The sequence below is a fragment of the Chiloscyllium plagiosum genome, chromosome 13 (assembly GCF_004010195.1).
Source record: "Chiloscyllium plagiosum isolate BGI_BamShark_2017 chromosome 13, ASM401019v2, whole genome shotgun sequence".
Lineage (NCBI taxonomy): Eukaryota > Metazoa > Chordata > Chondrichthyes > Orectolobiformes > Hemiscylliidae > Chiloscyllium > Chiloscyllium plagiosum.
The window spans coordinates 5,388,368-5,532,546 of record NC_057722.1 but is presented as its reverse complement, the minus strand read 5'-3'; the positions used below and the strand labels follow the sequence as shown (position 1 = coordinate 5,532,546).

Sequence of the window (144,179 nt, the reverse complement as noted above, 5' to 3'; positions counted from 1 at the left end):
GAGATGCTGGCTGAGGAATAAGCAATGCTCAGCACATCAGGAGAATTCCAGCTTTTTAATAAAAGTGGACAAAGCTGAGAGATTCTTCATATCAGTTTAAATAGGGAGACTAGCTAATTTGGTTTAACATGCCAGCCGACAGTAAGCACCTCCAACAGTACTGCATCCCACTGCATACCCAGGTCCTGTCCTGGCATTTGAACTCCTGCCCTTTATGACTGAGAAGCAAAAATGCAATGATGCCTTCTCCTATTCCACTGCAATCATGCACTCTTCTGATTTTAATCACACCTTCACATTCTCACACACTGGAATCACTCAGCCAATCCAATCTTCCTTTCTACATCACCCACACTGTTCATTTCGATATTCCTATTCAGCTCCTCACATTCACTAATATTCCTCATTTCCAGCACCTGTCCAATTTCTGTTAAATTTATTGTTCTGCATGACAGTTTCTGGCAGAGATTCTAGATATTTAACTAACACAAGCTTGTCAAGAATATTTCACCTACCATCTATTAATTCAGTGCGATTGCCAGTTTGTCCACTCCACTCCATACTTTTATATCAGCTCTCAAGTCCTGATCATTTTTATGCACAGAACAAAACAAATGAGCAGCCCCTTTTAATGAATACACCTCCTTTTCAGTTTGACTTTCAGCCATCTCCATCCATGTGGTAGGCAACAGGGGAAACACCATTCCCCTCTGAGAATGAATTCCAGGCTCCAATCTTTGGAGGACAATGGGATGTTCTGATCATGAGCAGCCAATAAGGTTGTATCTGATGAGACAGGATGTTGAAGAGTTGCCCTCCATTGACTAGGCTTTAATGATTGACATGACCTTCCAACTCCTGTACTCAATACTCTGACCAATAAAAGAAAGCATACCAAAATGCCTTCTTCACTATCCTATCTACCTGCAACTCCACTTTCAAGGAGCTATGAACCTGCACTCCAAGGTCTCTTTGTTCAGCAACACTCCCCAGGACCTTACCATTAAATGTATAAGTCCTGTTAAGATTTGCTTTCCCAAAATGCAGCATTTCGCATTTACCTGAATTAAACTCCATCTGCCACTTCTCAGCCCATTGGCCCATCTGGTCCAGATCCTGTTGTAATCAGAGGTAACCCTCTTCGCTGTCCACTACACCTCCAATTTTGGTGTCATCTGCAAATTTATTAACTGTACCTCTTATGCTCGCATCCAAATCATTTATGTAAATGACAAAACGTAGAGGGCCCAGCACCGATCCTTGTGGCATTCCACTGGTCACAGGCCTCCAGTCTGAAAAGCAACCCTCCACCACCACCCTCCGTCTTCTACCTTTGAGCCAGTTCTGTATCCAAATGGCTAGTACTCCCTGTATTCCATGGGATCTAACCTTGCTAATCAGTCTCCCATGGAGAACCTAATCGAACACCTTACTGAAGTCCATATAGATCACATCTACTGCTCTGCCCTCATCAATCTTCTTTGTTACTTTTTCAAAAAACTCAATCAAGTTTGTGAGACATGATTTCCCACGCACAAAGCCATGTTGACTATCCCGAATCAGTCCTTGCCTTTCCAAATACATGTACATCCTGTCCCTCAGGATTCCCTCCAACAACTTGCCCACCACCGAGGTCAGGCTCACCGGTCTATAGTTCCCTAGTTGTCTTTACCGCCTTTCTTAAACAGTGGCACCATGTTTGCCAACCTCCAGTCTTCTGGAACCTCACCTGTGACTATCGATGATGCAAATATCTCAGCAAGAGGCACAGCAATCACTTCTCTAGCTTCCCACAGAGTTTTCAGGTACACATGATCAGGTCCTGGGGATTTATCCACCTTTAACCGTTTCAAGACATCCAGCACTTCCTCCTCTGTAATCTGGACATTTTGCAAGATGTCACCATCTATTTCCCTACACTCTATATCTTCCATATCCTTTTCCACAGTAAATACTGATGCAAAATATTCATTTAGTATCTTCCCCATTTTCTGTGGCTCCACACAAAGGCTGCCTTGCTGATCTTTGAGAGACCCTATTCTCTCCCTAGTTACCCTTTTGTCCTTAATATAGTGTAAAAACCCTTTGGATTCTCCTTAATTCTATTTGCCAATGCTATCTCATGTCCCCTTTTTGCCCTTCTGATTTCCCTCTAAAGTATACTCCTACTTTCTTTATACTCTTCTAAGGATTCACTCGATCTATTCTGTCTATACCTGACATATGCTTCCTTCTTTTTCTTAACCAAGCCCTCAATTTCTTTAGTCATCCAGCATTCCCTATACCTATCAGCCTTCCCTTTCGCCCTGACAGGAATATACTTTCTCTGGATTCTGGTTATCTCATTTCTGAAGACTTCCCATTTCCCAGCCATCCCTTTACCTGCAAACATCTGCCTCCAATCAGCTTTCGAAAGATTTTGCCTAATATCGTCAAAATTGGCCTTTCTCCAATTTAGAACTTCACCTTTTAGATCTGGTCTATCCTTTTCCATCACTATTTTAAAACAAATAGAATTATGGTCACTGGCCCCAAAGTGCTCCCCACTGACACCTCACTCACCTGCCCTGCCTTATTTCCCAAGAGAAGGTGAAGTTTTGCACCTTCTCTAGTAGATGCATTCACATACAGAATCAGAAAATTGTCTTGTACACACTTAAGAAATTCCTCTCTATCTAAACCTTTAACACTATGGCTGTCCCAGTCGATGTTTGGAAAGTTAAAATCCCCGACCATAACTACCCTATTATTCTTACAGATAGCTGAGATCTCCTTACAAGTTTGTTTCTCAATTTCCCTCTGACTATTGGGGGGTCTATAATAACAATCCCAATAAGATGATCATCCCTTTCTTACTTCTCAGTTCCACCCAAATAACTTCCCTGGATGTATTTCCGGGAAAATATAAGTGAAATTCATATTGATTGCTGCACACGGGGTGATAGTGAAATATCAGCCTTTTAAACACCCTGCTCAAGATCAATGGACAAAGAGTGAAACCAGAACCTGACTCAATGTAGAATTGGATCAGACATGGAGCAAAATGGGATCAGGCATGGAGTTAAACATGATTAGAAACTCACAAACATAAATTCCATACAATTTAACACACAAACGTTTTATTGGGTAATCATAAGTGCTTAATCTATTAAGTTTGAATGTAATATTGAGAGGTTAAGTGTGACCTTTTCAGCAACATCTAGACACTTTGCTGTTATCCAGTGAAAGCACTGCTCGCACTTAAACTCCCTCCTTTCTTATCTCTCTGGCAGCATGTGGTATTCTTCATTGTGCGGCTGATTGACTTGCTGGTCCCAGACATCCCTGAATCTGTGGAAATTAAAGTGAAGAGGGAGCGCTACTTGGCAAAGCAAGCTCTGGCTGAGAACCAGGTAATTGTACAGAGGAATCAGTGCAATATGCAGGAGATGGGTCTGTTGGTTTGATTAGGAATATCATTGACTGCAATGTCACTCTCTGCAAATGAAGGCATGCATAATTCAGTCGTGAAATCTGACAAGAACACCTGATGGCGCCAGAAATGGCGACTTTGTACACTTTTCGTTGTACGCATGTATCTCTGTACTTAAGTGCATCTGACCATGAATCTAATTCTAATTCGTGAAACCATTCTATGTGATTGAGGCAGTAGGGGTAGCTGTTATACCTTGATGGAGAGTCATGATGATAAACTGTTAAAGAGCTGACAGAGGTTTGGGGATCATAAATGGAGTTGGGACAATCGTAGAGACATCAGTCTTACCACAGGGCCAGGTTAAAGGGCAAAAAGGGGGACCGAGAAATGGTAAGGAGTGACTGTGAATCCCTACAGTGTGGAAACAGGCCATTCAGCCCAACAAGTCTACACCAACCCTCCAAAGAGTAACCACCCCGACTCATTCCCCCTACCTTATATTTACCCCTGACTAATGCACCTAACCTACACATCCCTGAATGCTGTGGGCAATTTAGCATGGCCAATTCATCTAATCTGCTCATCTTTGGATTGCAGGAAGAAACCAGAGCACCCAAAGCAAACCCACACAGACACAGGGAGTTTGTGCAAACTCTACACAGACAGTTGCCCAAGCCTGGAATTGAACCCAGGTCCCTGGCGCTGTGAGGTAGCAGTGCTAACCACTGAGTTATCCTGCCACTCTACAGGAGAATGGTGGCATTGTAATAATGTCAGTCAATTAATAATCGTGAGGCACAACTGAGTGTTTGTGGGTCTTGGGTTCAAATAGAATAATAGGTAGAGAAATTTAAATTCAGTTGGTTGTAAACCTAGAATTGGAAGCTAATCCTAGTAATCGTGACTCAGGAAGCAATAACCAGCTGTTGTAATAAACCATGTGGTTCACTGATGTCCTTTAGGGGCTTTCCTACCTGGTCTGACCGATACTTAACTTCAGCCCCAAAACAATGTGGCAGGTTTGTAACTGCCCTCTGAAATTGTCTAGTAAGCCACTCAGTTCAAGAGTAGTTAGGGATAGCCAATAATTACTACCCATTTCCCACAGAAAACACTTTAACAATTTGTTGTAAATAATCTGGGAGTAACTTCAGTGTAATATTTAGTACAGTTTTTAAAAAATAATTTGCATACTTTCCTTTTTTAGTAGTAACTATATCGGAGTTGGGGCTATAGGTCTGTGTGGTGTGTTTGGAAGACACTAAGATGGAGGAATAGAAGTAAGCCATTCAGCCCATTGAATCTGCTCCACCATTCAATGAGATCATGGCTGACTTGATAATTCTCAACTCCACTATTCTGCCTTTCCCCTTGATTCCCTTACTGATTAAATGTTTATCTCAACCTCGAAAATACTCAGCGATCCAATCTTGACACCCCTCTGTAGTAAAGAATTCCATACATTCAGTCCGCTCTGAGAGAACAAAAAGTGTTCCTCACCTCTGTCTTAAGTGGGCGACCCCTTACTCTGAGTCAGGAACTTGGGGGTTAGGAGTGGGAATAGGCAATTCAGCCCTTCATGCCCGCTCCACCATTTAACGTGATCATGGCTGATCTTATCCTGGTCTCAACAGCACGTACCTGCCTACTCCCCCTAGCCCTTTATCCCGCTTTTCATCAGGAGCATAACTATTTCACTTTTCTATTTCAATTTTTCATTTTATACATTAGATGAAGAAACTGAGGGTATTCTGGTTAAGTTTGCAGATGATACAAAGGTAGGTAGAGGGACAGGTAGCATTGAGGAGGTGGGGAGGCTGCAGAAGGCTTTGGACAGGTTAGGAGAGCGGGCAAAGAAGTGGCAGATGGAATACAGCATGGGAAAGTGTGAGGTCATGCACTTTGGTAGGAAGAATAGAGGCATAGACTATTTTCTAAATGGGGATAGAATTCAGAAATCTGAAGTGCAAAGAGAGTTAGGAATTCTAGTCCAGGATTCTCTCAAGATAAGCTTGCAGGTTGAGTCGAAGTTAGGAAGGCGAATGCAACGTTGGCATTTATTTTGAGAGTACTTAAATATAAAAGCTGGGATGTACTTCTGAGGCTCCATAAGACTCTGGTCAGACCACATTTGGAATATTGTTTTGGGCTCCATATCTCAGGAAGGATGTACTGACCCTGGAGTGTGTTCAGAGGAGGTTCATGAAAATAGTCCCAGGAACGAAAAGCTTAATGTATGAGGAATGTTTTAGGACACTGGGTCTACATTCAATGGAGTTTAGAAGGATGAGGGGAGATCTAATTGAAACATACCTAATACTGAATGGCCTGGACAGAGTGGATGTTAGGAAGATGGTTTCCATGTGTAGGAGAGAATAGGACCCAAGGGCACAACCTTAGAGTAAAGGTTGGAATGGAGATAAGGAGAAACTTCTTCAGCCAGAGAGTGGGGAATCTATGGAAATCATTGCCACAGAAGGCTGTGGAGGCCAGGTCATTGAGTATCTTTAAGGCTGAGATAGATAGGTTCTTGATTGTCAAGAGGATCAAGGGTTAGGGGGAGAAAGCAGGAAAATGAGGTTGAGAAGCCTATCAGCCGTGATTCAATGGTGGAGCAAACTTGATGGGCTGAATGGCCTAATTTCTGCTCTTATATCTTATGGTCTTATTTCTTTCTTGAATCTGTTGATTGATTCTGTCTCCACTGCACTCTGGGGCAGTGAGTTCCACAGATTCACGACCCTCTGAGAGAAGTGGTTTCTCCTCATCTTAGCTTTAAACCAACCTCCTGTCACTCTATATCTATGATCTCTTGGTCAAGACTCATTCCCGATGATGAGCTTATGCTTGGAACATCGATTCTCTTGCTCCTTGGATACTACCTGACTGGCTGTGCTTTTCCAGCACCACACTATCAACTCTTCATCAAGACTGTCCCACAAGGAAGAACATCTGCTCAATGTCCACCTTATCAATCCCCTTTAGTATTTTAACCTTTCCTCATCAGAAAATCCTTCCATATCCAGAAGCAGTCTAGTGAATCTTCTCTGAATTACCTCCAACACCAATATATGTTTCCTTTGACAAAGAGACCAAAACTGTTCACAGTATCCCAGCTGTGGTCCGACTGGTGCCTTATATGGTTTTAGTAAGGTCTACCTTTTTTATACACCATTCCCATTGAAATAAAGGCCAACATTCCACTTGACTGCCATATAATCTGTTTAGTTTAGGTGCTAGCTTTTTGGAATTCATGCATAAGGATTCCCAAATCCAGCTCTGCTGCAGCTTTTTGCAGTCTTTCTCCATTTAAATAATATGCACCTCATCTATTCTTCCTGCCAAAACACATAACATCGCATTTTCCACGCCATGTTCCATTGAACTGGTTTTTGCCTTCTTGTTTAAACTGCTTATATTCCTCACTAATTGCCCTCCCAGCCACTCTTGTGTCTTATGCAAACTTGGCTACAGTGCATTTACTTCCTTCATCCAAGTCACTAATGTTTATTGTAAATAATTGTGGCCTCAGCACTAATCCATGTGGCACTCCACTAGTTACTAGTTGCCATCCAGAAAATGCCCCCTTATACCAATATATTAGGTTCAACACCATGGGCTCTTATTAAGTAGCCCAACACATGGTACCTTATCGCATGCCTTCTGGAAATGGCTGTCTTGTGACAATTCCCCCATCAGTGCCCCCACGTTGAATTGGTGATTCAGGTTTCAGCTGGGGTTCTGGGACAAGGGAAAAATGCATTACTTTTGGGACAAGCCACAGAATTTGTCAATGACTTAGCAGTCATATCTCCCATATGTATGTAGCACACAAAGTGCACATGTATACACAAACAATGGCACTGCAGCCATAAACACAAACCCACATAGCACAGACACACACACTCGCGCATACACACAGACACACACAAACACATATACACAGATACATGTACACGGACACAGACACACACACACATGCGTGCACACATGAATGTGCACACAAATGCACACATACAAACACACATACACAAAGACATATACAAAGATACACAGGCAGGCACATGTAGATACTCTCACGCACTCATAAACACAGACATACACACACACGCACACACACACACACACACAGAACACAGACCCACATATACACAGGCACAGAAACACACACACAGACCCTGACACACACACACAGACACACACACATTAATATCTCCGGTATTAATGAAACTTTTCCATGTTGCTTTTCAGGTTTTTCTGGAACAGTCAGAAAGCTCCAATGGATTTGTCAGCCCGAGACTATCAGATACCAGAGCAGCTGTAGACAAGCACGATCTGCCTGCAATCCCAGAAGATGCACCAGTTTAGCCTGGACACCTCACTCACCAGTTGTACTGTAACAATGCGAATCCAATCTGAAACTGATCAGAAAAACCCACTCAGCTCGCTCAAAAAAGACGTAAATGGTTGAAATCCAGGGCAGGGATATTTTAAACCCTGCCCCCAATGCCAATACTGTCACCGGTTTGTGGGAGGGTCTGGAAATGAGCCTCAATATGTCAAAGGGGTCAAGGGTTATGCAGGGTGGGGGTGGATAGGAGAGGGGAGATCTTATCAAGGAGTAGAGTGGACTGATGGACAGAATGGCCTCCCCAGGTCCCATTTCTTATGGAACCTGACACCCCAACCAAATATTCACCTACTCCTGTTTTAAACACTGTGGATTTTTGGTGGGTCTACAATCAGAATGGTTAAGTGAGGCTCTCCATTCCAGATCTTCTGGCAGTGATTTGAGTTGAACACCCTCGTGCACCGTTTCCTGGCATTCCCAGGAAAGGCGGTGACTGAAGTAAACTGGCAGCAGGCCGATCCTGTGGGTCACTGCTTGTTTCTAGCATTGCTTGTGGGTCAAGGGAAGCCAGTACGAACCTTTTTTTTTAATTTCAAAAATATACTTTATTCATAAAATACTTTGACGATCTATACAACTGGACACGCCATACATATGTAAACATTCCATTTCCTTGCATACCGAAACAGAGTAATCATTCCTATTTACAGGTCTGTACGATTACATTTTTAGCTGAGGCGTCAGCAGAGCCGTACAAACATTCAGCTCTGATCCCTCCCTCGCTCCCACCGATTGCTGCTCATTCCGGATTGCCGGGGGCCAATTCTTCCACAGCTCACCTTCTGATCTCCCTGTCTGTCACCTATCAAGGAAAAGAAGGAACGAGAGTAAACTATAGCAGAGGTCCTGTCAGCTTCTATTTTCCCAGTAGTTTCGAGCTTCCCCCACCTACCTCAAACATGCTCCCCCCATTGCCTCCCCGTAAGTATTGACTTGGAAAGTTCATTTGGATAAGACTTATGAGTGGTTAATGGGTATTTGCAGAAATTCTGTTTCCCTAATCCCTCCCTCTCTCGAGGAAGCCAAAGTTCACAGGAGTCCTGTTCCATCCCAGTGGCAGCTCTGCAACGTGTGAGCCTGATCACTGAGTTCTGGCCGGCTATTCAACTACAGGAAGCACAATGTCATCCGTGTCCGTAATTCTCACAACAGTTACACCGTCCCTTGGATGGTGACCAGGAACCTTCAGAGATTGCTCTGTTTCTAGCTTGGCAAAGTGGTAGAGTCTACCAGTTGGCCACGCTGAGATCAGAACGCTGACATTACCTCAGTGAATGTCCATGGAAAATCACTGGACCATTGAGATCGACAGAAAGTGACAATGATGAGCCACAGTAGTCATTTCTCGAGACATGAGTCAAAAAGTGTGGCACTGGCAAAGCACAGCAAGTCAGGCAGCATCTGAGGAGCCAGAGAGTCAGGAATGTGAAAGGCTTATGCCCGAAATATCGACTCTCCTGCTCCTCAGATGCTGCCTGACCTGCTCTGCTTTTGCAGCCCCTGCAGTCCTCACTTTCTCCCATTCTCGAGACATGGCTTACCTTGGAGTACAAGGGTCTGTTTCAAAGTTTATGTCAATGTAGCCACTGAACACCCACACACTCGTGTGAGTAACAAGGTTATCCTGATCACACAGAAAAATCTCCTGGATAATGTGGGGCAAATTCCAATGGGTGCCATGCAGAATGGAGGACGTTAAGGTCATATAGAGAGTGGATGTGCAATCGAATTTCTCAATAAAATGATTAACAAACTACAAAACCATCCGCTCTTCAAAAACCCAGACTCGACCTTTGAAACTGGAATATTTCAAATATCTACCTCCTGAGGAAAATGCTGCACAGTTTGCTAACGCACTGTCTTTTGGCAACTGTAAGTTAATGAGCAAGGTCCTGTATATCCAGTACAGAAAGTTAGAGTTTCACATGTCTCTGTAAACAACACATCTTTGTAATATTTTTTATCACAGCAAATGTGTGGATAGATAGATATTTTCTAATCAACCTGTTCTATGATGTTTTTACACACCACTGGAGCAGATGGGACTTGAATCGGGATCTCCTGGCTCAGAGGTAGGGACGCTACTATTGGGCCTGCGTACTGATGGATTTTGTGTGTATCTAAAGAGGAACACAATGACAGGCTTCCCAAAAAGAAAGGCACCATATCTGCCTAGCACTTTTCACAACCACTGGATGTCTCAGACCTTCAGGGTTCTTTATTGAAGTGCAGTCTTTATCATAAAATCCCTACAGTGCAGAAGCAGGCCATTCAGCCCATCAAGTCCACACCAATCCTCTGAAGAGCATCCCACCCAGACCTCGTCTACAACTCCCCAGCTTATTCCTGTAACTACATGTTTCCCTTGGCCAATCCAACTAAACTACACAACTTTGGACTGTGGAAGGAGACCAGAACACCTGGAGGAAACGCAGACACGGAGTCGTGCAGACTTCATACAGACAGTCACGCGAGAGTGGAATCGAACCCGGTGCTATGAGGCAGCTATGCTAACCACTGAGCTACTGTTCCACTGAGATAAACACCATCATAACGACTCTTGCAACAGTCTGCAAATCTCTGGTCTTAATAACCACCCGACATTTAAGCGAAATTGCCCAATATTAAATACAGAGTCACATGTACCTGGTTGCTGTGCTGAAGCTCTGGATGGGGGATTTGAACCTTCGTCCCAAGGTGACGGTGCTCCCAATATGAGCCACCCCTGATGGAACTTGAATTCACTGGAAGGACCAATGTGAAACTTTTAAAACACTGAGTGATTGCCAGGGTTAGAAGATTTGAGCTATAGGGAGAGGTTGAATTGACTAGGACTATTTTCCCTGAAGCGTCAGAGGCTGAGGGGTGACCTTATAGAGGTTTATAAAATCATGAGGGGCATGGATAGGATAAATAGACAAGGTCTTTTCCCTGGTGTGGGGGAGTCCAGAACTAGAGGGCATAGGTTTAGTGTGAGAGGGGAAAGAAGTGCCAGAGGAAGTGGTGGAGGCTAGTACAATTCCAACATTTAAAAGGCATCTGGATGGGTATATGAATAGGAAGGGTTTGGATATGCACTGGGTGCTGGCAGGTGGGACTAGATTGGGTTGGGATATCTGGTTGGCATTGACGAGTTGGACCCAAGGGTCTGTTTCTGTGCTGTACATCTCTGTGACTCTATGATCATCGCCTCAAGCCAAGGGCTTGGCCCTCACCAACTGAGTTGTTCCGACTCTTGCTCCCATCACACAGACCTGTGCAGAAGTTGATCGACCATCTGGGGAAACTCATATCATTTTCAGAGAAAATCCCTGAAATCATCTCAAAAAGGGGACTGAATAGAATTGACTCCTGAATAGGAAGAAACATGACGCGTTTTGAGGGGAGATTTTGGTTCGAGCAACATAATCGGACCATCTTTGGTGGGCCATCCATAATGGCCACTCATTGACTCAGACACAAGACAGATGTGAACTGGGAAGTAGCTGTTATATTACACATTGGCATATGAACAATTCAATCAGATCGTGCATCTCCACACACAATCACAAGCCAGTTTATTAAATTGTTTGCTGCTGTTTTTGAAATTATGGGTCTAGTGAGATCTGAGCCAGGCTGTCATAACACATCAGGGATATTTCTATCCGATAAGATAAAAACAAGTTGCAAAGAAGAGTCATACCAGACTTGAAATGTTTACCCTGTTTCTCTCCCCACAGATCCTGTCAGACTTTGGAATACAAGTAAATCTTGTTCTCACTCAATACCCACACTGTGTTGGAAAGTAATGCCGGGAACACACCACTGACTAGCCTTTCCTTGAGCTAATTTAGTAGCTTGGGTTTACAACCAACTGATTAAACAGAGAATTTGGGACAGACTTTATTGTGATAATTATGTTTAAACCTGTGAGTATCAATGAATATACAGCCATATCTGCTTGGGGGTGGCACAGTGGCTCTGTGGTTAGCACTGCTGCCTCACAACGCCAGGGACCCGGGTTCGATTCCAGCCTTGGGTGACTGTCTGTGTGATGTTTGCACATTCTCCCTGTGTCTGTGTGGGTTTTCTCCTATAATCCAAAGATGTGCAGGTCAGGTGAATTGGCCATGCTGAATTGCTCATAGTGTTAGGTGCGTTAGTCAGAGGGAAATGGGTCTGGGTGGGTTACTCTTCAGAGGGTCAGTGCTGACTTGTTGGGCCAAATGGCCTGTTTCCACATTGTAAGGAATCTAATATGGGAACAGATTAAAAACAAACACTTGGATAAAGATCTAAATAGCACACACAGTTTGCTCTTCATTGTACAACATGCCGTCGTTAGTCTTTTGTATTGCCTATGTAGGTTTTTGTGCAGGGATCCCCAAAGTGGAGGGAGAGGGTTGGGGGGAGATGTCATGGGATGAAACTTTGGGATTGTGAGCTCAGAGGTAGCAATGTTTTCCATCCAGCCCTTCCTACCTCACTCTCTCGGGTCTTCTGTCCCCATCGCCTGCTGTCGTAGACCCTCCCATCTCACTCTCACAGAGTGAGTCATGACAACAGCCCAGCCTCGAGATGGGGTCACAGTGGTAAAGGTTTGGGAAACATTATTCTGGTGTCTACCATTGCATATCCAAATTCTCACCAAATCAGATGCAACTTAATTTCCAAGATCAGTTTGAGATGATCTGAGCACTACCATCCATTGCTTCTGTCTTGTTGTCTAGTTTCTATCTGGTGAAAGGCATTTAGTCCCATTCACCTGCTCTAGGTGTATTTTATTCAATATAGCACCATCCCCTCAAGTATATAGGAACCATTGTTCACAGCTCAATGTACATTGCTTGGCAGATAACAGGTCATGTTACAACAGTTTTGGCACAAAAGAAAATGATTAAAAAGGCTGAAAGAACATTGATTTATATGCCAAGGGGACCAGAATGGACAGGGATAGACTTTATAGATCCTCAAACCTACTTCACCATCCCAATAAGGTCATGGCTGATCTGTTTGTATTTTGAATCCCACATTTCCAAGCCATAGAGTCATACAGCAACAGAAACAGACCCTTCGGTTCAACCAGTCCATGCCCAACATAATCCCAAACTAAACTAGTCTCATTTGCTTACTTTTGGCCCATATCTCTCCAAACCTTTCCTATTCATCTATTTATCCATATGTCTTTTAAACTTGTGATCGTACCCACATCCACCACTTCCTGAGGATGTTAATTCCACACACTAAACACTCTCTGTGTTAAAAATATTCGGTGATCGCACATGCACCGTTCCCTGAGGCAGAGAGTGCCAAAGTTGCACAAACTCTTGAGAGAAAAAAAATTCTCCTAATCTTTGTCCTTGAACTTTGACCATAGTCACTTAATTCTGGACTGACCTACAGGCGGAAACTTCCTTTTCACATGCAAATTGCTCAGACCATTCTTATTCATTACAATCAAATCATCCCTCACTTTTCTAAACTCCAGTGGAAACAAGCCCAGCCTGACCAAACTTTTCTCATATGACAACCCAGTCATTTCAGGTATCTAATAACCCTCCTTTGAATTACTTTTCAACATACTGACATCCTTCCATACGTAAGGGGACCAAAACCACGCACACTATTCACGGTGTGTGTCTCACCGATGCCCTGTGTAACTGAAACTGAATGTCCTTACTTTTCAATTCAATTCTTCATGTCATAAAGGATAGCATCCCATTAAATCAGCAGGACAGCACCAGAACATCTCTGCACTTCAGGATTCTACACTCCTCCTCTGTTTAAGTAATATCAGCTTTTCCATTCTCCCTGTCATGACTCCCTTGGGTCGTGTACTGGAAATAGAGCCCCTGAAGCCTTCACAAATGTGAAAACTTGATTAAGCCACTGAATTAGCCAATCTACTAAACTCTTGAACTCAGGTTAAAAGAATGTACACACCAGGTTTTTAACTTTAACATAAATTATTTATTGTAATCAAATCATTTTTAACCAATAGCAGGAAAGAACTATGAATTGTCAGCTTATAATTCTATAATTTAAACTGTAACCCATCTTAAGTTCTCACACACATATACAGACACATAGGGAGACAAGACAAGACACACGTATTATGGGTAGTGAAGGGAAAAAATGAAAAGAGCACAATTCTGGCACCAGTCTGGATCACAGACATTGATTCTTGTTTTCTTTTGGCTTTCTCTCAGCTCCTTCTGATTCTTTGCTGATGATGTGAGGCTGTGGATACATTGATTCTCAGTCTTCCATTCACTGAGTGAGGACTTGCCCCTTCAGTATCTCTGAAGATGGGCATTTGCCCCGTTCTTTCTCTCCACAAAGGAGTTTGTAGAGACAGCAGTTTACAAGAAAATGACGAGTGAGAACAGTTACAAAGGAAATGTTCTATAGTTCTCCACAAACAATGGAGAGAGAGAGAGAGAGATTCAAACACTTCCTTTTTGCAAACTAAATATTTCTTTTGATTTGACCAAACAAAAGGTTCTTGAGCCTTGTTCAGGAATCAATCAAAAGCTAGTTACTATGCTGTGTACCCCTGAACACAAACACAACCAGAAAAATCACTCAAAACGCTGATTCTGGGCAACACCATCCTGAATATACACTTAAGGTGCAGATTAGTTAGCATTCTTCCCCACTGCAAGAATAAAAGTCAAATTATAGATACAACTCATAATGAATTCCAGTAACTTGTTTTTAAAACTGCAACAGTGTCTTCTACAGTTTCCTTGGTCTAAACAGTATTTTTTTCCCATCTGGTAGTCCAACTGTGCAAGAAACAAGTGGTCTTCATCAACCTCCATGTTATGTCTGGATGAAAGACTATTTTAAAAATCTGTTTTATAGAAAACAATATGCAAGACTTCCACCCAATCATCCTCATTCATTCCTTATATAAATCTTAGATATTCTTTACCATATTTCTCTAAACCTGTTAACACGGTTGCATCAGTGAACAAACATGCATCGCATGTGTTAAACGTTTCAATGAATGATAGTGGATTATACTCAGTAAAGATTAATGTTACGTTGCAAACCCGGCATAGATTTCGTAACATTAAATAACCAATAATAATCACAAAGTCTCCTTTCTCCTGTATAGCACTTCCTCTGATCTGGGTTAATTTCTTTATTCCTGATTCATCATCTTGCAATGAGAATGCACCTAGACCAAATCACTGGTGTCAGTTGCTATTTTAAAAGGTTTGGTAAATACTGGGCAGGAGAAAGTGAGGGCTGCAGATGCTGGAGTTCAGAGCTGATAATGTGTTGCTGGAAAAGCGCAGCAGGTCAGGCAGCATTCATGGAGCAGGAGAATTGACGTTTCGGGCATGAGCCCTTCTTCAGGAATGAGGAAAGTGTGTCCAGCAGGCTAAGATAAAAGGTAGGGAGGAGGGACTTGGGGGAGGGGCATTGGAAATGTGATAGGTGGAAGGCGGTCAAGGTGAGGGTGATAGGCGTGTTGCCATGGTCTGGTGATGGAGGAGTCCAAGGGCCTGCATGTCCTTGGTGGAGTGGGAGGGGGAGTTAAAGTGTTGGGCTACGGGGTGGTTGGGTTGGTTGGTCTGGGTGTCCCAGAGGTGTTCTCTGAACTGTTCCGCAAGTAGGCGGCCTGTCTCGCCAATATAGAGGAGGCCACATCGGGTGCAGCGGATGCAATAGATGATGTGTGTTGAGGTGCAGGTGAATTTGTGGCGGATATGGAAGTGTCCCTTGGGGCCTTGGAGGGAAGTAAGGGGGGAGGTGTGGGCGCAAGTTTTGCATTTCTTGCGGTTGCAGGGGAAGGTGCCGGGAGTGGAGGTTGGGTTGGTGGGGGGTGTGGACCTGACGAGGGAGTCACGGAGGGAGTGGTCTTTTCGGAACGCTGATAGGGGAGGGGAGGGAAATATATCCCTGGTGGTGGGGTCCGTTGTTCAGGTTATTTATTAAGATTTCCTTCGCTGGAGATCCAAGATGGCGGGAGTCTGAGTGGTCTGCAGTGCTGGGCTCTGTGCCATACCCCTGGGCAAGGTGGACCTTTACCCCCCCCCCCGCCATTATCAATCACCACCAGGAGATAAAAGTATTAATTTAAACTCGCGGACTATTTGGAGCTGCTGAAATCTGGGACAGCTTTAAGGTCAGGATGAAGCTTGGTAAAGGAAAGGGGCCTAAAGTAGCACAGCAGATAGGACACTCCCCTACTGCCTCAGGGGTGCCTGCAGCCAGTACTCAGTGTCCCAGGACTGCCCCTTTGGATCCAGCAGGACAGCAACACTTCCTATATGAGTTTGCCAAACTCGGAGAGTGGATTCAAGCAGCAGCTGAGCCACTACCTGCCATGCTCAAGAGGCGTGTGAGCAGGAAATCCAGCTGCTGGAGCGAAGACTGAAGGCAGTGGAGGAGAGGACTGTGGCATCGGAGGTCTCAGGGGGGAAGGATCCGAACTCTGTCAGACCAGGTTCAGATCCTTCAGGATCAAGTCGGTGACCTAGAAAACAAAAATAAAAAGGAAAGACTTGCGGATCGTGGCAGCGCGGGGAAGGCGAGGACCTCATCGGGTTTCTGCAGGGATGGCACCCGAAATTCCTGGGGTTGGATTAGGAGTCAGGGTCTGGTGAGTGTGGAGAGGGCCCATCGGATCGCAATGCTCAGGTCCAGGCTGGACCCGCGCCCCCGGACAGTTCTGTGCAGCTCCTGCATTGTAGAGGAAAGCAGTGAATAGTGGAAACAGCGAGAAGACTGGGAAGAAATTCACGAGCTTTAATGTATAAAGGCTCAAAGATAATGTTTTTTCAGGACTTTTCAGGAGCCCTGATTAAGAAGAAAAGGACATTTGATGATGTCAAAAAAGAATTAAGGGAGGGACCTGAACATTCAATACTCCTTGAGGTACCCGGCCGTGTTGCGTTTCACTCATGGGGGGACTGGATATAACTTTGACTCCACAGCAAAGGCAAAGGACTTTGTGAAGTCTTTGAAATGAAGGTCCTGGGCCAGGGTGGGAGGGGAGGGGGAATTATTACCGACAATGATTTGGGGGGCACGGTTTATTACCCCCCTTTCTACTTCCCTCTTCCCCTTTCCCCTTTTTTGTGGTTATCGGTTTTATATGTACAGTTTTGTAAAATTGGGATTATTTTATATATCGGTCATTTGGTATTATCTAGGGTTCCTTTTTTTACTGCTGTCCTTTTGATGTTGTATTGGGGGTGGCTATATCTGTGACTAAGATGAGTGGAGGGGGGACGGGTATCCATCGTTAACTCTCAGAACGTAAATAACAGATTCTCCTCATTTGTGAATTGCCTGGGGCGAGGGCACGGCTTTAGCTAGAGGGAGTTAAGATGGTACTAAGGATTTGGGGGGAGTGCCCCCTATGGGCAAGGGGGAAGATCTTGAGCGAATTGGGGGTTATTTGGATGTCTGTTTCAGTTAAATGTAATGATTTTTTTAGTTGTAGTTTTTATAAGAATAGTTCTTAGATCGCATAAAATTAATATTTTTGTAACTCATCGCGCCTCGGATAAGCTCCCCCCTCCTGGGAAACCACGGGCTGCCCTAGATGACCATGGCAAGTGATTTGTTCAGGTGGTGCACCTGGAATATAAAAGGGAGCCATTCTCCCATTAAAAGAAAGAAGGTCTTATGAAGCCTCAGGAAGGAAAGGGTGGACATTGCTGCAGGACACGCATCTAACTGATAAGGAGCATCTGAAACTGCAGCAGGGGGGGTTATGACAGGGTATTTTTCTCACCCTTCTGCTCTAAGAGTAGAGGAGTGGCTGTACTGATAAGAAGGAACCTCCCTTTCCAGGTAATGGAGCAGATTAAGGATGAACATGGACAGTTTATCATTCTTAATGCCCTAATACATGGAGAAGAATACAGTGTTTTGAATGTAGGTTGTTCCTTGGCGCACCCTCTTAAATTTCTAATTGATGCAATGGCTAAATTAATGAATCTTGGGTTCACCATATGATTTATAGGAGGGGATTTTAATTGCCTATTAGATCCCGAGATTGATACGGTGCCAAAAGGCCTGGCAGGTACGCCCGCGCAGTCTAAACAGTTGGTGGACGTGTGCGATGACTTGTAATTAGTGGCTATGTCGAGGTACCTCCACTCTAATGGAAGAGACTTCACGTTCTATTCCATCCCACACAAGTGCCATATGCAAATTGACATGTTTTTTTTATGCCAAATGACAGTTTGGACAGAACATTGGCATGCAAAATTAGGCATATAGCTGTTTCGGATCATGCGCCAGTGTATTTAGATGTTAAAATCAAGGGTAGTGGAATGGATGCACATCACTGGTGCACGGATCCATTTTTGTTAGGGGATAGGGAATTTATTGAATACATTACAAGAGAATTCAGGGCTTTTTGGGATATTAATTCAAGTATAGCTAGTAATCCAGCAATACTTTGGGAGACCACTAAGGCATATTTATGAGGTCTGATCATTTCACATTCGACGACTAGAAGGAGGCAGAGGGAGGAGCAGCAACAGATGCTGGAGACCTGGCTGAAGGTAGCTGAGGAAGTATATTATAATAGGCCGTCATTGGTCAAGCTGCAGCAGGTCACAGCTCTCCGGGCTGCTCTCAACTCAATACACACACAAGTGGCTAAAAAAGAGGTCTCCTTTGCCAAACACAGATCATCTGAATTCAGAGATAAACCTGGTAGATATGTGGCTTATCTGACTAGGAGGAAAAAAACTTCCCAATCTATCACCTCTGTTAGGGAGAAGGCTGTTACGATTACCCGCGAGTTGAAAAAGAACAATGTTAGGTTTAGGGAATACTTTGCAGAGCTATATCGGTCACGGGGGGTGGGGGGCGAACATGGTACAATAGGAATGCAGTCCTTGTTTGGAAATCTTGACCTCCCCAATATAAGCACGGAACAGGCTTCCCTTTTGAATGCGCCTGTAACGGTACAGCAAGTGCAGGGAAACAATAAGGCATCTCCAGGGTGGCAAAGCACCGGGGCCAGATGGATTCCCAACTGACTTCTAGAAGGAATTCATAAACATGTCAGTGGAGCCACTTCTGGGGATGTACAAATACTCTTATACACAGGATTGTCTGTCACCTACTCTTAGGGAAGCTAATATCTCCCTCATTTTAAAGAAAGTAAAGGGCCCTGAAGAATGTACTTCATATGGGCCAATTTCACTGTTGAATGTCAATTTCAAAACTTTATCCAAGATGCTGGCTCTGAGGCTGGAGAAGGTCCTGCCCCATATTATAAAAGAAGACCAGACAGGTTTTGTTAAGGGCCGTAGCTCCTCCAACAATATCAGGAGAGTACTGAACACAGTACAGGTATGCCAGCAAAGATTGATCCCGGGTTTGGTGGTCTCCCTAGATGCAGAAAAGGTGTTTGATTGGATAGAATGGTTATATCTATTTGAGGTTCTAGAGTGCTTTGGTTTGAGGCGGGGGGCCCTTTGCCAGATGGGTAGTGGTATTGTATAATGATCCTAAGGTGGCAGTCATTAAAAAATGGTGCTAAGTCAGATAACTTTAACACTGGGAGAGGTAATGGACAGGGGTGTCCTCTCTCACCATTATTATTTACCTTGGCAATTGAGCTGTTAGCCGAAACTATCAGGGAGGGATCCTGAAATAGTAGCGCCAAGGGTAGGAATGGGGGAGTATAAGATCACCCTATATGCTGACGATGTCCTTTGATTTTTGGCCAATCCGGAGAAGTCTGTCCGTCGACTGATTCAAACAATTAATTCATATGGTGGTTTCCCGGATTACAGGATCAATTTTACAAAATCGGAAGCCATGCCAGTGGGGCGATTAGTGGAGGTGCCTAACCTAAAGGATGGAATGCAATTCCCATTTAGATGGTCGCTAAAAGGTTTCTTGTATTTGGGAATTTTTATTACCCCTTCCTTCCACCAGCTGTATAAAGCTAACTATGTATAACTACTAGAGAGGATAAAACAGGATTTGCAGCGGTGGGAGGGGTTACCATTATCATGGTTGGGCCAAATAGTCCTGATTAAGATGAATGTTCTTCCTCAACTGCTATACCCCATGAGAATGCTCCCGTTGCTGCTACCGCGACAAGTGTTACGGAGGCCAGTGGCTGGCTAGGGGCCTTTATTTGGTGCCACAAGCATCCTCTAATTAAATTCACTAAATTGCAGCTTTCGCAGGCTGAGGGAGGGTTGGATCTTCCGGATTTGAAGAAATACCAAATAAGTGCCCTGTTAGCATATGTTGGTGACGGAGTACGGGGGAATCCGGAGTCGATTTGGCTTGATATTGAAACCTCGCTGTCGAGATATCCTTTAATTAATTTATTATTCACGGACAAGATGAAATCCGTGACCCAGCAGTGTAAGAGTCCAATCATTTTAAATACGGTGAAAGTCAGGAGGATAATGAGGCAAGACGAGGGCAATTGGTCTAAGACTTCGCCATTTACTCCGTTGGTGGGAGCCCAAGGATTTAAATCTGGGACAATGGACTCCGGCTTTAAGACATGGGAGAATAAGGGAATTTTCTGCCTGGGAGACTTACTTGAGGGGAGGTCCTGATGTAATTTAGTCAGTTAAATCAGAAATATGGATTGTCCAGTGGGGATCTTTTCCAGTACTTTCAGATAAGGGATTATATACAGAGGAAGACCACACTCCTGGCTCAGTGTTACAAAGCAGGCATGGAGAAAAGAGTACTCCAGTGTACGGGAGCTCTTTCACTCAGTGCTTTATATCACTTACAGAAAGGTCGTGGCCTGGAGGACAAGGAAGGACTCTATAGGACATGGAATTGAGAGTTAGGAGAGGATATTTCGTCAGAGGTATGGGAAGGCATCTGGGGGAATGTAAGGAAAATCTCAGTATGTAACAGAGCGTAGGCCATGCAATTGAAGATCATACACAGGGCTCATATGGTGCCAGAGAGGAATATCATCAGGGTGTCCCCAATGTAACATTAGTACAGGCACTCTTACACACTGTTACTGGTCCTGTTGTAAGATCCAGAGATACTGGAATGCTATAGTAAGGGATCTAAAGGTTATCCTGGGAATTGAAATTTACGTGGATCTGGTATTTCTTCTTTTGGGGTTGCCAAATTTGCCCTCTCTGGGGGAACACGGGAAGAGATTGTGTAACATTCTTAACCACTGTGCGAGGAAGAACATTCTGGTGAACTGGACGTCAGAAAAACCACCAGGTCTTATGGGGTGGCTGGTGTTGGAACATCTCCCCAAGACCATCTCACAAATATGGTGCACCACAAAACGGAACAGTTTTATAAGACGTGGCAGCCCTTTTCAAATTATATTGACGCTGACTTACCATCAATATTAATCAGGGCAGTGGTATAACCGTGGGAATCAGTACAGGTGCCTATGATCTGACTGAATAGGCAATAGAATAGAATACAGTGTTACAGCCAGAGAAGTTACAGAGAGAAATCAACTTTAGTATTTGAGAGGTTCATTCAAAAATCTAATAACAGTGGGGAAGACGCTGTTCTTGAATCTGTTAGTACGTGTTTTCAAATTTTTATATCTTCTGCCTGACAGAAGAGTATAATTGGGTTGGAAAGGGTCTTTGGTTATATTGGCTGTTTTTGTGATGCAGTGGGAAGTGTAGATGGAGTCAATGGATGGAAGGCTGGTTTGCGTGATGGACTGGGCTGTGTTCATGACTCTCTGTAGTTTCTTACAGTCCTAGGCACAGCAGTTGCCAAACCACACTGTGATGCATCCAGATAGGATTCTTTCTATGGTTCACCTATTAAAATTGATAAGAGTCATTGTGGACATGCTGAATTTCCTCAGCCTTCTAAAGAAGTAGAGGAGTTTTGCTTTTATAACTGTAGCATCAATATGAATGGACCAGGGTTGATTGTTGGTGATTGTTACTCCTAGGAACTTGATGTTCTTGACCATTTCTACCTGATCACCATTAGTACAGATAGTGGTGTTTCCTCCACTCTACTTCCTGAAGTCGATGACCAGCTCCTTTTTATTGCTGATGTAGAGGGAGAGGTTGTTATCTTTACACCATGCCACTAAGCACTCTATCACTTTCCTGTACTCTGTCTCATCAGTGTTTGAGATCCAACCCAGTATGGTGGTGTCATCAGCAAACTTTTAAATGGAGTTAGAGTAACCACACAAATGGGAGCGTATATGGAGTATAGTAAAGGGCTGAGTTTGTAGCCTTGACAAAACATTGACCAAACAAACAACAGTTTGGTAAATCAGCTATGATCTGATTCATAAGTCTTTGGAATGTAAATGGGATACCTTTTAACTCAAATAGCATCACCTGACATTTATACAACTAAAGATCAATTGTTGTTTCTTCAGCACCGAGTTTCCTCCATCTACATCCTTGCTCGACAACATCATACAGGCAGGTGTATTGCTATAGATTTCCTTATACTTGCTCAGTAACCTTACTGGATCTTCCCATTGTCCTTCCTTTAAATATGAGAACACGATGTCTAACTGCCCCACTATTTCTGTATTGGTTTGTCAATTACAGAAGTTCACTTGTGAACTGTTTATCAACAGCTTAGGGCCCTGCTCTAAACCACAAAAAAATTACACATAATTGTGAACACAGCCCAATCTATTATGCAAATCAGCCTTCCATCTATTGACTCCATCAACAACATTGGGAAAGCAGCCAACATAATCATTATCTGCCTCACTCATACTTGTGTCTGTCATCCTCCTCTGCTTTTACCAACTGACACTTTTTCTTTGTCATCTCCTTCTCTGCGATGATATTGCTTCACCATATACACAACATAATCTATTTTTCTTCCTGTGATCAGGAGTATCTATCAGACAGGTCACTTTACTAACCTTGTAGGAACCATTGAATCTCATTTTTTAAAGATTCACCTTTGTCGCCTGTTTGAAAAGTTCTAGTCGTAGCACATTTGCTATTCATTCATCTTTGCCCAAGAAGTTCTTAAATGTTCCTGATTGATATAGAATGTGGGGAAATAGATGGTGACACCTTGAAAAATGTCCATATTACAGAGGAGGAAGTGCTGGATGTCTTGACCTAAACAGGTGTACCCTAGAACTCTGTGAGAAGCTACGGAAGTAATTGTTAGACCTCTTACTGAGATATTTGTATCATTGATAGTCACAGGTGATGTACTGGAAGACTGGAGATTGGATAATGTGGTACCTCTGTTTAAGAAAGGTGGTAAGGACAAGCCAGGGAACTATAGACCAGTGAGCCTGACGTTGGTGGTAGGCAAGTTGTTGGACGGATCCTGAGGGACATGGCTAATTCACCTAACCTGCACATTTTTGGATTGTGGGAGGAGACCGGAGCACCCGGAGGAAACCCACGCAGACATGGGGAGAATGTGCAAACTCCACACAGTCACCCGAGGCTGGAATCGAACCTGGGAACCTGGTGCTGTGAGGCAGCAGCACGGTTAGATCTCATGGAATACAGGGAGAACTAGCCATTTGGATACAGAACTGGCTCAAATGTAGAAGACAGAGCGTGGTAGTGGAGGGTTGCTTTTGCAAATGGAGGCCTGTGACCAGTGGAGTGCCACAAGGATTGGTGCTGGGTTTTCATCATTTATATATATGATTTGTATGTGATCGTAAGACACATAGTTAGTAAGTTTGCAGATGACACCAAAATTGGAGGTGTAGTGGATAATAAAGAAGGTTACCTCAGATAACAACGCGACCTTGATCAGTTGGGCCAATGAGCTGAGAAGTGACAGATGGAGTTTAATTCAGATAAATGCGAGGTGCTGCATTTTGGGAAAGCAAACCTTTGCAGGACTTATACACTTAATGCTAAGGTCCTAGGGAGTGTTGCTGAATGAAGAGACCTTAGAGTACAGGTTCATAGATCCTTGAAAGTGCAGTCACAGGTAGAGAGGATAGTGAGGAAGGCGTGATGGGTACATGAATAGGAAGGGTTTGGAGGGATATGGGCCAGGTGCTGGGTGGTATGACTAGATTGGGTTGGAATATCCGGTCGGCATGGATGAGTTGGGCCAAAGGGTCTGTTTGCATGCTGTATACCTCTATGACTTTATGACTTTACATGCTGCTGTGCGACTCTATTGAAACATGGATATGTAGTCCAACATTGAAGAATTGTCTTTTTTTCTTATGAATTTTTCCTTAATCAATTTTAATTAAACTCTTAACACATAACCATAAACCAATTCAATGGACTAAACCCAATAGATCTATTCGAGAAATCTTTGGTAGCAAATATTAAGAAGTCTACATCATGACCCCTATCCTATGAGTATTTTTGACAATAGGTTTTAAATTGCTGCCAGCCTTTTTCGTGCCTCATCTTTATCTATCACTACACTGTTCCATTGTTAAACACCCACGTTTTCAACTAGGTTATTATCAACATCTTCTAAGTTGGTAAAGACAGAAGCAAAATATTCATTTAATAGCTCTGCCATATCCTCTGCTTCAGAGAGCATCATACCCTGCTTGTTCCTTATGGACTCCATTCTCTTTTTCACTATTAATATATTTGAAGAACATTTTACTGTTTGTTTTAGTGCAGACTGCTAACTTTTCCTCATGCTTCCTCTTAGCCTTCCTTATTTCAGCTCTCTCCTGCTTTAGACTTACTCTTCCTAATTTCCAATGATATGATTATTCTGATATGCATCATATATCTCCTTTTTCTTCTTTATCTTCTCACTAATATCATTAGGCATCCAGGGGGACCCTAGCTTTGGATATCCCTTATTTATTTCTCATGGCTATGAACCTAGTTTCTGGCCTATTCATCTGGCTTTAATTATTCATTTATTATTTATTCATGAGGCATCACTGGGCAAGCCAGCATTTATTGCCCATCCCTAATTGCCCAGAGGGCAGTTGGGAGGCAACCACATTGCTGTTGGTCTGGACTCACACATAGGGCAGACGGGCTAAAGGTGGCAGATTCCTTCCCTAAAGGACATTCGTGAAATTCTCTCATTTGTCATCCACTGTTTAATCCACCAAAATATGTTTCCAATCAACATGCTCCAGTTCAACTTCTAGACCCCTAAAATCTGCCCTTTTCCAGTCCAGGATCTTAATTCTCGACTGATTTTTAAAATCCTTTCCAACTCCATACATTATGTAATGATTGCTATTTCCCAAATGCTCCCCAATTCTGATGTTCTCCACTTGCTCTGTCTCATTCCTTAGGATCAGATCCAATACAGACCCTCCCTAGTAGGGCTGGAAATATACTGTTCCAGAAAGTTCTCCTGCACACATTGCAGGAATTTCTCCCCTTCCATGACTCAAATCTAGTTTTTCGCATCAACCCAAGGGTAATTAAAATCAATAGCTCTCAGAACCCTACTTGTCCTGCAAGATCTCCAAGCTGTCCCTCCATATGCTGTTAGTTCCCACATGACCCACAATCACTAATTGTTCACTCTGCCTGTCTAGATGTTTATCCAATTATTCTGTTATTTCCAAAACCCTTTCACCCAGATGGCAACAGACCATACAAGACTCACGATGGTGGTTGCAAACTAGACCATTTATCCCTCAAACTATTGAGTCAGCTGCTTCTACTACCTTACTAATCTTTCCACTAGCCCCTCTCTCTTTTCCCAGAGTAGCATTAGGCACCATAGTACTGTGGTTATCGCCAGAGTGATCCACCCCTGGCTCAGTCATGTTGCTCATTCCTGTGAGTCAGCTCCAAGTCCTGGGTTTCCTGGATCTGCTGTTTTCTTTTGTTTCGACGAATGGTCACCTACACTCCTGCCATCTCTCCACTTCTCCTTGTCTGCCTATCACCCTCTAGTACAACTGTTCCAAAAATCTCTCTCCTCCTGCATTGTGAGGAGAATTACTGCTCCAAATCAGCCACATGTTGTATAAGAAATGCTATACTGGCAGTTCATGCATGTGACATCCTAGATATCTTGTGGATGCAAAACCTCCCTCAATTTATATGTCCGCTCAGAGCTCCTGCCAGTCTTTGTTGGTCAAGATGATGTACACTTCTGAGGTTCTGCTGTTTCTAAGCTATACAGTTTTCTAACAGCTCTCTCTCTGGTTTAAAGTGAGGGAGGAATCACTGTAGTGATCTAATGTTTGGGGCTTCACTGTTCTTTGATACCAGGTCTCTAATCACTTCAGGCGAGGTGACTGAGCTGACTTCTCCCAAAACACTTTTAAGTTGATTCTCACTGAAGAAGGGCTTATGCCCGAAACGTCAATTCTCCTGTTCCTTGGATGCTGCCTGACCTGCTGCACTTTTCCAGCAACACATTTTCAGCTCTGATCTCCAGCATCTGCAGTCCTCACTTTCTCCTCTCACTGCTTGTCTCTGGATTCAAAACTCTAAACACTACCAACTCTCTGAGAGAATTCTTCTTCATCCCAGGTTTAAACGGGAGAACTCCACTCTCCCTTTTAATTCTTTGCAGTGAAAATGCTGCTTAAGTGAAAATATTCAGCATCTACCCTATCAAGCCCCCTTACTTACATAAGATCACCTCTCTTCTTGTCCAATGAGAATAGGCCAAACCTGTTCAATCTTTCCTCTTTTGCTATTTTTCCTTTCTTTAAAAACTATTATCCCTGCCAAAATAGACAACCTTACACTTTGCCCCTATTATCTGCCAATTTTCTGCTCACTCAGATAAACCATCTGTATTCCATTGCAGATTCTGCATCCCCCTCACAACTTAATTTCCTATTTATCTTTGTATTATCAGTGCATTTGACTAAAGTACAATTTGTCCCTTCATCCAAATCTAAACAGCAAGCAGTTGAAACCCCAGGACTGATCCCTGTGGCAATCCACAAGCTGTAGTTTACCATTCAGAAAATGACCAAAATGTCTAACTCTGTTTCTTGCTAATCAGCAAATCCTCAATCCTTACTAATAAGTTAAACCCAATATCATGATTTTTGTCTTATGTAGCAGTCTTTCAAATGGCATGTTTTTGAATGCTTTTTTGAAATCTAACTATAAGATATTTGCTAGCTCTCTTTATCCATCCTATTTGTTGCATTGTCAAAGAACTCTAACCAACTTGTCACAAATTGTATTACAATTCTACTACCACCTTCTTAATAATGGATTCCAGAGCTTTTCCAAAGAGGTTTACCAGGATGTTGCATGCATTAGAGGATAGAAGCTATAAAGGAATGGCTTGAAAAACTCAGGTTGTTTTCTTTATAGCAGTAGAGGTTGAGGGGAGACTTGATAGAAGTCTATAAAATCATGAGATGCATAGAGTTGACAATCCTTTTTTCCCCAGAATTGAAATGTCTAATATTACGTGGCATGCATTTAAGGAAAGAGGGGGAAAGTTCAAAAGGAGATTTAAGAGGCAAGCTTTTTTTTGAAAAAGAGGAAGGAGTCTGGAACACTGCCAGTGGTAGAAGAATGTTTAGATAAGCGCGTGAATCCCCTATCTCCTCTGACTCCATGAACAACTTCCCATCACTATCCTTGATTGACCCTAATCTTACTCTTTATTCTTTTATTCCTGATATACCTATAGAAAGCTTTAGAGTTTTCCTTGATCCTATCCACCAACGACTTCTCATATCCCCTCCAGACTCTTCTTAACTCTCTCTTTAGATCTTTCCTGGCTAACGTGTAACGCTCAAGTGCCCTAACTGAACCTTCACATCTCATTCTAACATAAGCCTTCCTTGACAAGAGATTCAACTTCCTTAGTAAACCACAGCTCCCTCACTCAACCATTTCCTCCATGCCTGACAGCTACACGCTTATCAAGGACCTGCAGTAACTGTTCCTTGAATAAGCTCCACATTTCATTTGTGCCCATCCCCTGTAATTTCCTTCCCCATCCTATGCATCCTAAATCTTGCCTAATCGCATCGTAATTGCATTTCCCTCCTGCCCTACAGTATATACTAGCCCCTTTCCATCGCCAATGTAAACATAACTGAATTGTGGTCACTATCACCAAAGTGCTCACCTAACTCCATTAGGTAGGTTCATTACCCAGTACCAAATCCAATGTGACCTCACCCCTTGTTGGCCTGTTTATATACTGTCAGGAAACCCTGCTGCACACATTAGGTGGATCAGTTTTTGTCTAAAGTGCTTGAACAATGGTACTCCCAGTTAATATTTGGAAAGTTAAAGTCCCCCATAACAACTACTCTGTCACTCCCGCTCCTATCGAGAATCACCTTTTCTATCCTTTTCTCTACATCTGAAACTATTCGGAAGCCTATAGAAAATTCCCAACAGGGTGACTTCTTTCCTGCCAGGGGAGGAATCTCAACCCATAGTACCTCAGTAAACAAGTCCTCAAATGTCCTTTCTGCAACCATAATACGGTCATTGACCAACAATGCCACACCCCCACCTCTTTTACTATCTTCTGTACTTAATGAAACATCTAATTCCCAGAACTTGCAACACCCATTCCTGTCCCTGCTTTACCCATGTCTCTGAAATGGCCACAACTCATGCAAGACTCTACCAAGCATGTGCATACAGAAACACGCATGCACACACTCACTCTCTTCATCGGGAATCCACGTTTAGTCAAATATTGCTTTGATGTCATGGGCAGTCTCACCTCACCTCTAAGGATTCAGTTCTTTTGTCCACGTTTGGATGAATGCTATAATGAGATCAGGAGCTAAGTGCCCTGCTGGAAGCTAATCTGAGCAGTGAGCACATTAGTCCTCAAAGTGCTGCTTGATTGTACTGTAGACAATAATCGGTTCTACCATTTTAGCAATGATAAAGAGTAGAGCAAGGGGACAGTAAGTAGCTGGATTGTTTTTGTCCCTTTTGTAGGCCAGACAGGCCTGAGCAATTTTCCACAGTGTCACAGATACCAGCGTTACTGCTGCATTGGAACATCATGGATAAGTTATTCAGTGCCTTCTGCCATTTTTTTTTTAATCAAAGTGGTTGAAGTCGAGCAGGAGGGTTTTCAGGGTTTATCATCCACTTGGCCCTCTGGCTGAACGTGAATGCAAATGCTTCAAACTTGTCCAACATGGATCTCCTGGCTTCCTCTTCCTACTGGTTGTTTAGCTGAGCAACAGATGAGTTACAATCTCGAACCACATTTCTCACTTCCTGCAGCTCTTTGAAGGCCTACCTCGCTATCAGCACAAAGTATAATGCTCATCCAGGAACAAACATTTCAGGCCAATATCCACCAGCTGTACATGCCATTGACATTCAAATCATGAAGCAGCTCATTTCTCAACCTTTGGAAGAGTTGGTTACTCCTGAAGGCTGAAGCTGCCCTCCACCCTATGGCCTGATGCAGCACTCCAACTCTGCACGGGTAAATGCGCCGAAGGCTAGCAATGGAGGAAGCCTGACAGAAACAGCAAGGAAGAACTGAAGATAGCCCTGCAGGGGCTATCCTGACATGGAAGAGGAGTTTAAATTGTGTGTTTGAGTAGTGGCTGTACAGTGCTGAGTCAGTTCCTATCTGGAACATGTGTGGCATGTTGAGCAATGTCATTCTTAAAAACAAAGATGGCATTGGAATACCAGGTGAAAGTAGAAAGCAGTAATATGTTAGCTTGCATGCCTGTCAAAATTTATGGCACCAGTGTTAGGTGCAGCAGCTAGAGGAGAAAGGGTCTGGGTGGGTTACTCTGCAGAGTGTCCATGTGCACTTGTTGAGCCAAAGGGCCTGTTTCCACACTGTAGGGAAATCAACCTAACAAATGCTCTCTAGATAAGAATGATCTTAATATGCTGAAATTCCATTTTCTGTTTGAGGAAGAAACATAAATGAGAGCCTGAAATGATTTTAAATTTAAAAAAAAAAAGGTGATTAGAAGTGTATAATGGTAGCTGGCTAGACTGGCAAACTATAGTTCAAATAGAAATGGTTGAGAGGTTGTGGCAGATGTGTGGGGATATTCCACAACTTTCAAGAGGAAGAGACAGCTAAGTTAAGGATGATAGCAAACTAAAAAAAAATGTACAATGCTGCAAAGATGGTGGTTAGAAGATTGGTAACATTTTGGAAACTTGAGTGCGTGCTGAGAAGTGTGAAGTGAAACATTTATTGACTTGTCCTTCCTACCAACCAAATTAGAATTTTATTCTTTATGTTGTGCAGGAGCAGAAGAGCTCATGGAGTTTATGTGCATGGACTGTGGAATGCTGCAGGGCATGTTGAGAAAGTGAAGGACGACAGGCTTTATGAATAGAGGCACAGTATAAAAGCAAGGAAAACTATGTTTAAAAACTTTTAAATAAAGTAATGGTCTAATTGGAAGGAGAGTTTTGTATACAAGCTCTGGGTACCACTTAACAACAATGTGCAGAAAACATGCATGAGAATGGCTTCAGCAAGGAGAGATTCCAGTTGCATGGATAGGTCAGAGAATCAGACTATTCTCCTTTAATATAGATGGTCAGATGAAAGGGATTGGCAAAACAACCAGAGTCGGCTTGAGGAAATAAAAAAATAGCTAGAGATACTGGCAATTTCAACCATGGCTTTCTAAAGGGAAATCAGATAATTATTTAAAGGAAAACAGTTTACAATGTCACAAGAAAAAGTAATAAAATGGGGCCAGCACAAAGCTCTCAGAAAATTAGCACAGATATGAAATGCCAAATGGCCTCCTCCTGTGCTATAGCCACTTTAATGATTTCATAACTCAATTCAACTTGGGAACTTGAAAACGAAACGCATCATGAACTATGCGGCCATCTGCTGTTTAGTTGCCACAACAAAATTTACATTGGTGGACGTCCTTCAGTCTTTCCACATGAACTGCCAAGACCAAACCAACAAATTGAATGATAAACTTCAGATTGTAGCAGATAGGTTGTACAAAAACACAAGCAACAGTGCAGAAAGACTGGTTATTCGTTTTTTTTTAATTTTGGATTTATAAAATTCCAGTGTCATCCATATCTCCTATACATTTGCATATCTCCATTCAGAGTTAAGGCCAATGGGTCTTACATGGAAACTGCTTGTTCTTCGTATTGCATCAACATGGAAGACTTGAACAGATGTGAGCAGTGAAAACAGGCCCATTTCTCAAATCCTTCATAACTGTATCAACAGGGCAGGATCAATAGCAGACAAGGAAATGTCATTGGAACATTGATGGTTTGAACAAAAAAAGGACAAAACAGGCCACGGTACCTAATGCATGGACATCCACTTCAAAAGTAAGCTGAACCTAAAGTGTGCCAGCAGGCTGCCAACACTGGCTGAGTGGTGTTCTGCTAAAGAACTTAGTACCAAATTTGCACCTGGTGGTCTTGGGACATTATTGCTACTTTACTCCTTACATTAGGGGCAAGTCAGCTTTCAGCTAGCATTCTCACAGCCTGCAGAGGGGAATTGCACACTGACGCCCTGAGAAGATTAGCAAGTTGTTTCAAAAGAAAAAACAAAATTTTTTTATCCCAGTTAAATCGAAGTATTATCAAACTGAGATCTACAAATTACATTTAAATCTGCAAGGTGCAAACTCACATATGAGCACATGCAAGTACACAAGGGTAGCCCCACCTCGGCTTTAAAGTGCCAGCAAGAAACTATCACACTGAAGAGATAGCCAGCTTCTGAAAAGGCCACTAATCTAATCAGTTACTAATTCAGAAGTGACTTAATTATCACTACATTTCTTAATTGTAGGAATAGCCAGATATTGGCATCAACTAGATCAAGCCAATTCTCCTTTGGGAGGGGTGCTGTAAGGGGGTGGGTGGGGGCTCGGTCTTCTGCTTTACACGTGACAGAAATGCTCAATAAATTGGACAATGCTTAACAGATTAGAAATCCATCCAGTATTCAGCAAGATTTAAAACAAAACTGGGACCTGATTAAGGAAGCCAAAGTTATGAATCAAAAACAGATTCATAGCAAAGCGACTGGGTTTCCTATCAAGTCCCAGAAACAGACTTGGAAACAATAGTTTAAAAATAAAACAGATTCAACTCACTGGACTGTGGATTGTGACAAGAGTCTCTCTCACAGTCAAGTGAGTCTATGGGGAAAATTGGGTGAAAAATCAAAACAGATGATTGCATTTTCAATAGATTAGTGTTTTTGTCAAGTTTTCTTTCTCCTTGTAGATCTCAAAGTTCAGTTTCTCAAACAAGCTAACCCAAAAGTTCAACGGGCCCTGTCCATCAGTACTACCTTTTTTGTTGAGGTGTGGAGTAAAGACCCAATCACAGGGAGTGGCAATGGTGGGCAAGACACAAGCTACCAAAAAAAAAGAGAAGTTGCACTTCCTATTCATAGGTTATGCAGTCTGCTCTCTCCTTCCTAGCCACACACCCTCAACCTTTGGGTATTGTGCTGTGCTAAGAGGGCTAATGTGTGGATTAATCCAAGTGCATGATTTACTAGGAACCAAAATCTGGCTATTAAGATTTACCAGCCTGAGGTTATTGACCCAGAATGTGTAGTGTTGGTGGGGAACTGCACAGCTCTTGCCACCCTCTCCTTACTGTTCAACATGGGCAGTCCTCATTTGCATGAGAAAATAAATTCCACTTTGGAAGAGGAAGATTCTCTTTCAAGATACTGTTTATATCAAATTACAAGTAGGTGGTATACTCTATACACTGACATTAATGTGCATTCTTTAAGTTAGCTTCTTTTGAGCTCTTTGGAGTTGACACACTGACATGACCAAAGTCAATACCACGCATCTCTATGTATAACAGATACATAGCATGCACAAAACTTAATTTAGTGCCTTTTCTGTATACAGAAACACCAAATAAGCCCAGGGTAAACAACTATGTCATTTTAATGTGTCTCAGATGTTCTCAAATGGAATGAGAATTTCTTGTTCAAATAAAATCTGCATTATGAAAGAGCAATTGGGCAAAGAAATACCACTTCAGGGATCTCTGCAGCAGGAGCAGGCTGAAAGTTTGAGGTTTCACCCTTCTTCATTGTTCATCAGTCATTGCCTTGGCTTTGTGCTGTGTTTGCACAAAGAAACTTTGCACAAAGCAATAAGTCTTTGGCTGTGGGACAGTTTAAGCGAATCCATTTGGCTTGTTTTTGCATTTTTTTCTAAATCCCCTCAGTGCTCATTTGCTGTTGGCCCTGTTATGGCAAGTAGAGTTCCATTTACATGCTGTGCTCAGGGGTTTGCTCACAGCCTCATTTTTGCACAAAGCAATATCATCATATGCACAATGGCCCAACCATTAGGATAGGGGGAAAACAACCAAGGCTGTGCACATCAAGTGACCTGGAACAGTGGCATAGCATAGGGTCTACCTGCTAGGGAGGAACACCTGATTCAAAATGAGGTTAATTTAAAATGAGGTCAGCTGAGCTGTGATTTAAGGACTGGATTCACAGTCAAATTTGAAGTGCAGGTGTTAAAATGGGCTTCAGAGCTCTATGGCAAGTGGCAGTTGAAGGGTTAAAGCAATTGCACTTTTAACCAGGAAAACTGCAAAGATAGGCAAAAGGATGCGGACTCCAGGGATTTTAAAAAAGAAATCAGGAGACCACAACCCCACCCAGTCTTTGCTTCAAATTCCTGCAGATGTTGACTTGACTGAAATAAGCAGTGGACCAAGTTGCGTGGGTAATTTGGATAAACACTGCAATTTGGGCCCTTGCATCGAATCAGCGGCAAACTGTTTTCAAACAGTTGTGTTTGTCAGGGTGTGTGGAATGCCGTGGGGTTTAGAAGCACGCAACTGCGTGGCTATAGACGAGGCTCGCGAGTATGGCCTTCAAATCACGGCTATTGTGTTTTTGGAAATGACTGACACAGGAAGTAATTTTTGCTACACTAATTACTTGCTAGGCTGCTGAACTGGAATCAAATAGGAAGCACATTGTGGCAACCCAGCAATACGAGGGGATGGGGGGGGGGGGGGGGTTTGGAAAATAGAGCTTCTTCCTGCTCAGAATCTTTTCGGTCCCCACGGTGAAGTCTTTGGAGCAACTGGAGCACCAAAACTCGGGAAGTCTTCAGAGCTACTCATGTCTGGAGCCTGGAGGAGATAAAGAATTCAAGTTACTTAGCAATTCAAATACAAGTTACACGGAATTTTCCCCAAAGCAAGTCAAATCACCAAATGAACATAAAATTATAAACACATGTTTATGATCCCAGCCTATGATAATATTGCACAAATCAGATCCCAGTACAAAACCTGGCATGATAGATTGCATTTTAAATTTTTCTTTTGCAGTTGTTTACTCACACAAATATTCACAAGTCTGAAGATGTCCCTTAACAGAGCACATGTTCATTATGCAAATGGAAAAACAAGTAATTGGAAAAGTTAGAAAGATGCTAATACAACATCCAAACAAGACTACAACCTATTTCACATCTTATCCAGTCTTTTATCTTGGGACTACTACAGCTACTTTTTTCTAAAAAAATGACCCTGCTATCAAGGCCGCTGGCATGAACCTCAATTCTGATAGCTTAAAACTCTACAGTTCTAAAAACTCAGGATTTATATGCATGATCTCCTGGGTTGGAAGCTCCACAGATTGGAAGCCATTTCTGCTGACTCCCCCTGAACCAAACTTCATCCATTTAAAAATGAAACAGAGAAACTATTTTACCTTCCGATCTGAACTCTGGATTCTTCAGAATTAAAAACTTAATCTTTTGTTGTGAAGTCAATTCTAAAGCAGTTGCTTTAATATGTTTAGTCTGCCTGTCAGAAAGCCAACAGTATAAACATTTCACTCATTAACACTATAGCGGTTTTCCCCAGACACTATTACAATAACGTGCTTGCTTGTAAGTGACGTATTTAGGTCACTTTCAAATGGACTCTCCTTCTAGGGAAGAAAAACACATTTTCACACAGGATGTACTCTCATCCATTCATTCATGTTCTATAACCCCAACATAATATGATATAGTCCCCAGGTTGAGAATGAGTTCTCATCTGGAGTCTCATTCACAAGTTGATTTATAAGCCAGAACATACGGGAAAGCAGCCGTTCACAAGTACAGCAGGTGTTCTTATAATGGGTCTTTAAAATTACAAATATGATCCCTTACATGAGTGTAAGTACAAGCATTTGTAAGTTACTCATAAGTTGGGGATTCCCTTGTATACTTTTTATCTCACTGTTGTTTTTTAAAAAACCAACATTGATTCATATCAAATTGGAGGAGATGATTTCTTGGATTGGGCAGATCATCTTCTCTTAAAATCTTCAAAACTTCTCTACTCTATAGCTGAAAGTCCAGCCAGTTTCAAACCTGGCCTAGTTCAAGATGGAAGCTAAGAACATTAAAACTAAACTAGCCTGCCAAACTGAGTGGGAACTGCACAGTGCAGAACACACATATCAAGAGTAAACGGGTTTCTTGGGGTAAGAGTCACCCAGGCATAATCACTGGAAGCAAATGTTGTGATCAGAGTGTATGAGTTTACCAAAAGTTGAGTACATCACGCTACAGGTGGTTAACATATTAAGGTACCAGACACTTGGAAAAAGAGCCAGGTGGAAACCATTATCAAATCAGATTGAACTTAAAGAAATGCAGAGTGAAATAATGCAAAATATCACAATTGGAAAGAACTAGGCTGAAGAACAATCTAATAATCTTTCTGTTCCAAAATTTATTTCCACTTTCAATCTTAAACTCTCAATTTTAAAATATAAAATGTTTGTGTTTCAGCACATCCCGTCCCCCGTCCCCCCACAAGATGGTTGGGTTGTTGGAGGTGGACTGCACCTTGCCCTCAGTCTAGGAGCTAGAGTTGCCTTGGGATCAAGGTTTACTATAATATATATATACACACACACACACACACACACACACACTTTAAAGCTTCTGTTCCAGTTTACCAGTAACTATACACAGGCTGCCACATAAGCTGAGAGTAGTCCAGTCCTCCCAGATAAACAAACCAGTGAAGCATGAAGGCTCCTTACCTTTTCTGTGCTACTGGTCCATGGTGCATCTCTCACCACAAAGCCCTTTGAGGTGGTTTTTGGTTCATCCACACGTGATGCTGATTTCATGTATGCCTGCATAGCCTCATTTTCCACAACATCTGACATCTAAAAAGATAGGAGAGAGATGGATCAAGAAATAGTAGGTGGACTATGTTATTCAGCCCATCAAGCCTGCTTTAATATTCAAAAAGATCACCATTTGCTTGATTGTGGCCTCAACTCTACTTTCCCACTGGGCCCATAACTCTAAACTTCCTTGTCAAATCCAGAATCTACCTAAATCAGCCTGGAATATATTCAATGAGCTGACCCCGTTGTTCTGTGTGGAAGATTTTCAAAAGACTAATGACCCTCAAGAAATTACTCATCCACCTTAGCATCAATAAGGATGCACAGGGTGGCATAGTAACTCAGGTGGTTAACACTAGTGCCTCACAGCCAGGGGCATGGGTTCGATCCCAGCCTCCGGTGTGGAGTTTGCACATTCTACCAGTGTCTGCGTGGGTTCCCTCCCACAGTACAAAGATGAGCAGGTTAGGTGGACTGACCATGCTAATAACTGCCCATATAGTGTCCAGGGATGTGCAATCTAGGTTGGTCAACCATATGAAACACAGGGTAACAGGGATGAGGTGGGTGTGGATGAGATGCTTAGAGGATCAGTGCTTACTCAGTGGGCTTAATGGCCTACTTTCACACTGTAGTGATTCTACGATTGTCACTTAGCATTGACTGACTGACTGAGGTCTAGAGAGTACATCTGGGAGTTTGGTGCAGAAGGCAAAAGGTGACTGAGTGGAGAGTTTGATGAAAGTTGGGGAGGAGAAGCATTTTTCTTTTGGATACACGTGTGGGGCAGGATGATGAACAGCCAGAAGTCATGACCCATTTAAGTTAGGACGGAGTTCATCATGGAAATGGGAAATGAGGCACGACCAAGTGGATCAAATGTCAGTGGGGGAGCATTTAGGAGACAGTGATCATTGTACATAAATGCCCAAGATGGTGAAGAATGATGGTAGTCAATCCACAGTCAAGTGAAAACAAAAAAAACAAAACACCAACTGGCAGAAAGCTGACTTCAATTGCGCAGGAATGGAGCTGGACAGGTTAGACAAATGAAAGTTTGGCTGCAGGAATTGTAATTGAACAAAGGGTCACCTTCAAAGAGGATACAGCAAAGGCACATTCCCTCAAAGGGAAATGTAGGGAAAACACATCTCCAGGTCCCTGGCTGTCAAAACAGAGAGTAAAATTAAGATAAAGAAGTGTTGCTTCTGAGGGATCAGGTAGCAAGTACAATGGAGAATGAAAAGGTTCAAAGGGGAAATGACAAAAAATATAAGAGAAGCAAAGAGGAATATTGCTACTTTGGATAAGAACAGGAATCCTCAAGTCTTCCACAGTCACATAAATAGCAAGAGTAAGAGGAGAATTGGGGGTGATTAGGGACCATAAAGCAGATTTACACATTTTCGCCCAAGGCATGGCTGAAGTATTAAAACAAATTCTCCATATTTGTCTTTACCATGGAACCATGAGAAAACTGTCATTAGAAGGAGCTCAAAACTGACAAGGAACAAGTGTTTGATAGACTACTGGTACTCAAGATTGACAAGACACCAGAACTGGATGAGACATATCCAATGAAGGGTGCTGGCCATGACCCCACAGTCTTTTCTAGACTCTAGGTGACAAGAAAATAAAAAAAAACAGGAAAATTGCAAACATCACCCCTGTTCAAACAAGGATGCAAGGAAAAGCCCAGCAAATACAGTCCCGTCAGTTTAACTTTCATGATGCAGAAGCTTCAAGAAACAAATTACTCAGGATAGTCACCTGGAAAAAATGAGCAAGAACCTGCATAGATTGAGGGGGTGAAAATAAAGTTTAAGTCACTGGCTAGTTTTTCTTTGACCTTTTTTGTCAGCTGTTCAATGATAAAATCTTTATTGATGTGGTGTACAAGGACTGCCAGAAGGCATGCAATACAGTGCCACATAATAGACTTCAAAAGAAGAGAGTTATATTCATGGAATAGAAAGGATAATAGAAACATTAGTACAAAATTAGTTAATGAATTCAAAACAGAGCAATGCTTAATAATTATTTTCCAAGCTGGATGAAGGTTTGCAGTGGAGTGCCTGGGGGTGGTATTTGAACCCTCACCTTCTGAGAAAGATTAAGGATCTGAATCTTAGTGCACAGAGGATGATTTCAAAGTTTGTAAATGATACTAAAAACTTGAAAGCATTGTAAACTGTAAAGAGGATAGCGTAGACCAAAAAAAGCGAGTTGGAAAGAGAGCAGGTTGATTAGATTAATTAGATTCCTTACAGTGCGGAAACAGGTCTTTCAGCACAACAAGTCCACACCGTTCCTCCGAAGAGTAACCCACCCAGACCCATCCCCCTACTCCCTAATGCACCTATCACTATGGGTAATTTAACATGGCCAATTCACCTGACCTGCACATCTTTGGATTGTGGGAGGAAACCGGAGCACCCGCAGGAAACACGCAGACACGGGGAGAATGTGCAGACTCCATGCAGCCAGCCGTGAAAAACGTATAGCACACTGCCTGCAGAACTGGGGTCAAACTCAATAGGATCATGCAGTTCCAATCTGCACATCTAACAATAAAAGTTTGCATTTATATAATGCCTTTAATGCAGTAAAATATTTTAAACGATATTGCACAGGAGTTTTAGCAGTCAAAATTTGACACCAAGTCATACAAGGAGATAAAAATTACCAAAAGCATTATCAAAGAAGCAGATTTCAAAGAACATCTTGAGAGAAGACAGAGAAGGAAGGGTTTAGGAAGAAATGCTGAAGCTCAGGAATTTGACAGTTGAAGGTACTTCCATCAACAGAGCACTATCAGGGAAACACAAGAGGTCAGCACTGGAGGTGCTGAGAATTCCCTTAAATGAAACCTGGTGTCAGTATCATAAAGTCACTAGAAGGTCTGCTGCTAAACTGGGGTGCACTGTTACGTACTGGTTGGAGCAGCAACACTTAAACTGATACTTACGTATTCCTCTTCCAAGTTCAGGAGATGATCAATAGCCTCATCCACATTGTCAGGCAGACCAGTCACAGTGACACAGTCAAGATCTTCTGCCCCAGATGGAGGGAAACGAATGTCAACCTGCACACAACAGAAAAGGTGAATTACCTGTATTTAAGTAGTGTCTGTGAAGACATCAGATAAATACAGTGAGGTGTATCACAACTTAAGTTTAAAAAACCAAAGAAACAAACAAACATTAAAGATAAAACAAATTGCTGGAAATATTCAGGTGGTCTTTTCTCGCTCCTTAGATTCCAACAGCATTAATGTTTCAAGTCAACTGCCCTTTGACAGAGCTGGACACATCAGGGCTGTAACACAATTTAGACAAAGTAAGTAGTCAAGAAATGGTAGAGGAGGAACGAATCAAAAAGGGACGGTCTGGGACAGGATAGAGAAAAAAAAAAGGAGATTGAGTGACGATAGGGATAGTGGTGCATGATGAAAGGGCTGATAATAGGACAAGTAATAAAAGGATGGTCTAGAGAAGGTATACATTTATAAAGCAGAATCTTCACCTATTTAAGTTAAGGGCAGAGGTAATGATCTGAAATTAAACGAATGTTACAGCCTTCTGTATTGACTTCAGGTGTCCCTTATGTTCATGTTAAGCTTCATTAGAGTAGGATAGGAGGCAGAGTAAGGTGAAGAATTACTGAACCCCAGCATGGCTAATACTTGTGGACTGAAAGATATTAGAGCAGAGGGTGTGGTGCTGGCAAAGCACAGGTCAGGTAGCATCAGAGGAGCAGTATTGATGTTTTGGGCATAATCCCTTCATCAGAACAATCTCATTTTCATTCAATCTCCTGCTCCTCGGATGCTGCCTGACCTGCTGTGCTTTTCTAGCACCACACTCTTCTGATCTCCAGCATTTGCAGTCCTCACTTTCTTTTCCCTGATAGAAATGTTCTGCAAAGGGGTCACCCTCTAATCTGTATTTGGTCTCACCAATGTAAAGCTGACTCCACTGTGAGCAGCAGATACAATATTCTAAACTAAAAGAAACGGCTGGCTGATTCACATGGAAGGTGTGTTGGGTGCTTGGAAAAAGAAATTAGGAAATAGGCACAGGAATAGTTTTTCATGAGTTTGTGGCGAAAAGGTTTGGGTTGGGGTTCACGTGACTGAGGCAACAGACAGTGGTGTGGATGGTACAATCCCTTCAGAACATGGAAAGTGGACAGGAAGGGAAGCCAAGTGACAGTGGCACCACACCAGAGGGGGTTAATTGTGAAATCTGTTGAATGTGGAAGCTGATATGTTAGAAAGTGAAAGATAGGCTTTTACAAGGAGGGATAGGGATCAAAATGGAGTTCAGGCTCTTCAGTGAAATTGCTTCAGCAGTATAGGTCAAGGCCATCACATCTCTCCCATTCTTCCTCATACTGCCAAAACTCTTCATTCCTGAATGACACCCTACACCCGAGTCCAGATTTCAGATTAATATCTGTTCTTACAGGTTATATCATTCCATGGCACAGGAGGGTCTGCTTCTCTGGCAATCCTTGCTTAAAAAGGAAGAGCCACAGTTTGCTTTTAGGATTAACCTCACTGAAAACTTGGAACAGTTAAGCAATGACAAGATGAGTAATGGTCAATTTATTTGGCCTGACCAGGATTGGAAAATTAGGATTGAATTTACTTGGGAGCTCTGGTTAACATATTGAGCATTTAAGGATGATTAACCGCAGCAATGCATCATGAGCACTGCTCTGAGAGACATCGCATGTGTTTTCTGTTCATTTTCATGACAGTTGGTGAACTCTTCCAGACTTGGAAGCATAAAAATGCCCACATTATCTTTTCTGATTTTATTCATAGTTTACAGTTGATTTTGGTCTCCTGTTGAGTCATCATAGAATAGAAGCAGCTCACCTTGAAGTCCTCCATAATCTTTCGGATGGCTTTTCCACGAGCACCAATAATACGGGCATGGACTTTGTGGTTAAGAGTAATGTCTTCAGATATCATTTCCTCCAGCTCAGACACTATTTTCATGATGGCTTCCTTGGCAGTTTCTGTATTTTTCTCATACCCAGTGATAGTTATTTGATCCTAAAAACAGAAGCAACAAGTGGTCAGAAGTGATAGATCAAACATCCTCATGCACTGTAACAAATATCTGTTCCACTGACTGACATTATCACTTTCCTCTTCATCCAGCAACACTGACATGACTGACAAGCTGCCCTCACTCCAGACAGTGGGCCACAGTGCCCACCCATTTGACAACATTGAGGAACGTTGTCAACTCCTTGATATTGGGGAAGCAAGGTACAGACCGAGTAGCCACTTTATCGAATACCTACATTCCCTCTGCAAAAATGACCGAGTTTCCAGTTGCCTGCCACTTAAACACGTCAGTGTTCCCACGCCAACATCTGTCTCGAGCTTGCTGCAGTGCTCCAGCAAAGCTCAGTGCAAGCTGGCAGAGCAACACCTCATTTGCCACTTGGGATCTCTGCAACCATCTGGACTCAATATCGAGTCCTACGACTTTAGGGCTCAAGCACCTTCTCCCATATTCTTATCCCAGTCCCCATACCAGGCCTTGTCATCACATGGGCTGCTACCACACAACCCATTATCAGCTACAAATAGTCCCCATTACTAGCTATTCATTCTCCCAAACTGACCTTTACCCACTCATCTGTCCACTGTTCTTCTCTCTCTGCCTTTCATTTACTCCTCCCTCCTCCACCAACCTCACCTTGCACATAATCCCCCAACCTTCTCCTAGCTACCATCGGTTCTGAAGGGTCACTGGACCCGAAACGTGATATTCTGATTTCTCTCCACAGATACTGCAAGACCTGTTGAGTTTAAATGTCACTCTATTTTTGGGATAAGAATCTCTGAAGTAGGGGTTAAAGCTATAGTGCATCTTAAAAGTATGTTCACACTCCAATGAGATGTGCTTACATGCTGCTGGCAATTCCAATGGATTAACGTGTTTATTTAGAGGAAATTTAACAAAAGAAAATTATGCGACAAGGAGGATAGTCATAATTTAGATCATAAAACAGCAATTTCTGTTTTTGTTTCTGAATTCCAGCATCTGCAGTTTTTCTTCCTCCCACCACATGCCCCCCCCCCACCCTGACAATGTTGTTAAGAGTTAGTGCCATGCCCCTAACATTATGTGAACATTACAATGAATTAACAGTACAGATATTGGCCATTTGGCCCAACTGGGATGTTTCTCCTGGCTGGGGCACACAGAACTAGGGTGTCACAATCTCAGGAATAAAAAAGGGGCCAGCCATTTAAGTTTGAGATAGGAGAAAATTCTTCTGAAAAAGGGCTTGGAATCTTTGGAACCATCTACCCCAAAAAGATAGAGAATATTCAGATGAGGAGCATTCTCGGAGATTGATACTTCTTGATACACCAAGTCCGATCTTCCCTAATGGATGGGAATTGGGTCCCAGAATTTTGGGGTCATGGGTTCAGAGGAATCACATGTAGCTCTTTGTCTCTCAGGCCTTCTGTGCCTGCACCCTGCTCTTCATTTGAGCCACACCCCACTACACATTCCTCAGTGAAGGGTCACACAGTGGGAAAACGTTTGAGGGAAAGAAGAGACAGATTGCTTGAAAACGAGTTGCTGCCATGATTGCACTGAATGACAGAAGAATCTGCCTCCATTTGCTCTTCCATGTGTTAACCAATCTTTTCCAGTACATGTGTTAGGAACAATTCTCCTCTCAACTTACCATTTCCCTCTATTCTCTTCCTACACACTTGTCAAGCTTACTTTCAAGTGTATAAATACTCAACCCGTCAGGTCACCATCTTTTCATAGCTGTTCTTACTCAGGAGATGGTAAAATTCCATTTTGCAGGTTTAGCTGTTTATCACCCTGCACTATCGGGGATGGTGCCTTGCAAGCATCACTTACTGTTCAAGGCTGGATCGCTTCCATACTAAAAACAGACAAATCTGTATTTGACTGCCCAGGGATATTTGTGATTTTGCTTTTGAAAAGCAATATGAAATACAGAGGCCAGAGATGGCATCCTTGTGATCTAAGTACCATCTGCCATTACTTAATTATCTGCCTGAGAGAGCAAGAGGCATAGCACCACATTCAAATTGTGTCAGGGTCTGAAAGAAAAAGGGTCCATACCTGATTTTCATCATTCTTGTCAGGAAATTGCACATTGACATCATGATCCATGCGAATCTGAGTAATAACTGCACCTTTTCTGCCAATGATTTTTGGGTGATAACGTGGATCCACAGCGATTGTCAACTTGAAGCTTCTCAGAGCCTGTGGAGGTGGGAGGTGTGAATAAGTCAGTATTTGACAACTGTTTGCAGTGTTCACAAGCTTAAAAAAAGTTCTGCCAAGCCTGAGAATTACTGGAAATGCATTCCAATAAAGTGAACCCAAAATCAGTTTTGAGCTAGCTCTTTACTAGTCTGAGTTGATGACTAACCAATGCAAAAAGGTGTGTCAAACCTTGATTCAGTCCAGTGTTTATACTTCCAAATACACCTAACTCAACAAATCATGAATAACACCACAATTAAACTCTAAATATTCAACTTCACTCCACATACAGCAATGACAATAGAAATGGAGCAAGAGAGAATGCTAGATAAAAACAAAAGGTCATGACCCTGTATGTGACCAAGTGCTTTCTGATATCACTCCTGAATCAGATAGAAGGAGGAAGACTACCAACTGTTTAAAGGATTATATCTTTACCCACCACCGAATGCAGACGTCTCTACCTATGTTATGAGGCTGGAAGACTTGATTCATGCTTGTAAAGAACTGTGGTTTGTGATGGTGGTGGTGGTGGTGGTGGGGCGGGGAGAGAAAGAGGAAAGAATGTGATTCTCAGGAATCCACAAAACATTGTAACAGGTTAACAGTGTAGATGCAGGAAAGATGGTCATCTAGATCAAGGGGTCAGATTCTGAGAATGAGAGAGAAAGGAGAGAAATTTATGACAGATGAGGAGGAATTTCATCCCAGACAGTGGCGAGCCTGCAGAATTCTTTGCCACAGAAACCAATGCCAAAACATGGAAGACTTTCAGGAAAAATGTAGAAATAGCTCTTCGGACTAAACGGATCAGTGGAATTGGGGAGGAAGTGGAAACAAAGTACCAAATTGAATGATCAGCCATGATCATATTGAATGGTGGAGCAGGTTCAAAAAAAAACTGAATGACCTACTCTTGCTCCTTTATTTTAATGTTTCTCGATTACACGGAGCAAATTGGCCAAACTCGAACAATAGAGGTGGCGTCTATGCTACACAAGTTCACATATCATGAATCATTCTGTATTAAGTGAGCATGCTTACCCGGTCCTCCTGTTCCATCTGAAGTTCTTTGACCCGCTCATTCAGTCCTTGCCGAGCTCTGTCCAAGTGAGAAGCCAGCCCAGTGATTTTAATTATGTCAGACTGCTCCTCAGGAGGGGGCACAGCAATGTTCACCTACATATGTTTTTAAAAAAAAAACGAACAACAGTTGGCAACACTGAACATAGAGGGCTACTCCGATAAGTTGGAGATTCCATACCATTTCTCACTTAATTCAATCTGTGATAAGGGGAAACAAAGTTAACGCGGCAGGTTTTTAAACAAAGCATGCAGACACTTGCACCTACAGGAACTTAATACAGTCCGAAACAACTTAAGGTAGTATTCTTAAACAATGAGTGTATTCAAATTACAGGATATGAAGAGCTTTCAATAAGAAGTGCCCCGCTTTTAGTTATTTCATACTTTAATGGCTCTATTACATGAATATTCAACATGCAAAAATAGGGTGAGCAAAGGCCAAAATCAGACTCAAGCCCAACCTGCACTATTGCTCAGATAATCATATATACTATTCACACATCATAATTAAAGAAAACTGAGAAAAGCAAAAAAAGGCTCAGGAAAATAACTTATGAAGCAGCAAAACTCCAGGATACCACCTTAGGCCATGAGCATCACTCACTGCTCATCAAAAGCAGTTCTCTACAAATGGGGAAACACATTGGTCTCTACAGTCCTTTATGAAAGGACAAATTGGGACTCTCCAATCATCTCATGTTTCAGTATCCTATGCTGAATATATGGATTCTGCCAATCAACTCCTTGGCCTACAACTATCATGGACACTGGCAAGTGCTATAATAAAATTCAAAAGAAACATGCAAAAAATTTAAAATAAAAAAAGGGTGTGGTGATCATAAAGTCAGCCAGCTATACACAATAGAAAAAAGTTGTAATTGGACCAGATTAACAGGCCCAATCAGGGAACCCTGACTTACAAAGAAAAAGAGCAGCTCCCCCCCCCCCCCCATTCTATTTTGATTTAATCCCTGCCCTCCCCCTCACTGTTTGATCACACAGCATTGCCCTTTGATTTGAAGGGCACTGCCTGCCACTTGGACATTTCATTTCTTCCTGGTTGTGGAAATTGAATGAAGATTTGTGTCTTTGTCTAATATCCCCACCTTGCGTCTTTCACTGTGTCTCACACCTGCACACACAACATGGATGCTGGGGGAAAAATAAGCACTACAGCAGTTAGACGGTAGTGTGGGGATAATTAAAAAAAAGAGCATCAGTTTCTGGCACGCTCATAGTCAACTCTGAATGAGACAGAATTATAGATATTAGATTAAACTCCATTCACAACTTGGACAGGGGTGTCACATATGGACCATTTGGGCTGATATTGTTGCACCTCCAAGTCTCAGCAAGTGGGACACGATGGTAAGTTCGCTACGTCCCCTGTTGGCCAAGATTTTGGCTGTTTGACCAAAATGTTAATTTAATTACTACAACATCTAAATGTAAACGTACATTCAATATTTGATACACTGGCAATCGTGGGCAGTAAAGAGGTATTACAAATGGTCTCTGTGGCCACAAGTTGGTGAATGGAGGAAAAATAAGATTCCAGTTCCACATTAATATTCAGGTGATCCTCAAAATGTCCGTCCAGAAATGAGATTTCAAGAATGACTAGAGATTAATGCTCTGTTCACTGGAGCAATGGGTCAGGGATGTGTGTGGAGGACAGGGAGGTGGTGAGCATTAGAAAAACTGGCCAATTTTAAAGACATTTCCTGTCATTGGAGAATTAGTACCCGAGACAACAAAAATTCAAAATCAGAAGACTGAAATGGAGAGCTTAGCAGATTTTAAAATACAATGAAAATGCCCTGCCGTACATGCAGAATCCAACATTATGAACAGGAGACATAAATAATTGGAATTGGAAATGAAAATGAAATTTGAAAAGAAAAAGAGGTATGACCATGGAGTAAATCAAAGAATTCAGGTAGCTAGTTCTTTAGATCAGGCATGAACGAGAGGGGTCAAATAGTTTCTTTATCTATAAAACTGGACTATCCAGGTTCAACAATAATGATCCTAGAATAAAGTCAACAATAACGAATCTTTAAGTTACGGAGGGGGGATGCAACATCCTGTCCCAGTTTCGTCTACTAGTTAAGCATTAGCAAGTTTTACCTCATACTCCTCCATCATTTTACGAATGCCACTACCCTTCTGGCCAATGATGTAACGATGCAAGTCAAAGGGCACTTCCACTTCGATAGTTACGGGAACCAATGCCTGCAAGAGAATGCCACATGAAAAACAGCCTCTGTCTCAGTACTGAGCTACAATTTACTGTTGGTGACAAAGAAAAAAAGAATCCTGACATTCCCGTACCTGTAAACTGTTGAATAAATAGTGCTAATAAATTAGAAGTCACAACTTGTGGATTGGTTCTTGTACCTGACTTAACCTCAAGCTGATAAAATATATAAAACCAGAAATAATTCTCTTTTGGAGTTGATCATAGTGTTGTTTTATAATTACAACCCTCACCGAGGCTGCAATTAAAATCTCCTATTTATTTGATAATGTTTCTATTACACATACTTTCCCATATTGAAACAGAGGTCACAGTTTAAAAACATACTAGCAAAGCATCTCTGGCTGCTTCACAGCGTTCCTTTCGTCCAGAAATAATAATGATGTCATTCTTCCGGGGCACAGCAAGATCAACGTCCTTAACTTCTCCATCAGTCTCTCCATTCTCATGGACTTGCTGCTCGACTGCTGAGAGAAACAGGACAAAGTGTTTTATTCCAGTGTGTGACAGTGACTCTAAATTTTGCAATCAAACAAACAGTCTTCTTATTCATTCACAGGATGGGTGAATCACTGGCTGAGCCCCAGTAACCCTGTAGAAGTATTTGATGTAGGGTAAACACACAGATGTTAGGAAGGGAGTGCCAGGATTTTGACCCATAGAAACCGAAGAAAAGCAAGCAAAAATTTCCAAGTAAGGATGGCTTATGATTAGAGAGGGGAACTTGCAGGTTGTGGTGTTCCCATGCACCTGCTGCCCTTGTTGGGATGGTGGCCACTGGTTTGTGGAGTGGTGCAAGTACACAAAATAAATTAGCAGAATTAGGCCATTTAGCTCACCAAGTCTGTATGACCATTCAATCATGGTTGATGTGTTTCTCAAAGCCATTCTCCCACCTTCACGCTGTAACCCATGACTAAACAAGAACCCTATTTGTCCTTATCTTAAATACAATGCATTTCAGATGTTGCACACTGCTGCTACTGTCTATGGTGAAGGATTCGTTGTGTTGTCAATCAAGCAGACTCTGCCATGGATGGTGTCAAGAATGTCAGCCCAAACCTGGATATTGTCCTGGTCTTGCTGCATTCAGATATAGACTGTTTCATTATCTGCAAAGTTGGAAACAGTAACAAAAAAAAAGTTGTGCTATCAGTGAATCTGCAATGAGAAGAGACCCAAGTCTAAGCTTTTCCTCACAAGACCTTCCCTCCAGACAGGCAACATCCTGGTAAATCTCTTCTGCACTATTTCCAATGCTTCCACATCCTTCTTGTAATGGGGCGGCCAGGACTGTACACAAGTGAGCATGCACTAGTATTTTGTATAGTTTCAGCAGGACATTGCAGCCCTGGAACTCAATCCCTCTGCCAATAAAACTGTATGCCTTCTTAACAGCACTATCAACCTGGGTGGCAACTTCCAGGGATCTATGTACATGAACAACCGGGTCCCTCTGCACATCCACACCACCAAGAATCTTTCCCAGTACTCTGCCTTCCTGTTATTCTTCCCAAAGTGAAACACCTCACATTTAGCTGCATTGAACTCCATTTGTCACCTCAGTCCAATTCTGCAGTTTATCCAAGCCCCCCTGCAACATTCTTCCACACTGTCCACCACTCCACCAACTTTGGGATCATCTGCAAACTTACTAACCCATCCATCTATGCCTGCATCCAAGTCATTCATAAAAATGAAAAACAGCAGTGGTCCCAAAACAGATCCTTGTGGCACACCACTAGTAACCAGACTCCAGGCAGAATATTTTCCATCAACCACCACTCAGTGCCTTCTTACAGAAAGGCAGTTTCTAATCCAAACGGCTAAATCACCCTCAATCAATGCCTCGGCATTTTCTCCAACAGCTTCCCATATGGAACCTTATCAAAGGCTTTCCTGAAGTCCACGTATACCATGTCAACTGCCCTACCCTCAGCCACATACTTGGTCACCTTTTCAAAAAACTCAATGAGGTTTGAGAGACATGACCTGCCCTTGACAAAACCATGTTGACTTTCTGCAATCAAATTGTTGTTTACTAAATTACTATAAATCCTCTCCCCTATAATCCTTTCCAAAACTTTTCCTACAACAGATGCAAGGCTTGCTGGACTATGATTATCTGGATCTCTACCACCCTTCTTGAACAGGGCACGAGATTTGCAATCCTCCAGTCGTCTGGTATTAAACCTGTAGACAATGATGACTCAAAGATAAAGGCCAATGGCTCCAACATCTTCTCCCTAGCTTCCCAGAAAATCCTTGGATAAATCCCAACCGGCCCAGGGGACCTGGCTACTTTTACTCCTCCTAGAATCTATAACCCTCTTTCTTACTAACCTCAATCCTTTCTAGTCTAATATTCTGTATCTCATTCTTCTCTCTACAATATTCTCCTTTTCCTGAGTGAAAAAAAGATCAGAAATATCCATTTAGCACCTCAGAGATGGAGGAGACACTTAAAGTGGAGTCAAGTTGCTAATTAGGACTTTATCGGAAGAGAAATTCTGATAGCCTATCATTGAGAGTGGGAAGAACACACTAATTTCGAATAAAGGAGAGCTGGGTATGATACTCCAGGAAGAATGGTTGCCAGATCTAAGCTCCCATGCTCTGCTATGAACAGAAAGTGGCTCATCGGAGATTATTTCTTGTTTAAACAAAGAACCTTAAGGTTATCTGGCTTAAGTGCACAATATTTGTATTATTTCTTTTACATAGTTTATCTCCTCTTCAAAATTAAATGCTAACTTCCACTGGAATAATGCAGGATGCCTCTTGTAGTTGAGGAGCAAGTTTGTATGAAATTTCCAAATCTCAGTCAGGTGCTCAGAGAAGTGGAAAATGACTGGAGTTAAAGAAATAATAATTTTATGCCATGCCAAAGTTATGGAGTAGGCAAAGTACTGTCAGAATGGTTATACCACAGGATCATACAATGAGCAAATGTCAATTTTTAATTTATTATGGGCACTTGTTTGACATGACAATGCTTGAATTCTCAAATTTTTAAACTTTCAATGCCACTTTGTAGAGAGAGTATAGATGTACAATGAAAAGGTGTATTACAAGCAAAGAGGGCAATCCAAGTGAGAGAAAAAAAAAAAATAGGATTTCTTAAAATTTGATTTGTCACATGTAGCTAGGTTCAGTGAAAAGTTGTTTTGCATGCAGTACAAGTAGATCATATCATGCAAAGTGCATAAGGGTAACAGAACAGATGTTGATAGGGAGAGCTGAAATAAGGTGGAAGGAAGCTCACGTGCAGCATCAGTATGGGCTAAATGGTGTGTATCTGTACTGTAAAACAATATGTAACTGTCTAGTTCTAAACAAGTTTAGAAAAAGTGTGAAATGTCATCAAGCACGAAGAAAAAATAAAACAATACCTTGATTCTCCTCACGCTCAGGGAATTTGATCTGTACATTATGGTCCTTGGTGATCTGTTGCACATTCAAGCCTTTGGCACCCATCACCATCCTGTGGAATTTCTGTAGAATTATACACTCTATGGTCACCTGAGCTTCCTGTATCAAAGCAGAAGTGCTGATTAGTCCAAGTACAACATCTTGCAGCATGTTCAGCTGATTTAGAAGGAAAACAATAATGGTGCTTACAGCAAAGAGAAAAAGGTAATGGAGACTGGGTTGCAGGAACAAAGTCTGGGTCAAAGAAAGAGAAATCTTTGAAAACAAGGAAAGGGTCAAAGTTAACCTTTAGAATTTATTATTGCTTGTCTCACGCCCAGTTCTAGTTATTTTAGATGACAGGTGAAAATGAACACTCATTCCAAGTTAAAAAGGAATAAAACAGAATGTTGGAAGGTAAAGACTAGCAGAGACAAAGATTTAACAAAAAAGTGTTAGGAGAACCAGAGGATGCATACACAAAAAAGGGGAGACACCTTGGAACAATTCAAAACAAAAGATGCAGCTGACACAAAAGGAGAGGAACTTAGTTCACATTGAGCAATGGATTCTCGAAGATTGAGGATGTGACTAAGTTGCAGTTGAAGTTTGGGTAGAGTCAATGCAGCACTCAGCAAAGGCACTAATATTCAGAGGTACTGAAGGTTGCTAAAGGCTGCAGCCTCAACCTTATTAGCACTTTCAAGAAAGATTGCTTATGTTATGTGCACTGCTGAGATAAAGTTGGGAGATCTACAATTCAATTAATGAATCCGCATAACAGCAAAGGAAATTCAGTGGGTTAATTTTCACTTCTGAAATTAAAATAAAATGCCACTACATGATTTATATTCAATGCTGCATTGTATCAGGCACTGCTGATGGGACAAATCACAACACATCGTACTGGATGCAATAAACTTTAAAACTTCTATCTATAGCTTGCAGTTAGATGCTTACATGTGTAGTATCATAACATTGATATATTCAACCAGCTCCAGCAAGGTACTGAATTTCAATTCTTATACATGAGCAAGCATGCAATGACAAAAGCTTTTTGACTGGTATGTGACTGGCTCTCAAATAACTGAACAGCATGGGGCTGGTATAAGTAGTGATTGGATCTCCACCAGCTCTGGAGCAGTTATTGTTCTCTGCATCAAAACCCACTTTAAGCCTGAAGAAAACCAATTAAAATCTTTCCTTCAGTAGTTAGCTGAGTTTAAGCTGAAATTCTTAATTGATAAAGTCAGCTCTCCAAGGTAAATCAGCCACTTCAGGTCTCTTGCAAAACAGTGAAGCATCCGGAGAAGGAGGACTGGACAGCCATGTTCTGACCAGCGTAAGGATCTCAGCAATCCACTAACTGAAATCACTAAACTGCCTTCCCAGTTTTCTTCCACTCAGCCCGTTTATACCTGTCTGTCTGTACAGAACGTGAGTTTATAAAGGGATTAGGTCTCAATTGGTCATGTTACATGCTGGTAGTTTATAACTGTTTACTTGTAGCTGGAATCTAGTCACTTGTAATAAGTAGTAATTCTTGTTAAGTACAGAGACATAGTCAATGCTTTCCAATTCTAGAAAATCAGACAAATTGGGGAATCTGACGTACTTATTTTAAAATCTTAACTTTTGTGATGGGTCTGTAAATTGCAAGGCTTGATTTCCAACATGCCACCCCAGCGGAACTGTAACATGGTATTGAATCAAATTAGATTAATCTAGTATAAAAAAAACTCACCGGCAAAAATGTACCCAAGGAGAGAGCTGGCAGTGTTGGGCTGAGCTGAAGAATAAGGATCTTCATTTAAAGACTTAAGAACTACCGGCATCTATTGAAATTAATCTTAACTTGGATTAACATGGTCAAGAGAGGGGAAAAGAAGAATGCAGTCCCTCAAAAGGGAAACTGCTTTAATGATGTATAATTAAACCACTTAAATTTGAGATCTTGTGGAGGGCAAACAACATCAGTCACATAAAACAACATTAAACTGCTAGATTCAGGCTTAGATACTTCAGTACTTTGCAATTGCACTTGGTACAAGAATTTCATAGTGAGCATTCTGCCTTTCAATAACATGGAATTTGATTCAATACCAAAATTTGGCATTTAATGTCGTAAATGATACATTTTTGATTATCAATTATGAGAGATCAGAGATATCAATGAACTATTCATACCAGATCTTCAATGATTTCCTGCATGCGTTTCTTGGCAGCCTCCACACAATCCTTGGCACCTTTCAGTGTCACCTTGTCACTCTGTGTTCCAGTACGGGGGAAACTGACCATCACACCGCCATATTCATCAGCGATTTCCCGCAAAACTTGTCCACGGCGAATCACAAAGTATCGGTGGTGTTTGGGATCGACAATCATTGCATCCTCTACTACATTGTCCTGCAACGCAAAGAAATGAAGTAAAGAAAGGGAAACAAAAAAATTCACCTACACTGAACAGCTCTCATTGAGCCCACTCCGCCTTTCAACATCATGTTTGCCACATACCTGATCTCTTTCCATTCCTCTTGATACTGCGAGCTTCCAACGATCTATTTCTCTTGCAAACCTATTCAGTGACATTGTCTCCAGAGTCTTTAATATTCTGCTGGTTCACCACATTGTAATGGAATTTATTCTCATCTCAGACTAAAACGGCCAACTGTATATCCTGACTGTGACCTTTGGTGCAACATCCTGCGAAATGTCTGACCAGCCATGTCAGAATTTGAGACAATTCAACAAGATCCCTTTTGTTCTTCTAAATTCCAAAGAGTACAGACAGTCAACTTAATCTCCACTCATAGCACAAATATGCTATCCCAACAATCAATCAGGCTAACCTTCATTACATTCCTTCAACAGAAATATACCTTTTTACACAAGGGAACCAAAACTGCTTACAATACTCTGGGTGTGATCTCAGTTGTACAGGTGCAGTAAGACTTTCTTGCTCCAGTATCAACTTCACTGCAAATGAAAGTCAACATACATTTGCTTTAATAGCTTGCTGTACCTGCATGCTTTTTACAATGAATGGTGAACAAAAAAGGTAGAGAGGTGCATTTGTAGATGAATATTTCCATAATCTATCACCATTTCAATAATACTCCGCCCCATTATTTTGCCTACTTAGCAGAAAACTTCACATTTATCCATGTTACTGCATTTGCCTTGTAATGATCAACTCAAGTTGTCTGAATCATCACAAAACATCAAAGTCTTACTTGTCACTGCAACCAGCTTTGTCTCATCAACAAACTTGGAAATACTTTACTTAATATGCTCATTCACATCTTTGGTGTACTCAATAGAAATATTGATAAGTGAGAAGTAATCTGTTCTCACAATCCACACTTGATTGCAATCTGTATGTCACTCAGGACAATAAGCTGCCTGTTAAAGAGTAAAGATAAATCAAGGCATTATATTAAGAATCATTCATTGATTGTTTAAAACATTTAGAATTAGAAATCTATCAAAAACAGCCAATATCTGTAAGGAAGCCTGCTTATATTTGCATTTTCACAAATAGAGTCACAGGTCCTCCTTTTATCCTCTCTACCAGTCAGTATTTGGGCTTAGTTGATGGTCTGCATTTATGGTTGTTACTGCAATACTTGACACCCATTATCTCTTCAGGTGTTTGCCTGTCCCACAGTTTCCTTTTTAGAGAAATCTTCTTGTTTCAGGTCTGTCCTTACACATAACCCACTACTCAGATGTTTCCTGATACACCCTGTACTGGCAGCTGACAAATAAGGACAGGCTTTTATAATGTTTCAGCGAACAAATTTATCACCTTTTGCATTGATCCATGCAGACTACATTTCTGGCCAGCCAACGCAGGTCTCCGTCAGAACATAACTGGCCACTATCTCTGAATTCTGGTACAAAAAAAAAATCACCATCTAACTTCTTGTGGAAAGAATATGGAAATTTCAGGGTAGTTTAGGCATTAGTCACTCCAAGATTAATGTACAGGAACGAAAGTCAGTCAGCCAGCCAGCCAGCCCGCCCACCCCATATGCCTGCTCCACAAATCAATAAGATCTAGGTTAATCTTCCAGCTCAACTTTATTATCCCACCCAATTCCTCAATCCCCTTACATTTCAACCATCAATCTCACCTTTGAACATGCTCCATAGTGAAGCATCTTTATAATAGAAAATTCCAAAACTTTACAACTCAGTGAAGAAAAACTCCCTATTTCAGGTGCTTCCCCAAGCTGATCAAGCTAGCACCGGTGGTGAACATATGAACAGAGAATAGGAACTTGGCTGAAGTATTCAGAGATGTGTGATGGATAGGGGAAAATGGGGTCTCCCAAAAGTTTGAACCATATACCAGCACAGGTTAGTGCCTAGGAGAACACAAATGGAAAATAATTGCAGGAACAAAGAATCCAGTCTAAGTCAAAGCAATCTTACCAGGTTGTTAATAAGGACCTCCAGTTCTTTCTGAGCTTCTTTGACAGCTTCCTCTGTACCGACAATGGTGATCAGCTCTTGATCCTTGTCATCTGCTGTAGGGAAAATTATCCGTGCTCCTGTATTGTCCCGCACCTTGCGGATGTTGGCACCACCACGTCCAATGAGGAACTTGTGATATTCTGGTTTGGCGCGCAGTTCACTGGTATAGTTCTTGATTTGCTGGGAAAAGGATGTACACAGTATTTAGCAAACAGATTGCTATCTGCTCAAAACAAAAAAACAGGAGAAAAAAGAGCAAATCTAAAATCTGCCAAACCTAGGAATGAAGAGCAATACATATCCAAAGATAGATATGATTCACTGGGTAAAGTTTCACCACATAGCAGTTGACTTTAATTCTGGAAAATTGCATCCTTCACAGTCTTAATAAAATGTGACATAATCCTATTCCCCATACACCTTTCGTACAGAAAGTCATACAGCATAAACATGGGCAAAGAACCTGTTTCTATGTTGACCAACAAAACACCAAACTACATTAATCTCATTTACTTGTACTTGGTCCATAGTTTATTAGATCATGCGTTTAGGTGTAGAGTATGTCAAGAGTTAAATATTAACTATGACACTGAGGTTGAATCATACAGCACAAAGACCCTTCAGTCCCTGCCAACCATAATTCTAGACTAAAACTAGTCCCACCTACCTGTGCACTGCCCATACCCAGCCAAACATTATCAATCATGTACTTATCCAAGTGTCTTGTAAACCGTAGCTGTACCCATATCCACCACTTCCTCTGGCAGTTCATTCCACAAATGGAAGTCCCAAACTATCCAGCCTCTCCTTTCAACTCAAACCTTCCATTCCCAGCAAGATCCTAATAAAGCTCTTCCGATCCCTCGCAAAGCTTATCATCCTTCCTGTAATAACATTATGAAATTCTTCAGATGCAGAGGGGAGAAGAGAACCCCTTGTTTAACATTTCAGCTGAGAGACAACAATTCCCATTGCATTGCAAGACCTTCATACTGTACTCTCGTGTCAGTCTGGATCATGAGCTCAAAAATCTGTGGCATATATTTTGAACCTACAACTCCCTGATTGAGAGAACAGTGCAGTATCCAGAGAGTCATGCCTGACAGCTCACTGCTGCAGGAAGGAGCATAATATTTCCAGAGTATTTCACCAGCATTTATTCAAAATAAATCTTCTCCCCAACTACACCAAAGACGGACAACTCAAGCACATTCTAAAAAGGAGGATATCGAACACAGCACAAGAGTACTCAAAAATCTCAACATATAAAAAAGGCACAAAAACAAAAAAGGTGAAAATCTGAAAAAGAAATACATTAAGTTCTGGTAAAAGAGTGTTCTGACATGTAATGTGAACTCTCTTTCCTTACGGATCAGCTTTCTATGATCCTGCATGACCTCAGCATTTCCTGTTTTTCCAGCAACATGGTACCTTTTCCTCAGCCAAATGAAGGAGCTGCTTCTTGGCCTTGTCAACCTCTTCAGTAGATCCCCTTATGGTGACTGTGTCGCTGCCTGATCCTTCAGTAGGGAAGTGGATGTGCACTCCACCACACTCTTCCATGATGGAACGGACGAAACGGCCCTTTGCACCAATCAGAGAATTGTGGAGTTTAGCAGGAATGCACACTTCAACCTCTGTGATGTTCGCCTGGAGTGAAAAAAGACATTAAATATTTCTCTTTGGAAAGATCATTTTGCTTGTGAAAAGATTAAGGGAACATCAACATCGAAACGTGGATTCCAAGTATCTAAAAGAGCTTAGTTGTCATCAACGCATGTTTTAATTAAACTAGATTCCACAAGTGTAAACTGATTTCCTGTCTCAGTCATGCATGGAATGTTTGAGAATCCTTTGTTCCCCTAATTTAACACGATTTCCCTGGCTGGGAATTTATACCATGGGCTCAATTCCAGACTATGGGTGCTGCCATTTAGGACTGGTCTTTGAAAGGAGTCTTTGAATATTGTTAAAGTAGGGATAATTACTTTTTAAAAAAAAAAGCCAGAAAGGAGGTGAAAGATGGAGACGGACAGTATTGTCGAATAAATCACATCAACCACTGGCTGTTATGGAGCAGGCTTGAAGTGTCAAGTGGCTTAGTCCTGCTCCTGAAGTGTGCACACGTTTCTATGACTGAAGTAGAACTTCTCCAAGCATTTGTGAATCTATGGAATGCTCTACCACGAGAATGATGGACACTTTAGGTACAGCAAGTTCAAGACAGATCAAGATTTTTGGGGAAAAAAAACATCGAGAGAGATGGGCATAGATGCATGTACACATTCGTGCACATGGAATTGAAGTAGGTGACCAACCAGGACCTTGTTGAATGGCAGAACAGGCAAAAAAAGGAGGACTACTCTTAGAATCAGAGTAGTTATAGCATGGGACTCATACAGTTGAATGTCTGAAAGCTTTCGACAAGAGTCATTTAATTTGCCCCAGTTCCCTGCCCTTTGCCTGGAGTCCATCAGTTTTTATTGTCTTCGGGTGCCAACCCATTTCCTTTAGGAACATGGCAAAATTTTTAAACAAACAACTGATGCTGCATCCATTACCATTTGGTGTTCCAAATATCTGCCACTGCGTGCAGAAGTGCTTCCTAGCATCCCTCCTGAACAGTCTGACCCTAATTCTCAAGCTAGAATCCCCAACCAGTGGGAACAGTTTATATTAATCTACCCTGTCTTTTCTCATTAACACCAAGACCACCTTTTAACCTTCTAAATTTTAGAGAAAACAGGCCAAATTCATATAATCTTTCCTCATACTTGGACTTGCATTATCAATCTTGTAAATAAAAAGGTTGGATTTGGAACAATTATCAGGCACTTCATTTCAGTTCATAACTACTTGCTGTAAAGAGGTTTTTTTTCCCCTTACGTTAGTGGAAACAACTATTTTCCATTTATTTCTGAACACCAAGACTTTGAATGATCAATTCAAGAAACTCATCACTATCTTCCTTGCAGTTCACAATGCTTCCAAGTTGTGCCATTTGCACATGATGAAACTGGTCTCTGCACACTTCAAGTCTCAGCCTTTAATGTACAACTGTGGCCCTGGTATTAATAGCAGTGGATAAATTCCTTCAGACGGACAAAGAAACATTAATCATTTCTGTTTCCTATCACTCAACCGACTTTGCATCTATGCTGCCACTGTCCCCTTCATTCCATGGGCTTCAACTTAGCTTGCAAACTAAAGTTGCTAGCAAATGAAAATGCTCATATCAAAGCTACCAGGAGTAGCTCTCTGATACTTCAAGAACTCAATAAAGTCAATTTAGCTCCTGTTTCATACATTGATTCATCAAATCCAATGCAACCTTTGCATGACTTGTGTATCAAATCAAAGTTTTGGGGTGGGAGGAAAACAAAAATCATAAAATTCCTCTGTTACACAATGCCACAGACGAGCAACTCAGTGGAGCATTTTCCAATAAAGGAGGTTTTCAATCTTGCAGTTACTAGGGCTTTGTCAGCCCTGATCATAAGACAAAAAAGGAGCAACTGTGTCCCAAAGTTTAGTCATAATTCAGCTCCTGTCCTCCAAATCTCCGGATGAACTTGGAGATTTTCCTCTGAAATATTGCATGGATGGCAAGTGTGGGAACATTAACCTTCTGCTTCAATCAACTAACTTTAGTAACAAGAGAATGGATTAAATCCGGTTCTTAAAACATTGCGACAAATGGAGTGGTCTTCTGTTCTCAAAAAGTTTCAATGTCCCCCAACACTACAAATTTCATTTCTAGTTTGCTTGCAGGGTTGCATATGGTCTTGGAAGTGTCTTGAAATTTCTCTGCAAGATTTACACATTTTAAACGCTTGGTTGTACAGACTAATGAAGGGAAGAAAGTAGAATGTAAATTAGTTAGAATTTATGTAACAGAACGATTTTGAATCACCCTCTTTAATGAGAAAAGCTGAACTATTACATTGTAAACTAGCAGAAAGCAGCTCATACCAATTCCTTCTGGATGGCCAGGATCCTGCTGCGAGCCACTTCACAGTTGGATTTTTTCCCTGTGATAACGATCATTTCAGAATTGCTGTTTTCTGCTGGCAAATCAATCTTTGTGTTAGTTTCCTCACGGATCTGGAAAGAATTGAAAAACAATCAGCAAATTTCTTAGACATCAGCAGAACTTTTTCTAGCCTGGCCAACTGATCAGTAGAAGCCAGAATGACAGCTGTTGTCATGGAAACAAACATTTCTCCCTAGAAACAGGGTTGGCAAGGATACTCGGGGGGGGGGGGGGAAGGATTGAATTATGACTATCAAGACAGTAAATGCCTAGCCAGTGACTCATTCAGAATCAGATTAAATTATTTTAAAAGGCAGCTAAAATTATTTATAATTAGGTGTTTTAATTGAAACTGTGCTCAGAACTCGAGATAAATTGCAAACAAATAGTTAACAGCCTTTGACAATTTTTTATATAAAGAGTGAGCTAGGGGAGCAGACAAATTTAGTCACAAACCCTTAATCCCAAGAGGAGAAACACTTCCTCAAAAATAGTACAAAAAATTCCCAAAAAGCAGTCAGCATTTTTCAATAACACAGAATTAGATGAATGCAAAACTGTTTATTTTTATGGATCAGTAGATAGATAGAATACATCATTTCCTATTAAGGAAGCCAATTTGATCCCTCTTTACTAGATTACTCAAACTAACCCATCATAGATGAACTTTTTACGCATTATGAATTCAGGTAGTTGGAAGAAAAGTAGGCCCAGTTGCCAAATTTGTTGACAACACAAAGATAGAAAAGTAAATAGTCGCCTCTGCATGTCCTTTTCAGAAAGATAGAGAAGTTAAGTGAGTGGGCAAAGATCTGGCAAATGGAATATGATGTGGAGAATTGCAAAATTGTCAATTTTGGCAGAAAGAATAAAATTAAGTGTACTATCTAAATCGTAAGGGATTACTGGAATGCAGAGGGATCACTATGTTCTTGCACACGAATTGCTAAAACTGTATGTGGGTAAAGTAATTAGGAAAGTTAGTAGAATTCATTTATCAGGAGGGGAATTGAACACAAAAGTGTCAGAGTTTATGTTTTAATTATGCAGGGTACTGTTGAGATTACATCTTGACACTGTACACAATATTAGTCACTTTAAGGAATATGTAAATACACTGGAGGTAGTTCTGACAAGGTTTATTCGACTAATACTTTCAATGGGCTGGTTCTCCTATGGGGGAGGGATAAGCTAGTGCCCACTGCAACATAAGAGTAAGAGACTGACTGAATCAAAATAATAGAAAGGTCCCCAAGACTACAACATTTAAAAGCTGAAACAGGCCATTCAGCCCATCAAGTCTGTTCCACTATGCAAAAGATCATGGCTGATCTGATAATCAGTTCTGTTTTCCTGCCTTTTCACCTATTATCCTCAATTTCCTTCCCAATTAAAAATCGGTCTATCTTAGCTTTGAATAAATGTAATGACCCAGCCTTGACAGAATTCTTTACTGCAGAAGTCTATCGGTTCATTACCCTCAAAAAGGAAATGAAACATCCTCCGTAAGTCTTAAATGTGCACTCACTTACTCATTATACTCACTGGTCTTGGACTCTCCCACAACAGAAAGCATATTCCCTCATAGCCCCCTAAGAATCTTGTGTTTCAATAATGTCACCTCTCACTTTTCCAAACTCCAAGGTAGAAGCCTAACCTACACAACCTCACCTCATACTCAGCATCAGTCCAGTGACCCTCCTCTGAACTGCCTCCAATGCTAGTATAAATCATTCCTCAGATAAGGAAGGCAAAACTGTTCACAGTTAAGGATGGCTTAACGAACATCTTGTAGAGATTCAAGACTTCCCTATGTTTACACTCCAATTCCTTGGAAACAAAAAGTCAATATTCCATTTACATTTCCTAGTACCTACTGAACCTAGATATGAACTGAACTGAACCTTTTGGCGATTTCGGCACACTGATCCCCAGTTGGCTCTTTCCTACAGTATTTATTATTCAAATAACATTCAGCGCCTCTATTCTTTCCATCAAAGCACACCACCTCATTTTCCACTACACAGTAGAATCTCGATTACCCAAATTTTGGATTATATGATCTCAGTACCGATAAAAAACACTGATGGCATCTTTTGTTTACAAAGAAAGTGAATTCAGCTTACTGAGAACAGCCCTGGACATCAATGGGAGCCCATGCACCGTCTCCAAATGACTGACCTCCTGCCCTCTGTCTCTTCCCACACTTTCCCTGGAGTTCTACACAGGGGTGTACCCTTAAACCCCACTTCCCCAGATAATCTCTCCAACATTGAGAAGTTCCAACTCTGCCCTGTACAGGACAAAAAAGTTGTGTGTGGCTGCATGCTGTTAGTGTCCAGTCCAGCTGCCGCCTCCATTCTGTTACTTCATTTTGTTCTGCAGTCCCACTGAGGAGACGAGGTAAGAGGCATCTGGTTGCTTCACTCCATCCGCCGGCTGGAAATGTGGAGAGATGAAAGCACACAGCACGATGGGGGTGGGTGCTGCTGCTGCCTAGTCTTCAGAACAGGGAGTGGACAGAGCAAGTGCTCACTCTGTCAACCCCAGTGACGTGAAGCAGTGGCTAGGAGAGGTTTCAGCAATGTTGCAGGTCCCTTACACACAAGTATATATCAGTTCAGAAACAAACCCGGAGACAGAGAGAGGGGGAACAAGGCAGGCAGAGAGGGGTAAAAGGAAACCTCAAAACTCAAAGAGTCCAAGAGGCAAGGTATTGAATCAGTTATCAGAGTAACTGATTATCCCAACGAAATACTGCCCACCCATCTCATTCAGATAATGAAAGATTACTCTGTATTCCATTTGCCAATATTGTGCCGACTCACAACCTGACAAAATCCTTCTACAAATGGTCATGTTCATCAATTGCCTTCTCACCCACTGAGTCATCCACAAACTTTTTCTTGAATTTGCTTCAGTTACCAAAGCTGTTCGGACATGTTGTAAATAATCATGGTACAGCACTGATGCCTGTGGTATTCCCAGAGTTAAGTGGTCACTTAAAAATGCCTTCATTTATTCCAATCATCTTCCATCAGTCAGCGAATCCTCGACACAGGACAACTTTGATTATCTAAACAAGACGGGCAGGAAGTATTTTGTTCAGATAACTGATTGCTTAGATAATGGATAACTTTTTACGGGACCTGGAGATCTTGGTCTGATAACCTGGGTTGTGCTGTTCCTATACACCACCCTCACCATGGGCTCTTAGCCTTACATGTGACACTTCATCAAACAACACTTGACAGTCCAGATATATTACACTACCAGTTCACCTTTATCATGCTTGTCACCTCAAATTCACGAGACATTATTTTTCCTTCATGAAGGACAGCTGACTCTTGTTTTTGAATATTCTGCTATTACATACTTGAACATTTTCCCCAAGTAACAGACATTAAGCTAACTGGCCATAATAAGGGTATTACATTGGAAAGTCTTAGATTATAAAACTGCAACATAAATAATTCTTGGAATATTTCTAGTAGTGTAACTGCTATCTCTGTAGCTATTTTCTTTAATAAGCTAAGATGAACCCACCAGGTCCAGGGCACTTGCTGGTCTTCAGCCCTGAGCTTTCTTTTTCCACTGTTAATAGCTGTGTTTATTGCTACTCCTCCTTTTGACCCTCAATTATTTAGTACTTGGGAAACAATATTAGGCATCCTCTACCAAAAATTAATTTATCCAACTCCTCTTACATTTCCTGGTTCCACATTATTTCTTGAACCTCGTCCTCTAAGGGGTCTTTGTTAACCTTGGCCTCAGTTTTAATATAGTCAAAGAAGCTCTTGCTATCTGTTTTGATATTACCTGCTCATTTACCCTCCATTTACTTTCTCTCCCTGTTAATTGATCATAATTTATTAGACAAAGACTTAAAACCTATCTTCTGGTTTAATCACCAATCTTTACCATTGTAGACTAGAGGTCAAAGCCACCTTCATGAAGCCACACAATGAATGAATGGGTTCTGTTTGATATGACATGACTTTTGCATCATTCTGTGTCAAGCTGATATGAACTCGAGGGAATTAGACTTCCTTGGGAAGGATTTTCTTTTAGAAAAACTTGCCCATGTGCAATTACAATATTAAGGTTGATGTTCCTATCAGTTCTTGGGACCATTTAAGCCGTAATACTGAGAAACAGCAAGCAACTTTTTTTTCCTTATTACCTGATCTTACATTTATACTGGTAGCTTTTGACAACTGCGAGAACACCACCAAACTCTGTTGTCTCTCTTTTATTGAAACGGTCAAGTTTTTTCTGTTACCAGTCAGGTTCTTGTTGAATTTTACTGCTGCTAGATGAAGGTTTATGCCCTTGGGTCCAATTAATTTATATAGGCACAGTGAAAGAAACAATGTCTATGTTGGTAAGTTCTTTCAGTGCAAAGAAACTAACTGTGTAAATTGGGAAAAAAAGACCTTGGCTATTAATCATCTCCATGCTCCTCATGACCATATAAACTTCAATAAAGTCACTCAGCCTCTGACGCTCCAAGGAAAATAGCCAGCCAGGGCTTTCCTGATTGGGGTTGTTAGCCTGGGCCAATCAATACCCAGATAGTCAACAAGGTCAACTTCTTTCCAATCATTATACTATTTGCATCTATCAAAATCCATGAATCAGAACCAGAGTTAGGCTGTTCGGTTCCTTTACGTCTGCTCTGTCATTCAATAAGATGGCTGATCTGATAGCAATCTCAAATTACATTCCTACTACCCCATAACATTCTAACACTTTTTTTCAAGCATACATTTACCTCTGCTTAATATTCAAGGACTCTATCCTGAAAAGGTGGTGAAAGTAAAGTTCCAAAAGTACATAATTCTCAGAGGAAAAAAAAAATTGCCTAAATCAGTTTTAAATGGATGACTCCTGATTTTTTTTCCCAGCTAAAGATTCTGTCAGTGGACAAAATATCCTCCTTTATTCACCCTAGTTTTCCAGAACCATTCATTCTTGATCTAACCATAATCAGCTATTTTGCATATGTTAATGAGGTGAGGTTAACACAATTATCTATCTGAGGAAGGGATTGCCCTTTGATCAGTGACCATGACACAATTTAGCATTCAGTTTCACAAGTGAGAACCTTGAATCAGTAAAATTCAGTAAGGAGATACAAAGGGCTGAGGACCAAGTTAGGTAGAGTGGACTGGGAAATAAGTTTAGCAGAAAATATGGTTGAGTAGCAAGGCAGACGTTTTAAGAAAGTAGGCCATAACTCATATCCCTGTGAGAAAGAAGAAGGATTCTTGGAAGGATATAACCATGGAAGTTGATCACCAGATTGAAACACAATGGTAAAGATTGGTGATTAAACCAGAAGATAATTTATTAGACAAAGACTTAAAACCCATGACCAATTAACAGGGAGAGAAAGTAAATGGAGGGTAAATGAGCAGGTAATATCAAAACAGATAGCAAGAGCTTCTTTGACTATATTAAAACTGAGGCCAAGGTTAACAAAGACCCCTTAGAAGACGAGGTTCAAGAAATAATGTGGAACCAGGAAATGTAAGAGGAGTTGGATAAATTAATTCTCAGTTTGTCTGAAGTGAAACCATAGAATCTACAATTCCAGAAGAAAACAAACCATTAATTTACTTATGTGCACTGCCACACCCAGCCCAGTGAACACTTACTTTGAAATCAAATATCAGAATGTCCTAAGATAATCACAGATTGTCACCAATTACGTTCTGACTTGACCCACTTTTTTCTTTTAAAAGGGTCACCACACACTATGTACACGTACCTTCTTGATATTTGCTCCTCCTTTTCCAATGATATTTTTGTGAAACTGTTTGAAGATGGGCACAGAGACTGAATAGCTATTCTCCACCTAAATTTGAAGATCATGGTATTTAGTGGCAACATCAGTGAAATGACCACACATACATCTAATACATTGACATGAATAATATATACATTCCAACTTGTGCACTTGCCCTCCTAAAATAAATGAATGTTTGAGAGCCCAGATAGTATCTGAGAACACCATCTTCTACCATGCAGCAAGTTTCTCATTATATTGCAACCGTTAATTAATCAAAATCAGGTCAGTACATGCTCAGGACAGATGGTCAGGAGGCTGGAAGAACTCAAACCAAGCAGCATCAGGTAGTGGAGAAGATGACATTTCAGGTCTAACACTTTTTCAGGATCCTAAAGAAGGGTTATACCTGAAACACGGACCTCCACCTCCTGATACCACCTGGCTTACTGTGTTCTTTCAGCCTCCTGCCTGTATTTTGGATTCCAGCATCTGCAGCTTTTTGGGTCTGTATTTGCTCAGGAGCATTTATTTGTTTTCCTACAAGACCTGTGGATCCAGCATTCACACATTGAATGTGCTGGCAAGATGTCACAAAGACTTTAAACACTTTGCCTTCGACCCATGATCGCGAAGTCCTGGAATTTCCTCATTAATAGCATTGTGGCTGTACCAATAACATCAGACAGAATGCATCAGTTCAACACAGTGACTCACCATTACAGATTCTTAAGGACAGTTAGGGAGGGGTCAGTAAATGCTGGTCATGACAGTGACACTCAATTGCAAAAACACATTCTGTTGCTATTGGGTCATGGTACAAGTGGTGCTATATACACCAGCCAGGCTTAACAGCTAAAAACTATGCAGACCTTTCTTTATGTTTGCTTCTGTATGACAAAGACTATTTGTTCTACTCTTACTCTGCTGAACCGCCTTTCCCGAATGTCAAAAATCACTTACCAATTCGGCAACGATTTTCTGCAGGAACTTTGCACATTTTTCTACCTCATTTTTGGGGCCACGGAGCTGCACTATGTCACTCTTTTGACTTGGATCTGGGAAATTAATAACCACCTACATTGTGGAGAGGGAGAGGGAGAGAGAGGGAGAGAGAGGGAGAGAGAGGGAGAGAGAGGGAGAGAGAGGGAGAGAGAGGGAGAGAGACACAGAGTTAATACAATAGGAATCCAAACAAAATTAAAGAAAAATGAAGGTGATAAAACTCAACTCCTTGCACTGGTTACCTCAGGGAATTTGTCACGGATTTCCTTAACTTTCTCTCCCTTCTGGCCAATGATTGTACGATGAAAACGATGCTCAATTATCAAATCCTTGGAGCGTTCATTTTCCTGTGAATCAGATGGTTTTTAAAAATCAGGGAGGACAATCAAATGAAATTAATTCAATGCCCTCAGCTGTTCTCTTAATCATGTGATATTGTAGCACTAGGAAGGTCTTAGCTTTAATACAGGTCGTGTTGAGCTTGCTGAAGTCATAACATGGATTATACACTTGGTATCCCACTGGGTGGAAGAAAAGAATCTCCAGACATGACAATTCTAGAACAGAAGGCAGTATAGCAGCAGCCTTATATTGAAATACATGAACTGCACAAAGCAGAATCAACTTTCCAACAGTCAGAAGTGTACACCACAGAAACAGAAGCTTAGTCCAACTTGTCCTTGCCAAACATATCTAAAATAATCCAGTCGCAATTTCCAGCATTTTGTCCATATCCCTCTAAACCACTCTTCTGCATGTTCCCATCCAGGTGTCTGTTAAATGTTGTAATTCTACCAGCCTCCACAAATTACACATACCACCCTCTGAATTGAATAAGCTGCCAGAGAAAAAGTTGCCCTTTAGATCCCTTTTATATCTTCTCCCACTCATCCCAAGTCTATGCCCTCGAGCTCTGGACTCTTCCACCCCAGGAAAAAAAAAGACCGGTGTCTATTTACCTTATTCATGCCCCTCGGTTTTAGAAACCTCTATAAAGTTCAAAGTTTGTGATAAGATTTGTAGCTTGGGTGCTCATTGTTGTGGTTCTGTTCGCCGAGCTGGGAATTTGTGTTGCAGACGTTTCATCCCGTCTAGATGACATCCTCAGTGCTTGGGAGCATCCTGTGAAGCGCTTCGGTGATCTTTCCTCCGGCATTTGTAGTAGTTTGAATCTGCCGCTTCTGGTTGTCAGTTCCAGCTGTCCGTTGCAGTGGTCGGTATATTGGGTCCAGGTCGATGTGCTTATTGATTGAATCTGGGGATGAGTGTCACCTCTATAAAAGGTCACCAATCTGCAGGGAAAATAGCTCCAGCCTATTCGGCCTCTCCTACAAGTCAAATCCTCCAACTCTAGCAACATCCTTGCAACTCTTTGCTAAGCCCTTTCAAGTTTCACAACATCCTTAAATGTAACGGAGGCCAGAATTGCACACTATTGCAAAAGTAGCCTAACCTTTGTCTTATACAGCTGCAATATGACCTCCCAACTCCTATACTCAATACTCTGGCCAATAAAGGAAAGCATACCAAACACCTTCTTCACTATCCTATCTACCGGTGACTCCACTTTCAAGGAGCTATGAACCTGCACTCCAAGGTCTGTGTTCAGCAACACTTCCCATGACCTTACCATGAAGTGTACAAGTCCTGCTCTTTACCTTTTCAAATTGCAGCACCTCGTACTTATCTAAATTAAACTCCATCTGCCACTCTTCAGCCCATTGGCCCATCTGGTCAAACTCCCATTGAAACCTTCTTTGCTATCCACTACACCTCCAATTTTGGTGTCATCTGCAAACTTAGTAACTATACTTCTTATGCTCACATCCAAAACAATTTGTATTAAAATGACAAAAATCAGTGGACACAGTAGCAAACATCGTGGCACATTGCTGGTCACAAGCCTCCAGTTTGAAAAGCAACCCCCCCCCCCCAAACTATTACCCAGTCTTCTACCTTCAAGCAAGTTCTATATCCAAGTGACTAATTCTCTGTATTCCATGGGATCTAGCCTTGCTAACCATCTCCCATGGGGAACCTTGTCAAAACGTTTTACTGAAGTCCATATAGATCACGTCCGCCACTCTGCCTTCATCAATCCTCTTTGTTACCTCTTCAAAGGACTCAATCAAGTTTGGGAGACAGGATTTCCCACACAAAAACTATATTGATTATCCATAATCATTCCATGCCTTTTAAAATGCATGTGGTCTGACTTATCCAGTTATAGTAGGATATAAAACATAATACAAAAGTTGGCAACGTGGGATATTTGGTTCATCTTTCCGGAATGTTGCAGGTTGTCTGTGATTACATTGACATGGGAGCACGGAATGGCAACATTCTGAGCCAGGCATCAAGAAGAGTTCTCTTCCCCAAAAGGAACTCTGTACTGATCATAAAAAGGTCAGCAAGCTACTTTCAAACAAACAGTAAGTTCTCATATAGCAAACATACTCAACTCAGCTCATAAACAAGCACTGAATTAATTGGAAAGACTAACCCAATGGAAGAACGTGATGTTAAATTATACCAAACTAAAAACTTAGAATTTAAATGCACAGTCTACATGGAGTCAGCAGATTTTAGTCAAGTCAGAAATAGAGATGTTAATTGGCTTCAACAACTTGGCACTAGTGACCAAGAAACCACCCATGGTTTCAGCCCCACTTACTAAGCAACTCTTTAATGCTTGCAAAGGGGAGGATTAGGTTTAAACCAATAAATCTCAGTTTATGCGACACCTTTCACACAGGCAAAACTGTTTTTCACAGAAATATGATCAAAGCCTAAATGACACCAAGCCAAAGAAGGAGACATTCCATAACTGTAAGCACAGTGTATATAACTATCCCTGTATGGAAAACAAAACCATTCAGTATTGCTGTCAGACACAGATTACAACTTGCAGCCATCAAAGGGACTGAAGCAGTATACTTCCTTTTAACAGCAAAGGGTTCCTTAGAGGCCCTATCTGTTCCCAAGATGGGTAGTACATCACTGAACAGGTTGATTAGAAAATTTCTCCATTTTAATAACACCCATGTCTTTTGAAGTGTCCTCTGCTCACCATTCTGGATGCAAGTTCCAACAATTCTTTCTTGGCATCTTGAACTCCCTGAGGGTCTCCTTCAATCCGAATTAGATTACTCTTCTCGTTATCAGGAGGGATGCGAACTAAGACTTTGTACTGATCCTTGATACGATTTACTTGGAAGAGAAGAATTTTTAAAAAAAATAAAAAGCTGTTCCAACATTTGCTCGGATAATATTAAAATTTTGATCCCAGAAACTCGGGTTATGATAAATCTCAGTGCTGTAACAAATATAAAATCGATTTCTTGTTAGAGTCAATAACTTTGATGCAATATTCCCCTTTAACTGGACCCAGCTTTTAGGTGGAAGAGAGGTACTACTGGGATTTGCAATCAGATTCTTCTGGTTCACAATGCAAGTTCTTAAAACCACTTCCATGTGTCAAGTTCATGTTTATCTAGTGTGCCACGTCAAGTCTGCATTTTATCCCCATTCTATTGCAAATTAACAAAGCAGATAGTACAGAGGAACTTCGATTATCTGAATATCAGATTATCCAAAAGAGATAACGATCCCAAGAGAAACATGACGTCAAAGAGCTGTTTCAACCCTGATTGAATCTTTTAAGGCTGAAAATGTGTTGCTGGAACAGCGCAGGTCAGGCAGCATCCAGGGAACAGGAGAATCGACGTTTCGGGCATAAGACCTTCTTCAGGCTTATGCCCGAAACGTCGATTCTCCTGTTCCCTGGATGCTGCCTGACCTGCTGCGCTGTTCCAGCAACAGATTTTCAGCTCGGATCTCCAGCATCTGCAGACCTCACTTTCTCCTCTTTTGTCAAGGGTACAATGATTAAGAACAACCTCTGCTCACTGAAATGCTGCAGAGAATACTCCTGGACAGTCCTGTCTCTCTCAACACACTTTCCATGGAGTTCTACACAGGGTTGAACCCCTTTCCCCAGATAATCTCTCCAATATTGTCCTGTACAGGACAGAGGTGAATGTCTGTGATATTTGGTGACTTACCCCACAAAGGCAGCAGCAGTCTTATTGCTGATGTACAGTCCGCTACCCTGGGATGGATGGGGAAAACATGGGCGCCGGATGGTGGTTGGGGGCTCAGGCACAGCGTGCCTTTGCATAGTCTCCTGAACGGGGAGCAGACGTCACAGAAACTGAGCCCCAGAGGAAACCTAACTGAATAATCAATTATCCAAATGCAAGAATGCCCTTAGATTGGTGACGACAAGTCACCTGGTCCATGAGAACAATGGTGGGTGGTGCTGGGAGGAAAGAGAAGCAAGAGAAGACCAGTGACAGCTGAGGCAAGGGGGTCGGAACGTGGTCGTGTTTAAAAAGTTCACACCATCCACTTTTCCACTGAATTTTGCAAGACAACAAATCAGGCCTCAGGGATCAGCCAGTTAGGTTACAATCCTGATGAAGGGCTATGCCCGAAACGTCAATTCTCCTGCTCCTCTGATGCTGCCTGACCTGCTGTGCTTTTCCAGCAACAACCTTCTTGACTGATCTCCATTTCTCACTTTCTCCTAGTTAGGTTACACCCACTTATAAATACTGACAGTTATTTAAAAGGGCCCAAAAAGCAGTCAACACTCAGTGAAGCTCCAAGGGAATCCATTGCTATCTCTCAGCTCATGATCCAAATATTTCAGCCCTCAGTACAGGAAGATTAGCATAAGAGTACTGTGGAACTTTGGTGCATCACAAGCAGATGTCACATGAGAAGTGAATAGCGACTACGGTAGCCACATATTTATCTCTGCTTCATTACAACAAGTCAGCCAACCTGCCTCCTACAGTAGTGACCATCTACTTCTTTGAACTATCCAAAAAGGGTTGTGCAAGGTCCAATCATATCTTGGTATACATACATATCAACACTTACTATTTGTTCCATTCTTCCCAATAAGGTGACGGTGAAACTTGGGATCAACTGTTAATTCAGTGTAATCCATACGATTCACCTGTAATTGAAATATTAACAGAAAACAATTATACTTCAACACAACTTGCAAACCATCTATTCTGCACCATACCAAGAGTCTATCCTGTGCTAAATCCCAGAAGAAATTATGTGCCATTTAAAAAAAATCTAGAACTTGGCCAAACCAAAAATATTCTTTAGTGTGAAACAAAAATACACTATAAAACAAAGTAGAAATAACAGGAAACACAAAAACGAGTGTTGGACAAACAAAGCTGGCTGACAGCATTAGAAGGGAGAACGTAGGTTTGTCCATCTTTGTCAGGGTACACTCTCAGCCAGGAATACCTTTAGCCTAAAATATTAACTTTTATCCCCCCATATCATATATTGATGGGACTGCCATGTACTTTGTTATGCACAGACTCTTCAGGGAGTTTCCCCACTTGGTTACAGTTCTCGATGTAATACTCACAATTGGGAAGCTCCTGGGGTTTAGGAGGGGGGCGGTGGGGAATGAACTGGTTCTCTGTGCACTCAACCCCTCACTTGGTAGCAACAAAAATGTTAAAGTTTCAAGATGGTTCCCATTCTTGGTGCAAACAAACTTATGGTTTTACAAGTAACCATGCTTTCTTGAGTTAAAACAAAAAGAGTCAGTTTATTACTCAGTCTCCCCAAATTAGTAATGCAACATGCATTTTATATAAAAAAACTAAATGTTGTTTTTCTATGTTACTTTTTGGGCAGTCTCTGAACGATCTTTCTATTTTTAAAAGTGTGACAATGTGCACCACCCTCTCCAGATAGCCACTTAATTTACATCCACTGCCAATTTTTTTTGTATCACTATTAAAAAAATATATGTTCTATGATTTGCAGGTGCCAGTTTTGGACTGGGGTGTACAAAGTTAAAAACATAACGAGGTTATAGTCCAACAGGTTTATTTAGAAGTACTGGCTTTCGGAGTGCTGTTCCTTCAGGTGGTTGTCACCTGACCAGCCTGGTGTTGAGATTTTTAACTAAAAAAAAAATTTAACATTACAGTTTCAAATTAAGTTAAAATTCTACAGTACGTCAGAGTTGTGGCCCATGAACATAAATCTGCAAGCATAATTAATTTGCATTTCTAAGCACCAGTTTCAGATCACTAATCCTGCCCCATCCTATAGTTCCAGGTATCATTCATATGATATCTTGACAATAACATTACACATTTCTGTTGTGAATTATGGATTGAATCTGCGAATTCAAACTCATTTCACTCAAATAAGACTAAGATATAAGGCTGCTCAGCAGACCTATTTAAAAGTACAGGTGTGACGTGGAATACTTTACAGCAAAATAATTTTTGCTAGTCTGATGATAATCTGTAATAGTAGCTTTTTGTTCATCATTTAGATGAAACTTAGAAATACAGCCATAAAATTGGTTTGTCTTATAAACCCAAGTATAAAATCAGCAACCAATATATACCAAAATCCTGCTCTTATGCAAGTCAGTAAATTTCACTGCTCCAACACTCACCAAATCCTGCACAACGCTTTCAATTTGTTCCTGAACTTGTTTCACCTCCTTGGTTGGGCCTTCCAGACAAATCTTATCCTCACCATCAGTGAATTCAATGTATACCTGCATCAAGAATGAAAACAAAATACACAAAAAAAACATTTCAGCCCCAGAGAAAGTTGCACTAAAGAAAGTTGCATTGCAAGTCATATACCAGATAGGAAACCCAGGTGATTAGACAACTGAATGCAAGAGAAGTCATTGATTGCAGCAGGGCAGAGACTAATTATCAAAAGATAACAAACATTTCAGAAACCATGGCAGAACAATAACCTTCACTACATACGGAACAGAACAAAGCTTCTTCAGCATGGGAGTGGGGGTTAGGATGGGACATCAACGAAAGTCAGAATCATACAACATGGAAACACACCCTTCAATTCAACTCACCCATGTGAGGCACATCTCCTAAACTGAACTGGTCCCATTTGCAGAGGTATTGTGTTGTGTTATGAGATAAAGATAGTTTTATAGACCAACTCAGTCACAGCTTGCTATATAAAATTAATACCAGGCTCCCATTCATTCATAATCTTTCACTAATCCATTATTTATTAGAACATTGTTTCATTTATAAAACAGCAGTTCTGTAGTATCCAAAATTTAAAACCAACCCTTTTAAACCAAATCACTGTATGCCCACACCTTGTCAGCCCTGCTACAAGCAGTGTTTACCTCTACATACAGACCAATATCATCCCCATCAAGTCTCCACGAAACATTATATTAAATTAGCCCTTAGCAACCTTGTCCTGGACGAGAATAGATTCACTAGTTACAAAGTAAATGTTAGATACCGTTTAACTGAGCCATTATACTTTAAAGAAACAAAGCAGCGCTTGCATGAAATTGGATGAACGAAGGAAACTCATACCAGCAAATAGTAAATTCAAAACCCAGTTAATTAGTTTAACATTATTTATTCTTAAAAATTTTAAAGTTACTTAAAGCATATAGGCCTAGCATTTTTAATATTTACGGACTTAAAAGGCAAACAGGCTAACACTTCCTAATTATGCAAGCAGGCCAGACAGATTCCATCAGATGTAGCAACCAGCATGCTTTAACCTATCTTGGTCTCCCAGGACAGAAACCCTTCATTCCTTTGTGTACTATAGATTAAAAAAACTAATGCCATTGTCATGAGATTTTAACATATATAAGAGCTGTATATAAAAAGGGGCTCTTGCAAGAACAGTGTTTTGGGATTCTATTGCCACCTCAAACTTGGACTGTGATGGCTGAAACAAGAGGCTAGTTTTGCTTCGTCAATTTCAGTTATTTGAACATGATCCCACAGCTACACAAAGAACAGAACACCAAGCCTCCTCAGTATGAGGGAGGCTGGTTATGACAGGACATTAACTAGAGTCAGAATACAGCCCAGAAATAGATCCTGCAGTCCAACTCTGAGGTTTCATAGACTGAACTAGTCCCATTTGCCTGCATTTGGCCTATATCCCTCTAAACCTTCCCTATCCATATAAATGTCCAAATGTCTTTTAAAAACTTCCGAGGTCACCCATCAACCGCCTATGCTTCAGGGCAAAAAGTCTCAGCCTATCAAGCTTCTCCTTATGACGCATACCCTCCAGTCTGATAACATCCATCTAAGTCTTTTCTGCACCTTTTTCCAATTTAATAACCACCTTTGTAAAGGAAGGCAACCAGAACTGTAGGCCTTAAGTGGCCTTACCAATGTCCTTTTGCAATTGTACATGACATCCCAATTCCTACACTCAATGCTCTAACCAATGAAGACATGCATGCCAAATGTCTTCTTCAGCACCCTGGCTACCAATGACATCACTTTCAAGAAAATGTGTATCTGAACACCTGGGTTTCTCTGCTCAATATCAAGTCCCAGGGCCCTATCATTAACTGTGCAAGTCCTACCTTGGTTTGCCTTGCCAAGGATACAATAATTTGCATTTACTTAAATTAAACTCCATCTGCTGCTCCTCAGCTCACTGAGCCAGCTGATCAAGGACCTGTTGACCTCAACCTTCTTCACTGTCCACTCAGCACTATTTTGGTTTCATTGGCAAACCTGTTCACCATGCTTCCTACTTGCTTATTCAAATCATTTATATAAATGACCAACAGCAGTCAACCCAGCACCAATCCCTACTCCCCACTGCAGAGTAGAAGCTAAGGGCCAAAACAATGACCTCCTCTGTTACAGGACAGAGCCAAAGGAGGAATAGATCCAAAGAGATACCTAAACACAGTTAAGGACTCAAACATTTAAGCCAAATTGGCCACATTCTTGTAAAATCTACAAAATAGTGAAGCAGAGCTTCTCGTACCTTTGGCATTTGCTGTGTTATGCGACTCAAGTTCTGCCCTTTCTTCCCGATGATGAAGCGATGGAGCCAGGATGGAGCGTTGACACTTGCGACTGTAAAGCTATTAGCCTTGAAAATGGGTGAGATAGGGAGAAAAAAAAAGTAATGGTTAACCATCTCAATAAAACAATGTATGGTCTTGAAAAGTTACTCAAGTAGTATTGTATCATTTGCTATTCTGGCATATAAAAGAGCAGTTTGCATTTTGTGGTACCACTATTCACTACAAAAAAACCCCACTAGCACTCAATTATGTAGTTTTATACAAGTTAAACAAACTGTCACTCTATAGTACAGATTCAAGTACTGATGCAAAGAAAGATTCACTGTCGAAGTTTCATGTTGCATCAGGACAAATACGAAAATGCGTTTCAAAAAAAAAAACCAAAATTAAATCAATAAATCACAGGAGAAAAAAAAAGTGCTGGCTGGTTGGAAAGTCAATGGATGGCTGTAGAGAAAAAAAAACAACTTCTGTTCTATAAATTGTGTTTTGAAAATGGCAAATCTTGTATTTATTCTGATGAGTGCAAGATGAGAAGCTTTGACAATGTCTCCCTTTTCAAGGTGAGAACAGAAATACATACAACTTACAGAAGTACAAACAAATTTTTTTAGTCTGGACTTAAACAAAAAACAAACCTCAAGTTCTGGAAGGCAAGGGAATTTCAATTTCCTTGAAAAAATAAGATTTAAATTAGAGTGTAAACAAAGTTTGTGCGAAGATTTGTAGCTCGGGTGCTCGTTGTTGTGGTTCTGTTCGCCGAGCTGGAAGTTTTTGTTGCAAACGTTTGGATTCTATGGATTACCTAAAGAACACAAACCAGACATCCCACTCAGACCCATAGTATCACTACCAGGGACACCATCATACAAACTGGCCAAAGAACTACAACAGAAACTGAAACACCTGGTCAGCGGATCCAAACACACTATACAATCAACACAGGAATACTTGGACATCATCAGAAATATACACATAGACAAAGAAGAAACCATGATATCATTCGACGTGACGTCACTGTTCACTTCGATTGACAAAACCCTAGCCAGAGAAACAATAGCCAACCTACTGGACATACAGAACAGAAAACAGGACGCTGAACCTATCAACAAAGACGGCATACTTAAACTACTGGACTTGTGCCTCACAACACACTTCACATTCAACAACCAGATATACGAACAAATCAACGGAACACCCATGGGATCACCAATCTCGGGACTCATAGCAGAGGCAGTTATGCAAAGGTTAGAACAAACAGTCCTACCACAAATTCAACCTTCATGTTGCTTGTTGTCTGCGTGTGTGGTTACTAAGGATAGCTGGTCGTGTCGTTTCGTGGCTAGTTGATGTTCATGTATGCGGATTGTTAGTTGTCTTCCTGTTTGTCCTATATAGTGTTTTGTGCAGTCCAAAAACGGATACCCGCGCAACTTCATCAACAGATGCCTAAGAGAAAGACCACAGAACGAGGACATACCACAACCAAAAGGACTACCATACATCAGGAACATCTCGGAACTGACAGCCAGACTACTGCGACCCCTAGGACTCATAACAGCTCACAAACCAACAGCCACGCTCAGACAACAACTCACCAGAACGAAGGACCCGATACCCAACATGAGCAAAACTAATGTAGGTGTACAAAATACCATGCAAGGACTGCACTAAACACTATATAGGACAAACAGGAAGACAGCTAACAATCCGCATACATGAACATCAACTAGCCACGAAACGAAAGGACCAGCTATCCTTAGTAGCCACACACACAGACAACAAGCAACATGAATTCGACTGGAACAACACTACTATCATAGGGCAAGCCAGACAGAACAGCCAGGGAATTCCTAGAGGCATGGCATTCATCCACAAACTCCATCAACAAACACATCGACCTGGACCCAATATACCAACCACTACAGCGGACAGCTGAAACTGACAACCGGAAGCGGCAGGGACAGACCACTATAAACACCGGAGGAAACATCAAAGCAGCACTTAGCAGGAGGCTCCCAAGCACTGATGATGTCGCCTAGCCAGGGGACGAAACGTTTGCAACAAAAACTTCCAGCTCGGTGAACAGAACCACAACAGAGTGTAAACCTTCATCATGGCTTCAGCTCCACCCAAAATATGAATTTTTATTTTCTCTAAAAATAAGAACACTGGGAATGCCCATCACACATCTGGAACATGGTGAATTCATTTTAAGAGGATTATGGTCACTGTTAAAATGTTCAAAAAAAAAAATTCAGTCAGGTGGATATGCTACTTAATGGGCACCAGCACAGGATAAGAGAACTAATTTAAAAAAAAACAACCTTGTGCCATCTGAAATATATGTTACCAGCAGATATGGGGATGTACATTCATAAAGACTTTGACAGGGAGCAGAACAACTGAGGGTTAATGGGTTGGTGCTGATCATCATCAGTTACTACATATTTTTGGAACTTGCATTAGCACCTTAGAAGGCAGGAAGGAGTTGACAGTACAGTCTGCATTAATGTTTGGATAGGTCAACTGGTCATTGCTTGTCCTTTTTTCTGCTAATTTCTGATCCAGATTCACTTGCTACGTGTAAATTTTTGTTTCTGATCCAGAAAAGGGGGGTATTATTAGAGTTACCAAACAGAGTAAAGCTTGAATTAGGTACTAAAGTCCTTGGGTGGGTAAAACGTAAACTGACATACAACAACAAGGAATACATACACTGAGCAAGTAAACAGGCCAGCAATCATTTTAGGAGCAAGATGAAGTAAAAGAAGGAACAGAGAAAGATAGCAGAAACATGGAGATTGTCCGTGATCAGGTCTCCATACCCCAACACCAAACCCCTCTCCCTACACACACCAATCTACTTGCATTGCAGCATCACAGTTAATATACCATCCCTTGGGACAACTCCTGAGAACAAATAGACAGCTGGGCATCAAGGAGAATACAAGTGCTGTTTTGGGATTCCAGATAATGCTCCCAGAGGGTGGAGGGTAGTACATAGAATAAATATTAAAAATGTTATTACTGAGATCATAGCTCTTTGAAGGAATTATGCAGAGTACAGCATGAAACAGCTTAGAGTCAAGCAAGACCACCTTATAAAGGGAGGTAAAATGTTATTTTAAATCTTACAAATTGTATTATCAGAACAAGTGGATTTGCACTTTTGTTCCACATGCTGGCCAGCTAAGGCACAAGGCAGTTCGACATTTACGTTCCAACTTAAGCATGCTCTGCCTTTGAAGAGACAGGGTTAAATCCCTGAAAGCAAGAGTGACTGGCACGAAGGCAATCCAGATCAAAAAAAAAAGATGCTACTGTTACCATCTCCAGGTAACGCATTATACAAACAGGTATTGGGTGGTGAGAATCAACTCCAATAAAAGCACAACAGTCAGAGCATTTACAGAAAGCAATTAGAACACAGAAGAAGTTATCCAAGTCAGGCAAAATGCATCACCAGAATAAAATTCATAATCTGTGCATAATTTAAATCTACAATTGCAATAATCAGGCAATGATATAACCTACTTTAGCATAGACTTCAGTCAAAGCCTGCCCCAGTTTGTCAGGCTCACCACGAAGGATGACAGTTTCAGAATTGCTATCCGAGGGTGGGATTTCGACAGAGACTCCAGTCCGTTCCAAAATCTCCTGCAGTGAGTTGCCTTTGGGTCCAATAACATACTTGTGTTGGGATTTCTTCACCTCTACTGCGATCGTTGTGGTTTTCTTTTTCTAGATGCAAAAGATTTAAAAACTAATTAGTTTAAAGGTTGCCCTGTAAGTACAAGACTGGTGTGGTACAGGAAAATCTAGGTTTCATCTCTACAGTGGGCCAACTTATCCAATTTTAGTTGAGGTGGCACCAGAACCAGACAGGAAAAGAGGGAAAGTTAAGAAGGATTATAAAATTTTCTTTTTGGATCATTATTCAATGACATGACTACATCTGTTTTGGCACTTGGGTTCAACTACATAAGAAAACTGAACATTCTACAAAGAAGGTAACATCTGTGGTCAAAGGAGGAAGATCAACATTTCAGGTTGATTAAAGTGGTGTCATCAGCCTGAATGATAATTCCAAAGTGTTTGACCGTAACCCCACACAAGTTTAACAAGTAGATTCTCAATTAATATTTGACTCCAATCTTCATACCAGTTTAATTTCATCTCCACTTCAGCTGTTCTTTGAGGAAAATAGCAGACTCCAGGTAATTATCCCTCCACTAATACAAACTTTCCTCCATGATTAATCATAAATAGGTGCAGAAGTTCATGGAATCACAAGTATAAACTTCATATTGCACTGTTGTGCTGCTAACACACTGCAATGAGTTACAGTCTATACCAAATAGTCACATCCTTTGTGTATCTATCAGTGGCAAATGCCAATCAGGTTTGAAATGAACATATATAGTGAAAAGGTATTGTTTTTATTTGCCCTTTACCTTATCTTCATAGATCCTCTTGATGCGCGAGACAGCCTGTGCAACTTGTTCTTTCTCACCGGTGATAACAATCTCATTCTTCAAGACACTTGGAGGCGGGATATTAATCCGGGTTCCCGTCTCCTGCATCATCTCCCCAGCAGTCTTGTTGAAGGGGCCAGCAATGAATGGGTGATAGACTTTCTCAATATTGATCCTCTCAACTGCACGTTTGTCCTGTGACAAAGAGGGAGAACATTTTGATTCAAACTTAAAGCTTTCCTGCCTTTAAAACAGCATTACCAAGCACGAAGTCAGTCTTTTGTGTAAACCTAATCTCATTTGTTGCATCACTGCTGCTTTTATTCTGTGCCATTTTACCAGATGATCCACCCGGTATCCGGCTTCACTACGCGAGTTGTACACTTAGCTTCAAAATATCAACTTTCCAGAGGAGAGGAAGTCAAGAGGTTGTTGAGAAGCCTTTAATAAAACGGGTGCAGCTTGGCTAAAATCAAGAAGCACAGGGGTACGTTATATGACAGTGTAAGCTTGGGATGTGTATTTAATAAAAACTCAAAGAACGGTGGATGCGGTCAGAAACAAATGATGCTGGAAAAGCTCCGGCTACCTTAAATCATTAAGTGCATACCTGTTCAGCAGATATCAGCAAGATTTCATGCCGTGCTTTTTCAATGCCTTCTTTAGTGCCAGTTATTTTGATCTGGTTGCTGGGATCTTCAGGCCGAGGAATCTGGATCTTAGTCGCGGTTTTCAATTCCAACTCCTGCAGTTTCTCTCCACTCTTTCCAATCACAAATCGGTGGTGTTCTTTGGGGATGGCTACTGTTGCTGAAGCCTAGGACCATTAGGCAAACAAACATAACGGTTTAGCACTAAGCATAAATACAGGCCACACCTCAGGAAATAAACATGCTATCAACCATGACAAGATTTCAGAGGTATCACAAACACTACCACCAACCAAAAGTTAAAGTTAAATAAAATTGGAGTTAAAGATCAGAATACAAAGCTATTTTCATGCAAAATAACATGAATTGTTGAGACTATGCTAACAGATAGCAAAAACAAAACAGGAATTTTAAACAAAAAATTGATTATTTCCCCTTTACCAATAGCACGTAAGAGAATCTCACCTCCAACTATGAAGGTACACCTTAGAGAATGCAAGGCTCCTTCTATAGTACGAGAAAGCATGCCCACTTGAGGTTCTATATGGAGCACGAAAAATCAGATCTCTAGCCCCACAACTGCACTTCAGTTATCCAAGCTTATTCATGAGATCCTAGTGACTAATCAATTTTTTTGACTTGCATAATATATTCTCACCATATATTTGTAATCAATCTAGCACTTTAACCATTTCATGTATTGAGGCAAGCATGTTAAAATTTTGGATACCTCGTCTGTCCACCACTGATTACCTGAGTCTGCAGCTTAGCAACAATCTCCTTCCTCGCTTTCATGACAGCCTCAAGCTTGCCAGAAACCATGATGGAAAGCCCTTGGTCCTTAGCCAATGAGAGTTCAATGTGCGCACCAGTCTTCTGCATGATATCCAGACAGATCTTAGCTTGATCTCCTTCGCCAAACTGGGTTATTTCTTTGTACTTGCGCTCTTCTAATGGTACATGAAAAACCTGGTAAGAGGAGAGAGAAGTTCGCTTTATCTCAATTCCTTTGCTATTTACACACCATTGGTCTCTTTTACAGTTTCCTGTCCATTATTTAACAGAAAGACTACACAATCGATTAAAAAAAGATTCCTCTGTGCATTTCTGTTTTTGAAACCAAACAGGGCAACCTAGATTATCCAAACAACACATGCAGGGAATATTGTGTTTGGATAATCAAACGTTCTGATTAGTTTACCCAAGCATCAGGACTTGAACATCCTGTTCGGGTAACAGAGGTTGTTTTGTGGTCATGCCAAGTTTTTCTAATTGTACTGCTCAGGTTTTTGTACCAGAAACTTAATTTGCCAGTTTCTTTTTCTCCTCAAAATCAACTGACCAGCTGTTCATCTCCAGTATTTTCTTCAATTATAATGTCCTTAGTATATCTAAACGGCAAATCTGAGAAACATTTGCAGAATTGAAAAAGACACATTTAAGGTTTGTTTTTAAAAAATTTGAAAGGTTTTAAAATGTTTTGCTGTGAGCTAAATTTGAACCCTGGTCTCAGAAGCAAAAGTTGTACTTACAAAGCTGCTCCCAGAATTAAGAATTCATCAGTACTCTCTACCCTCACTCAAGTGTGGGCTTTGATTTAAAAAAAAAAAAAGAGGGGTTTATTCAGCAAGTCATACCTGGGTGATGAGAGAAGATTTAAGTGGTCGGATTTTGGTCCATGCTCCAGACGGTTCTGTTGTCGTCTCTCCAGGAGTAGCTTTTTCAGGGAGAGGAGGAAACGCTTCCTTATAAGTTGGTACCAGATCGGTCTCATCTTCAGAACCAACACTTGCTGTAGGAAGAACAAGAAATTGTTTTGGCCGGAGTCATTAGCACAGTTGTCAACATCAGAAGAGTGACAAATATAGTAAGCAATTGGCAGGGAAGAGAGAATTGCAACAGGACTTCACTATCTACAGCTGTGGTTATTTGTTGAGAAAGTAATGCTTGACGGGATACATTTTTAAGCCAAAACTATGTGACAGGTTTGTCTCCATAAGCCTTGAACCTTCAAAAGTGCACAACACTTACAAACATGAACTATGAAGCAAAGTGGAGGGAATGAGGTGGGCAAAAAAGGGGAATCTAGTCTCAACTGTTGACATCATGTCAGCCTACTCCCAATTCCAGAACCCATGAAGCAATTTGTCTGCCACCAATGGTATCCACAATCCACATCTTCAAATCACTAGGTTGTGCATTACCTGGAGCCAGTGAAATAAGCTCCAAGCCAGCAGATCTTTATCTGACTCTGGTGGTGGTGGAGGAGAATATAAAAGAGTATCTGGGAGACAGTGTTACAACAAGATGAGAAACATCGCTCAGTCTGCATGTGAGATGCAATAATGGAGTTACTATTTATTGTAAGCATAAGAAAATATAAACAGAATACCTGCATATTACGAGAGCATGAGATCACCATACCACATCCCATAACTTTTGGGGAGTGGGAGGTGGGGAAAGTAGAAGAAACATAACCGTTAACACTGCACTGGAGCTTGAGGGGACAGAATCTGGAACAGTCAAGGCTGGACATCCCCTTGAAACAATAACAGGTAACAGTAAAACAAAATCAATTAACAATTTAGAACTGAAAAGCTAGTCTAATGCACTGTCTTAAAGTACTCTCCCTTGAGATGCAAAGTGTGTCAAACTCCTGGGCAAGAAACCCAAGTGACAAACAGCCTTGGGATTGGAACTCTCAACATGCTGTAAACAAATTCATCGAATTAATCAGTGATTTAAGACAAGAGCACACAGCCTCAAAAGGAGGACTTGGAGAGAAAGTAGTGCAGCGCTAGCAGCTCTTACTGTTTTGGATGTATGTTGCAGAACTGTTCACTGACCTTTTGCTTGCTGTTCATTGAGGCCACTCCTGTGCTCGGCAAAGCTTTCAGGTGTCAGTACAGCTACGGAGCTCATTGTCGATATCCCACGTACACGAGGTCCGGGTATGCCACTGACAGACAAACATGGCATAATATAGATACCTTTGTCACATTTCACCATTAGAACACAAATCATTAAATGCAGACTACTGAAGAATCAAAATGTGTAAAGCATTGGGTTGGACTACATCTTACATCGATTCCTCCAGAAATTTGAAAATTACACACAGCTTTTGTTTCAATCACATTTGCTGTATTCTGATCTTCCAACGTTAAAGCATTATAACATACAGGAACTGGGGAAGGGGTAAAAGCAAAACCAAAAAGGCACACAGCTGCCAAAGCCAAAAGGTGTAACTATTAACAGAGGACTTGAATCAGCAACATTCTTTTCTTGGAAGCAAGTGGAAGGGTGACCTCAAAGCTTTAAAAATTATAAAAGAGATCTCATAAAAGGCAAGAAATGAAAGAAAACACATTTAGATCCAGTAAGAGCCCAAACCAGGGCAATTTTAAGAAAAGGCTGTTGGAAACTCGAGCAGAGCATAAAAATCACTGATCAGGTTGGGCCAAGTGGCCTGCTTCCATGCTTTAAATTCTATTGTGACTTATTTTGCTTAGTCTGTTGAAAATAAAACAAAATCAGTGGAATGTGGTTCCTCAAGACTGGGCAAAACTGGCACTCTGTTACAAACATAGTCAATGACAAACAAAACATTTCATCTGAAACAAGTGGAGATCTAGTGTCCAAACCAATAGCGATGATAATTTGATCCAGAAAGAAAAAGGATAATTGTCGCATTCTTGAAAGAGGCCTTGAAGATGTTTCTGAAGCATTTCCTTTGTCTTTGTTGTTCACTTGCCCTGTCAAAGCTTGGAGTAGAACATTTATTTTGGGAGGCTCATTTTAGGCACGCAGATGAGATGGCCAACCCAGCAGCGCTGATCAAGCTTGGTCAATGCTGGGGTTATTGGCTCAATAAAAGAACTCTCAGGTGAGTGTTTATTAGATTAATGGATTTACAGCACCTTGCAGAGATGGCAATGGTGGTACTTCTCCTGAGTTGAGGAATCTGCTGTACATAATTCATTTGAGCCATATGGAGGATGGATATCAGTATTGCTCTATAGGTCATGAACTCAATGCTGGGTTCAGCTTCTGATTTTTTTTTAACACCCTCTTTCTCAAGTGACTAAAAGGCAATGCTGTAACTCAGCAGCAAAATCTGCTGTCCTGCTGTGTGCATAAACTTTGAGCACAAGTTGCAAAATAATTCTGAAAATTAATGCTGCCTGTGCAACATAGCGATACACCCATCAATACCTTCTCAGTGACGCCTGGTCCTCCAATCATCTTGGACTTTCTTGCCCTTGGACCAAGGCCTTGTTCTGTCAAGCTTCTATGTTGTCATGTGCTGTGCAACTGTCAGGCCATGTTAAAATAGTCAGTCATGATTTGGAGATGCTGGTGTTAGACTGGGGTGTACGAAGTTAAAAAAGTCTCACCATTCCGAAAGCTAGTGCTTCCAATTAAAACAGTTGGACTATAACCAGGTGTTGTGTGACTTTTAACCATGTTAAAATGATTCACATACAGGCATCTTCCATCCCGCAAAATTACACTTCAGAGCCTGGAATACTGAAATTACAGCTGACTGGAATGGCGCACTGCTGCCATTGCTGGGGATCTTGATACTGCGACCCTAAGCGAGACCTGGTAAGCAGCACAAGAAATAATTTAAAAAGTGGAAGTTACAAGTTTCTTCTGCAAAAGCAAATCAGAAGGATGGAGTTGGCTTTGCTGTTAAGAAGCAAATCAGTTGGCCATCTCAGAGACTTGCTCCTTGCAGGATAAGCAAAGGCAACATGACTTTGAGCTCACTCTTGCCCAGAACCAGTGTCCTGCAGTTTTCAGTACACTCCAAACCAGAAGCTACAGACTAGTTGAACAATGAATTTTACACCAGCCTCAGGAAGACTCTAGATGGATCCAACCTGGGGACTTCAACGTCAGAGCTGAAAAAGACGACAAACATGTGGGAGATATTAACCAAATCGGTCAATGCGATAAAAGGATAATCACCTGACAAATTGCCAAGAACACAACTGATGAATTCATTGCCTCAGTGAAGTCAAATTTACAAGTCTGTAGCTAGCTGAACATTCCTTTGTTAAACAGGACCAAAGCTGCTCTCTCTGCCCTTTGTTGCCTCTTCTCTACTCATGCACAATCCCCATACACAGCCTCTGTCTGCAGTCAGCCAACCCCGCCATACAAAAAAAACTTTCCTTGAGAGCAACTAGTCTCCTCCCATACACGCGAAGCCACCTTCCATGCCACCTTCCCACATGCAGCTATGCTTCTCCTTTTTCCTAGACAAGGCTGCTCCCTCACTCTACACCCATCCTCCCCTAACTTACTGCACACAGCCTAAGTTACCAAAAAAAAGACAACTTTTACACGGAGACTGCCAGTCAGTGGAGCTAAGTAAATACATGAGCGCAGCAGGGACCTTGAAACATAAGGCGGCAACTGGTAGTGGCTGTATAATGTGGTTAGTCATAATATCCATCAAATGAAAAAGAAACGTGTCATCTGCAGACAAAGAGGAAGCATGAAAACTTAAGATTGTTACTGCCCTCTGATGGATTAACTCACAGAAAATGGTTTTATGGTAGAGACCAAGTCTGCTGACTAGATTGATGAAAAAGTCAAAACACAAAAGATGTGGAGGACAAAAAAAAAATCTCAATTCCTGAAAATATCCAACCATTGATGGATTGCTTAACAATAAAACAAACAATGACTGATCAAGAACTGTAACATAGCTGAACGCATAACCAGGGCAACAAACCTGTTCCGAAGTAACATCCTGGTTTGAAGAAAATCCACTGAGGTAACAACCAAATCTACTTGCCAGATCAACCATTGGGGGAACGATCTTGCTCTCCCACCAATTAATCTGTCTTTCATTGTAAGGTATTCACAAAAGCACAATTTTTGCTTTTCAGCAAAGGGAATACAAAAACAAGGAAAAAACAACTGCTGGTGAAAATCAAAAATGCCACTTCTCCAGCACTGTAAGGTTTCAAAGAAACACCACAACTGAAGACCAGACTGCCACCACAACCTTCAGTCTGGCTATTAAGAGAAAATAAAGTTAACATTTTCACTTGGGCAGCATGGTGGTTCACACTGCTGAGTAACAGAGCCAGAACTCAATTGGGACCAGGGTTTAATTCCATCCTCAGGCTGTGTGAAGTCTGCACGTTTCCCAATGCCTGTGTGGGGGGGGGGGGGGGGGGGGGGGGGGGGGGGTGTACCTCTAGGTGCTCAAGTTGTGGATTGGCCATTGTTCAGGTGAGATGGATTAGCCATGAGAGATACAGGGATAGGGTAGAGGTGTGGGTCTGGGTAGGATGCTCTGCTAATGGTTGGTGTGGATCAATAGGCCAAATGACTTGCTTCCACACTATAAAGATTCTATGATTTACTGATTATTTTGCTTTAATGAGGAAATATCAAAAAGTTTTTGAAAAACTGGGTCAATTTAAAACAAAAACTTCTGCAATTGGGCAACCTACTGTTGTGTGATTTTCAAAAATGTGCTGTCTGAATACTGAAAAAGGTGACAGTTATTTAAGTTTTTTTAAAAATTGGAAAGAAGTGTCAGTTTACTTGAGAAATGCAGTAGCTGGAGAGCTGGATAACAGTTAGCTTCAAGTATACAATGCTGCTGCCGAAAAAATATTTGCAAGGGTAATTTTTATTCAACAAATTTTGTAACTTTGTCCCATGAATTCTTTTTTTTTTATAAAAAAGCCCAATTTCTTGACACCTTTCAAGTCAATGGGTCAATTTTCATTTATTCACCAGCATAAAGTAGAAAAAAAAACTTACAGAATAGACAAAAGGAAGGTAATTCACACACACAGAAGGTGGCATCACAACATTAGAGGTTAAAACAGCCAAGGGTGTTCATTTACACAAGATACTTGCGATTTGGACCAAAGGGTATTTAAAAATGATGTATTGCCATTAAACAAGTTAGGGAACATTGGTGAAGGTCCATAAAGCCTGTGGATTATAGAAGAAATGAAAGCCAGAGGGGGAAAAAAAAAAAGGCAAGTTCATCTGTTGAAGGCCTAAGGATAAAAAGGTTTAACTTATGGGAGGAGTGTCAAATTCAACTAAGCAGGAGGAAAAACAACTTTGGGATGCAGGACAATGTGTTCAGAAAGATGCAAAGTAGGAAGAAATGTATTTCTATCGTGTCTGTTACAATTGCTCTAAGGGTTTTTTTTTTTAAAAAGTCACCTTGTGAAGTGCTATTACTGTTACATGGAAAACAAAATCAATGAAGGAAAAAGTAACCCAAGACTCACCAGCTAAATGGTCAGTTGCCGGAAAGTCCGTCCTATAAATGGATTCCTGCCCACGTCAGCCTGCCAGCTTTTTGATCTGTAAGATAGCAAAATTAGGAAAGAGGGACTCATTAAAACAGCAGTTTCTGGCAACCAGTGCAATTAAAATAGAAGCAAAGAAAAAACACACCTCTTCCGAAGGGACCAAGCCACCATAACCGGAGCGCAACTTTAAAAATCTCAACTTTGCCTCCATGCAAATTAATTTTATTTACCAAGGCCACAGTACTTCCTGTTCCATGATAAGTTTCACATACTGCAACTACTTGCAGTTATGCTAGAAACCATATTCTAATGCCATGACACTACAGTACAGCAAAGAACCACACATTTAATGACTAGCCTACAAAATCAAAGGGAGAAAACATTTAAATCTAGCCAATAGCATACATGTCTCCAGAAACACACCTACATGCATAATGCCACAGCTAATTCACCATTCCAAATTTCAAAGTCAGACTTACAGACGCTCATACTTATGAATGCATCCCCCCCCCAAAACAGGGTAACAGTTTTAGAATCAGACTTGCGAATATTTCTTGTACTGTATTGCCCTACGATGTGTCCAGACTTGTGAACAGACTCAAAACAGAACCCATTTGCAACCTGGGGACTGCCTGTCCTGGAAACATTAAAAACCCTGAAATAGTCAAGCTTTCGAAACACATGCGGCTCTAGCTTATTAGCATTTAAAGTTTACATCTGTTGGGGTGGTTCTTTAACTTATGCAAGACTTGAGATTTAACATTTCAGGGTCTGGAACCACAGGCTATGGGAGGAAATGAGACAATAGAACAAGAGGACCTGCAAAGCTTATTTCAACAGCAGGAACAGATTGCTGCACCTTTAAGTCCCAGGCGCTGAGTTGAGATTCCTGCCAACCAGTGGCCAGTTGCCTATTAAAGTGGAATTTTGTCATTAATGACCTTAACTGCAATTCTTTCCCATTTACACCATGCACAAAAAAACAAGCAGCAAGATTTTTTTTGATAATGGAAACCACAGCAAGTACTAGATGACTTCAGCACACTGCTTGCTCTTAAAAAGGGACCTCAAGGCATGCTCCACATGCAAGGGTCATATGCACATCAGGTATACAGATATTGGTATCTGACAAATCATCTAAGAATCCTCATGGCATATCTTTGATCCACTTACAGAACACTTTTGCACTTCAATGCTGCACCTGAAGGCATGATAACACTATCACGTACTGTTGTAGCAAGGACACTTGACACTCAGGGATATGAACCCAGCTCATGGACTGAACTCAGCTGCAACTTCAGGTTATTACTTGCTCTTACCTAAAGGAAGACCTAGCTCCCAATTGTTTGATAGACTCCCAATCCAGCAATGCTCCAGAACTAGGGAATCAGTTTCTGTTAAAATGTATCGACAAGGCAAAAAAGCAGAAGATAGCAATCGTCCGTTTTTGTGAATGCTTCCATGTCATCAGTGGCAAATTAGAGGGCATGCTCTCAGGTTAACTCCAGGGTCCACTCCCAAAGGCTAGTTATATAGGACATGATACTAATAAGTAACCTAAAAGTTGTCAACTCAAAGTCCAACTATACACTGATTAAATCTTTTATTTTTGTATAAATCCAGGTCATGGGAACAAAAAGGGTTCAAAAAGTCAAGCTTGCCCATTTGAAAACTCAACACACTGAAGTTATACAGTCAGGTACTCACATCTGAAAAAGTGCTAAAAAGGGGTCCAAAAAGGGTGAACAGGCAGCCATTAACATCACTACAACTTCTTGAACCATCTACTGATCCACAACATAGCACTTCACAGCTCATTCGGCTTTTCTATTCAGTGATAGTTTCCATTTATTTCAGATACTCCAAAAGTGTTGCTATTCATCCGTTTGATGCAACATTCACTCACAGTCTCTTATCAAAAAGTTAAACTGACATACTTCAGACCCACACAACCCAAACTGCTACGGTAGTTTGTTTTACTAATATCTTTCAGAGACAGCCTACCAAAGCCTTCACAGAAAAAAAAAACTCAGTTCCTGGTTAAGTTCTAAGGTTTACCATTTTGGAGAATGTTCAATATAGTCAGCAAAACTGAAGACACTGGATTTTCTCAGGCAGCTGTTAAAACAGTTTTGCCAGTCTCATTCATAACCTTAGTACACATTATGTATTAATAAGTCTTTCATCAGACAGTGCTTTTCCCAGTTAAAATTACCTTTATTGTCTTAGAAAATAACTGATCCTAAATCCCTGATGCAAATTGTGCAACATGCAAGAAAAACAGGAGATTAATGCTGGAGGTTGGCAGCAGTGAGTTACTCACTGCAGCAGGCCACTGACTCGGTCAGCACCAACACTCACTCGGAAAGATGCAGAAACAAGATTAATCCACTGAAAGCACGTAGCTGTGGGTTTGCAGTTAACTATTCAACATCTTGTCACAATGACCTGTTCAAAACATCAGTTGAGAGGTCACCTGATTAATCCTGGGATTTCACAGATTGTGCCAGCAGCATTTACATTTTTTAGGAATATAGTACCATAATTAACAAGCTTAGTGGGACAGTAGAAGATACTAGAAATAAGTTTGAGTTAGTGCATTTATATGTGCACCAAATTTACATAATATAGATTGAATCCTTGCTCTGCTTTAGAAGTCAGGCTTGTGTATTGTTGCAGCAATTATTTGCTACTTAGAAAACAATCGTTCTCCTGAAGCTCTAACCAACTTTTGCCCTTCAAAAGAATGTATATAAAAAAAAAAGTATCAAGCTAGTAATTTATCTGACACATTGCAGAGCATGATCCTACCATAAAGTGGTTACCAAAGCTACATAAAAAAAAAATCAAAAAAATGCAATTCATTAATTGAAGCTTTTAAAGGACAGCTCAAGCAGCACACAGATTGCTGTATAACCTAAGTTTGTTTGTTCTTCATTTTTCCATGGTATTAGGGAAAAGAAACAGAACTATCATGTGAGATGCAGGGTGGCAGGAGGTTTAAATGGGGCATAAACACTAGCACAAACTAGGTGGACAGTGAAGCCTGTTTGAACTGCCAATTTAATAAGCTTTAATAAACACCCACAGATGCAATTAGATAATTTAAAGTCTCAAAAAAAAACAAATGCAGCAGTCAAGCCACAAAGAAACATTTGATACATTTAGATTAGAATTTTAATATCAATTTCTTTGGATTTCTAAGGCAAATATTGTTAAAACGCCAAAGTAACCAAAAACACGTGACAGTGGGTTTTGCACACAAGTGCTGTCATCCCTGACCGACAATCTTCTACAAACTTGATGACTAGTGTTTCCTGCAGAGAGACTAGTGTACAGTTTTGGGCATCCTGGTCTAGGATAAAGTACAAGAACTGAAATGATAAATAGGAGTGGGCATCGGACTTGAAAAAAGGCTATAGGTTGTAAAATTACTCAAGTGGGTAAAGATGACATTAGTCCTGTTCAAGAGCAGACTTTAATATGAACCTATGCTCTGGATCAAACAAATAGCTGAAGTGATATTGTCTTAAAAGATAAACTGTAGAGGAATAACAGGCATTAGGGAACAGGCGGATCTTTTGATACAGGGATCAGATAAAAAGTAAAACAGGACTCTGCATCGGTACTAGAGAAAGAGAGCAGTTGGGTTGGTGTGGCCTGTGTGTATACACATGTAGCAGGAATTAGAACCAGACAGAAAGTCAAAGCTTCAACCTCTCCCCGAATAGATGCAGTAATTCTCAAAAAAAGCTGAGTTATAAATACAAGTAATGTGTGATTTCTGAGCTATTTCAGAGACTTGGTTACAGGGTGACTAAGACTGGGAACTCAATATTCCAGATTATTTGATCTTCCAAAAGAAGAGGCAAAACGGAACAAAAAAAAGTTAGTGTAGTTTTGTTGATAAAAGGAAAGCATCAGTGCAATAGTGAATAGTGATAGAGATGCAATAGATAATGATGTGGAAACAGTTTGGGTGGAAATGACAAATAGCAAGGGGAAAAAGTCACAGATGGAAATGGATTAGAGGGCCCTGAAGAGTTGCCTTACTGTGGGACAAAGTATAAGTTAATAGTGGAGGCATGCAAGGGCAGTATAATCATGTGATTTTAATCAGCACAATCAATCAATTACACCAGATAGCAAGGGTGACATGGAAGAGTAATTTCTAGAGAGCATCAGCGATTGCTGCTTAGAACGTCTTACATAGGAGCTAAATATGTTTTGTGAGCAGTGCTGCCAAGCAGCCACTCAGAGGGTATGTGCACACCGACTGGTGTGTCAACACTGTTTACAGCATAGACTTCAGGTTCCAAGAATCATTGCCATGTTCCACTGGTGTGAGAAATCTCACAACAAGGAGACAGTCACAATTTTAAAAAAAAGTGGTGATTTAAAAACAGATAGAAAGGAATTTCTTCTCCTCAGGTACCAACCACCTGAAATTCTAGATCAGAGAGTGGAGTGTGGATCACCAGTAAGTACATAGAGGTAGGAGACTTTTGAAATTTCAGAGTTAAGGCCTGGAGTAATTCAACCATGACCTTGTTAAATGGCAGGGCAGGCTTAGGGGCCCAAATGACCATCTCTTGCTCCTATTCATGTTCTTCTTTGACAAGCTTGATTGGTGGAACAGAACAAAAATGATCAATTCTACCCATGTTATATGGGGAGGTGATAAGTGAAATGCACCTGGGAGAATTGAGTCCTCCTCAAAATTGTCACTCGAGTCCTAGTCATTGTATGACATGAACATCTTCAAGGTGGTACAGCAGCGGGTATGGTGTAAAGTTGCCCAAACAAATGGAAGCATGGCAAGGCTTCTTGCTTTGATATTTTTTCACCCCTATTATTTTGCTGTTACGTTTACAATTAAGAGGGTGCTAAAAGTCTGAAATAAAAACCAAAGTTCTAAAGTACTTTTTGTTGTACTGCTGAAGAATACTTAACAGTTGGAATAAGAACAGTGAATTTAATAGGCATCTGACAGTGGCTTCATCTTGCCATGAAGTTACAAGAGAACAAGATCACGTGACACTTGTGATGACAGATACCAACTCATTGTTATAATCACAGCAGGACATAACTCAGATCTGGCAGCATGTGAAGACAGGGAGTTTCAGGTTTATGGCCTTTCATTGGGAATTCAGTGAGCATTTGGTGCAATACAAGACACTGAATAGAAAGAAGCAGGAGCTATCAGGCAACAGGAAGCGATTCAGTCTATTGGTGGTAACTGCCACGCACAGAATGCAAATTAAAATTAAGGGTGCTTTTTGAAATGAGTTTGCAACAACTAGTATTCACTTATTTAAAATTAACATATTACATCCAACAAAGCCAAAAGTAAATGTATTTGAATGCAATACTAAGAGATTATCAAGATCTAGATTGATACTGAGCTACATGAAGAATATCAGTACAGTTGAACCGAAGGATTGAAGGACTAAAATTTGAAAAAAGAGACGACTAGATCTATTCACCAAAGGATTGAACATCTTAGGGCTGCACTGCTGGACATATTGCCACTGTTGAATGAAGAAATTCACATGTGCAAGAAAAACACCTGTAAGAGGCAGGTGGTGGTGTTTTCAAATCTCTTGGCCTTGAAGACTTTTAAAATGGAGGTGTTGCCTGACTGGCAGCTAAATATGGATCAGAAGCCATGGGATGTTAATGCACATTCTGACAAGATTTTAAAAACTCCACGGGTCAGCGAACTGATTTCTGTTGTGAACACAGGGGAGGTGACTCAACAATAGCTCCAGGTTTCATTCCTGATGAAGGGCTTTTGCCCAAAATGGCACTTTTCCTGCTCCTCAGATGCTGCCTGACCTGCTGTGCTTTTCTAGCACCATTCTAATCTTGACTCTGATCTCCAGCATCTGCAGTCCTCACTTTTGCCTAATAGCTCCAGAAGTCACAAGCATCAAGTTTGGATAACAGACTTGAAAATTCTGCTTTACATTGCTTGAAGTGAATTCAGGGCTGATTTTCACGTATCCCAGTTTGGACTGTCAGATGAAGGATGCTTGTCTTAGTTATGCAAATTTCTACCAAAATAGCAGCTGGCATAGCAAGGTCACAAAAAAAAGGAGTGATACGTATTTGCACTAAAGATGATTCAATAACCAAAATGGTACAGATGTGTGGTGTGGTAAGAGAATATTTCTTGGTTTACCCTTAACGTGAATGATTTTTTTTTTTTAAAAACTCAAACCCACCTTACCTTCTTAACTTCATTAAGTGTGGTCACTTGTGGGAAATGCAGTATTCCATTAGTGCAGTATAAAATTTCAACGAGTGGAAAAAAGTGGACCCACGATTATATATTTAAGGGATAAAACAATACCAAGACATAGAAGAATGCAATGAAATCTATTATTACATAAACCCAAGTGGCAAATAGTTGCCCCATTTCAACTTTCTTAAAGAAAAGGCCTTCAGCACAACAGTGTCAGTTCAAGATTATACCTTCATGTCCATAGAGGAACTTGAATCCACAACCTTTCCAATCAGTGTTTATGTTGCCAGCTGATACTTGAAGAACTACCTCCCGACTGATTATGAGCTTAGCCAGTGAAGCAGTTTCAGAATTCAACCTCACATCACAGGTGCAGTTAGAAATTGGACGAAGTATGGAAAGCAGCCAGCATCCACTGAATATATTGCAGGACTGGAGACAAAACTAGATTGAAGAATTTGTATTGTATTGTTTACCTGAAGAGACAGTGGTGTTAAGACAATGTCGTAGGACAAGTAATCCAGAGGGTCAAGCAAATTCTCTGGGACTAGAGATTTAAAACCTTCTTGAATTCAATTTATAAATCCTGAAATCGAAATACTGCTCCCAGTCATGGTTACCATGACAAGCATGAATTGTCACTGAAAACCCATCTGATTCACAAATATCTTTCAAGCGGTCGATACGACAGTTAGGAAATGGGTGACAAATACTGGTCTAGTAGGCTATACACACATTCCATAATTATATAATTTTTGAAAAATATTTTAACATACAAAATCAAAATCCTTACTTCTGTAGCTGCTTTACCTTGATCACCTCTGATCTAGCACCACTTGGTGGAAGTGCAGCACACAACACCAAAAGGTCAAGTTCACCAATTTCAAAAAGAGCACACAACACTGCAACTGGAAGCAATGCTTGCCACGTGTATGGATCAGTTAGACTGCCAACAGAGTCACACAAAACGCTGTTATGAAAGTTACAATAATCACAGGATAGGAGACCATTCTATCATGCCTGTCGCAACTTTGAAAAAGATCTTCAAATCCTGTGTAACTCTCCCTACAGCCCTGCAGTTATTTTCCCTTCAAGTGTATATTCTAATCAATTTCAAATTTACAATCAAATCTGCTTTCAGTACATTTTCAAGCCATGCACCCCAGATTACAAACACTGCACATCAAGCTTTAAGTTATCCTGAATTTAAAAAAAAAAATTCAGTCATCTTAAATCTCTCCCACCTGGATTACTGATTTGTCTGCACTTAAAGCAGTTCGTAGTGTTTTTTCGTCAATGAATTCCTCACTTAAAACTCCCTTTCACCTTCCAAGGTGAGGAACTCCTGCATCGCCAAATGATGTTTGGGATAAGCTTTGATGGCAAGGTCAACCAAATTGCACTTGAGAAAAGGTGATGGTTGTTCACATTACTGAAGTCTCTCGCCCTTGATACCCTTGTAGTCAATCTCACATCTCAAAGAAAGAAACAAATCACCCTTCCTCCAGCTGAAGCTTACACTCTTTGGCAAAATAACTTATATAATGTTCTTGCTGGTATTCTTTGATCTCCTGCATCACACCAGGCTATTTTTCTTTAGAGCGTAAACTAAGCATATCAACATGCTCTGCCACTTGAGATTCGCACATATAGTTACACATATGACTGAAGTGTTTGGGGGGGGGGGGGGAGGAGAAAAATAACCATCAACTTACCCTCAATTAATGAATCACCAAAGAAAGTTGTTGAAAAGTTACAAAGTGCAGAATAGTCATACCCTATTTCATGCCCATGTTGCATTATTGGGATTTGGGAGATGATAACCACAATTAAACAGTATCAAATTGTCAAAACAGCAACAACTTGTCTTGATGTAAACATGACTATCACATGGAGACAGCCCTTTCACAAAAAGGTCTAGCACAAACTTACACCTCAAATTGAGGTGGTACAAGCTTAATACTCATTTCAGAGAAAGAGACACCAATCCTTCAGTCTGGTCAAGTCTAAGTTTGACTCAGCCATTAGCAATCTCACTCCAGTCAGAAGATTCAGTTTCCCCTTCACCTACCTCTTCCTCACCTTGGATAATTTAAGAGCCCATTAAAAGGAATGCAAACTAATCAAAATTGGGAAAAATGTATTGATGAATACATTTTTAAAAAAATACTATGGGTGATTTGGTGAGAAGGTTCAAAGACTCTTATGGCACACAGAGTGCCCCTACCGCTGGGTCAGAAGGTCTGGGTTTAAGTCTCACCTGCAACAGGGTGGTATAACATCTTTAGATCAATTCAAAAATATTAAAAGATTAGAGTTCAAGCCTCACTTGTCTAGAAGTGAAGCTCATCCTCAAAGGAGTAAGTGCCAGCAATATCTGCCTGTTCTGATGGATACAAAAGACAACATCTTTCAAACAGTCAGAGGGTTTCCAGCAAATGTTTATCCCTGAAACAGCACAGATCAACTGAAGCTTCCAATTACTTGTAAGTTTGTATTAATTAACTGCTGTGCACACCTGGAAAATATTTACTGATAGCTACCTAAGCAATAGAAGCCCTTCAAGCCAGCCTCAGCATTCTACAATTATATACTTCAACACCTCAATCTTGCCAGCTCAGCACAGACCTGACATTTCAAAAATCTTGGTCATCTGCTTCCACACATCTGAGTGGAGAATTGCCAAATGAACAGTCACTGTACTCTCGGATCAACTATTCCTTCACATCTTAAGGGGAGCGCCCCCTTATTCTGTAACTATGCATTCTGGTTCACAATTTTCCCCACTAGTGTCAACATTTTAATATCTGCTCTGTCAAACCCCCTCAGAATCTTGCATGTTCCAATAAAAATCACTGCTCTTAACTCTAATGGATAAAGGCCTAACTTGTTTCGCCATTCTTGATACGTCAACCCTTTCTGATGAACAGTTATTATATGAATACAATTCCTTGCTTTGTGACCTTTATCTCCACTTAGTGAATAGCAATTAAATAACTCCACTGACATGACAGTTTGGCCAGCAGGAACAAAAATACTTCGTTGAGGTTAGAATGTGTCTGTGCAGTGCACTAATGAGAACTATCTCCCAAACACATTTTCCTCCCAAGCTTAAATATTAAAAAGCAGCATTTAAAAACTGATCAGCGTAAAGATGGTAACTGAATTACGACCTCTCCCTCAGGCTTAGCACAAGCCAGAACTGAACCAGAAATATTCTGAGTTATATCTGACATCATAGCTTTTACCTAATCAATGATTGCAAAGATTTTCCCAAGCACTTGTCCACAGGTACAAATTGCACACCTTTAAAACAACACAAATCAAGAATATAATTGTTGTAGTTCAAATTCAGGAATGCTGTTCAGCTCAATACACCAAACTGCCTTTCTAAGGAAATGAAGCAGCAAAATCTTCAGTGTTACTGTTTTGTTTAAGCACATTTGGAAAGTCTCTCAGGTTTCAGGTGTGCTAAATAAAAAGATTTTAACAGATTAGGTGCAAGTCAGCAAAATCGCAATTAACTTTTAGTCAAAACTCAGACAAAAGAGCACTCCAAAGATTTGAAAAATTTCATGCTGATATTAACAGCGAGCATACTCATAGGTATGGGATTCTTAATTCAACTTTAAACAAAATACATATTTGAGGGAGTGCTGCACTGTTAGCAGTGCCTTTTTGTTTGCCAATGTGTTGTTAAACCAAGGTAGCACCTGATCCTGGCAGAAGTAAACAGTCTCACAGCACAACTTTGAATAGGAGTAGGAGGGGGTACTCCCTGGAGTCTGAAGGACAAATTCATTAACTAACATCATAAACATTTGGTCATTATCTGCCATGCTCAGATTGTCTGCTGCTTCTTTCACCGCTGAGGAACATTTCATTACAGTGAAGTATTTGAGATACAAGATTACCGATGGCATTGATGAAAAGGCAGTTCATTTCGAGATGCAGTAACCGATACTCTAGCAGCTGACCCCCAGAGTTAACTTTTTTTTTGGGGGGGGGGGGGGCGCGGAGCAAATAGACAAATGCTAAACCTACCCAACATCCAATTACCTCAGTGGACAACAGTCAATCACAAAACCCCTGACTAATTGCTCCTTTTCCAATCCCAAAGCAGAGGAAGAAAAAACAAAAATAGTCTGGCTGACAGTAGATAGAAGGAAGTGAGGACTGCAGATGCTGGAGATCAAGAGTCAAAAAGTATGGCACTGGAAAAGCACAGCATTTGAGGAGCGGGTGAGTCACCGTTTCGATGAAGGGATTATGCGTGCAACAGTGACTCTCCTGCTCCTTCGATGCTACCTGAATGGCTTTGCTCTTCCAGCACCACATTTTTTGACAGTAGATAGACTCAAATGTCATAAGATGTAAACAAAGCTGCCACTCTTTTTCACTAATAGCTATCCAATAATCAAAAAGTGCTCAATCTGAAGCTCCCACTCTCGTGTTGTTTCCCCCTTCAGTCGAAGCAAAACACAGACACAGTATAGTTGAGGCAAGAGAGCCATCACCCATGTGCACAGGGACACGAGTTCTCAGTCTTCTCTCTCAAACAGCAGTTTCTTCATGAATTATATAGTCATTTTACAGGGAGGAGTATCCAGATAAGGCAGTATACATATTGATTGGGTAACTGCTACAAACAGCAAGTGTCAATAGCAAAGATTAATAAACTGACCTTGCACACTGAATGCTTGCAATATTGTTAAATGGCTCCACATAATGAATGCTTTTCCACCTTGTTAATCCATTGCCTTTGCCTCCAGCACCCCATTGTTAACTGGAAGTTCTTATCTGAACTGAGCCATGCTCAGCTGAACTTCGTTCCACAAAACTCAGAACTTAACCCTTTCCCTACCTGCTTATACCCTATACACATTCTCAACACCACAGACTTGTGACCACATTAAAGTTTACAGAACAGGTGAAAGGCAAAACATGTAACATCAGTAAATCAGAAGCTGTAGCACTTGGCCATGCAAGGATTCAATAAGGACTGATACTATGAACAATGCCTACAGTGCTCCAAAACTAAAAACGGTCAGAACAAAGTTATGGATTGATATTCGTGAATTTGTGGAAAGGAAAACACAGCAACAAGTATCGAACAGCTACAGACATTTAAAAATTTAGCTAATGCAGTACAGGTTTTCTAACATTTACAATCCTGATAAACTTGCAATTCAAGTGCAGTTGCGCACTAAAAGTGAGACATGACAGATGGAGGGAACAGTATCGGGATCCAAGCTGAACCAACTCAAGTGCTTCCCCATGAATTCCATTCCTCTCAGTCACCGTCTCACGCTGAACCAGCCTGTTCCAAGCTAGAATGTCTTATTTTAAAGTTGACCTCCAAATCCCTCATTGCCACTTCTGTAACATCATCCACTTCCATCCTTGCATTACTATCTACTATTCAAACTCTAATCAATGTTCTTTTTAGCTCTGGGCTGAACTGCCAATGTTTTCCCTGCCAACCTTCAATTTTTCACTAAAAGTCATCCAAAGTTTGTGCCCCTTCACTCATCATCCTAGTGCTTGCTGCCTGCAGTAGTTTGAATAAAGTCTTGTGCTGGAAAAACAGTACAGCAGGTCAGGCAGCAAGGAGCAGGAGCATCGATATTTTGAGCAGGGGACCCCAGTCCTGATGAAGGATCCTGTCTCAAACATGCACTCTCCTGCTGCTCGGATACAGTCTAACCTCCAGCCATCATGATCCTACACTCTAGAAATTGCTCCTCAAGGCTCTCCACTCTTGGAAGAAGTTCTTCAAAACCTTGTTTTGTCCAAGCTTCTACTCATTTAGACTTGTTTGGCACAGTTTAAATTTTTGTCCAATTCCTTCTAAGAAGCCTAATGATAGTTTAAAGGTAATGTCAACTAATTGCAGTTTATGAAGCACCTTATCAATTTTATTGTTGAAGGCGAAGCCCCTCTCTTTTTTGTAAATACATTAAGCACAAATGGGCATTTTCATGAGGAAATGGCCCAAGATCCTATATAGCGTAGACAATTAGCAGAGGTGATCAAAAGGCATGATTGAATATCTAGGTCATAAAGTGAAACGTGACCATGAATGTCTGACGTATAGTCACTGATGAGTTTAAAGGGGAAGCAAGGTTAAGTACAATAATAAAAAAAAAATACACGTGAAGGGTTAGATTAAATAATGGGAGGGGGTTTGAAATGAAGGTGGTGCTGAAAGACCTTTCAGCACTGTTAATTCATTGGTTACAGAATACAGACCAAAAGAACAGAAAAAATGCAGGGTTTTCACAGATTGTAAGTTTTGGAGTCAACTTCCAGCATGATATAACATTTAAAACATGAAGAAAAAACAAGCTACAAAAGACTCATGAAGATGGCTTTAAGAGATGAGGCTTGCAGTTCAGTTACTGGTTGGCAAGGAGAAATCAATTGTATAGTTTTTTTTTAAAAACCCAGGCTGATGCAATAAAATGGCCCATTTGCTTTTCTGAATATGTCAGACACATTATACATGAAACACTGTTCCAACATGCTGCAAGATTTCACTTTAGAAAGTAAAATATCCACTTGCGTTGATTGAAGATTTGGCAGAAAACTGAACGTTCATGTCAACTATTACATCCAGACCATCAAATGCAAAAGAATTTAACTGCGCAAAGATGAACATGTAAGCCATGACATATGCTATTGTCTTCCCTTAGTCACTCATTCTGACAGATCTAATAACCAGTGTCAAAAACAAAATTAACTCAAAACAGCATACTGCCATATTAACTCAAGTGATCAACTGATTTAAGTTTCATTCACATTATGTCTAAATTGATTTTTTTAAAAATAGTCAACTAATGGTTAACTACAGTGCTTGTAGTCAAAGTCAAGACTAACAGGGTCTCAGTCCTGATAAAAGGCTTGTGCTTGGAACATCAATTCTGCTGCTCCTTGGATACCGCCTGACCAGCTGTGCTTTTCCAGCACCACACTCCTGAACACTGGAAGGGCTATGGTTTTGATGGTGGGGGCAGGGGTGGAAAATGAGTTAGAACACTGCTAATTCGACACTCCGATAACTTAAAAAATGATAAGCCAGTTTTTAAAATACCAGTCCTTTCTAACAAAAAGGTTCATCAGCTGATCCACATGAATATTATTGAAATGGAAATTTTTGCCAAAATGCATTCTGGGTTCCACATGTACACTACTGATGAACTGATTTGATCTCAAAATTAGAAATTAAGTTAGAAACTCAAATACCCAGCCTAACCCCATCGTCAATCCAAAAAAGATTTACTGGTCTGTTACAACTGTGAACTGAATGAATACACACTGAATAAAACACCTTATTCAATTTAAAAAAGCAATGGGTATAAAGACAGGCAGTGCCAACTCAGCAACTCGTGGCCTATTTAATTAACATCTTCACACAGACATTGTGTACTGCAATGACTGATAATAAGCAAATTGCACATAAAAGTAGGAACTTTAGTAGGAACAAAGAAGCAAACAAATAAAGGTTGAGACTTTTTCGAAAAAGGTCTCCTCTCTACAGCTTCAGAAAGTGCCAACGTCACCAGAAAAGCTGATAGAGAGCAAAAGATTAAAAGGAAAAACCCGAAAATTCTTGGAGAGAAAAAAAACACATTGAAAGGAGACTACACAGCAGAGGTCACATATTGTAGGGAAAAGGACTTATCGGTGGGTTCGAATTTGCCCAGCTGCTAATATCCCAGACCTGTTCTGGGTTATTCCACGTAGCATACTCCATTACATAATCACCTTTGTCTGTCCAGCAAGGAAAGCCAAGAAGCTCCTAAACTTCTTTGCTTCACAAGGACGACACGATCGCCAGCCCGAAGGCGATGGGAATTGAGCAGCACAACCCTGCATTTTGGATGGTAATGCATCCCTTTTTAAGAGAGGGCAAGAAAACTAAACTTTGGGCAAGGCGGGGGGTGGGGGGGAAACTTTGAGTGAAAAACTTCTGAGCAGGAGTTTGTGCGCCTGCGCGGTGCTGACACGTCGCCGCTTACCCCTGCGGCGCTCGCGCAGAGAGAGAGAGAGAGGGGGGCTGGCCGCTCGCGCTCCGGGGCCAGCCCCAACAGCACAACCGCAAGGGGGGGGGTCAGGACAGCCCGGGGCTCCACACGGGCCTTCCCCCACCCAGGGAGAGCGGGGGCCGGTTTGGAGAAACAAACCCGCTTTTACCTCACCACCAACCGGCCCGAGGATGCCGCAAAGGGCCCACACCGCTCTGCAATTGGGGGGGACAAAAAAAAAAGGCCTCGAAGCTCCACTAACGCTCTCCCCACCCCCCAGGTTGGTGGGTGTCAAGTCGGGGGCAAGAGAAGGCTAGGAAAAAAGGAATTTTTTTTTCGTTTCGTCCCCCCCCCCCAAATATCATCAGCAAGAAACTGACTGGTGAGCTGCTGCAACGCACCTCCTTGGCCCCCTCTCCCCCCAACACCACCTTTTTTTTAAAAAACAAATAACACCCGTGCCCGCGGATACCGGTGTGGCGAACGGTTGGGCCCTGCCCCGGGAACTGACCGGGTGGTGGTGTCCTCGCAGCCCTCTCGGATAGAGAAGCTCCCGAACTCCAGAGTGAGTCGGCCAGCGAGGCCGGCCGCTTATAATCCGAGCAGCCCTCCAATCAGAGGTTTACACGTCAGAGCGGGGGGGGCGGGTCCTGGCTCCTGGTGTCGGGTGTTGAAGAAGAGGTTGAGGTTGGGTAAGGGGTGCAATGGCTGAGGGAGCCTGAAGAGTGGATACTTTTGTTGAGAGTGGTTATTGGACACCTCTAGGGCAGGTGAGCCTGGAACCCAAGCCTCCTGGCTCAGAGGTGGGGTCATGACCATTATGCCGGGGGTGGGGGGGGCAGAAAGAAGAGAGAGAGAGAGAGAACAGTTATGTGGGTATGGTTGGGAAAGCATTCTCAGGTCCCAGAACAAGACAACTCCAATTAGTTATAAAGACACAATTTGCTGGAAAAGCTTAGCAGCATCTGTGCAGAGAAATCAGATGTAACATTTCTAGACAGAAGTGAGGAAAGGGTAACACACCCTTCTTTCCACTGATGCTGCCAGACCTGCTGAGCTTTTTTCCTGCTGTGAAGAGGAAGGTGGGGAATACAAAAGACATGGGAAACTTTATTTCTGATTTCCAGCATCTGCTGTTCTTTTGATTTTTCAAAAGAGTTACAGCCTGGCTTTACTACTTCAGCTGGTTTTTACTCTTTTTATTAAAAAGCAACAATTTACATTTTGCTGTCAGGTGTGAGTTTAGAAAAAAAATTCTCTTTCTATTCCTTATACGTTGCCTTCCCACGTATTGTCAATAAATTTTGATTTATTGCACCAAAATAAACCACACAACTGCAGATGCTAGAGATCCAAAAAAACCCCACAAAAACAGAAATTACTGGAGAAAAACTGAGGTCTGGTAGCATCTGTAGAGAGAAAACAGTTAACATCAAGTTCTATGACCATCCTGAACTTGATTTAGGATTCCACTTTAATTCTGTAGGACTCAATCAAGTTAAGAAAGGTCATACAACTTGATGTTAACTGTTTTCTCTCTAGAGATGCTACCAGACCTGCTGAATTTCTCCAATGTCTTTTTGTTTGTTTTGGATAATGTCGTGCTTCCTCCCTTCATCACAACTATCAATTCAAATTGCAAGTAGCTAAACTCAAAAGATTGTGCCTTATGGTAAGCACCTAGCTATATCCTGCCAACTCAATTGTTATGCCCAATGTTTTCTGTTTGCTCGCAAATCCTTCATCTATGCCAATATGTTAGCCCTCCCACATTTGTAGTATGAAGTTTTGGGTTGCTAACTACTGGCAGCTTAATTAGCTGATTTACAATGCAGTGACACCAACAGCACAGTTTCAATTTCCACAACTGGCTGAGGTCACCATAAAGGTCCTGTCTTTTCATTCCTTACCCGACCTGTTGACTGAGGTTACAGGTGCCACCAGTTGCCTATTTCCAATGATTGTGCATCCTATTAGTCCTGTAGTGACTTCATCAGTTGATGAAGATAATGTTTATGACGTAGTATACTTCAATTGCCAGAAGACATTTGATACAGTGCCTCCCACCAGACTTGAAAAATATTGTAGGCCATGAACTAGAGGGACAATGGCAACATGAAAACAAAATTGGCTAAGTGGTAAGAAACAAAATGTAACAGTTTTCTGGAGGAGATCCCCAGAGATCTGAATTGGGAGGCTTGCCTTTCATATTATATATATATCTTTGTTATCATGGGTTAAGGATTAGGGTAAACATTTAGGAACCAAGATTGGGAGAAATTTCTTCAGAATATCAGTATCCTGTGAATTTTAATACCACAGTAAGCACGAGGCAAAAATTACACAATATTTTGAAGGAATTAGATACAGTACTTCAGGCTAAAAATATTAAAAAGGACATGGCAGGGGCCAGTGAAGTAGGAATATGCTATTAAAAGGAAAATGATCAGCCATGATCTCATCTTCAAAGTCGGCCTGAAACTGTGAAGTCAGCCTGAAGTTTTACAATTCTTCCAACATGTTCTAAACTGGAACCATTGGTAGGACTGGAGATTGAATATTGTTGACCTGGTTATGGTTCTTTAGCTGGATCTATACAAACACAGCACTCAAATTTCTCTTTGATGTCTTTACTACTAAGAGTACAAAGAGTTTTTGGATTTGTTCATGCAAGGATCTGGGCATAGCTTTCCAGGCCTGCATTTATTGCCCAATGGGCAGAAGAGTCAAATACAGTGCCATGGGTCTGGAGTCACATGTAGGCCAGACCACACAAGGACATTAGGAAACACCACAAGATGCACCCTAGTTTCTTGGTGAATGATTCTTTATTGAAATCATTTTTCAAATTCTGCAAATTCCAATATCTACTGTAACAATTTGAAACTGGCTCCCCAGAACTTGGTGTGGGTCTCCAGATTAATCATCCAGGTGATAATCTAAATCATCACCTGATTAAACAAGCAGCATCATAAAAGGCAGCTCATTGTGTGACTAAATGTCCAAAAGCAAAGTGAATTGCATTTTAAAGAATAAAGAAAACAGCTTTACTGCCGCACTTCATAAGGGAGACTGGACTTCGGCAAACTAAAAGAAAATCAAACACTGAACCTCTTAAAATCAATGTTAGAGACAATTTTTTTGAAAATATCCTTATCCTACTACCCAATTTTATCCTCTAGTCTCTTCAAAAAAAAAAATGACCACATCTTTTGATTAGGTACAATTACGAGAGTGTCACTTCCAAGCTGTCAAACATTTGTGGTCTCTATTGTGCATTTCCATCTCCCACACACAGTTTAGTTTTGTATCAAGAGGCACATAATTGTCAGGCATTAGTGTTACTCATTGCATTGAGGCACCATTTGTGGGTGGCACGGTGGCACAGTGGTTAGCACTGCAGCCTCACAGCGTCAGGGACCCGGGTTCAATTCCCGCCTCAGGCGACTGACTGTGTGGAGTTTGCACGTTCTCCCCGTGTCTGCGTGGGTTTCCTCCCATAGTCCAAAGATGTGCAAGTCAGGTGAATTGGCCATGCTAAATTGCCCGTAGTGTTAGGTAAGGGGTAAATGTAGGGGTATGGGTGGGTTGCGCTTCGACGGGGCGGTGTGGACTTGTTGGGCCGAAGGGCCTGTTTCCACACTGTAAGTAATCTAATCTAAACCACCCTTCAAAACCACAATTTTCCCAGTACTTGCTTTGCTGCAATTTTTTAAAAAAAAATTAATTGTTCATTACCTTTTGATGGGGACCCCTTATTCTTCTGAATTTCTGTCACAGGGGAACTCTTCCATGCTGAAATAATCAATTGCCAAATATCATCTAGAGGACCTTTCACTTCATGAATCCCTTTGAAGAAGGACAGCTGCAGTGTTTAAGTCAATTTTTTTTTAAAGTTTATCTTGGATATCTGAGCCAGGCCATTTCTTGACAATATCCTGAAACAAATGTGTTGATGGGTGTTCAGCATGGGCTCCCACCTTCAAACAGTAAGCAATGTTTAAAATTCTTAATCTGAAGTGTGTTCAGTCTTCACTTCCACTTACAGATTAGAATCTATGTCCTCTGTGGTTGCCTTACTAGCAAACTCAAGATGTTAGCCTCAGTCATGCTACTTAAGCACAGCTGCTGATTTAGCTCGGTTGCTAAATTCATTATTTCTTGAATTTATTTCTTTATTTGAATCTATTGTCACAAATTTGTTCACCAAGTGATGTTGGTGGCAAACAATTGGATTGCTCAAGGAGGTCAAAACACGTCATCCGAATTTTTGTTTGCATCTGGAACTTTGTTAGCTTCTGACATCTGACTATTTCCAAAGATAAATATTTCTTCCAAACCTTTGGTCAGATTTCCATCCAGTTGACGGAGAATCAATTTTCTTTCACCAAAATAAAAGTAATCTTAAATTGGATTCCACCACAAGTCTAGCAAGCCTGATGCAATCTTTTGTCCCTTATTCAAAACAAGAAAGGACTCTGAATAGTTGCTGATTGACTTGTCTTTGGACTGAATTAGCATAATTTAGACTCTGAAGAAGGGCTTATGCCGGAAACATCAATTCTCCTGCTCCTTGGATGCTGCCTGGCCTGCTGTGTTTTTCCAGCATCACATTTTTCAACCATAATTTAGACTCTACCTGATTTGCAAATAATTGCTTTATTTTTACATTTGAACAACTTGGAGGGGCTTCTTGGTAATAAAACCAATTCTTTTGCACACAATTTTTGTCTTGAAAGCAGCTCTCAGAACCATATAGTTTTATCTCTGGAGGCTATAACTTCTGTTTTTCAGCCATGATAATTAATCTGCTAAGACCTGTCCTTTTATTCAGTTTAAGGAAAGCGATACATCCATTGATTTCACATTAATTTTCCAACTGAAGCAAAAAAATTCAGTGGCTGCTGGAAATCTGAAACAGCACTGAAGAAGATTCTATTGAACTCAACCTGAACTTTCTCTCCACAGATGCTGCCAAATCTGTGGAATTTCTCTAGCAATTTTTATTATTTTCTATGGGGCATGGAGAATGAGGCATACTTTGCTCACTTAGTTTTTTGCTTTTTTGGGGAAAATTCCAAAAGCCAACAATCTCTGGTTCACCACTAATACTTGCTACATGCTATTTTTTCTTTCAGTTTGATACTATTCTCAAATTGCTTGGCAATCAGTTTATCTTCTTAGAAATCTTCTTCACTAGGAAGGGTCTTTGCTGTGACCCATGAACTATTTCCTCAAACATCTTTCATTATTCCCAAACAGCCTTTTAACTAAAATCCTTTCAGAAGTAGAGACCAACCAACTCCACTCATTCTTTTGTAATTACCCCACTGAGTTTAAACACAGCTGTTCATGATCCAAGTTCCTCTCTCAAACCGAATGCAAAATTCTACTATGTTATGGTCACTTTTCTAGTGCATCTTTTATTCTAAGGTCGTTGATAAACCTGCCTCATTTGCACATTACTAGGTCCAAAATAGCCTTAGCCCCTGGTTAGATCCACCACATAGTGGAAGAAACTGTCCCAAATATACCCAATTCAGTGTTATTGCTATCTTTACCAATTACATTTTACAGTCTAAAAGAAATTTTAGAAGATTAACTTTGACTTTCTACAGGCCTTCAGTCATTCCTGATTTGTTCTATGTCCTATCGAATAGTTGTTGGAAAGGAGTCTGTAGCATCAGGCGTATGGATGCTACATCATCTGATCAAAGTTAACTTCTAGCTATTGTGTTGAAAACTCTGCCTTGTCCTTGAGAAAAGGAGTCACGTAGGCCTGAACTTTAATATTCTCATAATGATGTTTCCATAATGTCATGCTTGTTGAACAATTTTCTTATTTCTGAATACTGCATGCATTTAAGTAACATTTGTGCCATACAAATGCCAGGTATGGACAGTCTAACCAATGCCTCTTGATTTTCAAATGGTATTATCATCCCTTAATCTCCCACAACCAATGCTTTGGGATTACTGATGACCAGAAACTGACTTGGACCTATCAATGCAAGAACAGATCAGAGGCTCAATACTGCAAAGATAACTCACCAGACTGCCCAAAGCCTGACCACCATCCATCTAGTCAGTAATGTGATGGCTTAGGCATCACCATCAAAATCATAATCACTTCCATCTAGAAAGGACAAGGGCACTGGATAAGTGTGGAACACTACCACCTGCAAGTTCCCTCTGAAGGCAATCACCATCCAGACTTGGAAGTATATTGCCAGTCCTTCACTTTTGCTGATCGAAACCCTTGAATTGCCTCCTCAATAATGATGTGTCAACCCACAACATATGGACTGGAGCCGTTCAAGAAGGCAGCTCACCACCACCTTCAAGGGTAGCTAGGGACAAGCAATAAATGCTGGCCAGACAGAGACACCCACATCTCAGAACAGTTTTTACTAAAAGTATAATTTTGCCTATTCCACCATTTGCTTCTTAAGAAATGCCTCTATACTGGCCATTCCTGTCCAATTTTCAAGCCAATGTATTGCCTGCACCCCACCCAAATCCTGCCCCAGCCATATAATTAATTTAAAGTCTCATCTTCAATCAGTTATTTGGATTTGCTAAGACACTGATTCCAACAAAGTTCAAATGAAGCCTATCCCTCTGTAACAGCTTCCTTCTACCCCTGTATTGGTACCAGTGCCTTGTCAACTGAAACCTGTTCCATCCACAGCAGTCTTAAACCACACATTCAACTCCTTGACTTCATTTAGTCACAGTTTACCCATGGCTTAGGTCAGAGGCAGATGTACAACACAGCAACAGACACTTCGGTCAAACTCATCCATGCCAACCAGATATCCTAACCTTACCTTTATTTTTATTTAAAATTTGAACCTACGAAGCATAACTTCTTTCAAACAGAACCTGCTTTCTCGTCATGAGTACCAATGTCGAGGACAATGGGATCCTACTCACTATCCTGAGAAGATATCCTTAGCACTGGCACCAGCCAGGTAGCAGCCTTGAACACTCGTGAGTGTATGGAACAGTATCTGTCTGCCCAAATTATGTTGCCTCCTACCATTACTATATTCCTATTTCTTTCTCCAACTAGAATGGCTGTGTATCAAGATGGCCTAGTCAGTTCACATCCTTCCTCTAGTTCCCAGTCAACCGCTCAACTTGTAAAGAGCCGTGTAGCTGTTAGACAATTGTAGCGGCTGGGGCTGTCCTTTGGGTCCCATACCTGCCTTTACAGACAGGCAGTCACTCTTGTGTTTGATCACAGGCAATGTTTGAATTCTCTGAAGCAGGTTGTCACCAACCTCACAAGCAGAGTCCATGTAACTTCCCCCACCTCTGATACAGTGCAGGGTCTGCAGATTAGGTTCCTGTTCCTCAACTCATATCCAGAACTGTTCAGACTGCAAACGAGTTGCCAGTGCATTACCTTGGTCCCCAACAACTGCCAGGTGCTGCAGCACATTGTGTAATGTGTGATTGCTGTAACTGAATTACTATCTTTGTTTTTTTTTTAAAAAACTTGGAGTCTCCACTCAAGCTTTTCTTGAAAAGTAGTCAAAATTTTATATTTAAGAGAATACTTTTAAGAGAAGATTGGAAATACCCAAATAGCTACTATGTTAACAAAAGCAAAAAAAAAACTGTCAAGCAGTTCAGTACAATAGGGGAATAGTCAACTCCAGCACTTCCCCCTTTCACTAATCTTTCCACAAATTTCTCTGCAGGTTTCACGGTTTAGCTGCTGCAGCTAATGATTAGCCATCTGAGTAATTCTTAAATTCAAAGATTTTAAAAGCATAATGCCCAGCACTGCACGTAGATCCACTGAAATTCTCATTATGGTTACATTATAATAGGTAGTCAATGTGATTGAATACGATATGATCTGTAAACAGTGTTGTGTTGTATTTTAGAATGCCAAACCACAGGCAGCTTGTGGTCAGGGTAGTTAGATGTTGCTGAGTCTTAAGAGACTTGTAACTTAGGATATTTAATGCAGGATCACGATGATGTACAACTAACAAGACAAAAAAGTCATCAAGATCTAATCTCCAATATTAACCCCTGCAGAACCATTATGTTCTACAACAAATCCCCGTGAACTTAATTGTTCCAGCTTCTTCGATAGCTTCTAATGCTTATTTGGAACATAATGGCCAAATGTAGTGTATTGGTTCAATCTAAATTATTTATTCTGAAGGGATAAGGGGAGGCAGCAACCTGGTGCTATTATCACTGGACAGTTTATCCAGAGACCCAGAGAATGTTTGGCTACTCCAGGTTCAGATCCCATGATCTGCTCTGGTGGGTCTTGGATTCACTAAAAATCCACAAGAGTGTAATGACCATGAAACCTTTGTCAATTGCCAAAAAACCCACTTTCACAATAGCTAGTTCACAGACATCCTTCAGGGAAAGAAATTGCCACCTTTACCTGGTTTGGCCTAAATTAACACCAGACCCATCCAACTGCCCTCTGGGCAATAAATGCTGGCCTAGTCCAGGACACACTCATCCCACGTGAGGAAAAAAAAACAGCTCAAGTCCAAGATTATTAACTACTATACATTCAACTTTTGAAGCCAAACAACAAATAATGCAATATTACATTCTTCTCATGAGCCAATTCTGTTCATCTCCAAAAAGGCATTGCTATGGAGTTTAACAGGAAACTTAAAAAGATGAGTATCTTCAGCGAACCATTCAAGCCCAGGACAATTGATCCAGCTATTAACTTATGCAAGTTTGATCTTAAAGATTAGATGCTAAAACTCGTTTAAACGTGATAACTTAAGATCAAACTGTAGTTCTTAACAGATGAATACAGTTTCCATTTGGCACAGAGCAATTGCAATTAACATGTTTGAACTTGGGAACAATTAAGTATAACTGTTAGGAAGCAATTTTGTTTGTACTGTTGTGATTGGACTTGCCTTTCCAGAGAAGAGAGTGGGCCATAAGTAGCTTAAAAGGTCAGTGTGGTCCAGAAATTTCAAGGAATTATTTCTTACTTGCTGTTTCTCCCTTTTAAACTTAAAAAGGGTTTAAGGTTCAGGATCAACAGTTTTATTTTTAATTAAAAAACCTCTTCTAACCAGATTAAAGCCCCTTACTACCTGTATTGTAACCTACGCAACATCAGAACTTTCATTTTTAAATGCAAATTGGAAGTATTCATTATCAATGGAGTTTAAAATCATTGAAGTCAAAGTGACTCATAACACTAAGGTCTGAATACATCAGGTTTAGGAAAGAAAAGTAATCAATTTGGAGGGAGAAAAAAAGAATCTACTGAAGAAGAATCAGGTATTTTACTAATTTTAAGTAAGTGTTATCACAGACTATAGCCTGAAATAATGGCAACCATTCTGGATACACAACCAAGCCTGTGCACATACTCTGCCCATACTGACAGCAGAAGCCTTCATGAATTTATCCACCACTTCACACAATCTGAACTTTCAATTGATTCTTGGAAGGATCATCATAGTAGAACCAAGTACTTAAGAATATGAAAATTTCTAAATTAAATATTTAATTCACTATAATGTCCTAGTTCTGAAGCATTCTAAACAGTAGAAATTAATCATAGATTAAATTATAGCATAGCTTAAAAATAAAGCTAGCTTTACAGAGTGAACTAGAGATTGCTGAAGGTAAATTAGTCTAAATATTGGAGACATTTACCATAAACAAGACAAACTGAACTCCTGGCTCAGATTAGCTTGTGGAAAAGGAATATGGGAAAAATGTAGATCTCACATTTCAATTAATGTTTGTTACAGATTGCAAGAGGCATAGAAGAAAAAATAATAGTGGCCTGGAATTACTGCATAATATGATGGAAGCAAAGAGAAATTTCAAAAATAAATCGACTTGGCATAGAAGGAAAATAACCTTCCAGGACTAGGGCAATATAGTGAACATCATCAATGAGAATAAAATTCCTTATTACTGGAACCAGGTGCATAGAAAAGATTAGACAAGTCAGGACTGTTTTCTTTGGAGCAGAGAAGTGGTTTGATAAAAATATTAAAAGCACTATGACATCATGGTATTATGGCTGGACCATTATTGTAGAGACTCCGGGTGGGGGCGAGGGTAATCTTCTGGGGACCTGAGTTTGAAACTTGCTATGGCAGATGTTGGAATTGAATTCAATTTGGAATTAAAAGTCTAAATAATGACCATGATTCACCTGTCAGAAGAACCCATCTGGTTCATTGATGCCCTTGAGGAAAATACCATTCTTACCACGTTTGCACTACCCATGACTCCAGAACCATAGCATTGTAATGCTATCGACTCTTGATTACCTTATGGGCAACGAAGTGCAAGTAAAAAATCCTGGCTTGGCTAGTGTCACCCATATCCTATGAATGAATGAATAAGAAAGTCTGTTTAGTTTTCATGGAACTACACCTATTGGTAGGGACATGAACATAACAGGTTAAAGTAATTGGAAAGAAAAGTGGTGACAAAGAAAAATGTGTGACCCGGTGATGGTTAGGATCTGGAAATGTACTCTTCAAAAGTGTTAATTTAGGCTTATAAAAAAGAAGTGGGATCATTATTTGTCAATTAGCAGCTCAAATGATGGTGGTAGGGGCTAGGGGCACCAGCTGAATTGCTTCTTCAGTAAAACATTATAGAGTCATATAGGGAGGATAACATCCTGTGACTTGAGAAGCAGAGTAGTGGAACAAATAGATTGCTCTACAGGCACAGTATCCAGAGGGTCTGTTTCTGTACATCAGTCTCTTCAGTCCAACTGGGTTAACCAACTATCCTAACCTAGTTTAGTCTATTTGCCAGCATTTGGGCTGTTTCTCTCCAAACCCTTCCTATTCACGTACCCATCCGGATGCCTTTTAAATGTTGCAATTGTACTAGCCTCCACCACTTCCTGTGGTGGCTCATTCCATACACATACCACCCTCCATGTCAAAGAGTTGCCAGAGGTCTTTTTAAAATCTTTCCCCAAACTTATTCCCTCTAGGTTTGGACTCCCCCACCCAGGTGAAAAACCCTATCCACACCCCTCGCTTTTATGCAAGGTCATCCCTCAACCTCAAACTTCACAAAAAAAAAACAACAAAAGGCTATTCAGCTTCTGCCTATAGCTCAAACCCTTCAACTCCAGCAACATCTTTAAGTCTTTTTTGAACCCTTTTAAGTTTCAGAACACATTACTAATAAGCTGTGGGCTGAGGAGAAGAGAATCAGCAATAATTACCACAGTTGCCATTAAATACTTGCATTACAATTTGACAAAGTATTTTGTTTCCTGATCAGCGTACACATAGTAGCCACATTTTTCTTTCTGTGCATAAAACCCATACTTTTGTAAAGTTACTACAGCCAACTTCACTCAAGATTGTTGAAGAGCCCATTTCTTTGCCACAGGAGTTTATCACTTCCTACATCCTTCAGCTGGTGTGTGCATTTTGGGATATCACCACTTATTCCTACTCAATATTTGTCCAGTTGTAGAATTTTCTTGAACAGCTCTATATACTACATCTCCAAGCAAACAACTCTGAAGATCATCCCAAGATGGGAGACGGTGAATAATATAGTATATTGTCTAACTACAAAAAGGTAATAGATACAGAGCTGAGCATCATGAGTAAGAAATATTGCAGGAAAAAGCCTTTTAAAAAAAAAAGCCCACTAAGATTCATGCAAAGCAACTTTTGCAATAAATTCTGAAGCAGAGATACACCATCATTATATCTTATCACATAAAATCAATTCAACACATTTAAAACAAATCAATTTTGATATTACAAAAACAGGAGAAATAAAAAAAAATAAACCACAGCACACAAAATATCAGCTGAGGGGGAAAAAAAACTACCAAAAATTATTAGCAATAAGGAGGATAAAAGATCAAATCCATATGAAAGAAAACTGAGAAGGGTCACTTTATTTAGCAAGGAAATACAAACAGGTGTGTGGCATTGAGCAAAAGCAATTTAAAGGGGAATCATGTTGGATTACTCTCTTTTAATTGCTTTGGGTTCTCTTAATGATTGACAGAGAATTCTAGTTAATAAAATCTTGCTCCTGGCCTCAACTAATTTATCATGTTAATTTTTTTCTCTTTCTCAATCCTAGCCTTGGGCACTGTATCCACCCAATTTCCTCACTCAGTTTAGAGTATGTCACCAGTCAAATTCATTGAGTGATCAAAGTTTTTACCTCAGCTTAAAAACAGACAAATTAAAAAGTCCAAATGACATCCAGAGAATTTTAATTATAGCAGATATTATCCATTCACTGGTCTTTTGTCCCACTGTAACCAGCAGTAACAGATTGGTCATCACAGACTTAATTGTTATCAATTTCCAAAGGAGAGAAATGACCTGTATTTTCCAAGACACAAACCATTTGCACCAAACAGACCAACATAGCATTAAAACCAATCTTCTGAACCATATGAGAGTTGGAAAAAAGGGATCTGCTGGGGTTTGGTGATCCAGACTTTGATCCGGCTCAGTCCATTAAAGTTGATTTTGCTGGAGTTCAACTGAATATTTGTGGAGTTAGTTTCAGGAAGGACATTGGTATTTGTTCAACGGTCCTCCCATTACATCTGAAGGGTGGGATGGAGATGCTGCTGATGTTATTTGTGAGATTGATAACTTTTTATTCTTCTATATTTTGATTGTGGACTAAAATGGGAAAAGGGGGAGAAAGTGAGGGCTGCAGATGCTGGAGATCAGAGCCGAGAGTGTGGTGCTGGAAAAGGCAGGCAGCATCCGAGGAGCAGCATAATGGACATTTCAAGCATAAGCTCTTCATCAGGAATGCTCCTGATGAAGAGCTCATGCTTAAAACATCGATTCTCCTGCTCCTCGGATGCTGCCTGACCAGTTGTGCTTTTCCAGCACAACATTCTCTACTTAAATGGGAAAATGACTGTTTTAAAAGCAAAGATTATGAAATAGTTTGCTGTATCTTTTAAAAATATGTTATCCAGTGTAAGTCATACTTACACTGCTACTTTGTTCAGTCAGAGGGGTGAGGTTTGTTGCAGACCAACTGGCATCAGGGCATGTGTGCAAAGTGAGATTTGGTTGGCAGCGATTATCTGATTGGTTTGTGGAGGTGTGACCAGGTATGAATGACAAGTATGCTGCCTGCCAAAAACTATGTGATTGGTTCTTGGGCAGTTGAACAGCTCATGAGTGTTAATGCTGTTGTTAGATGTCTCTAGACTTCTGGAAGAGGAGGTGGTTTGTCTCTAGTAAAAAGAACCTGAAGCTTGAAGAAAGTTGGTTTCCTTCTCCCACAGATTGCTGTATGCTGATAAGTCAGATACTCTATAAATAGTGAACCAGTTATTTTTTGTCACTTACAAAGTGAAAAGTACTTGGCAAAGTGAGCATGAAGCACAGCCAGTCCTAGCAAAGGATCATCTCAGTGAACCCTATGGACAGGAGCCACTGAATGTCCTTCCCATGTTTTCTCTCCACCAATAAAACCAACTTTATGGTTGTATAAGTGTAATTTTAAAAGAGCTTAGAATTTTGATTAGTACAGTCTTATGTCACCAATTAATGATTATTTACATGTAGCTATGATCTATTTATATATAATAATTAGTAGCCTTGTTAAGTATGTCAAGGGCTCTCATTCTTGCCTCATTACATTTGGACTAAAGCTGTAATGAGGTCAGAGGGTGAGTGCTCCAGGGAGAATGCAAGCTGTGCATCAGTGAGCAGGTTATTACTGAGTAAATTAATAATGCTGTAAATGACAATCACTTTGCTAATGGTTGAGAGTAGGCTGATAGGGTGGTAATTGACTGGGCTGGATTTGGTCTGATATTTTGTGGACAGGACATAGCTGGGCAATTTTCCAAATTATTGAGTCAGACTGAAACAGGTTGGGATGGGGTGCAGGTAACTCCAGACAATAAAGTCATCAGTATTATTTCTGTAATGTTGTCACAGTAGTTAGTCTTTGCAGCATTCAATGCTTTCAGCCATTTCTCAATGTCAAACAGAGGGAATCAAATTGGCTGAAGACCGGCCTCTGTGATGCTGGGGATCTTTAGCCAAGATGCATAATCTGTTTGCTATGTTTAACCAAAAGGAAGGCAAATGTTTTTGCTTTCTCTTCTGCACTGATGTGCTGGTCTCCCCCGTCATTGAGGAAGGGATGTTTGTGCTGCCTCTTCCTGCTTTTAATTGTTATATTTTCCATTACCCATTTACAGGTTGATTGTAGAGTTCTGCAGAATGTAGAATTGATCTGGTGGTTATGGGATCTCATAGCCCTGTCTATTACTTGCTGCTGTTTAACATGTAAGTAGGCCTGGATTGTGATTTCACCAGGTTGACGCCTTAGTTTTAGATATTTCTGGTGCTGTCCCTGACATGCCGTCCTGCACTCCTTGGTGAACCAGGATTGATGCCTTAGTTTGATTGTAAAGAGAGAGTGGGGGTTACACTGGACCAGAAGCTTATTGATTGTGCTTGAGCATAGTTCTGCTGCTGCTGATATCTCATGGTATCTCATGGATGCCCACACTTGAGTTGCTATCCAATTTAGTAGACTGTCCCTGGAGTGTTGTTGAACAGAGATTCAGGTACATCGTTCCTTGAAAGTGGCATCACAGGTAGATAGGGTGATAAAAAAGGCAATTTGGCATTCTTTCCTTCATTTTCCAGAATACTGAGTACAGGAGTTGGGATGTCATGTTACGGCTGTATAAGATATTGCTGAGACCACCTTTGAAGTACTATGTACAGTTCTAGCTGCAGTGCAGTTATTATGGATGTTATTAAACTGGAAAAGATGCTGAAAAGATTTACAAGGATGTTATAGGGTCTGGAGGATTTGAGTTATATGGTGAGGCTAGATAGGCTGGAACTTTTTTGCCCTGGAGCAAAGGAAGTTGGGGGTTGATCTTAGAGGTTTATAAAATCATGACAGGCATAGGTAAGATGAATAATAAAAGTATTTTCCCTTGGGTAGGGGAGTTCAAGAGTAAAGGGCATAGGTTTAAGGTGAGAAGGGAAAGATTTAAAAAAAACCTAAGGAGCAATATTTTCACATAGGATTGTTCATGTGTGGAATGAACTGCCAGAGGAGGTGGCTGAGACAGGCACAGTTACAACATTTAAAAGACATTTGGATAAGTACATGAATAGGATAGTGTGGTGTAAAATTCCAAGCAGTGGAATGTGGTGAAACGGTTAAAAATTATGTCCCAATACATGTGTGAATCTAACCGGAATGGAGGTGTTGCTTAGTCCCGTGTGAATCTTATTACACACCTCCCCGTGTGAATCTTCTTATCTGTATGTAACCAGAATGGAATGTGTTTTTTAGCCTTGCTCTGCTGTTCACATGAATGTTTATATCTGGAAAAGAGTATATCAGCTGGAAAAGTCTCCAGTTCGGTGAGTCTGCTCCGGGGTTACGTTTAACCGCCGAGCGTGGGTTGTTGGCAACCGCTCTACGAGAACTGACGGCTCCCAGTTCCGGTAACATGTAGAGTGAGTATAAGCCAGACCCGTTGTAGCGACGCTGCGGGGAATAAAATGCCCATATTCTAGCAGACTCGCCTCTTGGTCGTTTGTTCTGTGTCAGACTACTCTCCTACGAACCTGACCTTGAGAATTTTTTAAAACAGATAGGTTTAGAGAGATATTGGCCAAATGCAGACAAATAGTCCACTTTGGAAAACCTGGTTGGTATAGACGAGTTGGACTGAAGGATTGTTTGCATGCTGTATGACTTTATAGTCCACGTTTTACGTACATCTGGGTCCAAGGAGACTGGAAAATTGGAAATGTGTGTGCGTACTTTGAACTTTAGTGATGGGAATGGTAGGTCTTGATTTCCTGGTGCATGAATTACAAAAGTTGTGCATGAATTACAAAAGTTGAGAATGCAGGCACAGGAAGTAATCTGGAAAAAAGAATTGAATGTTACCATTTGCTGCAAAGGCAATAGTAGGGTGAGGGTTAGTTGTCACCGGGTTAGGCGAAGTAGGGAGGATATGCTTCGGTCATAAAGGTGCGACCAGATCTGGAGTACTGTGTATAATATTGGTCACCTTTTTAATAAATATGAAGATGCATTGGAATCAGTACAGGGAATGTTTACCAGATCTGGAATGGGCCAGTTTACTGATGAGGAAACATTGGATCGGCTAAGCTTGTATCTGCTGGGTTTATAAGAGAAAAAAGTGACTTGATTGAAACATGTCATATCCTGAGGGGTCTTGACACAATGTGAAGTGAATGTTTCATCCTATGGGGAATCTGGAACCAATGTTTAAAAATCTGAGATCACTCATTGAAGTAGAAATTAGGCAAATTTTTTTTGGAGGGTCTGGTATCTTTGGAACTCTGTACTAGAAATGGGGTGGAAGCAGAGGACTTGAAAATTTTTAAGGAAGAGATGGATAGATTCTTAGTAAGCAAGGGTATGAAAAGTTATTGAGGTTGATGGCATCACCAGTTCACATCTAAGTACTTCTTCAATGTTATGAAGATTTCTTCCTTTACCACCCTTACAGACAGTGAATTCTAAACCCCCACCAGACTCTGGGTGGCAAAAGTCTTTCTTCATATCTTTTCTAAACCTCCTACTTCTTACCCTAAATTTATGACCCTGGTCATTGATCCCCACATGAAGGAGGAACCTTCCTTCCTGACTAGCCTATGTCCCTCATAATTTTATATATCTCAATCATATACTCCCTCAATCTCCTCCGCTGAAAGGAAAACAAATCCAGTCTGTCCAATCTGTGTTCATAACGGAAACTATCCAGCCCAGGCAACATCCTGGTAAATCCTCCTCAGCACCCTCTCCAGTGCTGTCACATCCCTCCTATGATGTTGGGTTCCAGAATTGCCCACAATACTATAGCTGTGGACTAACCAACATTTTACACAGTTTCAGCATAACCTCCTGCTCTTAAACTCTGTGTGTCAACTAATAATATGTTTCCTTAACAACTTTATCCACCTGTTCTGATAACTTAAGGGGCTGGCATATATGATACTCTGATCCTTGGTGCTTCCTTGAGTTCCACCAATCACCGTGCATTCTCTTGCACTTGGGCAGGACAAACAATTCATCATCTCACATTTATCCAGATTGAATTCCATTTGCCACTCTTTAGCCCATCTGACCAGCCCATCTAGATCCTCCTGTGATCTAGGGCTATCCTATTTGGTATTTACCATCTCACCAATTTGTGTATCATCTGTAAACTTACTGATCAACCCTCCCATTTTCAAGTCTAAATCATTTATATAAACAAAGAGCAAGGTCCTCAACAGACCACCAGTCAGAAAAACACCCCTCAACAATAAGCGTGCAATTCTAATCTCCTTCCTATTGGAACGATATTGTGGAACTTGAAAGGGTTCAGAAAAGATTTACAAGGATATTGCTAGACTTGGAGGATTTGAGCTATAGGGAGAAGCTGAATAGGCTGGGGCTGCTTTCCCTGGAGTGTCTGAGGGGTGACCTTAGAAGTCCATAAAATCATAAGGTGCAAAGATAGGATAAATAGACAAAGTCTTTTCCCTGGGATGGGGGAGTCCAGAACTAGAGGGCACTGGTTTAGGGTGAGGGGGGGAAGATATAAGAGGAACCCAAGGGGCGACCTTTTCACGCAGAGGGTGGTACGTGTATGGAATTAGCTGCCAGAGGAAATAGTGGAGGCTGGTACAATTACAGTATTTGAAAGGCATCTGGATGGGTATACGAATAGGAAAGGTTTTGAGTGATATTGGCCAAGTGCTTGAAAATGGGACTAGATTGGGTTAGATATCTGGTCGGCATGAATGAGTTGGACCGAAGGATCTGTTTCCGTGCTGCACATCTCTATGACTCTATTACTCTATCTGCTTTCTGCCAATTTACCAAATTTCCTTGTATCCCATGGGCTCTTACCTTTGCTGTCAGTCTCCCATATCAGATCTTATCAAAGGTCTTGCTGAAGTCCAAGTAGACTACATCAAAAGCATTGCCCTCATCTACACACATGGTCATCTCTTTGAAAAATTCAATCAAGTTGGTCAGACATAAATTCCCTTAAACAAAATTGTGGTGATTTGTTTTTGATTTGTTCCTGCAGATCAAATCTGTCCCTTGGAATTCCAGCAGTTTTCCCACCACCAAGGTTCGACTGTTGGCCTGTAGTTTCCTGGTTTATCCCGGTCATTATCATCAGGAAACTATTTCAGGTTTGAGAAATTTCTTGGACATCCAAACCTTTGGAAGTCAGTCCACAGAGTCATGCAATTTACTCAGTCAATTGGTTTTAGGGTGACCTTGCCAACTGGATATGTAAATGGATTAATGGCAGGAGGCACAGAGTGAAGGTGGAGAGTTGTTTTTTGACTGGAGGCCTGTGACCAGTGGTGTTCCACAGGGATCAGTTTTGGGTCCTCTTTTGTTTGTCATTTATATAAATGATTTGGATGAGAACATAGAAGGCATGGTTAGTACATTTGTGGATGACACCAAAGTTGGTGGCATAGTAGACAATGAAGAAATTTTTCTAAGATTACAAGAGGATCTTGATCCAATGGATCAATGGATTGAAAAATGGCAGATGGAGTTCAATCTGGATAAATGCGAGGTATTGCATTTAGGTACAATAATCAAGGGTGGGGTTATAGAATTACTGGTAGGGCCTTAGGTCATGTTGTAGAACAGAAGGACTGCTGGGGTACAGGTACCTAATTCTTTAAAGCTTGCATCATATATAGTCAGGATGGTTAACAAAGTATTTGGCACACTTGCCTTCATTCCTCAGTCCTTTGAGTACAGGAGTTGGGACATTCTGTTGAGCTTGTACAGTACATTGGTGAGGCCTCTTCTGGAATACGGTGTGCAGTTCTGGTTGCCCAGGAAGGATATTATTGAGCTGGAGAGGTTCAGAAGAGATTTGCAAGGATGTTGATGGGTATGGAAGGTTTGAGTTATAAAGAAAGGCTGCATAAGCTGGGACTTTTTTGACTGGAGCGTAGGAGGTTGAGAGGTCACCTGAAAGAAGTTTATAAAATAATGAGAGGTATAGATAGAGCTGATGGTAGTTGCCTTTTTGGGAATTTCAAGGCTCGGGGGCAAACGTTTTAAGGTGAGAGGAAAGAGATTTTTAAAAAAAGACCTGAGGCAAATGTTTTACATAGACAGTGGTTCACGTGTGGAATGAACTTCCTGAGGAATAGGTGGATGCAGGTACAATTAGAACATTAACAGACCTTTCAATAGGTATATAAATAGGGAAGGTTTTGAAGGATATGGACCGGGGCAGGCAGGTGGGACTAGTTTAGTTTGGGATTATATTTGATATGGACTGGTTTGACCAATGGATCTTTTCTCATGCTGTATGAATCTATGATGGTATGGTGAAAATGTCAGTGGACTGATAATCCAGAGGTCACATCTAATGTCCAGAGGACACCAATTGAAATCTGACTATAGCAGCTAGTCAAATTTAAATTCAATAAAGCTCTCAAAAAAATTTGCAAGTGATAGCTAATCTCAGAAACCATCATTTATTGCTGTACCAACCCATCTCATTCAGTAATGTTAATTAGGAAAGAAAATGTGCCATCCACACCCAATTTGACCTATATGTGACTCCAGACCCAGAGCGATGTGCTTGACTCTTAACTGCCAGCTGACGTAGCCTACTCGGAGAAAGGGCAATTAGGAATGAACAACAAACATTGACTTTGCTAGCAATGCCCAAATTCCATGAAAGAAAATAAAATAAACATTTTTTTGGTCAATCCAATGAATTCAATGAAGAATTCCTGTCATAATAAAGTAATGTGGATGCTGGAGGTCTGAAACAAAAAAAAAATCCAAGTATGTTGGAGAAACTGATAAGGCCAGGTAGCAACTGTAGAGAGAAAAACAGAGCTAAAATTTCCAGTCCAGTGATGCTTCTTCAGCTCTGTTCTGCTCTGAAGTGGAATCATACCTGACTGAAAACATTAACTCCATTTCTCTCCACAGATGCTGCAAGACTGGCTGATTTTCTTAAATGCACTCTCTTTTTTGATTGTTTGAAATGCTCCTGATGTTGTTCTTGCATTTGTCTAGCAACAGAGACTACATCCGAGGCTCTTCTGGATTCTGTAGGCCACATTGTCTTCCTGGGAGGATTTCATTTGCCTGAGCAGTAGAGCAGTAGCTTTACACTTAAATATTTCATCATGGCTTCCCTTATCTGTGGCTTTTATTTAAGAATCTGGAGGGTTAATATATTGGCATTTGCTCTTTCGCCAATCTTCACCACTTTTCTATGACATATTTTGAACTATTACAAACACTTCAGACAGTTGAATGACATTGATGTTTTTAATTATATTGTCAGAGTAACCTGTACGTTAATTATATTGTCAGAGTAACCTGTACGTTCACTGCTGTTTGTCTTGTCATGTATGTCGTCACAGTTTGACTTGTTAATCACTTCATTTACGTGCCTCTGGCAGGATACCAGATGATATTTTACTGTGGTTGGCTGGACCACTTGTTTTCAATGTGGAGTGATGCCAAATAGTACATACGACATCACCCATTTCACAATAAGTGAAAACCTCACCCATTTTATGTTCCATTTCTGTGTTGAAGGACATGATTTGGAGGTGCTGGTGTTGGACTGAAGTGTACAAAGTTAAAAATCACACAACACCAGGTTATAGTCCAACAGGTTTAATTGGAAGCACTAGCTTTCGGAGCACTGCTCCTTCATCAGGTGGTTGTGGAGTATAAAATCATAAGACACAGAATTTATAGCCGAAGTTTGCAGTGATGCAACTGAACTGATATATTGAAAAAGACCTGGATTGTTTGTTAAGTCTCTCATCTTTTAGAATGACCATGTTGGTTTCAGTTCTTTCATATGTACATATGTAAACTTTTTAAAGTTACATTCTCAAGTGAACTTTAACAATAGGTGCCATGTTAGCTCAGATAATGCATTGAAGGTGTGAGGTGTCCTGTGTGAGGCTGTCTGTGTCCCAATGTTCAGATTGATTCTAATCAAAAACAGGGATTTACAGAATCTTACATGGATTCATGCAGTTTTTGAGCAAAACAAAATATAATTCTGCAATGTCTGTGTGTGTGGAGTGGTGAGTGTCTGTGAGAGAGTGTGAATGTGTATGTATGTGAGTATCAAGGAGTATTAAGTCTGTGAGAGGGTACATGTGTGGTAATGAGTGTGGGGGGTGCATATGTGTGAGCGTATGAGAGAGAGGGTTTACATGAGTGTGTGGATTCTGTAAATCCCTTTTTTAGATACATATTCAGATTTCTGTCCAGTTAAACACACCATGGGACTGTGCATGCCCACTTAAACACCCTTCAGGAAGGATGTGCCTTCCCTTTAAATGTGCCCTACAAGAATTGCCTGCCCCTTTAAATACACTGTGACTGTTGTGCCTGCACCTATGAACAGGCTACAAGAGGGATCTGCCTTCCCCTTTAAACACATACATTATACACAAACACATAGAGAGATGTACAGATTCCTTTGTACATGTCAAAGATCTCTGACTCATTTGTTCTGTAGAAGAACCATACTAGGCTCAAAACATAAACTCTACTTTTCCCCACAGACCTGCTGAACCTCTGCAGCATTTTCTGTTTATTCTGTTTCTTATTATGTATGTGTACCTCTAAACACATCCCATGGTGGATGTGCCGACTTTGTGAAACATGCTGCAAGGTGGATGTGCCTGCCTGACTGATGAGGGATAGTCAACTTGGCTTTGAGTGTGGGAAAACATGTTTCACAAACTTGATTGAGTTTTTTGAGGAAGTAACAAAGAGGATTGATGAGGGCAGAGCGGTGGACGTAATCTATATGGACTTCAATAAAGTGTTCGACAAGGTTCCCCATGGGAGACTGGTTAACAAGGGTGATCTCATGGAATAAAGGGAGGACCAACCTTTTGGATACAGAATGGCTCAAAGGTAGAAGACAGAGGGTGGTGGTAGAGGTTGTTTTTCAGACTGGAGGCCTGTGACCAGTGGAGTGCCACAAGGGTCGGTGCTGGGTCCACTACTTTTCATCATTCATATAAATGATTTGGGTGTGAGCATAGGTGGTATAGTTAGTAAATTTGCAGATGACACCAAAATTGGAGGTGTGGTGTTTAGTGAAGAAGGTTACCTCCGATTACAACGGGATCTTGATAAGATGGACCACTGAGCCGAGGAGTGGCAGACAGAGTTTAATTTCAATAAATGCGAGGTGTTCCATTTTGGGAAAGCTATTCTTTGCAGGACGTATACACTTAATGGGAAAGTCCGAGGGAGTGGTGCTGAACAAAGAGACCTTGGAGTGCAGGTTCATAGCTCCTTGAAAGTCAACTCACAGGCAGATAGGGTAGTGAAGAAGATGTTTGGTATGCTTTCCTTTTTTGGTCAGAATATTGAGTACAGGAGTTAGAAGGTCATGTTGTGGTGGTACAGGACATTGGTTAGGCCACTGTTGGAATATTGCGTGCAATTCTGGTCTCCCTCCTATCGGAAAGATGTTGTGAAACTTGAAAGGGTTCAGAAAAGACTTACAAAGATGTTGCCAGGATTGGAGGATTTGAGCAATAGGGAGAGACTGAACAGGCTGGGGTTGTTTTCCCTGGAGAGTCGGAGGCTGAAGGGTGACCTTATAGAGGTTTATAAAATCTTGAAGCACATGGATAAGGTTAATTGCCAAAGTATTTTCCCTGGGTTGGGGGGAAATCCAAAACTAGAGGGCATAGATTAAGGGTGAGAGGGGAGAGATATAAAAGATTCTTAAGGTTAACATTTTCACGCAGAGGGTGGTGCGTGTATGAAATGAGCTGCCAGAGGAAGTGGCGGAGACTGTACAATTACTGCAAATAGGAATGGCTCGGAGGGGTATGAGACAGATGCTGGCAAATAGGACTAGATAAGGTTAGGATATCCGGTCGACATGAATGAGTTGGACCGAAAGGTCAGTTTCCGTGCTGTACATCTTTGTGACTCCATGACTTTATGACCTTCTATATTGCATCAGCCTGCTCTCAACCCCTAGAAGATTAAAGTGGATTTGCTTTCCCCTTCGAACATGCCCCATGATGCATTGATTAGTCTTTTAAACATGCCACATGCTGAATATGCCTGCACCTTGGAATGGACGTGCTTGCTCCCTTTATACATGCCCTACGATGTGTGTGCCTGCTCCTTGGTAGTTCGTGGTAGAAATGTTGTTACTTTAAATACACTCCATGGTAGATGTGCATAGGATTTTAAACATGTCCCATAGTAGATGTGCCTGTCCCTTTAAACACGCTCCATGTGAATACTGCTGCCACCTTACACCCACCTTTTGTGAATGTATCTGCCTGTTTAATGCGCCACTTGCTGAAGGTGCTTAATCCTCCTTTTCCGTACCCTATGTTGTGCATGCCTGCTCCTTAAGATGCTTCATGGTGGTAATACCTGCCCTTTTAAATGCACTTTATGGTGAATGTCACTGCCTTTTGAACACAGCCCATGGTGCACATATTTGTTCCTTCAAATACACCCGATGGCAGACATGCTGGATCATTCAGAATGTCCCATGGAAGATGTGCCTACCCCTTTAAGCACACCTCATAGTATATCTGCCTGCCACTTTAAACAGTCCATGTGGTAAATGTACTTGCCCTAAAAACAGACTCCGGAGTGAAAGTGCTTGCTTCTTATATGTGCCTAGTGGTGTGTGAGTGCCTGTCCCTTTAAAAATACAGTATTGTGAATGTGCCTGCCCCTTTAAAAATATACCAGTGTGAGTGAACATGCCTGCTCCTTTACACACACCCTATGTTGTATGTGCTTGCTCCTTTAAATGGCCTCATAGTAGATGTGCCTGCTCCTTTAAGCACGAATCATACACACTGGTGGATATGGTTACTCCTTTAAACACTCCCACAGCAGTGATGGTCTTGCCCCTTTAACCATGCACCTATTAATGTTCCTGCCCCTTTATATGTGCATTGTATAAATATGCTTACCCTTTCAGACACACCCTGTGGTGAATGTGTCTGTCCCTTTAAACATACCCCATGGTGTACATGCCTGCCCTTTAAACATACCCTGTGGTGGATGTAGGTGCTCCTTTAAGCATTCTCTCACTGATGATTGTGCCTGCCTCTTTAAACATGTCTCACAGTGAATGTGTCTTCCCCTTTAAAGACTCTCTAGTGGACGTGACTGTGTCTTTAAACCCTCTCCCTGGTGAATATGCCTGCCCTTTTAAACACATGTCTGCACTTTTTAAAGTGCCCATGATGGATGTGCCAGCTGATTTAAATCCACTACATCATGGATATGCCTGCTCCTTTAAATCTATCCCCTGTTGCATGTGCCTGTGCCTTAATATGCCTCTTGGTGTAAGTGACTGCCCCTTTAAATGCACCTTATGGTAGATGGTGCTGCCCCTTTGAACACATCCCATGATGCACATGCTTGTTCCTTTAAATATGCCCTTTGACAGGCAGGCCTGATCATTTAAAACACCAATGGAGAGTGTTTTACCTCTTCAGTCACTCCCTATCATAGACGTGCCTGCCCCTTTAAAAACAGCCAGTGGTTGATGTGTCAACCTGTTTAAACAACTTAACTGGTGCATAAGCTTGCCACTTAACAGACACCAGAATGGATTGCCTGCCCCTTTACACACAAACAAACACACACACTATGGAGAATGTGCCTGGCACTTTAAACAACCTCGTAGTATGTGTCTGCTGATATAAACATGGCCCTGATTAATGTGTCTGTCCCTTTAACAATGCCATTGGAAGTGCCTGCCCTTGCAAACAAGCCCCTGGTGGATGCACCTGACCCTTTAAAAAAATCCCCTTGGTGTATAGTTTAAAAAAAAATCACTTGACCCAAACTGTTAACTGATTTCTCTCCACAGATGCTGCCAGACCTGCTGAGCTTTTCCAGCTGCTTCTGTTTTTGTTATGCCGATGGATTTGTCTGCTTCTTTCAACATGCCTCCTTGGTGTGAGGACATGGCCCTGGTGGGAGACCCTGCCACTTTAACCAAATCCCTTGGTGGGAGGGCCTGGACCTTTAAGAACACTCCCTGGTGGGACAGCCTGGCCCTTTAAGTATGCCTTCTGGTGGGATAACCTCCCCCTTTAAGCATGCTGCCTCTTGGGGTGTACCTGCCTCTTTGAGCATGCCCCTGATAGCACACGCCCTGGTGGGAGAGCCTGGCCTTTTAAGCATGCCCCCTAGTGGGAGAGCCTGGCCCTTTTAGCATGCCCCCAGTGGGAGAGCCTGGCCCTTTAAGCACTCACCCTGGTGGGATAGCCTGGCCCTTTAAGCGCACGTCCTGGTGGGATAGCCTGCCCCTTTAAGCACACGCCCTGGTGGGAGAGCCTGGCCCTTTAAGCACACGCCCTGGTGGGAGAGCCTGGCCCTTTAAGCACACACCCTGGTGGGATAGCCTGGCCCTTTAAGCATATGCCCTGGGGGGAGAGCCTGGCCCTTTAAGCATGCTCCCCTGGGGGGAGAGCCTGGCCCTTTAAGCATGCTCCCCTGGGGGAGAGCCTGGCCCTTTAAGCATGCTCCCCTGGGGGGAGAGCCTGGCCCTTTAAGCATGCTCCCCTGGGGGGAGAGCCTGGCCCTTGAAGCACGCCGCCTCTTGGGGTATGCCTGCTCCTTTAAGCACATCCCTCTGGTGTGGGGGGAAGAAAATAGCCGTTTAGGCACGCCCCCTGGCGGGATGGGCCTTGCTGTGTAAGCGCGCCCGCCCTTGGCGGGGTGGACCTGGCCCTTTAAGCGCGCCCCCTCTGGTGGGTGTGTCTGTGTCTTCGGAGACGCCCCTCCCGCGGGGTGGGGCGCGGCGCGGCGCGCGATTTGGTTTGTTCTCACGAGATCATCGGCGTCGTCCGAGGCGGGAGCGGTCAGTTAGAGAGACTGAGACTGAGACGGAGCGGGCCTCGAGCCTGACGGACAGAGACACCGCCTCCGAGAGCCGCACAGAGTGAGTTACCGAGATCCCCCCCCCCCCCCGGCCCTGAGAGCTGCCGGAGCGGGCAGTTTTGTTTTTAAACCGCCTGACAAGGCTCGGGTTGGTGTGTGTGGGGGTGGTTGAGATGGAGCGATCGGGGCTGTGGGGAAGGTGACTGAAAGGGTGAGGCCTATCCCCCTCCTTCCCCGATCCCCCCCCCCCCGGTGATCACCCTCAGTGCTGGGACTGCAGATTGCCGGGCTTGCTGATCAGTCTGGTTCGCGGCATTTCCCGTTTTGACTGCTGACTTTTCGCTCCTGTGAGGCACTCCGTGCTGTCTGCACTGTTCCATCCTCGGCCAGTCTGGTTTTAAATCTAATGCATTCTCTATATTTGCTGAAACCGTATCGTGTGATGCAGCTGAGGGGAAATGTCTGGTCAAGGTTAAAAATCGCACAACACCAGGTTATAGTCCAGCAGGTTTATTTGGGAGCACTAGCTTTCGGAGCGTTGCCCCTTCATCAGGTGACTGTGGAAAATAAGATTGTAAGACACAGAATTTTTGCTATAAATTCTGTAGCTTACAACCTTGGGCGCTGTTGCTCTATTAGGTGGCTATGGAGTGTAAGACTTGAGGATGCAGAATTTATCGCAAAAATTCTGTGTCTTACAATCTTATACTTCGCTACCACCTCATGAAGGAGCGGCGCTCTGAAAGCTAGTGCTTCCAAACAAACCTTCTAGACTTTAACCTAGTGTGTTGTGATTTTTAACTTAGTCCTCCCCCAGTCCAACACCGGCATCTCCAAATTATGACTCCTTCGCCAGGTGGTTGTATCTGTCCAAAGAGAGTCTTATTTTTCTTTGGCTTTTGCAGTCCTTGGTGCTGCGCACTGAACAAAGCATTCAGATTGACACAGGTTTGCTGATGTTGGCTGGCTGGCTGAAACAAAATAATACAGCAACTGTTGGAGAAGGTCAGCAGGTCTGTCAGCATCTGTAGGAAGCAAACAGTTCGAGTGACAGTGATATATGTCAGAACTAATGAAGTGTCACTGGACTTAACGTTAACTTCAGTCTGCAGATGTGCTGAATTTTTCTGGTAATTTTGTTTTTGTTCCAAGCATCCAAATTATTTGTATTGATACACTATCTCTCTGTTTTATCCCTTGATTTTAAAAGTTTGCCTTGAAAGTTTTTTTTCTTTTGGAAATAACTGTGACGTGTGTAGCTTGTTGGTTTTGAATAGGGAAAAAAAATCATGTTTCTCCATTGGTATTGTGGCTCATGTGCCTCAGTGCCTGAGTGGTATTTGGTTTACTGAAGCCTGGGGAACAGTTTGCATCTCATGTTTTACTTTCACTGTTTCTCTGCTTGGAGTGGAGGCAACTGTGTATGTATTCCACTGATCACCTTTTCACTTAATGGAGGCAGCCGATGTAAACCTGTTGCCATATACTGCATGTGGTGGGGTGAGTTGAGTGCAGAATTCAGTTGCTCTAATGACGTCACCAGTGTCAGAATATGTACATTGGAAATGCAGACAGAAGTACTGAATGTATGAACTTAAAATGGGATTTATGTTACATTTTTCACCAGCACCATATGTTGAGAGGACGATGAGCTTGCAGGATTGGAGTTTGGAAAGGCAAATTAAGACTAGAATATTGTAAATATAATATGCAGTGAATATAGTTACACAATCTCTAGTTGATCTAACAATCATTTCCCTGTTAGACACTTGTCTGAGCAGTGCACAGACACATTGCAATTGGTGCTACATTGGTACATAGTTATTTTCTAACTACTGTGATTATTCTGTGAGATTTTGTTGAATGTTTTTGGAAGGATGTGTGTTATGGAGTGAGAAGCTCAACATGAAGTGTTTAAAACAACCCAAGATCTGAGATTTTTTTTTTGTTCAAGGCTTGTTTCACTGTCGCTGTTTTTACAGTGAGAGCAATAGAACAAGTTGGAATGTAGTGTTCCTCTGTTTAGTCCATGGGTGGTGTTCCTCACTGTCATCAAGCATGCTGCAAGTTGGCCAAATCTTTGTCCTGCTTGCCCTTTTATATGTTGCAAAATCTTGGCAGTTATAAACAGACTTTTTTTTTTAAAAAAGCCTTATTTCTCTAGTCAAACCAAAGGATATTGTTGGTATGTGCAACACTAGTCCATATTAGGTACCCATTATCCCCAATGTGTTAGGACCATAAGATATCAAATTGGGGGATGTGGATGGGGTGAATAATCAGCTCTTTTTCCAGGGTAGGGGAGTCCCAGAGTAGAGGGCAGATATCTAAGGGGAAAGATTTAAAAAGGACTTAAGGGGTAACTTTTTCACGCAGGGGGTGTAATGCATGTATGGAAGAGGAAGTGGTGGTGGCTGGTACAATGACAACGTCTAAAAGGCATCTAGATGGGTCTGAGAATAGGAAGGGTTGAGGGGGATTTGGGCCAAATGCTGGCAAACGGGACTAGGTCAGATTGGGACTTGTAGTCGGTGTGGATGAGTTGGTTGAAAGGCCTGCAGTATGAATCTCTACAGGAATGTAATTGGACCATTTGGCAGGTCATCTCTATTCTGCTATTTAGTCATGGCTGACATGTTTGTCAATTTCATTCCCCTGCCTTGTGTACGTGGTTTTTGATCTCCATACCTGCTAAGAGCCTAGCTATCTCTGTGTTAAATACACTGACTTGGCCTGTAACTGTCATCTGCAGCAATTAATTCCACAGATTCACCATCCTGTGAAAAAATTCTCCTCCTCTTAATTCTAAAGGGCCATGCCTTTGCTCTGAGGCAGTGCCCACACGCCTCTATTCTCTTAATGGAAATATCTTTGTCATATTCTTTTAGTATTCTGTGAGTTTCAATAAGATCCCCCTCCTCCTTCTGAACTCAGTTGCATACAGACCCAGAGTCCTCAACTGCTGCATGTATGACAAGCTCTTCATGCCAAGAATCATGTTTGTAAATATCATCTGAACCCCACTCCACCCATGCCCACACATCCATCCTCGGACATGGAGCCCAAAACTGCTCACAGTATTTCAAATGTAGTTGACCAGAACCTTATAAGCCTCAGTACATCTCTCTTCTTGTATTCTAGCCCTCTTGAAGTGAATGCTAACATGGCATTTGCCTTCCTAACTGCCAGCTGAACCTGCATGTTAACCTTAAGAGAATCCTAAACTAGGACTCCCAAGTCCCTTTGTGCTTCAGATTTCTAAAGCCTTTCCCATTTAGAAAATGTTTGTTCTTCCTTGCACACCCAGCTAGCTTGATCAAGTCCTTCGGTAGCTCCCATGCTTCCTCAACACCACAATTCCCCCATCTATCTTTGTGTCTTTAATGCCATGTACAGAACTTCCTTAAATGGACTCTATCTCAGCAATAATTCTACTCTCAGCAAAGCTTTTGTTGAATACCTGATTTTAGAGAGAGGTTGGTGGATAGTTCCCATGTTGCTGCTTTGGTAGAATTTAGCAAGGGCTTCTCATTTTATTTGTATTTAAATGTTGCACCCAGGTGAAGTGCAGCAAAGATGTGATATTAGTTTTTACATGTATGTTGATTACCCCCAGCTCTACCTCAACAGCCACTCCTGTCAACTCCTGCATTGTTGCCAAGTTATCACACTGTGCATTCAGCATTGAATATCAAATAAGCAAAAATTTCGAGTTAAGTATTGTGAATGAAGCCATGGATTGGGGTATCTACTCAAATCTGTTCCTTGACTACTCCATCTCTTTCTGGCAACTGTCTTGGATTGAGCTGCACACTTTATGGTATCACGTTTGATCCTGAGTTGACTTAATCTCATTTGTATGAGTTCGAAGGCTGGTTATTTCCACCTCCATAATATTGCTGGATCTTACTCCTGTCTCCAGACGTGAATCCATGCCTTTGTTACCTTTAGACTCGACTATTCCAATGCCCTTCTAGTTGGCTTCCGAAATTCTGTTCTTGTTATCTTGAGTTTGCAGAAACCCCTATTGCTCATATATCAATTCACAGTTGACCTACATTGATGCCTAATTGAGCAACATCTTAATTTAAAAAAAACCTCATATTTGCTTTCTAATCACTGTAAACTAACCTGTCCTGATCTCTCATATTCACAACCCTGCATAATGTGATCCTCTGACTCTGGTCTCTTGTGCATTACCAATCACATAGATGTACCATTGGTTGTATCGGCTCATGTACTGCAATTACTTCCTCAACCTCTACCCTGTTTTCCGCCTGTAAGACACGTGTTAAAATTTGTTTCCTTCAACCAAATTCTGGTCATCAGACCTAATATTTCATTATGTGGCTCAGTTTCATTCTGTTTTATGATAATTTGTGACTTTATGAACAAGCACCTTGTGATGTTTTCTTAACTCCATAACACCTTTAATGTAAGTTATTGTTGGGCTGAATGCACAGCGATCCATGTAGTTTTAGATGCCTTCATTTTAAGGCATCGTGGTGAGTGTCTTGGAGTAGAGTTGTTGGGCTCCCATTCAACTATCTCTCTCAATCTGTTGTTGTGGTGCCATTCTAAATCACCCTTTTGGGAAGTTCTATAGATTTGCCTTGATATACCTAATTATGTCATTTAAAAGTATGAAGGTCAGTGACTGCTTGATAGTGAACTTAGAAGGAAAAATTCAGTCTTGTTAGCTGTTCACGCTCATCAACTTTGACTCTGCAGCTCTTGTTCAATCATGTGTTTGAATTATTTATGTTTGCTGATCAGACTGTAAATGTTGCTTGGATTCCAGTAGACTATTGTCAAGGAATGTTTGAAATTTTTCAATTTCCACTTGGAGTGGTAACCAGTTAGCAGAACAGTCATCTAATTTTCTGCATTGTTATAGGTCTGTTGGTGAAGTTATAAAAACTGCACAGTTACCATTCTTATTGTACGACGTGGCCCTTTCCAAGCAAAATCCTTCTGGAAAAAGGCCTCGGTAGCCACATTTTGCCCAATTGCTTATCCTGTGTACGTTGCTGTGCAGCACTTTTGTCATCCTCACCACTTGCCGTTCCATTTATTTTTGTCATCCACAAGCCTGATAATAGCATGTTTTTTTTTGTGCAAGTCACCAGTGTATATTTATAAATAATTGTGGTCTCAGCACTGATCCCTGTGACACTTCACTGGTTAGTTACAGGTTACCGTCATGAAAAAAACCCTCTTAATCAAATGTTTTCTATTAGTTTCATAGGAACAGAAGCAGGAGTAAGCCATTTGGCCTGTTGAGCCTCCTTTGCCATTCAATAAGATCATGGCTGATTTATCCATCGTCTCGGTCCCTCCTACCTGCATTATCCCCATAACTCTAAAATCCTCATCTATGCAATGAAAACCAATATTCTGTTTGCCTTCCTGATTACCTGTTGCACCTGTAAATCAACTTTGTGATTCATGTATGAGTTCTCCCAAGTCCTCTGCATAACAGCATGCTGCAATCTTTCAGCATTTAAATAATACACTGACCTCCTATTTTTACTTCCAAAGTGGATATGTCACATTTACCAACATTGTATTCTATCTGCCAGACCCTTGTCCACTCACTTAACCTATCTAAATCTCTCTGCAGACCCTCCACATCCTCTACGCAGTTTGCCTTTTCAATCAATTTAGTGTCATCAGCAAACTTGGAAATGTTACTCTTAGTCTCTTCTTCCAAATCATTTATACATGTCATGAACAGTTGTGGGCAAAACACCAACCCTTGTGGTATACTGCTCACCACTGATTTCCAACCAAAGAAACATCCATTTATCCCAACTCTCTGCTTTCTATTGGCTAAGCAGACCTCTTTTCATGCTAGTATGTTCCCTGCCAGCTCAATGCATTCTTATCCTATGGATGAGTCTTTTATGTGGCACCTTATTGAACACCTTCTGGAAATCAAAGTATACAACATCCACTTGTTCCCCTCCATCTACCAGCTTGTTACATCCTCAAAGAACTCCAGTAAGTTTGTCAAACGTGACCTTCGCTTCCTGAATCCATGCTGCGTTTGCCTGATGTCTCACTTTCTTCGTTAATGAAAGCCTCCAGCATTTTCCCGACTACAAATGTTAAGCTAATTGGCTTATAGTTACCTGCTTTTTGCCTGCACCCTTTTTAAAATAGTGGCGTGACATTCGCTGTGTTCCAGTCTGCCAGGATCTGCCCGAAGTCTGAATTTTGGTAAATTACCACTAATGGATCTACTATAACTTCCGCCATTTCTTTTGGCGCTCTGGGATGCATTTCATCAGGACCAGGGGACTTTAGACCCTCTAGTTTGTTCAACTCTTATCTGTTTAGTGGTAACAATTGAATTGAGGTCCTCTCCTCCCATTGTATCCTTAACATCATTTTTTTGGCATGTTCGACATATCTTCCACTGTGAAGACTGAAATAAAATAGTTAGAATAGAATAGAATCCCGACAGTGCGGAAACAGGCCATTTGGTCCAACAAGTCCACAATGACCCTCCAAAGAGTATCCCACCCAGACCCATTTCCCTACCCTATTACTTCACATTTCCCCTGATTAATGCCCCAACCTACACATCCCTGAAGACTCTGGGCAATTTAGCGTGGCCAATTCACCTGACCTACACATCTTCTGATTTGTGGAGGAAATCAGAGCACCTGGAGGAAACCCACACAGAGACATTGGGAGAATGTGCAAACTCCACACAGACAGTCACCCAGAGGCTGGAATTGAACCGGAGTCCCTGGTGCTGTGAGGCAGTAGTGCTAACCAATAAGTCACGGTGCCACCCCACTCAAGGCCTCGGCTGTTTCAGCATTAACCAATATTAATTCACCTTTCTCATCCTGCAAGGGATCTGTATCCACTTTAGCCACTAATTTCCGTTTTTATACCTTTGTATTAGGTAGCCAATCCTCTGAACATAACAATATAGTGCTGTAAAAACCACAGGCTACTTAATAAGACAAGAGTCCAGCATGTGTACCTTAATAAAGTGCCTTCTGAAAATCAAAATATATTACATCTGTTACCTCTTTATCAGAATTCTGTTTGTTACTTCTTCAAAAAATGATTAAGTAGTTTATCAGAAATGATTTTCCCATCATGAAGCCATGCTGGCTTTGCTTGATTATATTATGATTTTCTATTCTCTGCTTTACATCCTTGATAATAGGCTAATATTTTATCAACAGATGTTACACTAAGTGGTCCACAATTTTCTGTTTTTTTTTTGTTGTTGTTGTTGCCTTTTATTTCTTTGAATTAAAAGTATGTCGTGAATTGCCAGAGGCTTGGAAAATTGCCAATTTTCTGCAATCTCAGGAAAATTCTTGGAAGATCACTACCAATGCATTCACTAACTCTGTCGCTGCTTTCTTTAACATCCCAGAATGCATCCCATAGATCCAGGGAACATCAGCTTGTAACTTTCTGAGTACTTTTTGTATCGTGATAGTTGTATTTGTTTCTTCTCTCTTATGCTCTTCCAGATGACTTGATTATTTTTGGAATGTCTTCTACTGTAAAGATTGCTGAATATTATTTGTTCAACTCCTGCCTTTTTCACTTTAGTCTCTCATTTTTTCATGCTTAAAGAAACTTATCCTGTCTATCTTGATGCTACTTGAAAGTTCTTAATCATAGTTTGTCGGATTTTAGAACTTTTTCAATTCTTAACTTTAGTAATTAGCCATGTTTGGTTGTCCTGCTCCTAGAATCCTTCCTCACTGAGATAGATTTGTTGTGAGCCATGAATGTATTTTCTTGAATGTCTGCCATTGTTCTTTAATGACTTTAGTTGCTAAACCCCTTTCCCAGTCTGTTCCAGCTCGGTCTGACCTCATTCCTTTGTAAGCTGAGCACAGTAGTTTCAAGACCCAAGTTTCTCCCCTCAAACGGAATACATGATTTGACTATGTTATGGTCACTGCTTCATAGAGGATCTTTTACTCCTCATTTATGAAACCTGCCTCATGACACATTTCCAGGTCCAGAACCGCCTGATTGGGGTGGGATTCACAACACATTGTTCTTGGAAATTGTTCTGAACGTATTTTGTGTATTCTTCCTTGTGTCTATCTCTGCCAATTTGGCCTTCCCAATCGACATGTAGATTAAAGTCATGCATGAGTTCATATTGTGCCTTTTTTAATACGTGCTCATTCTCTCCTGATTTATGTTGCCATATCAAAGAATAATACAGAACAGGAACAGGCCCTCTGACCATGTGCCCTTCTTCTTTTACAGAATCCCTCTCTTCCCTTCCTATTCTGGTATTCGTCCAGGTGCTTATTGAATGCTGCTATAGTGTCTGTTCCACCACCATCTCTGGCAGCACTTTGCAGGCACTCTCTACTTTTTTTTGTGTAAAAAAGAAACTTGCCTCACCCATTTCTTTCACCCCCCCAGCCCATCCCCACCTGCACTTTGAAACTGTAACCCTGAGCAATTGACTCCTCTGCCCCGGGAAAAAAAACACATAACTTCCACTCTAACCATGCCATTCGCAATCTTATAAACTTTATCAGGTCACCTACTCAACTTTACAGTGAAACAAACCCAGTCTATCCAATCTTCATAGCTAAAATCCCCCATACCAGGCAATGTCCTGGTAAATCCATCGTTTTGCCACCGTTAGGGTAGTGCCATCTGCTCTGTTATTTTTTGCCTTCATCCAAACAGAATCTACATTTCCTGATCCAAGATCATTTCTTGCTTTCATCTTATTCCATCTTGTATGAACAAACAAGAAATTAGCATAGAGTAGATTGTTAGTCGTCTGTCAGGCTTATAAGTAGATAAATCTCCAGGTCCTGATAAAATGTATCCCAGGGTTGTTGAGAGGCATGAGAAGAAATGGCAGGGATGTTGTCTTTTTCTCTCTGGCCACAAATGTCAGAGGATTGGAAGATATTAGAGAGTCACAAGGAATAAACCAGGAAACTGGGTTTTCAGAGCAGCGAGTTTGTGGTGCAGATCTTTCATTTAGCCACAGTTGTAGTTCTGGTATCTGCACAACAGGAACAATGTGATTGCGCTGAGGGGATGCAGAGGAGGTTCATCAGAATGTTTTCTGGGATACAGCATCCAAGTTACAAAAGCTGGATAAACTGGTTGTTTCCTTTTAGAGCAGAGAATGTTAAGGGAGATCTGATAAAGATATAGAAGGTTCAAGAGCATTGGTAGGTTGGTTAGAAAGTAGTTGTTTACATTGATTTGAAAGGTTGATTACAAGGATGCACACCTTTTAAGGTGAAAGGGGGGAGGTTTAGAGGAGATTTGAAGAAATGCCTTTTCACCCAGAGGGTGGTAGATATCTGGACTGCACTGCTGGGGAGGGTAGTTGAAGCAGGTAACCTCAAATCTTCTAAACCATTTGGGTAAGCATGTGAAACATCATAATATTCAAGGTAATGGGCCTCCAGGTGGAAAGTGGTTTAATGTACGTAATAGTACATTTTTGGTAGAACAGACTTGATGGGCTGCAGGGCCTCTTTTGCATTGTGATACTGGGTCAGTCAGTCTAACCTCAGTGGATGGGGAACTACTGGAAACAATTCTGAAATAGGGATTGAGCAAGAGCATTCAACATGGTTCTGAGGGGAGGTTATGTCTGACCAACTACTTTTGAATTTTTCACTGGTGGCCAGATGTCTGTCCTTTTTCCCTGATGTGGGCAAAGTCACCAGCTGGAACTCCAGTTCTCGAACTCAGATCCAAAACTCCTTCAGCTTCAATGTGTTCAGTCTGGATCTCATTGTGTTCAGCAGCTTCCATTATTGTGCAGCAGCAATGTATTACCCGTTCAATCATCCCTGTCATAGTTGATTTAATTTATAATTATTCTAGATTCTGTTCTTTAATTAGTTTTCTTAAAAAAAACTTGTACTTAATCAGCTATTTCTTACAGAGGAAAAAGCGCTTGAAACTTAAATGCAAACTGAACACCTTACTTTTAGTTTGAGGACTAGAAATATTCACCAGTCAGCTGATTTTCATGCATGACATTATGATGTAGTTCATGATCTCACTCTGCCTTTGTTTCGTCTATTATACTTTCTATCCTATCTTACAGGAGTACTTACATCTTGGAGTTAACCTTAATTAAAGCACTTCTAGCCCCCCCTTGCACCAAATTGCCAGCGTAACTCATTGGCCTCTGTTTCACTCTGACAAAGTCTTCACTTTATTTCACACTTGGAGAAAATGAGGACTGCAGATGCTGGAGATCAGAGTCAAAAAGGGGGGCCCTGGAAAAACACACCTGGTCAGGCAGCATCCGAGAAGCAGGAGAGTCGATGTTTTGAGCATAAGCTCTTAATCAGGAATGTTAATGATGAAGAGCTTATGCTCGAAACGTGGACTCTCATGCTCCTCGGATGCTGCCTGACCGGCTGTGCTTTACCAGCACTACACTTTTTAACTCTGCACTTCACACGCTTGTAATGCAGTGTTTAAAAAGGAAAAAATATGGCTTTATGTGGATTTCCTCAGTCACTTCTGACTTGTCATCCAGCATTTCATGTTATGATCCACTGGTGTAATGACTGCCTCATCTGTGTCATACTGTATTGTTGACTGTTTACTTGTACTATGCATGACTTGAGCGTCAAGTCTGCTTAATTACTTGCATGTAAAGTTTGAATTGTGTTGGTGATGCTGCTTCTTGTCCAGTACCTTACAGTTGTGCACTTTCATTGATCTAGCACATTGTCAAACTAATTTTGTAATTTGACGTTTCCACAATAACTTGGCGTCAGCTGCAAATTTGATGGCTTAGCATTTAAAAAAAATAGTAACCTGTTTTTTTAATCAATCTGTTCAGAGATGTTGACAGTTCTGGAGCAGCTGGGACTTGCACCTGAACCTCTTGGTTTAAGGGGGTATGGACACTACCTCTGCACCACAAATGGGCCCCCAAACAGGTATCTTTAAAAACAATTTAACGTATTTTCCCAATCAACCTGTTCAGAAATGATATGAAACACCTCTCGAGCAAGTGGAACTTGAACCCAAACCTCCAAGTCCAAGGGTAAGGTCTCTACCACTGTGTCATTGATTGACCCTGTCATTATAATTGGAAATACCTGTGGTCTGATGACTGAATCGCTGAGTCACCCTACTTAGCACTTCTCCCCTTCCCTGGACATTTGTTCTGTTTAGGTACCAGCTCTTTGTTAGCGTTTAGTACTGACCAGCTATCAGCTTATCATAACTTTTTAGTTCTTGATATGCAAGAGCTTGGTGACTTTATTTGTCTTTTTTGAGATACCAGCAATTCAGCTGAAAACCATTGTAATGATCTGCTTGGGGACTCTGCAGTCTTTTGGACTCAATATTGAGTTCAATAACTTGATGGGTGGCACGATGGCTTCGTGGTTAGTACTGCTGCCTCAGCGCCAGGCACCCAGGTTTGTTCTAACCTCGGGCGACTGTCTGCGTGGAGTCTGTACATTCTCCCCATGTCTGCATGGGTTTCCTCTGGGTGCTCTGTCTTCCTCCCACAATCCAAAGATGTACAGGTTAGATGAATTGGTCATGCTAAATTGCCCAGAGTGTTCAGGAATGTGTAGGGTTGGTAGATCAGGGGTAATTATAGGGGAGTGGGTCTGGGTGGGTTACTTTTTGGAGGGTCACTGTGGACTTGTTGGGCTGAATGGCCTGTTTCTACACTGTAGGGATTCTCTTTTTTTGTTAAGAGCATTGTAATGATCCAGGCAAAACATAACTAACCAGTAAGAGGAACAGAGGGGAATCAAATCTCCTTCTTCTGTTTATAGCTAAAAGGTCTGTGCAACTTAAATATCCCGAGAGTTTCTTATGGACTACCATTTCTTGTTAGACTTCTTTTCCCGCAGTTAACTTATTTTTATCTCATTGCACACTTGCTGCAACTGCATGTTTTGCTGGTTGAGAAAGGTAGGGTTCCAATGCTTAATTTAAATAATTTTCCACTTTATAATGTGATACATTGCCTTAATGGATAGGGATTCTATTTCTAATTTATTTATGGTCTGGTCATGTTCTGATGTGTGTTCCCATTGTAGTGACTACTACTGTTGATTGAGGTTGGACTGTTGAAACAGTCAGTTTATCTCAAAATCTGGACTGGTGTTCATCCTGTGTTGCCTAATCCAGCTGTCTTGCTAACTAGATAAGAGTGTATCTGGAGTATTTGACTGGATGGTGAAGTTATCGCAGTTTTTTCTTAAGAAATCCACTATAAATTGACTTTTTTTTGTGTGGAGCCCAACTGAATTTCTCTGATGTGGAGTGCGATAATTCAAACAGCCTGAGTTCCTATGCTGATTAAACCCCAATGATCATTTACCTACCATAAACCCTAATTTAAAAATAATTTTTTTTTTCATCAATTTTTTAGAATTATATTAGCTTACGCTGTGTTGTACTTGGGACAGTGCCAGGTTGGTTTAGGGGAACAAAAAGTGAACAATTTTAAAATTGAAGTGCGCAAAGCTGGGAAAGGAGTGCCTAACTGGCTCCTGCAAATTGAGGGCTCTTTTCAATCAACATTTGAAGAATATGGGCTACTTCAAGTCTTTTGTAAACTATGAAGGTAGACACCCAAATTAACTCTGCCCGCGTATCACTATATTTGTGACACAGTAAAATTAAAATATTCAGTGATCCTGAATTGATTCCAATATTTCCCTACCAGACTATTTGAATAACCAGTCCCATACTTTGTCCATCAGTCTCTAGGTTTATAGCTTTAACAAAAGGTTTAGCAATGTACTAATAGTACAGTGGCTTTAGCAGAGCAAAGTTCAAGAACAATATAATTGAATGACTGTTTGTGATTTCAACCCAACTCCATGGAATGTACCCACCCGCCGCTAAAAGGAACTTCTACAGTGCCCATACTTGGTTGCAAAGTATTGTGTAGGCTTGGATTTTGGTCATCAAGTCCTGAATGAGACTTAACCCTTGGGTTTCAGCAATTGTTTCTTCTCGAGCCATTGCTAACACTCTGGGCCATAGGGTATTATTGCTGAGATTCTATGCAAGCTAAAATTAGCATCGTCTGCAGAGTTTTTGTCTCACAACTTTGTTCATAATTCACTGCAGTTTGAAATGAATGCACGTGCATGCGAGGGAAGGGAAGGTTTCCATGAAGCCTTTGTTCTTCCCAGATGTAAATCATAATTACTTCAAAGTAACCAGTTGTATGGAAAGTACAGGACTATACTGTAGAATGTCACAATGAGACAGAAGTGCCCCTCCTGGCGTTTGTATTCGTTGCTTGGTATATGGTTTGAAGTTTTCTTTATTTACTGCCTTTGGGTGATCACTATTCATAGGTAAGTCTTAAGAATAGTAAGTGGAGTTGAGAACGATGTTCGAGCATGATTGGATGAAGGATTTCTTGTTCCCAAATCAGGGGCAAGGTGAAACCTGGATACTGTTGCAGATTGTCACTGGACCCATCGGGAAGTGATTGGGTACCTTGCTGAGATACTTGTATCATCGATAATTGTGGTGAGGTGCCAGAAGACTGGAGGTTGGCTACCGTGCCACTATTTAAGAAAGGTGGTTTTAAAAACAAGCCAGGGAACTATAGACCGGTGAGCCTGACATTGATGTTGGGCAAGTTGTTGGAGGGAATCCTGAGTGACAGGTTGTACATGTATTTGGAAAGGCAAGGACTGATTACGGATAGTCAACATGGCTTTGTACGTGGAAAATCATATCTGACTTGGTTGAGTTCTTTGAAGAAGTAGCGAAGAGGATTGATGAGGGCAGAACAGACATGATCTATGTAGACTTCAGTAAGGCGTTCAACAAGGTTCCTCATGGTAGACTCGTTAGCAAGATTAGATCATGTGGAATACAGGGAGAAGTAGCCACTTGGATACAGAACTGGTTCGAAGATAAAAGACAGAGGGTGGTGGTTTTATTGTTTTACATAAACTCAATGACTTTTCCACAACCCCATGAAGCAGTGAGTTCTATTGATCCGCTATCTTCTAACTGAAGACATTCCTCCTCCTCCTCCTCCTCTGTTCTGAAGGGTTGTCCCTTCACTCTCTGAAGCTATGTCCCTGGAACCTAGTCTCTTCTCGCGGAAACGTCATCTCCATGTCCTGGCCCCTCAGTGTTCCACAAGTTTGAATGAGATTCCCTCTTCATTCCATCCTGGCCTTGTCCCCACCCTTCAACCTTTTAAACTCCACTGACTACATACCGGCAGTCCTCAGCCATTCCTCATATGACACATCATTCTTGTAAATCCTTTTAGGACTTTATCCAAGGCCAGCGCATTCATCCTTGTGACGATGTGTGTAGGGTATGAGCAGGTAGGGAAATAATTAAGTTTTGAGAAACAAGAGGTTGAGCTAAGCATGGCTTTCCCCATTTAGAAAATAGTCTGTTTCTATTCTTCCGATCAAAAGTCATAAGCTCTTGCTTTCACACATTGTATTCTGTCAGCCACTTCTTTGCCCACTCTTCTAGCCTGTCCAATTTCCAGGAGTTTGAGCTAGATTTTCATGCCTCCACTGTTGCTGGGTCGAAATCCTGCTGGGAAAGATTACAGCAGATGGACTGCCGGTCCTGATAACATTAGGTACAGTTAGGAATAGGTAGTAATGTTGGCATAGCTAGTGACATTCACATCCGATTAATTTTAAAATAAACCTAGGGTTATATGCAACTCTGCTCTTGTCAGTAACTATTAAGTCCAATTCATCCAATGCCTGCTGTAACGTTTAAAAACTGTTTTGAAAATGTAACTGCTTCTGGTCAGGCCAGTTTTCATGGACCTGGTGATGATGGTACTGGGTCAATCTGTAGTGGTATTATGAAGGGAGTTGCAGGATTTTGCCTCAGTGAACACAGCACTAATCACCTTTTTTCTATCTATATGCCTTTGTTTATTTTGCACAGTAAATGCTTTATACAGGCCAGACACAGCAGCATTTACAAATACAGAACTTGGTGCTGAGCAACTACGCTTTGCACGAATGTCTCGACCAGGAATCTATCAGTTCATTGTTCGTAATATTGGATTTATTCAGTCTGAAAAGTAGTCAGTAGAATGTGTGATTGAGTGTGTGGTTAGTGATAAGTTGAGTTTCTTTCATGAACCAAGGCTGAGAGTTGGGTTTTGTGTTGAAAGCAAACGACAGGGTCACTTAAACTTGTGTTCAGCCAGCTTATTTGTTTTGCTTGCTGCTTCTTTGTATATCAGCTACTGGGGACATCTCCAGTTCCTCATGGGCCTTACAACAAAATTTTGTGAAATATTCCTTCTGCAAGGCTTACTGACTTCATTTTTTTTGTGTATCCTATAATCTTGACTTGTTAAAATTGTAATAATTTCTCCTTCCTGACCCCCTACCTTCACTTTCCCCTTCTGAAAGTACAACCTATTGCAATATGTTCTTATCAGGTATATTCACATGGATGCTCTTGGGATTCACTGCATTTCCATGCTCCATACCTGTTTTCTGAGCTGTGGTACCAAGACCACCTCTGTTGAATTGGATGTACTATTCTGGCTGAGATCTTGGTACATAATGAAATTTTAAAATTTTGCTACTTTCTAGACTTCCATTTACACAATTGTTGTGTAATTTGTCAACTTGGATTCAATTAATACAGTATTACCCTTGAACATCAGATCTTACATCCTGGCAGTTGGATATTTCCCTTATTTCCTACCAGCTCCTGTCAACAAATTACTAACCCATTTGACAAGGTTACTTGCAATTTTGTCCTATTGATTTTACTGATAGGCTGCTTGTAAGAGACCAGCCAACGCACTTTTTGGAAGCAGACAAAATTCATAGTCACTTCCCTAACCACCTTGATAGTAGTGATTACCTCAGGAATTTATCTGGATTAGTCAAATGTTTCATAACTCTATGCTGGTCTCTTTGATTTTGTCCAAATGCTCAGTCACATAGAGTCACAGAGATATACAGCACGGAAATAGACCCTTTGGTCCAATTCGTCCATGCCAACCAGATATGCCAATCTAGTCCCTCCTGCCAGCATCCGGCCCATATCCCTCCAAACCCTTCCTATTCATATATGCATCCAGATACAATTAAAGCATTAAAAGGCATCAGCTTCCACCACTTCCTCGAGCAGCTCATTCCATACACGCACTGCCCTCTGTGTGAAAAGATGCCCCTTAGGTCCCTTTTATATATTTCCCCTCTGACCCTAAATCACCCCGGGGAGAAGGTCTTGTCTATTTATCCTATCCATGCCCTCCTGATTTTATAAACTTCTATAAGGTCACCCCTCAGCCTCTCCCTATAGCTCAAATCCTCCAACCCTGGCAACATCCTTGTCAATCTTTTCTGAACCCTTTCAAGTTTCACAACATCTTTCCGATAGGAAGGAGACCAGAATTGCATGCAATATTCCACAAGTGGCCTAACCAATGTCCTGTACAGCCGCGACATGACCTCCCAGCTCCTGTACTCAATACTCTGACCAATAATGTTTCCTAAGGATAAGTTCCACACATCTAACATGAAACTGACTGTCAGATCTGTAGTTTGCTGGCTTCTCCCTTCTTCCTTCCTGCATTAAATGATGGATTGGCATTTTAAGTCCAGAGGTGTAATTTTTGATTATAAAAAACCCTTGGAAATAATTTCTTTTGTTCTTGATTCCTGAGGGTGACAACTATTGGATATGGAGATTTCAGTCTGTATTGTATCCCATTATGTTCTCCATTAAATTCAGTAAATTTTTCAGATTCCCTTGCAAGTTCAAATGTCTTTTTCTCTATTGTGAAAATGGATGTAGTTTGAACTTAACAGGTCTGCAATTATTACCCCTTTATAGTTCTCGTGTATATTGTCTTTCATTGGTCCACCAACATACTCTTTGTGTAACTTAATGAATCTCGCAGAAGTTTTTCTATTTCAATGTTTTGTTCTGTCCTTGTATTGCTTCATGATTTCCTTTTGCTTTGTTGGATTTCCATATTTCCTTGCATTTGTGTAAGCCACACTTAAATGTCTGCTTTGATATTGTCTCTGGTCTGGTTTATTATTCACAGTTGCTTAAATGCTCACTTTTTTCCCCCTAGAAGAGATAAGTGCTAATGCCATACCAAATTTACCCCTCAGATGAATGCTTCATAAAGAAAATCAGATGACACTATGTTGAACAAAAGCAGGCGAGTTTTTCCTGGTGTCTTGATGAATATTTATCCCTCGATCAGTATCAGAAACACATTTGTGCAATCATTATTGTCACCATCTCTGGATGTTGGTAGGGGTAATGTTTTTGTCCTGTCTGTTGGCTTATTTGTCAGTAAACAATACATCTCAAACTTAGGGACACATGTCACTGAGACTTGGTGCACAGGATATAGCCCAATGAAGGGCAGATCAGCTTTTGGTGATGGTGTGGATCTGGATGCCAGAAAATTTTTTGAATGATCTGTTAACATAGTCAGTTTTTCTACAATGCAATGGTTGTGTTCTTGTA

At 41.2% G+C, this 144,179-nt stretch overlaps 3 protein-coding genes across 9 annotated transcripts in view; 2 read left to right on the top strand and 1 right to left on the bottom strand.

Annotated features, from left to right (window-relative positions):
- Nucleotides 1-9,237, top strand: part of LOC122555703 (anoctamin-7-like) — a 94,553-nt gene extending 85,316 nt beyond the window's left edge. For all 5 annotated transcript variants that reach the window (XM_043701744.1, XM_043701740.1, XM_043701741.1 and 2 more), the window contains 2 exons: nt 3,273-3,392; nt 7,667-9,237. In XM_043701744.1, the coding sequence (XP_043557679.1) occupies nt 3,273-3,392; nt 7,667-7,783 (237 nt within the window). In that variant the 3' untranslated portion in view covers nt 7,784-9,237. The remainder of the gene's footprint in view (nt 1-3,272; nt 3,393-7,666) is intronic.
- Nucleotides 9,238-30,658: 21,421 nt separating this feature from the next.
- On the bottom strand, nt 30,659-101,369 carry hdlbpa (high density lipoprotein binding protein a). 2 transcript variants are annotated; one of them, XM_043701738.1, is made up of 28 exons: nt 101,272-101,369; nt 86,463-86,538; nt 82,035-82,147; nt 80,826-80,980; nt 79,942-80,157; nt 79,149-79,355; nt 78,518-78,733; nt 77,598-77,804; nt 74,018-74,125; nt 71,667-71,771; nt 70,100-70,178; nt 68,223-68,362; nt 65,395-65,499; nt 65,111-65,224; nt 64,130-64,216; nt 58,296-58,427; nt 55,755-55,973; nt 54,282-54,503; nt 52,032-52,250; nt 49,826-49,964; nt 46,761-46,900; nt 46,304-46,408; nt 44,132-44,266; nt 42,941-43,084; nt 40,687-40,866; nt 38,770-38,886; nt 35,709-35,837; nt 30,659-33,790 (listed from the first exon to the last, which is right to left on the bottom strand). In XM_043701738.1, exons 3-28 carry the CDS (start codon nt 82,108-82,110, stop codon nt 33,701-33,703), a joined length of 3,786 nt encoding a protein of 1,261 aa, XP_043557673.1. In that variant the 5' UTR covers nt 82,111-82,147; nt 86,463-86,538; nt 101,272-101,369; the 3' UTR covers nt 30,659-33,700. The 2 variants fall into 2 exon arrangements, with proteins under 2 accessions (XP_043557673.1, XP_043557674.1); XM_043701739.1 differs by having other exon boundaries at nt 46,761-46,897.
- Nucleotides 101,370-126,593: 25,224 nt separating this feature from the next.
- Nucleotides 126,594-144,179, top strand: part of sept2 (septin 2) — an 83,212-nt gene continuing 65,626 nt past the window's right edge. Inside the window, exon 1 of one of the 2 annotated variants that reach the window (XM_043701736.1) lies at nt 126,594-126,750. The gene's annotated coding sequence lies outside the window, so the exon portion shown is untranslated. The remainder of the gene's footprint in view (nt 126,751-144,179) is intronic. The other variant, XM_043701737.1, reaches the window with a different exon arrangement.

What these genes read in the sequence shown, in the direction of transcription:
- hdlbpa (XM_043701738.1), bottom strand. Translation starts at nt 82,110, where the DNA reads ATGAGCTCCGTAGCTGTACTGACACCTGAAAGCTTTGCCGAGCACAGG. An exon ending in TGGAACTTGCATCCAGAATG is followed by an intron (nt 65,500 to 68,222) that starts GTGAGCAGAGGA and finishes TCTGATTCACAG; the next exon opens with GAAAATGAACGCTCCAAGGA. An exon ending in AGAAAATCGTTGCCGAATTG is followed by an intron (nt 64,217 to 65,110) that starts GTAAGTGATTTT and finishes CTTCAAATTTAG; the next exon opens with GTGGAGAATAGCTATTCAGT.